This window comes from Bos indicus, chromosome 7 (assembly GCF_029378745.1).
Source record: "Bos indicus isolate NIAB-ARS_2022 breed Sahiwal x Tharparkar chromosome 7, NIAB-ARS_B.indTharparkar_mat_pri_1.0, whole genome shotgun sequence".
Classification (NCBI taxonomy): Eukaryota; Metazoa; Chordata; class Mammalia; order Artiodactyla; family Bovidae; genus Bos; species Bos indicus.
This window is the reverse complement of record NC_091766.1, coordinates 95,922,356-96,048,564: the sequence shown is the minus strand read 5'-3', so window position 1 is coordinate 96,048,564 and position 126,209 is coordinate 95,922,356. Positions and strand designations below refer to the sequence as shown.

The window sequence follows — 126,209 nt, the reverse complement described above, 5'->3', positions numbered from 1 at the left end:
GGGAAGAGTTGACTCATTGGAAAAGACTCTGATGCTGGGAGGGATCGGGGGCAAGAGGAGAAAGGGACGACAGAGGATGAGATGGCTGGATGGCATCACTGACTCGATGGACGTGAGTCTGAGTGAACTCTGGGAGTTGGTGATGGACAGGGAGGCCTGGCGTGCTGCAATTCATGGGGTCGCAAAGAGTCGGACACGACTGAGTGACTGATCTGATCTGATCTGAGGGAGTGAAATAATCCTTGTGCCTATTTGATACATCTTGTACATTTGAGTGTGAATGTGCATGAATGCTTCCACATTTTAAAAACCACGGCGATATATGCACGTGGTAAGAAAAATCAAGTATTTATAGTAGAAAAGTCACAATGATAAGCAATGGAAACACTCTCTCCTCCTTCCTTCTTCCAGTCACATTTTCCAGAAGCAACTATCTGTAAGCTTCTCTGTTTTGTTTTCTGTTTTTTTTTTACCCTAATTTTCAATAGTGTTTTGGAACACTGTATCTTAAAATTGGGGCCTCCCTGGCGGCTCAGAGATAAAGAATCTGTATGCCAATGTCAGAGACATGGGTTCGATCCCTGGGTCACGAAGCTCCCCTGGAGAAGGAAATGGCTACCCACTTCAGTATTCTTGCCTGGAGAATCCCATGGACAGAGGAGCCTGGTGGGCTGCAGTCCACAGGGTCACATAGAGTCAGACACGGCTAAGGGCTCAGCACTCATCCGAGCAGAAGCAAGTGTACCAGGACTAGTTTTTCTATCTCTTGAAATATTTGAAGGCCTTCCTTCATTAATTTCTTCTTTTATATGATCAAGAAACGGTTTTGAAAGTTTGCTAAGTTTTGGAATTTGGGGAAGGGAGGTAGAGATGACTACAGTAAAAAATACAGTACTGTCTAGGCCCTTGATCCTTGCCTTAGGAATTTATAGTACAGAATTTACAACATACCTGGGCTTAAAGACGGCTTTGAGGAGATGAGGGAGTATAAACTGGGCCTTAAAGAATGATAAGAATTTGAGAAGGGAAATGATACAAAATGAGCAAAATGATAGAGATGGGAGTTTTTTTTTTCCTAAGAGATGAGATTGCTAAATTGCCAGCTTAGAGCAAGTGGTTTGCACTAGAGAAGTGTTAATGAAAATTCAATTAGCAATCAAGCTAAGAAGAAAAAAGAATTTTATTCAAGTCAAACTAGTGGTTATAACTTGGGAGACAGACTCTCAGAAGCTCTGAGAGTTCGTCCACTGGTCAGAAGCTAGAGGCGCAACTTTATACATTTTTGAGACAAAGAATTGTCAGTCACACTGACAGGTTAACGTGATACATAAAGTTCATCAGAAATGTTTTGATCAGGTATGCACATACAGAGCAAGCCTTTAGGTCAGTGCAACCTGCTGTGCAGGATGAAAAAGTAATTTTAATCTTAAAAATTACAATGCTGGCCTTAGGAAAAAGGGATCATGTTTCTCCAAGGTTGCTTCTGTCCTCCTGCCTTGGGGAGGTCTGGTTAACCTGTGGGCTTCCCTGATGGCTCACATGGTAAAGAATCCGCCTGCAATGCAGGAGATCTGGATTTGATCCCTGGGTCAGGAAGATCCCCTGGAGAAGGGACAGATATACACAGTGTATTGAAAAGGCCGACACAACTGGGGGCATGTTATGTGTGTTTCAATTCTGACAGTTACTTTGATTGTCCTGCCATAGAGAAACTTATGATTTTTCCTCATTATTTCCCCCCTTTGGAGCATGAATCTTTGGATAGAAAGTTTTAAGTGATCAAACATTTTGTCCCTTGATGCCAGGGTGTTTTCTTACCATCATGAATCCATGATGTCCCTCTAAGCTGAGTCTTAATAGTTCAGTTTTTTCTTTCTTTCTTCTGGGGATTATACTATTAATAATACAATGCTTGCCAGGGACTGGATTTTCAGTTCTAGGATGTCCAATAGAATTTATGCCAATTGTATCCCATATGTGCATTGTGTGTGCCCATTACCCTAGGTAGAACTATACATATGATCAATAGTTTCAGATCATTTAAACATTATTATTTTATTTGGAGTTGCAAATATACATCAAAAAGCACAAGGGATTATCACTCTATAAGTAATATAGAACACAATCAATATAGCCAAAAACAATAGTAAAGTCACGAACAGAGATTAAACCAGAAATCCCAGTGCTGAATTATTTGCCTGAGATTTCATTTAGGCAGAGTATCCTTCAATGTAGAAATGTGATTTTTCCTGTAAGTCATTAAATGAGCCATATTAGAGGGCTCATCTGGTATGAAAATACAACATTTATTCAGGATTAGAGTATAAACTCCCCCCTGTAAAGCTGCTTTTAAATTAAGAGCCATTCAGTTTTATAAAACTGTTTCTCTCATCATGGACTTTCCTGATAGCTCAGTTGGTAGAATCCATCTGCAATGCAGGAGACCCTGTTTCGATTCCTGGGTCGGGAAGATCCCCTGGAAAAGGGATAGGCTACCCACTCCAGTATTCTTGGGCTTCTCTTGTGGCTCAGCTGGTAAAGAAGCCACCTGCTATGCGGGAGACCTGGGTTTGATCCCTGGGTTGGGAAGATTCCCTGGAGAAGGGAAAGGCTACCCACTCCAGTATTCTGGCCTAGAGAATTCCATGGAGTGTATAGTCCAGGGTCACAAAGAGTTGGACACAACTGAGTGACTTTCACTTTCTCTTATCATGGAAATTTAGAACTGAGTAAATTAATCAAATATCATAAACAAGCATGCTCAGTTGCTAAGTCATGTCCCACTCTTTGCAACCCCATGGACTGTAGCCCACCAGGCTCCTCTGTGCGAGATTTTCCAGGTAAGAATACTGGAGTAGGTAGCCATGCCTTCCTCCAGGGGATCTTCTAGACCCAGGGACAGAACCTGTATCTCCTCCACTTGCAGGCTCAGATTCTACTGAGCCACCTGGGAAGCCCGACAAGCACAGAGAAGGATGTATTGATGGGGAAACATTTTGTAGATTAGAGACTTGATCAATCATCTTGGTTTGCTGTACAATTGTTGTTCAACAGTGCTGTTGGCAGCAGACTTGAAGCAAGAAGTGATACATGCCATGAGTAACTTGATAGCTAGGAAAAGAATAATGACACATTTTATGAAAATAGTAATCATCTGTAGAGCAGAGCAGAAAAAATTGCCTAGTCCTGAAAGGAACCAACTGAACAGATGATTTAAGTGATCAGTCTTTCTTACATCTTGTAACCATTTTGCAATTTGGAAATTTTTTTTCTAGGTGCATCTCAACTTCTCCAGAAGTCTTGAATAATCTGAACAGTAGTACAAGCACTTCCTTTTTTTGGCCAGTAGAAAATCTACAGTGATTCTGTTATCTAATACTACTTGGGCTAAGGAGTTTAGGAATGTCTGTTACGCTGCAAGGCTTTTTGTAGTCTCTTTGGCCATTCGACCAATGGTGGCTGGTAGATTTTTGCACATACCCCTGTTTACATATATTCTTGCACTAGGAAGCAAGGTTCCCAAAAGCTGTTGCCATCAGTTCTCTTGATACCCTGCTAGTATGGATCTCCCGACTTCATTGAGAAGAGAGAGAAGATCCATCTGTCTCTGTGTATGTAGACAGTGAGCTAACATAACACCCCAGTAAGTGTAAACTTTCTACCTGCTAGCTATTAATTCATTTATGTGCCCATCCTTGGGAAGGTGGGTCGATTCCAGTATTACATATGGAGACAGAACCTGGAGGAGCACAGGTAATTCACTTAGTGCTCTCATTAGCTTCATCAATTGGAAGTTTTGTTAACACAGTTAAATCATGGGTCTCTTTGCAGGCTTTCCGACATCTATTGTATGATGTGAGAGAGTTGCTGGCATAAGTGACCTGTATGCTTCTCTTTAAGACAGTTGTTAATCAAGTAAGGGACAGACTGAGGTGGTCTTAGGACAAGTTGTGTCCAGACTCTTAAGGACCTACGATAGTGTCGAGCAGGAGATGGACATATTAATACACTGGAGAATTTGGACCTGAAAGGTTAGAGGGAGGCCAATCTGAGTAAATAGTAACATTAGGAACATCTGAAATCAGTAATAGGAATTACAAGGGGTTTAAAGCAGCCTTGAATTGAATGAGGAGTTGGAGAACAAATCAACAATTAGTTAAATTGCCCCTGTGATAACTTTACTGAGTTTTCTTTCTACTTTAAACACTGGGGCAAAAACATAGCTAGAAATAAAACAACTTGCAATTTTGATAGGCATTTGGTAAATGGCACAATTTGAAAGAATAAAAGAGGTCTTAGAGTCCTGGTTTGGACACGTGGGTTAGCTGTCTGCCATTGCTGTTGTCTTCTCATCCTGGCTTGGTGATGTCAGTCTCAGTCGAAGCCAGGTTTTAGAAACAGTACATTTAGGGAAGGAGGCTTTTCTGAGGTAAGAAAGGTGAGTCCAAGAGTTTACTCCTTTGAGTTTTGCAGCACAGCGGTTTGTTTGTAAAATCGGATATGGCCCCTTCCAACACGGCAGTAAAGAGTCCTTTATCTGATGTTTTTCCGAAAGACAAAATCTCTAGATTTTCACCTGTAGTCCTTAAGGTCTTTGTATTCATGGAGCTCACTTTTGAAGGAGTCCGTTAACTAAAGTTTCATCTTCTTTAAAACACTTCCAGTCCCTGACAAAAATTTAAAATATCACTTTTAAAAAGTGGTTCATATATAACTTCATCTAAATGCATAGGTCATACATTAATTATTTCTAAGGGAGACAGTTGATGTTTACCTAAGGTTGAGGAGAATCAAGGAAAGAGCTTTCGTCCATGGAAGATTAAAAGCCTCTGAAAATTTAGCCAGTTGGGGTTTAATAGTATTATTGTTCTTTTCTACCAGCCCTGGAGATTGAGGGTGATAAATACAATGAAAATACAGCATTATCAGCCACATGTTACAAATGGATTTAATAGTCTGTCCAGGAAAATACATTCCTCAGTTGCTTCACAATTCAGAAAGAATTCCCCACACTGGAATTATTCTTTCCAAAAATAATTTGCCTACTGTTAAAGCCATTGCTCCTCTGCAATGAAATGCCTCCACCTGATATGAAGACATGCATACCATTACCAGGATGTATTTGCAGCCCTGTAAGGGAGGTACCTGGATGAAGTCCAATTGCCAAATTTCAAAGGGCCCCTAAGGGAGGGGAAAGTGGCCTTGAGAGGGATTTACCAGAATTATATTTAGACAGATAGACCATTGATCATAAACCTTATGAGCTACAGTGGGATAAAGTTTCCAGAAACATTGCATTCTCCATAATATCATTTTTTTTCAGGTGTCCAGTGGGTCAGGGAATGCACGTTTGAGTAAAAGTAACTGGGCATTTCTAAGTATTATAGGCCTTTTATATTTGTGGGATGGAATTAAAAAAAAAATCCCCCTTTTTTTCTTTGAGGCTTGCTTTTCACTTTCTGAAGCCAGTTCTTCACCCTGCAAAAGGAATTTCTTAATAGTTTCACCAGAATCATGTTTGAACAGAGGTTATTCTCGAAAATGGACAGGCAAGGCTTCCCAGGTGGCGCTAGTGGTAAAGAACCCGCCTGCCAATGCTGGAGACATAAGAGATGCAGGTTCAATCCCTGGGACAGGAAGATCCCCCAGAGGAGGGCATGACAACCTGCTTCAATATTCTTGCCTGGAGAATCCCATGGACAAAGGAGCCTGGTGAGCTACAGTCCATAGGGTTGCAAAGAGTTGGACATGAATGCGGAGACTTAGCATGCACACTCACAGCTTAAGGCATCTGATTTAGCTTCAGCATCAGCCAGTTGATTCTCTTTGGTTTCCACTGGATCAGCTTTGAAGTGTCCAGGTGTTTGAATGATAGCCAGCTGTTTGGGAAATTGAATGGGTTCTAATAGTTTTGAAACTAGTTATCCATTTTTTTTTTTTTAATGGATTGGCCAGAAGAGGTGAGAAATCCTCTTTATTTCTACAACATTCCAAGATTGCGAGCCACTCCAAAGGCATAGTGACCGTCAGTGTAAATGTCTATTTTATCCTTAGATAACTGCCAAGCCCTAATTAACACAGCTAGTTCAGCCTGTTGAATCAATTTGATGTCTGGTAAATAAGAACTTTTATTTATACCATCAAGGTTATTGTGTACCTAGTTTGATAATGCCTTGTCCTCCTTTAAATAGGATCCATCTGTAAACCAAATTGCTGCTGCTGCTAAGTCGCTTCAGTCATGTCCAACTCTGTGCGACTCCATAGACGGCAGCCCACCAGGCTCCCCCGTCCCTGGGATTCTCCAGGCAAGAACACTGGAGTGGGTTGCCATTTCCTTCTCCAATGCATCAAAGTGAAAAGTGAAAGTGAAGTCGCTCAGTCGTGTGCGACTCTTAGTGACCCCATGGACTGCAACCTACCAGGCTCCTCCATCCATGGGATTTTCCAGGCAAGAGTACTGGAGTGGGGTGCCATTCCTTCTCCGGTAAACCAAATTAAATCAGCATTATCAATGGTAATTTCTTGAATGTCAGTCCTAGCAGTAGGAAGTTAGTTAACATAATATAGTCGTGGTTGTCATCATCTTTAGGTGCTGGAAGCGAAGTTGTGGGGTTATAATTGTTATAGCAAAGAAAATAATATTGAGTGAAGAGAGTAACAGTATTTCATAAAAAGCCAACTGGCTCACAGAATAGTGCTGAGTAAGATGAGAATTTAAGAGAGATTCAACCGAGTGAGGAACATAAATAGAGACCCCATTACAAATTCTTCACTAGCTTAGCATAAGAGAGCTGTCACTGAAATAGTTCTCACACAGGGTGGGAGTCCTTTTGCCACCTAATCTAGCTTCTGATTATGCCATCTGTGGATCGATGCTGGTCACCAGGCCTCTGAGTTAGTACACCCAGGGTGTTTCCTTTTCCTTCATGCCAAAAGAGAAAAAAAGAATGCTAATTTAATGGCCTACTGCTGGAGCCTGAGTCAATGCAGATTTTGAAGTGCCTATAGCCTTCTCTCCTCTGTCATCCATTCAGCTGGGTATGGTTTGTCAGGTTTAAGTAATGCATAGAGAAGTTGGGCAATAAGGGGAAAAAGAACTACCCAAAGGGAAGCCTGGCATGCTGCAGTCCATGGGGTCTCAAAGAGTCAATCACAACTGAGCAACTGAACTGAATTCCTACAATATTTGGTTAGACCCAGAAATCTCAGTTTGTTTTGTTTTGAGAAGTTAGAAAGTTAGGATTCCCTTAATTCTTTCAGGATCAGTTAACTAGTCTTTCTCAGATAACAGACGACCTAAATATTTCATAGTTACCTAGCAGAATTGTCTTTTGACTTTGGAAACCTTAGGTCCTTTGCTGCTGCTACTGCTAAGCCGCTTCAGTCGTGTCCGACTCTGTGCGACCCCATAGACGGCAGCCCACCAGGCTCCCCGGTCCCTGGGATTCTCCAGGCAAGAACACTGGAGTGGGTTGCCATTGCCTTCTCCATTGTGTGAAAGTGAAAAGTGAAAGTGAAGTCGCTCAGTCGTGTCCGACTTGTAGGGGCCCCATGGATTGCAGCCTACCAGGCTCCTCCATCCATGGGATTTTCTAGGCAAGAGTACTGGAGTGGCTTGCCAGTCCCTTAGAAGTTAATTATTGTAGCAGATGGATAGTGTCTGTTTGGGAGTCCTATTCAGTTCCAGAACACAAAATAAGATTATCTACATATTGAATTAAAGCAGAGTCATTAGTAAAGTGTACATCAGTCAAATCAGCTTTAAGTATTTGAGAAAAATAAGTAGAGCTTTAGGTATAGCCTTGTGGCATAACTGTTGACGTATACTGACCATCTTCCCACAAAAAGGCAAAGAGTTCTGGCTTCCTTCTTCCGCTGGAATACTAAAGAGCATCCTACCTGAAAAGCAACAGGTAGGATGAGAGCGGGGTGTGAGGATTAAGAAGCACAGGCTGGTAAGGGATGACAGTGTTATTTATGGTGCTCACATCTGAACAAACCTCCAGCCTTTCTCATTTTGCTTTCTTACTGGTAAAATGATGGTGGCAGGTGGAGGGGCTGGGTATTGCCAAGACTGGTACAAGGAATTACAAGTCCTTTCTCAGGGAATTTCTGAGTAATTGATCTTATTCTATTTAATGCCTTTAAGTGGATATTGTCAAATATCGGGTAGAAGCTTGGAACTATCAATAGTTGCTTTAGTTAGAGTGGCTGTCTTAATTTTCCCAGTATTTGAAAAAGAAGATGACCATAATTTCTCAGGTACACATACTATTAAAGTGTCAGTTCCTGCTGACCTGTTTGAATTTTTGTTTTTATAACCAACAATCTCTCAGTTATCACACTCTGACCTCTATCTACATCTTCCAAATCTAAAATCATTTCACCCTCAGGTGAGAAGGCAATATGGGAATTCTATGCCTCTAAAAGGTTGAAAAGAGTCAGACACAACTGAGTGACTGAACTGAACTGAACTGAAAAGGACTCATCATATTAATTGGAGCACAATTTCACCAAAAGAAACACATGTTTTCCTGTGATAGTTCTTAGCTGAAAACTTACTGGCTTTAACTTAAAAACCTGCACAGGAAAATTTGAAACCTCTACCATTTGAGGAGAAGGCAATGGCACCCCACTCCAGTACTCTTGCCTGGAAAATCCCATGGACTGAGGAGCCTGGTAGGCTGCAGTCCATGGGGTTGCTAGGAGTCAGACACGACTGTATAACTTTCAAGTAGACAACCTGAGCGACTTCACTTTCACTTTTCACTTCCTTGCATTGGAGAAGGAAATGGCAAGCCACTCCAGTGTTCTTGCCTGGAGAATCCCAGGGACGGGGGAGCCTGGTGGGCTGCCGTCTCTGGGGTCGCACAGAGTCGGACACGACTGAAGCGACTTAGCAGTAGCAACCATTTGAATTCTTTATTCCGCGGGAGAGGCCAGTGAATAAGGACTTTTGCCCAATCCATTCTCTTTGGGAAGATTTTTGGTATAGCCTGATATAGCTTGTGGGCAATTTCTCTTTTCTGGTGGTCTGAAGCCTCATGTTTATGAAAATCTTCCATAGGCATCTTCTAATTTAGCTCTCTGAGCCATTCTTTTGGTTTATGTCCAGAGATTAGTAAATGTACGAGCTGGTACAAGTCTGAATATCCAGGCTTATATGTTCTTACTGTAAGAAAGATCCTGTAAAGGATCTGGAAAATCTTTAGTTGGGTTCTGTCTCAGTCCAAGGAGTCTATGTAAGAGCGAGTTCCCCTTTGTTTCTGGACTTCTCCTTAAAGGGAGCTGCTGTTACCTCTGGGCTGCTTTCATTTTCTGCCTTGGCCTCAGATTTTTTTTTTTTTCTTTTAGTGTTGGAGATGGGAGAGCAGGCAGGGCAGGGCAGGGGAAAGGCAAGAATACAAAGTGGGGGCAGAGGCTTCTGAATGGAATGGCTTCTGAAGTTTTTTGCTGATTTGGCCACCATTAGTCATGCTTTTTCCATTTGCGTCAGTGAGTGAAGAAGACATTTTCTCATTTCCCCATCTTGAGGCTTTCAGGTAGCTAGTAAACATGTCTCCCATTCTGGTTGTTGGATCTTATAGCCTTTTTTTTCTGAGTATGCAAATAAGCCAGTTTAGGTCAACCGGAAGTGCCCCATTTTAACAACAGGCCCCATGGGGTGACGGTTAGCACTCTGGACTCTGAATCCAAAAGCGCCCCGTTTTGACCATCTCAGGGAGAAGTTATCTTTCTTACATCTTTCCATTTAGTTAAAAGTTGCAAGTGTTAGGCCCATAGGCCACTATACAGAAACCCAGCTGGTGTTCCCTCACGTGGCTGTCTGTCTGCCTTTGAAGCATGGTTTCCCATTATTAGTTAGGTAGCCTGATTCAGATATGATCTGAACAGCTTTCTAAGGACCATGTGATAGATTGGATGTGTGCTGCTTCTGAGTCTAGCTCTCTAAGGAGCTACCTTTGGGTCAATTTGACTCTATTATGTCTCAGTTTCTCTTTCCAAGAATCGAAAACCACTGTGGGTTCCCCGAGCACTAGTTGATCAGTCCCTGTCCTGTTCCCTGGAACAGCAGTGTTTACTTAGTGCTTACAGTGGGGTTCTCTGGGGGGCCACTGCGCAGCACCGGGATTAATCCTCAGACACCTTCACTAGGCTCTCAGTCATCTGAGAAGGCTTTGTGCAAGGAAGAAGCAGGTATCTGTTCGGAGGTGAATTCAGGCACAGTCTCTCATTTCACTAGCAGTTCAGATTGTATACCAACTTGTTTTTCAATTTGAGCCAACTTTAACCAAGATTAGTGACTTATGTTTTCCTAGTTGCCTCCCTAGATCCCCCTCTAGGTCCTCGCCCCTGAAGACTCCAAGTTTTAAGTAGAAACAGCTCAAAATTCTTAGGATCATCACTTCATGAGGTCCTGACGTCAAGAGAACTCACTAGAATACCTGAGAGATATGGAGAAGCCTGTGGGGCCCGATGGTCCCATGCTGGTACCGAGCACAGGATCCAGGCATCCTCTAGATGTTCTCTGGTATCCTTCTGACTACACCATGCAAACGTTCCAAAATCCAATTAGCAATCAAAATCTGTTGCAATCTCTTTTTTTCCTACGAAGGAAAAAATAGAATTTTATTCAAGCCAAACTGAGTATTATAACATAGAAAGACAGACTCTCAGAAGCTCTGATGACTGTTCCACTGGTTGGGTGCTACAGATGCAGTTTTATATATTTTTGAGGCAAAGAATTATGAACCATATTGACAGGTTAACACTATGCATAAAACTCATCAGATGTTTTGGTCAGGTATGCATAAACAGAGTGAGACATTAGGTCAATGCGACCCCCTATACAGGATGAAAAAGTAATAGTAATCTTAAAAATTACAATGCTGGCATCAGGTAAAAGCGACCATTTTTCTTGAAGGTTGCTAATTTCCTCCTGCCTTGAGGATGTCTGGTTAATGTATAACGTAGATGCACATAGTGTGTTGAGAAAAGGCCCATCACAAATGTGTGTTTCAGTTCTGACTTAGTTTGATTATCCTGCCATGGAGAAATTTAAGATTTTTCCTCATCAAGGTGTGATTTGAGCCTGATCATTTGTGGCTTGAACTAATGAAAATTTCCACGTAGAAATCAGTGAGTGATCAGAAATGCAATCAGAAATTAATGAAAAATTCAGGATTGAAAATCACATTAAAAGGTGATAAAGTCATGACAATGGATGAGTCTGCTGAGAAAGTAGAGGTCAAAAAGAGGAAGGAGTATTTAGAGGGCAAGAAAATGAAAGGGGCATTGGAGAGCTCAGGACATGGGGAGGATCCCAAGAAGATGACACAGCAGCCAAGGAGTGATCAAACCAGCAGATGAAAGGTGAATGAGGGTGACAACTGAGAAAAACCTATTGGATTGGTGGCTCAGGTTACAGCTTTTAGAGACCACTTAGCCTCAGAAGAATGTAAAGGCTGAAACCACACCGCAGAGAACTGAGAGAGTATGTGTGTGGTTAATGAAGGGAATACAGCTAATGGAAATGTAGACCACTGTTACTAGAAACTCACTGCTAAAGTGTTGTTCAGTCGTGTCTGACTCTTTGTAACCCCATGGATGGTAGCCCATCAGGCTCCTCTATCCATGGAATTCTCCAGGCAAGAATACTGGAGTGGGTTGCCGTTCCCTTCTCCAGGAGATCTTTCAGACTCAGGGGTCAAACCCAGGTCTCCGGCATTGCAGGCTAATTCTTTACCGTCTGAGGCACCAAGGAAGCCTGCTGTTTAAAGGAAGAAGAAAAACAGGACAGTGTTTGGGAAGTGAGAACATGATCAGAGGTTGAAGAAAAGCTTATATTAATAGTACAGTAGAAATCACTGCAGATGGTGAATGCAGCCGTGAAATTAAAAGACGCTTACTCCTTGGAAGGAAAGTTATGACCAACCTAGATAGCATATTAAAAAGCAGAGACATTACTTTGCCAACAAAGGTCTGTCTAGTCAAGGCTATAGTTTTTCCAGTGGTCATGTATGAATGTGAGAACTGGACTATGAAGAAAGTTGAACGCCAAAGAATTCATGCTTTTGAACTGTGGTGTTGGAGAAGACTCTCGAGAGTCCCTTGGACTGCAAGGAGATCCAACCAGTCCATCCTAAAAGGAGATCCGTCCTGGGTGTTCATTGGAAGGACTGATGTTGAAACTGAAACTCCAATCCTTTGGCCACCTAATGTGAAGAGCTGACTCATTGGAAAAGACCCTGATGCTGGGAGGGATTGGGAGCAGGAGGAGAAGGGGATGACGGAGGATGAGATGGCTGGATGGCATTACTGACTTGATGGACATGAGTTTGGGTGAACTCTGGGAGTTGGTGATGGACAGGGAGGCCTGGCGTGCTGTGGTTCATGGGGTAGCAGACAGTCAGACACAACTGAGCGACTGAACTGAACTGAACTGAGAAGAAACTTGAACATATTGTTGAGCAAGGGGAAAGAGAGGAAATGACAGCGTGAGACTCTGGAGAAAGCACATGGAAATAGGGTAGAAGTTTAGCTCTGGAGATAAGCCCACAACATATGCTTTGGGTGTTTTCCATAAGTGCATTGGAAACCCACTGGGGGATATGGAACAAGAAAGTGACATAATCCAATTTGCATTTTGAGAATACCACTTTGCTATATGGAGGCTGGGTTAAGTAGGAGTTCAGTTCAGTTCAGTCACTCAGTCATGTCTGACTCTTTGGGACCCCATGAACCACAGCACACCAGGCCTCCCTGTCCATTACCAACTCCCGGAGTTCACCCAAACTCATGTCCATCGAGTCGGTGATGCCATCTAGCCATCTCATCCTCTGTCGTCCCCTTCTCCTCCTGCCCCCAGTCCCTCCCAGCATCAGGGTCTTTTCAAATGAGTCAGCTCTTTGCATCAGGTGGCCAAAGTATTGGAGTTTCAGCTTCCACATCAGTCTATCCAATGAACATCAGGACTGATCTCCTTTAGAATGGACTGGTTGGATCTCCTTGTAGTCCAAGGGACTCTCAAGAGTCTTCTCCAACACCACAGTTCAAAAGCATCAATTCTTCTGTGCTCAGCTTTCTTCACAGTCCAACTCTCACACCCATACATGACTACTGGAAAAACCATAGCCTTGACTAGATGGACCTTTGTTAACAAAGTAATGTCTTTGCTTTTGAATATGCTGTCTAGGTTGGTCATAACTTTTCTTCCAAGGAGTAAGCGTCTTTTAATTTCATGTCTGCAGTCACCATCTGCAGTGATTTTGGAGCCCAGAAAAATAAAGTCTGACACTGTTTCTGCTGTTTTCCCATCTATTTGCCATGAAGTGATGGGACTGGATACCATGATCTTAGTTTTCTGAATGTTGCATGCATATTCTTTACCAACTGAGTTATGAGGGAAACCCCAATCGCCAAATCATCTCCAACTCTTCATGACTCCATGGACTGCAACCCACCAGAGTTCCCTGTCCCTCACCATCTCCCTGACTTTGCCCAAGTTCATATCCATTGCATTGGTGATGCCATCCAGCCATCTCATCCTCTGTTGCCCCCTTCTCCTTCTGCTTTCAATCTTTCCCAGCATCAGGGTCTTTTTCAGTGAGTCAACTCTTTGCATCAGGTAGCCAAAGTATTGGAGTTTCAGCTTCAGCATCAGTCCTTCCAATGAGTATTCAGAATTGATTTCCTTTCAGATTGACCGGTTCGATCTTCCTGCAGTCTAAGGGACTCTCAAGAGTCTTCTTCAGCATCACAGTTTGAAGGTATCGATTCTTTGGCATTCTACCTTCTTTATGGTTGAGCTCTCACAAACAGTTAAATTAATATGAGCTATTTGTTCTCTTCTGTAAATCCAGCCTAATACCACCACAACCAGCAACCCAGGCCTGATTTATAATTAGGACATATAAAATACTGTCATATTGGTAGAGATATATGTATTTGGGGGCTAAAATTTGTCTCGGAGTGACACTAAATTACACACATGGAATGCCATCCTATGTCAAGTAACTAAACCTTAGCCCTGCCCGACTGCCCCAGGCAGAAAATATGCTGGCCATCCTTTTATACCATTCGAACTATATTTCCAATTTCACATGTGAAAAATCTCCCTCAAACAGCAACACAGCCTGCTTGATATTACTGATTTTGTGAAGCTGAGGTCACTAGGTCAGAGTCGCAGAAAACAGTCAACATTGAGAATGCCACAAATACTACCAATAATACCAGTTACATTTATTAGGCTTGCTTTACAGTTGTAAAAGCACTTTCATATATATTATACCATTGATCCTGAGACCAGTTCTGTACAAAATTCATGGCGTGTATTACCTCATTTTACAAATGAGTAAACTGAAGCTTGATGTGGTTAGGTGACTTGTTGGGATCTTACTAGTGACCACCGGAAGCATCAAGGCAGGGGTCTAGCCTTCCAGCTCTGTCCAGGGCGTTCTCCACGTTACAAGGCAACCAGAGGGACATTGAGGGCCAGAAGGTCCCCACTCTGGAGAGAGATGAGCAAGGGCCACCCTCCTCATAGAGGAGAACATTCTCCTGGTTCAGCCCGTCTCATCTCACAGAGCACAGTCTGGTAGCACGGGGCAGCCAGCAGAACCATCCCCTGTTCTCAGCACACAGTTGCAAAAGAGCAGCTGGGAGGGTGAAGCTGGAGCCCGCCTGCTGTGGGCGGCTGTCCGGTGACTCTGAAGGGCTCTGTGCTCCCGTGGAAGGGAGCCCGGGAACAGCCTGCAAGGGACGAGAAGAGTGCTCCTGTGTGGCTCAGAGACCAGGTCAGCAAACATCTGATGCCTAATAAGCCAGCCTCTGTGCTAGTTACGGGGGGCCAGAGGTGAAGAAAGGCGTTCTGCTGCCCCGTGTGTGTGTATGTGTATGGAGTGGGGAGGTGATCTAACATGAGCTTCATCTTTTTCATTTGAAGCATCAGTCAGTTCAGTCGCTCAGTCGTGTCCTACTCTTTGCGACTCCATGGACTGCAGCATGCCAGGCCTCCCTGTCCATCACCAACTCCTGGAGTTTACCCAAACTCATGTCCATTGAGTCAGTGATGCCATCCAGCCATCTCATCTTCTGTTGTCCCTTTCTCCTCCTGCCTTCATTCTTTCCCAACATCAGGGTCTCTTCCAGTGAGTCAGCTCTTCACATCAGGTGGCCAAAGTATTGGAGTTTCAGCTTCAGCATCAGTCCTTCCAATGAATATTCAGGACTGATTTCCTTTAGGATGGACTGGTTGCATCTCCTTGCAGTCCAAGAGACTCTCAAGAGTCTTCTTCGACACCACAATTGGAGAAGAGCATCAATTCTTCAGCACTCAGCTTTCTTTATACTACAACTCTCACATCCCTACTTGACCACTGGAAAAACCATAGCTTTGATCAGACAAACCTTTGTTGGCAAAGTAATGTCTCTGCTTTTTAATATGCTGTCTAGGTTGGTCATAGCTTTTCTTCCAAGAAGCGAGCGTCTTTTAATTTCATGGCTGCAGTCACATCTGCAGTGATTCTTGGAGCCCCCCAAAATAAAGCCTGTCACTGTTTCCATTGTTTTCCCATCTATTTGCCATGAAGTGATGGGAACCAGATGCCATGATCTTCGTTTTCTGAATTTTGAGCTTTAAGCCAACGTTTTCACTCTCCTCTTTCACTTTCATCATTTGAAGCACAGAAGCCCATAATATGTTCTGAAGGAGCAGCCTTCAGAGCCAGGGTTCTTAGCATTCTTTGGTGGCTGATACCATTTGATTTGTGTGCGCCTATGAACGCAGCACACAGGGGAGTTTTAAAATGAGAACGTCTTGCCAGTATTCGACTTTGTTATTCTTTCTTTTCTCACTTGTATTCCCTTGCTGGCCTTCCATTCTGGGCATGAAATATTAGGGATATTGATTATTTATTTGCATACCATGATTAATCTAAGTTAGGGGTTTCTCTGGGCTCTATTAAGTCAGCACATCTGACAAGTGAAATGCTGGCCCTGGGGAGCGTTGCCATGTGCTGTAAATCTGGTTAACTCTGTTACTGCAGACAAGTGCTGTCAGCCAAATTTAAGGCTCAGAGATATCCGAGAAATGCTCAATTTTCTTTGGCATAAGCCACAAGTCGAATGGCTGTCACCAATCATCAAATTATTAGTTTGAGGTTATCAGGTGCAGTTTAACAAAGAGAAAGTTTATGGTTGCACCGTGACTCAGTGTTTGCCGTAACCAAACTGACCTCCCATTGTGGCTTAATGGCAAAAGCATGTAGAAGCTACAGTTCAGCCTCTTCGCCCCTCCAACCTGCTGCTCCCTGTTCTTGTTCTCACAAATTCCCGTCTCAGCTTTGCCCTCTGACCCATTTTGAACACATATTGGGGACCTGATCTTGGCTTAACCTTTGGACATAATTTAAAAAATATTTTCCCTCTGAGCTCACTTGTTTTCTTCCTTACTTTCTTCTCTGGCCCCGAGGGACTTGCCATCTAGGCCTGGATATAAAATAAATTTTATTTAGTCAGGATTAAGATAGGCTGAATAAATACATGTTTCTCACCAGATACATGTCTCTTAAATTTAAGGGTATTTTGAGCTAATGGGACACAATACTGTATTATTGGTATGGTTTTACCCCTAATAACTCAAAAGCAAGAGGCATAGAGTAGTGATTATAGAGTCTCTGGAGATAGGCTACTGGGATCTGAAACTCAGTTCTATGTTACTTGCTTGTGTAACTTTGGGGAAGTCACTTAGTTTCTCTGAGTCCAGTTTCCTCACCTGTAAAGTGGGAATGATAAGATAGCTGCCTCACAGTTACATGAGAAATCTTAACTGTTTATGTTACATCTTTCTTAGTTCATTACAGAAAAAAATGTGTTGAGAGTTTTCTATGTCAGGCAGTGTGCTAGCTATTGAGGAAAAATGAGCATAAGATGCAGTTTTTCCCCCAGAAAACTCATCTCTATTGGGAAAAACAAAAAGGCAGCAATGGCTTAGTGTGATAAGTGTGTAGGAGGAGTAAGACAAGATGCTCTGTGAGCACGTAGGAGCCCAACTGAACCCAGCCATGGGCAGTGCAGGAAGGCTTCCTCGAGGAAGTGACATGACACTGAATCCTGAAAGATGAGAGGGCATTAGCCAGGCAGAGAGCAGATCACATCCTAGGCAAAGAAAGCAACACGTGCAGAGGTCTGGAGGCAGAAGAAAAAATGGGTCACACTGGGAGGGAGAGTAACTTGTTCAGTGGAGTGATTGTGGTGCAACCTGAACGAGAAAGATCTGTAAGGATGAGGCTCTGAGGGAAGGAGCCCGGTGAGATTGCAGCCATCAGGATGCAGAAAGAGCAGATGGCAGTCAGGGTCCAGAGGAGGGAGATAAAAGAAGCGACTGGTCAGTGTTCACAAGGTCCAGAAGAGGTAAGAGACGCAGAACCCAGCAGAAGACCAAAATTAGTCAAATGAGGACATTTTAATCAGAAAGTCAGTTCAGTTTAGCTCAGTCACTCGGTCGTGTCCGACTCTTTGCCACCCCCTGGACTGTAGCACGCCAGGCCTTCCTGTCCATCACCAACTCACGGAGTTTACCCAAACTCATGTCCATCGAGTCGGTGATGCCATCCAACCAGCTCATCCTCTGTCATCCCCTTCTCCTCCGACCTTCAATCTTTCCCAGCATCAGGGTCTTTTCCAATGAGTCAGTTCTTTGCATCAGGTGGCCAACGTATTGGAGTTTCAGCTTCAGCATCAGTCCTTCCAATGAATACCCAGGACTGATCTCCTTTAGGATGGACTGGTTGTATCTCTTTGCAGTCCAAGGGACTCTCAAGAGTCTTCTCCAACACCACAGTTCAAAAGCATCAATTCTTTGGCACTCAGCTTTCTTTATAGTCCAACTCTCACATCCATACATGACTACTGGAAAAACCAGAGCTTTGACTAGATGGACCTTTGTTGGCAAAGTAATGTCTCTGCTTTTTAATATGCTGTCTAGGTTGGTCATAGCTTTTCTTCCAAGGAGCAAGTGTCTTTTAATTTCATGGCTGTAGTCACCATCTGCAGTGATTTTGGAGCCCAAGAAAATAAAGTCTTTCACAATAAAGAAAGTCAGTGGCACACATTTCGTATAGTGTTACATGGGAGAGACGGATGACACCAGTGCCCCCAGTGAGAACAGAGCCTGGGGTGGGGGAAAGGGGGTGGGCCAAACATGGCTGGGGGGACCGGCCATGAATCTATAGCCAAGGGCTAATTAATGGGATGAGGGCAACAGAGCAGAAGCAGCAGCCAAGTTGATATGAATGGTTACAGCGAACTGTGAACTAGCTCTTTCAATATTCCTGAGCACAGGATGGGTGCTGGGATGTGAGACTTTGAGCATGTTGAGAGCAAGGTGGAAGTTTACATCAGAGTGCTCAAACTGAATTAGACTCTAGCATATTCACATTCCAGAGGGGCTAATAACTTGTCTCTTTCCAAACTAATATTCTTTAAATATTGATATTTGGATAAAATGTGTTTGTAGGGGGGTTGCATACTGCATGTAAGGAAGAGAAAATAGTTTTTCCCCAATGGTCCCAGCAATTCAGATGTGGGCCACGGTCTTTCCCAGCACTGTAATTAATAAGACCCTCTCTTTCAGTCAAGCACATAGCTTGAGGTCTCATCCTGTTTTGCATCTCAGGAATTTTAACACTGTTCCTTCAAACTCCATACAGTGGTCTTCTTTACAAAAATTTCAGCATTTGCAAATTCCCCCCTCTCATGACATTTCCCATGAGGTTTTAGCAAGGAGTGACATTTAAAATATTTAATACTTGGTACTATATACATGGGCTTCCCTGGTGGCTCAGTAGTGAAGAATCTGTCTGCCAATGCAGGAGATGCAAGTTCGATTCTTGGGTTGGGAAGATCCCCTGGAGAAGGAAAGGACAACCCACTCTAGTATGCTTGCCTGGAAAATCCCATGGACAGAGGAGCCTGCAGGCTACAGTCCATGGGGTCACAGAAGAGTCAGACACGACTTATCAACTAAAAACAACTATACACATACCAATTAGAATGGCATCTGCATTAGTACAGAGCAAAGCCTGGATGCCTGCTGGGCCAGACATTAAACCTTTTGTGTTTGGTTGGTGAAGAAGTCCAGAGTAGGATGATCTGGGGTGGTGGGGAACTTCTGGAAGTCCCAGGGTAGAAACTAGGGAGACCAAAACAGGGATCTAGAGACCTGCAGGCTCAGAAAAACCATATGGAAATATTTCAACATTTGAACTACTGGAGCAATTATGCTGTTCGTATCTGTTAATCATCAGCTCTGGTTTTGACACCCATCAGAGGTTGGTGCTGTGGTAAAGCACTTAGCTCTACTATTTTCTGAGTCCAGGTGTGGGCTTCTGTGATACTGAGAGGAGGTGTCCTGGGGCAGAAAGGCAGATGATCTACATGAGACACGCTGGGTGTTTACTGGAGGAGAAAAAACACAACCTGCAAACACATACGTGCATACATGTGTGCGTGTGTGAGTGAATTTGCACTGATTACCAGAGAACCGAAAATTCCCTTCCTCTTTACCTTTCTATTCCTTTTCCCTATAAGACCAAGAAGGAGATGTCTTAGAGTTCAAATTCACTTGACTGTGAAAGCAAATCTAAGTGTAGTTCAAGCTCTTAAATGGGAGAAAGGTGGAAATAACCCAAAGGTGACCAAAGTCTGCTGCAATCTCCTCTGCTGCTGCTGCTGCTAAGTCGCTTCAGTCGTGTCCAACTCTGTGCGACCCCATAGACGGCAGCCCACCAGGCTCTGCCGTCCCTGGGATTCTCCAGGCAAGAACACTGGAGTGGGTTGCCATTTCCTTCTCCAATGCATGAAAGTGAAAAGGGAAAGTGAAGTCGCTGAGTCTTGTTCGACTCTTAGCGACCCCATGGACTGCAGCCCACCAGGCTCCTCCGTCCATGGGATTTTCCAGGCAAGAGTACTGGAGTAGGATGCCATGCAATCTCCTCTGGTGGTGAGCTAAAGCTTAAAAACTGCATCACCGCTTTTTTTTTTTTGAGAAAAATGGCTGGTTGCTGCTTCCTGCTGGAGAGGAAGCATAGTCTTTACCCTAAAATCAGGAGTTGCTGTGCAATTCACTAGGGAAGCCCCACAGCCACCTTTGTCAGGTAACAGCTCTGCCCACCAACTTGGGTTGATTTTTCCTCCAAAGCCTTCCTGATACATAGTTGTTTCAAGAGTGAGAGAGTCAATGTATCTTGTGAAAATAGCTTTGACAGAATTACTGTTTACATTCTTGCAGCTCAAGTTCATGGGATATTTCTTCAATTTTCCTCATCACAGGTAAGAAGTCCTAGTGGTGAGTACCTTCATTACGTTGTTATCATAATAATGATGATGCGAACATGTAGTCTGTTCTCTTATGTGTTTCTTTAATGCCAATTCACTCAAGTGTGTTAGAAAATAAATCGAAGCTTGTTAAAAATGTTAAGAGTTTGAGCAACAATTTGGATCAGGTAGCATCAAACCAGATGTGTCATGCATGCTGTACCAACAGGAGCTAGGGGAAAGACTTTAACAGAGAAGAGATAGAGGCAAAGCAAGGAAATTACTTGATTGGCTGTAGTTTAAGCAGTTGCTTTCTTTGAATAAGCCTGGTTGGTTATTTGTGATTGGTTGTCCTTCGGTTTCCATTTCTTAACCTTGAGACATTTATAGGTTTGGGGTTGGTTTGCTTAGTAGACTGCTAATATGTTAGAACCATCTCATTCTGTTGATTACTTGTTTGATTGACTTAGTATATGTATTTGTAAATTGGAGAATAAGGGCAGTATATTGTGGAAGCTGGGTGGGTTCATACATAATTTTCCTCAGCACATTAATGTTTCAAAGCCAAGCTTTCTCACAATTAGTGAGGAAGCTTCTGAGAGTATTAAAACTTAAGATGAAAGCTAAAAATTCTGCAGAAATACCTTTTCTTTGTATGAAATGTGGCTTGTTAGAAGCTTCAAGAATTGCTTCATTTTCTCATTAAGCTCTCTGGGGAGTTTCAGGTAGAGAGGACAAGTGGAAAGATGTTTACTCCATGTTAAAAGAGAATGATAAATTAGGCCATTCTTGGATTGTATTTTAAATTTTGGTTAAATGATTTCTGTGGAACTGCTTGTCTTCAAGGACATTCATTTCAAAAGAAAGAAAGCATGATTCTAGTTCAAAGACCATAAAACTGATTCAAATGTATTCTTTTTAATGGCTGAGTAATACTCCATTGTATATATGTACCACAGCTTTCTTAGCCGCCAATTAAATAAATTTAAATTAAAAAAAAATTTTGAGTGACTGAGGTTCTAAGGCAAATGCTCATGGAAATTTAACCATGGTAGCATACTTTTATTAGAATTCTGATTGGTTTTGTTAGAGTACTGATTTGCAAGTCATATTTTTATCTATATAGTATTATATATTATATATATAATTATATATTATTATTATTATTATTATATATTCCTTCTTCCTTGGAGAAGAAAATGGCAACCCACTCCAGTGTTCTTGCCTGGAGAATCCCAGGGATGGGGGACCCTCATGGGCTGCCATCTATGGGGTCGCACAGAGTCCGGGACACAACTGAAGTGACTTAGCAGTAGCAGCATAATTTTATTAGAATTCTAATTTGTTTTGTTAGGGTGTTGATTTCAAAGTCATATTTTTATCAATATATATTATTATATATTATATATTATATTAGTTTCAGATATACAACATAGTGATTCAAAATTTTGATAGATTAAACTCCATATAAAATTATTATAAAATATTGGTCACATTCCCTGCACTTTACAGTGTATCCTTGTAGCTTATTTATTTTATATATAATGTATGTGATTAGTCACCCAGTCATGTCTGACTCTTTGTATGAACTGTACATGTATGGACTGGCATGGACTGTAGCCTGCCAGGCTCCTCTGTCCATGTAGATTCTCCAGGCAAGAATACTGGAGTGGGTTGCCATGCCCTCCTCCAGGGGATCTTCCCAACCTAGGGATTGAACGCAGGTCTCCTGCATTGCAGGCAGATTCTCTACCGTCTGAGCCACCAGGGAAGCCTATATACATATACATAATCGTTTGTGCTGATAAATACCCTACTCCTAGCCCTTCCCTGCTCTCATCTCCCCAGCAGTAACTGCTAGCTTGTTCTCTGTATCTGTGAGCTTGTTTCTGCTTTGTTATATTAATTCATTTGTTTTATTTTGTAGATGCCACATATAAGTGGTAACATAGAGTATTTGTCTTTTTTCTGTCTGACTTATTTCACTAAGCATTATACCCTCCAAGACCATCCATATTGTTGCAAAAGGCAAAATTTTCATACTTTTTATGGCTGAGTAATATTCCATTGTATATATACACCACATTTTATCCATTCATCAATGAATACTAGATTGCTTCTATATCTTGATTATTATAAATAATGCTACTATGAATGTTGAAGTGCATTTATCTACTCCAATTAGTGTTTTATTTTTCTTCAGATACATACCTAGGGATGAAATTGCTGCGTTATATGGTAGTTCTATTTTTAGTTTTTTGAGGAACATCCACACTGTTTTCCATAGTGGATTTTCAAATTTACATTTGCACCAGCAATTTATAAGGGTTCTGTTTTATCTACATCTGTACCAGATATCTGTTATTTGTGGTCTTTTTTTGATGCTAGCCATTCTGATAGGTGTGAGGAGATATCTTTATTGTGGTTTTGATCTGCATTTCTCCAGTAGCTAGTGATGTTGAGCATCTTTTCATATGCCTGTTAGCTATCTGTCTTTTTAGGTCTTCAATTTTTCAGTTGGGTTTTTTTTTTTTTTTTATTGAATTGTAAGAGTTGTTTATACATTTTGGATTTTATCCCTTTATTGGTCACATTATTTACAAATACTTCCTCCCCTTCTGCAAGTTGTCTTTTTGTTTTGTCTAAACAGTTTCCTTTGCTGTTCAAAAGCTTTTAAGTTCAGTTCAGTCCCATTTGTTTATTTTTTCTTTTGTTTCCTTTGCCTTGGGAGACAGATTCAAAAAAATATTGCTATGATTTATGTCAAAGTGTATTCTGCCTATATTTTCTACAAGGGGTTTTATAGTTTACAGTATTAATATTTAGGTCTTGAATCCGATATTTGTAAATGCTATGAGAAGATGTTCTAATTTCATGCTTTTACATGTAGCTGTCAGATTTTTCAGGCACCACTTAGTGAAGAGAATGTCTTTTCCCATTGTGTATTCTTACGCCCTTTGTTGTAGATTAATTGACCATAAGTGCATACGTTTGTTTCGGGACTCTGTTCTGTTCCATTGAACAGAACCATATGGCTCTGTTTTTGTGTCAGTACCATACTGTTTTGATTACTGTGAATTTATCAGATCAGATCAGTCGCTCAGTCATGTCCAACTTTTTGAGACCCCATGAACCGCAGCACGCCAGGCCTCCCTGTCCATCACCAACTCCCGGAGTTCACTCAGACTCATGTCCATCAAGTCAGTGATGCCATCCAGCCATCTCATCCTCTGTCGTCCCCTTCTCCTCTTGCCCCCAATCCCTCCCAGCATCAGGGTCTTTTCCAATGAGTCAACTCTTCGCATGAGGTAGCCAAAATACTGGAGTTTCAGCTTTAGCATCATTCCTTCCAAAGAACACCCAGGACTGATCTCCTTCAGAATGGACTGGTTGGATCTCCTAGCAGTCCAAGGGACTCTCAAGAGTCTTCTCCAACACCACAGTTCAAAAGCATCAATTCTTCGGCACTCAGCCTTCTTTACAGTCCAACTCTCACATCCATACATGACCACAGGAAAAACCATAGCCTTGACTAGATGGACCTTTGTTGGCAAAGTAATGTCTCTGCTTTTGAATGTGCTATCTAGGTTGGTCATAACTTTCCTTCCAAGGAGTAAGCGTCTTTTAATTTCATGGCTGCAATCACCATCTGCAGTGATTTTGGAGCCCCCCAAAATAAAGTCTGCCACTGTTTCCACTGTTTCCCCATCTATTTCCCATGAAGTGATGGGACCAGATGCCATGATCTTTGTTTTCTGAATGTTGAGCTTTAAGCCAACTTTTTCACTCTCCTCTTTCATTTTAATCAATAGGCTTTTTAGTTCCTCTTCACTTTCTGCCATAAGGGTGGTGTCATCTGCATATCTGAGGTTATTGATATTTCTCCCGGCAATCTTGATTCCAGCTTGTGCTTCTTCCAGCCCAGCGTTTCTCATGATGTACTCTGCATATAAGTTAAATAAGCAGGGTGACAATATACAGCCTTGATGTACTCCTTTTCCTATTTGGAACCAGTCTGTTGTTCCATGGCCAGTTCTAACTGTTGCTTCCTGACCTGCATATAGGTTTCTCAAGAGGCCAGTCAGGTGGTCTGGTATTCCCATCTCTTTCAGAATTTTCCACAGTTGATTGTGATCCACACAGTCAAAGGCTTTGGCATAGTCAATAAAGAGAAATAGATGTTTTTCTGGAACTCTCTTGCTTTTTCGATGATCCATTGGATGTTGGCAATTTGATCTCTGGTTCCTCTGCCTTTTCTAAAACCAGCCTGAACATCTGGAAGTTCACGGTTCACATATTGCTGAAGCCTGGCTTGGAGAATTTTGAGCATTACTTTACTAGCATGTGAGATGAATGCGATTGTGCGGTAGTTTGAGCATTCTTTGGCATTGCCTTTCTTTGGGACTGGAATTAGAACTGACCTTTTCCAGTCCTATTGCCACTGCTGAGTTTTCCAAATTTGCTGGCATATTGAGTGCAGCACTTTCACAGCATCACCTTTCAGCATTTGAAATAGCTCAACTAAAATTCCATCACCTCCACTAGCTTTGTTCGTAGTGATGCTTTCTAAGGCCCACTTGACTTCACATTCCAGGATGTCTGGCTCTAGGTGAGTGATCACACCATTGTGATTATTTGGGTTGTGAAGATTTTTTTGTATAGTTCTGCTGTGTATTCTTGCCACCTCTTCTTAATATCTTCTGCTTCTGTTAGGTCCATACCATTTCTGTCCTTTATCGAGCCCATCTTCGCTTGGTATCTCTAATTTTCTTAAAGAGATCTCTAGTCTTTCCCATTCTGTTGCTTTCCTCTATTTCTTTGCATTGATCACCAAGGAAGGCTTTCTTATCTCTTCTTGCTATTCTTTGGAACTCTGCATTCAGATGCTTATATCTTTCCTTTTCTCCTTTGCTTTTCGCTTCTCTTCTTTTCACAGCTATGTGTAAGGCCTCATCAGACAGCCATTTTGCTTTTTTGCATTTCTTTTCCTTGGGGATGGTCTTGATCCCTGTCTCCTGTACAATGTAATGAACCTCCATCCATAGTTCATCAGGCACTCTATCTATCAGATCTAGTCCCTTAAATCTATTTCTCACTTCTACTGTATAATCATAAGGGATTTGACTTAGGTCATACCTGAATGGTCTAGTGGTTTTCCCTACTTTCTTCAGTTTAAGTCTGAATTTGGCAATAAGGAGTTCATGATCTGAGCCACAGTCAGCTCCTGGTCTTGTTTTTGTTGACTGTATAGAGCTTCTCCATCTTTGGCTGCAAAGAATATAATCAATCTGATTTCAGTGTTGACCATCTGGTGATGTCCATGTATAGCGTCTTCTCTTGTGTTGTTGGAAGAGGATGTTTGTTATGACCAGTGCATTTTCTTGGCAAAACTCTATTAATCTTTGCCCTGCTTCATTCCGTATTCCAAGGCCAAATGTACCTATTACTCCATGTGTTTCTTGACTTCCTACTTTTGCATTCCAGTCCCCTATAATGAAAAGGACATCTTTTTTGGGTGTTAGTTCTAAAAGGTCTTATAGGTCTTCATAGAACCGTTCAACTTTAGCTTCTTCAGCATTACTGGTTGGGGTATAGACTTGGATTACCGTGATATTGAATGGTTTGCCTTGGAAACGAACAGAGATCATTCTGTCGTTTTTGAGATTGCATCCAAGTACTGCATTTCAGACTCTTTTGTTGACCACGATGGCTACTCCATTTCTTCTGAGGGATTCCTGCCTACAGTAGTAGATATAATGGTCATCTGAGTTAAATTCACCCATTCCAGTCCATTTTAGTTTGCTGATTCCTAGAATGTCGACGTTCACTCTTGCCATCTCTTGTTTGACCACTTCCAATTTGCCTTGATTCATGGACCTGACATTCCAGGTTCCTATGCAATATTGCTCTTTACAGCATCGGATCTTGCTTCTATCACAGCTGGGTATTGTTTTTGCTTTGGCTCCATCCCTTCATTCTTTCTGGAGTTTTTTCTCCACTGATCTGCAGTAGCATATTGGGCACCTACTGACCTGGGGAGTTCTTCTTTCAGTATCCTATCATTTTGCCTTTTCATACTGTTCATGGGGTTCTCAAGGCAAGAATACTGGTTTGCCATTCCCTTCTCCAGTGGACCACATTCTGTCAGATCTCTCCACCATGACCCGCCCATCTTGTGTTGCCCCATGGGCATGGCTTAGTTTCATTGAGTTAGACAAGCCTGTGATCCTAGTGTGATTAGATTGACTAGTTTCCTGTGAGTATGGTTTCAGTGTGTCTGCCCTCTGATGCCCTCTTGCAACACCTACCGTCTTACTTGGGTTTCTCTTACCTTGGGCGTGGGGTATCTCTTCACGGCTGCTCCAGCAAAGTGCAGCTGCTGCTCCTTACCTTGGATGAGGGGTATCTCCTCACCACCACCCTTCCTGACCTTCAACGTGGGATAGCTCTTCTAGGCCCTCCTGCGCCCACGCAGCCACCACTCCTTGGACGTGGGGTTGCTCCTCCCAGTCGCCGCCCTGGCCTCGGGCATGGGGTAGCTCCTCCCGGCCACCACCCCTGGCCTCAGGTGTGGGGGCATGGAGTAGCTCCTCTTGGCCGCCGCCTCTGACCTTGGACGCGGGGTAGCTCCTCCTGGCCGCCGCCCCTGACCTCAGACTTGGGTAGCTCCTCTCGGCCATTCCTGCACCGTCGCAGCCTGGCACTCTCGGCTGCTGCCCCTGACCTCGGAAGTGGGGTAACTCCTTTTGGCCACCGCCCTTTGGGCATGGGGTCCTCCCGGCTTCTGCCCCTGACCTCGACGTGGGGTAGTTCCTCTGGGCCACGTTTAGTGCACCGGTCGCAGCCGCCCTGTTATCTTAGAATGTATATTATGGGAGTGGGTCTGGTAAGATCTTTACAAGCTTGAGACATTCTTTTGATTTATTGTAGGAACTAATTATAAAAGTATATAATTCCCTTGCTTAGACTAGCGAGGGGGGCACTCTCTGTCCCCCTTCTGATGTCTATGTCAGAACCTTTCTCTGTCCCTTTTTCACTTTAATAAAACTCTGCTACACAAAAGCTCTTGAGTGATCAAGCCTGGTCCCTGGTCCCGAAGCTAAATCTTCTTCTTCGGAAGCCATGAATCCAACATCGTTCACCGTAAGCTATCCAAAGGAACGTTGCCTTTCTAAGTTTGTTATCCTGTTTACAGTGTGATAAATACAACTCATATTATTCAAACCCTTTCTGGGAGAAAATGGGTCCCCTGGGCCCAGTTAAGCTGCTCATAGCGGCCCTTCTTACCTAACGGGTGACTTTATAGCTTTGAGCTCTTGGTATTTGTCTCTTTTTACACATTTCTGACTGGAGATAAGTATACAACCATTGATACTGATTTTTGGAATAATTTTTGGAACCTTTTAGCATTGATATGAGGTGAAAGGAAGTTTAGCCTTTCTGTTTGGGCATCATCGAATCAGATTTACCTGCAGACTTCTGGTCTATTTCGACTGCAGTCTAGTTCTGGTTCTCTTCTACCTTCTGTCTACATGTTGTTTCAAACTAGGGCAGAGAGCAAACGACCTCTGCCCTGGAATCAGTGGCCTCAGTCCTGTCCAAAGAGAGCGTTGGTTTTCCCACCCTTCTTTGGCAGGCTTCTGGGTATGACGATTAGTTTGCTCTTCCTGGTTTCAGCAGAGTTTTGGGCCTCGATCCTTCATCTGCTTTGCTCTGTATTTGTTGAGTGAATGAACAAGTACACATCGATCAGTCCAGTCTCCCAACCCTGCTCCTTGAAACAAATCAAAGGACATGATTTTTAACCACCTAAGAAAAATGTTTTAATAAAATGTCTCTAGAAAATCAAATTTAAAATCATCTACAGCCTGTAACATATTATTCTGCTTATTTTATTGTGTGTAGAGTGCATTCATTTTTCAAGGTGGATGAATCATAAGCTAATTTAAAACAATTTAGCCATGAAAATCCCTGTAGCATGTGCAGAACTAAGATTAAATTTAAGGCAATAATAATTCCCTGTCAGGAGAAAATGAATATATTTCATCATGGTACTTCACTTGAAAAGTAATTGAGTCACCATTTCTATTCCCATTACCATCTGAACATTGTAAAACTAAATTAAAAACTATGAAATTGTAATATGGTTATTTGAAAAGTCTATTTTAATTGTTAGACTTGAATGTGAGACTTTGCATCTAACACAAGTTATTTTTTCAAAAGTAGGAAAGCCCTAAATTATATTTATGGAAACAGAATATCATTTGGAGCATGAAATGAAAGTACTATTCCTATATCTTGTCATAAAATTTTAACTAGAAAATTCTGGGAATGGATTTTTTTCAATATTTCTCTCAAACCTAAGAACAAATCTTTCTTAAGCTACAGACCTAGATATTCAAAAATTGTATTTTTTTTCCTATCTTGAGTCCCCAGTACACCCAATAATAGAGAATTACTTTTAGAAATTCAGGAGTCAAGTCAGGATTTTCTTAGTGAATTCTGGGATTATGTGTTTCTTGTTCAGGGTTTATTTACTACCTGGAAGTGGGGAGAGGGCTTTAAGTTACACACAGATGGGGGCGGTTGTTGGAGACAGGGGCCTGGTCCTCAAACAGCATTTATCTTCTCATAAAAATCATACTCGTTTATGTTATCACCGTCAGGTTTCATGCTCCTGAGTATACATGGCCAGAAAAATGTAGCTCCCCTTGTTACGGCAGATCAGGGAATCTGATAACCTTGGTCCGTGGCAAAAGAAGAAGTAGGAGTTTTGGAAGTGAATCAGATTTAGGCTTCTACTACAGATGTTGGATGAATGAATGAACACATAAATAAGTAAATGTTTCTGTTGCTACAGTTTTGAGAACCAGGAAGCTACTTGTCTCTCTTTCCACAGGACAGAACTGGTCTGTTTGTTTATCGCTTGCTCTCAGCTGTCAGAGGATTTGCTGCTTGCCTTTTCCTTGTGCCGTTCCTGCCACTGGTTTCCTTTACTCTTCCTGTTTTGTTTTTGCTTTTTCTTTTTATTTCCCCTGGCTCGTGTTCTTTCTCCTATATGCCTTGGCTTTCCTGAGAAAAGGTTGATATTGCGTTGCCTTTTTCGGCCAGACTCGTCTTGCACTAGCGGCCCCAGAGTAAGGAGCAGAGCTGTGTTCTTTGGCTCCTCATGACTGTATCTGCTGCTTCAGTGTCATAATCCGGTCCCAGGGCTCGAGAGGCAGACTGCCAGAACACAGAGATCGTACTCACGGTGCTGGCTGCGTACGTCAAGCAGAATCCGCGTTTGTGTGTAGGTCTGCTGTGTCGTGCTTGCAGGGTGTTTGAACACAGACCTGTAGGACCCAGACTGGGCCAACAAAACCCAAAGAGGAAAAACTGCATAAACAAATGTTTGACATTATCTAGTGATCAAGCATTCCAGTCTAATTATAGTGCTAGACTATGCCAAGCATTGATTTGTCTCCTGAGTTTGCAGAGGGCACTAGACTTTTGTTTTCTCATAATTAGTTTCTAACCTAATTAATATGTAGGTTCTGATGAACTGGCTCATTCTTCATCAGTAGAAGGAGACCCCAGTGTCAGGCTTGTGTAGTGTAAGTTCACCCCATTCTCAAACTCATGCTTTAATCGAGTAATTGCTTAGAAAATCACTTTGAGATAATCAGCTCAAAATCCTGCCTTCAATTAGAAGAAAAGTTCATTTAATTACTTTCACTTTCCACTTTCCACTTTCCACTTTCATGCATGGGAGAAGGAAATGGCAACCCACTCCAGTGTTCTTGCCTGGAGAATCCCAGGGATGGGGGAGCCTGGTGGGCTGCCATCTATGGGGTCGCACAGGGTCGGACATGACTGAAGCGATGCAGCAGCAGCAGCATTTAATTACTATAAAGGATTAATTAAATGCAGACCATAATTTAATTATCCCAGACCTACTGAATCCAGAATCTGCATGTTGACAAGATTCCTATGAAATTCATATGCATGTTAAAGTTTAAGAAGACCAGTTCTCAAACTTGGTGGCATAGTGCAATAACCCCTGGAGTTATTAAAACTTACTGCTGGTTAGCTTCCTCTTAAGAAGATTCTGATTCAGCTGGCATGGGGTCTGGTTTAAGCATCAGGATTTGTGAAAAACTTCTTAGGTCTTTCTAATGTGCAGAAAACTTTGAGAATCACTGGTCAAGGAGAGTGAAAGGCTAAATAGACCAGAACAGTCATCCTCAATCTTTGTGGTATCACCACCAAATACAGAGAGCCAGGCTGATGGACTAGGATTCACCCTGAGCTCTTGTATGTGCCAAGTTTCCCACTGGCTCTGACAAACACCAGTGTTTAAGAACCACTCAACCAGGAAAGCATACATAATTATCAGGCAGCTTTCAGGGTCTCTTTGACATTCCTGGGGAATCTCCCTTTGGTTCTGTTTTTATGACTTGGTGAGAACACTGATACAAGTATCTGTGTGAGCATTCTATTAACTCCCTATTTTATCACCTAATAAGTATCTAGAACTGATTCTTCAGGGATTAAATCATGCCCTGATTGTTTGCTAGCGTAGTGCTACTAAGAACATTTTTTATGTGGGAGGGAGTGAGTGAGTACCCCAAGGTCACACAGAGAATGGCAGAGTATGAGCAATAGCTCTGATAATCTTTAAAAGTTTGAGCAGATAAGCCTGCAACCTCAGCCTAAACCACGTGGTTAATTATTACAAAGATAAATTAGTCCAATAAAAGAATGAAGTTTACAGGTAATACATTTACTGACGTGCATGTAATCGATCATTTGTAACAAAATTATGCCCAAATGGTGAGGCGTTTGAATAGATGGCTATAATTAATGTTACTTTCATCCTGGCATCCTTGTTTTTATCAATTTTTCTATCCCCAGTGAAAGTCTGTGTTATATATCACAACAACCAGCACAAGAGCTTAGTTTTCCCCAGTAGTGTACAGTTTATCTTATGAAACATGCATGTCATTCTGTAGTCATTTGTAAATGTTGAGAAGAAGCCTTAGTACCCCAGCATCTCTGAGAAGAGACTCAGTTGACTTTGCCCCATTTGCTCTAAAACTCCTCTGGCTCCCATCTCTGCTCCTCAAAGCTGCTGTCTCTCAGCTTTCTTACAGAATCAAAAATGAATGCTTGTCAATAGACAAACCTGGTGTCCACAGTGTTTGGATCAATTGCCCTTCTTAAATATTTGAGCAATTCTCTCCAAAGGAAGTCGAGCATGCCCTGCTGGACAGATTTCTGAAAATAAGGCTTCTTTTTCACGCTCCCTTGCCATCCACTCCACCTGTGACCTCCTCAGTGTCTCCCAAGAAGCACACGGTGCCCTTGAGCTGCCCTAGGCTGCTTGGTATTTCCCCACTGGAATTCTTCTACCAGGCCCACCCCCTAGTAGTTCTTCCTACATCTCTCAGGGACTTGAGTATCTGATAGATTTTGATTTAGATTCATGTAGGTAATTCTGCATTAATGAGTGACCACATTATTTTAAGCTTTTTTTTTTTTTTGCACACACAGAAAAACTGGTTGTAACTGACTTAAATTTAAAAAAAAAATTTACAAAGGAAAATGAACAGGAGGGAGGGAGTGTCTCAGAGAATTTAAGAAAGAATTGCACCGCTTTGCCCTGGAAAAGGCAAGGAACAGGGCAGAAAGTGTACTTGAATCCTACCAGAGGAGATGAAAGTAAAGTGACTTTCTCCATGGCTGTGTTGGAGCTGGTTCAGAGAGGCTTGGCAGAACAAGTGATATTTTCTGGAGTTTTGCAAACCAAATGACATTACGTTAGTACCTTGAAATCGGCCATAAGGTATTTACACCAAGGAAATTGGCAGCTGCTACAAAAAGCATTACCAGCATACCACCACTCAGGTCCATCTTTGTTCCGAACTTCAGATTCTGAAGGGTTGTATTGGAGTGGGGCATTTTAAGTGTCCATTTCTTTGTTAATTATGTACAGCAAGGAGAACAGGGTTATAATATATAGACACAGCAAGCACTGTATATCAATGGTACCCTCAGGAAAGGGGCTCTTTATGAACTGGGAAGCCTCCCAAAGCCTTTCTGCAGTTTCTATCCCTTTTCAAATATTTGCTTCTTAAACAAGGTTAAACAATTAGGAAATTATGAAATATGACGTGTTTCCCTCACTGGAAGAGAATTTATGTACTTAGCCATGACTGTGATAAATGCTACACTCACACTCACTTCAGAGTGTTACAACTGACTGCACATTATAACTGCTTGGGACCTTTAACAGTAGACCAATTCCTGGGCCCCATCAGACAGATCCATGCTTGAACCGAGTGTCACCAAGTTTTAAAAGCACCTCAGCATGGAGACCGTTGTTGTATAGTTGCTAAGTCGTGTCCAGCTCTTTGCACCCCATGGATTGCGGCACACCACGCTTCCCTGTCCTTCACTATTTCACGGGTTTGCTCAAATTCATGCCCACTGAGTCAGTGATGCCATCCAACCGTCTCATTCTGTGCCGCCCTCTTCTCCTTTGTCCTTCAATCTTTCCCAGAATCAGGGTCTTTTCCGATGAGTTGTCTCTTTGCATCAGGTGGCCAAATCATTGGAGCTTCAGCTTCAGCATCATTCCTTCCAAAGAATATTCAGAGCTAATTTCCTTTATAAGAGTATTGTTTTGTATGTTTGAAAGTTGCTAAAAAAAGTAGATTTTTCTTGTGTTTTCATTGCAAGAAGAATCAAATTGTAACTATAGATGGGGATGAATGTTAAGTAAATCATTTCATATATCAAAGCACATTCTTCTACACGTAAAACAAATATAAGATTACACATCAATTATAAAACTAATACAATTATGTAAAGTTTAAAAATAAAATAAAATTAAAAAAAAAAAAAAAAAAACAAGAAAGAAAAAAGCATCTCATATAATTCCAGAGAAAACCAGGGCTGAAAACAACTAAAGTTATGAGATGGCTTCATTAAAGCCTTTGTTGTTCTTGTTGTTCAGTCGCTTAGTTGTGTCCAACTATTTGCTACCCCATGGACTGCAGCATACTAGGCTTCCCCTTCATCCTTCACTATCTCCCTGAGTTTGCTCAAGCTCATGTCCTTTGAGCTGATGAATGGTTCTATGAAGACCTACAAGACCTTTTAGAACTCACACCCCAAAAAAGATGTCCTTTTCATTATAGGGGACTGGAATGCAAAAGTAGGAAGTCAAGAAACACCTGGAGTAACAGGCAAATTTGGCCTTGGAATACAGAATGAAGCAGGGCAAAGACTAATAGAGTTTTGCCAGGAAAATGCACTGGGAATAACAAACACCCTCTTCCAACAACACAAGAGAAGACTCTATACATGGACATCACCAGATGGTCAACACCAAAATCAGATTGATTATATTCTTTGCAGCCAAAGATGGAGACACTCTATACAGTCACCAAAAACAAGACCAGGAGCTCACTGTGGCTCAGACCATGAATTCCTTATTGCCAAATTCAGACTTAGATTGAAGAAAGTAGGGAAAACCACTAGACCATTCAGGTATGACCTAAATCAGATCCCTTATGATTATACAGTGGAAGTGAGAAATAGATTTAAGGGACTAGATCTGATACATAGAGTTCCTGATGAGCTATGGAATGAGGTTCGTGACATTGTACAGGAGACAGGGATCAAGACCATCCCCATGGAAAAGAAATGCAAAAAAGCAAAATGGCTGTCTGGGGAGGCCTTACAAATAGCTGTGAAAATAAGAGAAGTGAAAAGCAAGGGGGAAAAGGAAAGATATAAGCATCTGAATGCAGAGTTCCAAAGAATAGCAAGAAGAGATAAGAAAGCCTTCCTCAGTGATCAATGCAAAGAAATAGAGGAAAACAACAGAATGGGAAGGACTAGAGATCTCTTCAAGAAAATCAGAGATACCAAAGGAACATTTCATGCAAAGATGGGCTTGATAAAGGACAGAAATGGTATGGACCTAACAGAAGCAGAAGATATTAAGAAGAGATGGCAAGAATACACAGAAGAACTGTACAAAAAAGATCTTCACAACCCAGATAATCACGATGGTGTGATCACTGACCTAGAGCCAGACATCCTGGAATGTGAAGTCAAGTGGGTCTTAGAAAGCATCACTATGAACAAAGCTAGTGGAGGTGATAGAATTCCAGTTGAGCTATTCCAAATCCTGAAAGATGATGCAGTGAAAGTGCTGCACTCAATACGCCAGCAAATTTGGAAAACTCAGCAGTGGCCACAGGACTGGAAAAGGTCAGTTTTCCAATCCCAAAGAAAGGCAATGCCAAAGAATGCTCAAACTACTGCACAATTGCACTCACATCACACGCTAGTAAAGTAATGCTTAAAATTCTCCAAGCCAGGCTTCAGCAATATGTGAACTGTGAACTTCCTGATGTTCAAGCTGGTTTTAGAAAAGGCAGAGGAACCAGAGATCAAATTGCCAACATCCGCTGGATCATGGAAAAAGCAAGAGAGTTCCAGAAAAGCATCTATTTCTGCTTTATTGACTATGCCAAAGCCTTTGACTGTGTGGATCACAATCAACTGTGGAAAATTCTGAAAGAGATGGGAATACCAGACCACCTGATCTGCCTCTTGAGAAATTTGTATGCAGGTCAGGAAGCAACAGTTAGAACTGAACATGGAACAACAGACTGGTTCCAAATAGAAAAAGGAGTACGTCAAGGCTGTATATTGTCACCCTGTTTATTTAACTTCTATGCAGAGTACATCATGAGAAACGCTGGACTGGAAGAAACACAAGCTGGAATCAAGATTGCCAGGAGAAATATCAATAACCTCAGATATGCAGATTGACACCACCCTTATGGCAGAAAGTGAAGAGGAACTAAAAAGCCTCTTGATGAAGGTTAAAGTGGAGAGTGAAAAAGTTGGCTTAAAGCTCAACATTCAGAAAACGAAGATCATGGCATCTGGTCCCATCACTTCATGGGAAATAGATGGGGAAACAGTGGAAACAGTGTCAGACTTTATTTTTCTGGGCTCCAAAATCACTGCAGATGGCGACTGCAGCCATGAAATTAAAAGGTGCTTACTCCTTGGAAGGAAAGTTATGACCAACCTAGATAGCGTATTCAAAAGCAGAGACATTACTTTGCCAACAAAGGTTCATCTAGTCACGGCTATGGTTTTTCCTGTGGTCATGTATGGATGTGAGAGTTGGACTGTGAAGAAGGCTGATCACTGAAGAATTGATGCTTTTGAGCTATGGTGTTGGAGAAGACTCTTGAGAGTCCCTTGGACTGCAAGGAGATCCAACCAGTCCATCCTAAAGGAGATCAGCCCTGGGATTTCTTTGGAAGGAATGATGCTAAAGTTGAAACTCCAGTAGTTTGGCCACCTCATGCGAAGAGTTGACTCATTGGAAAAGACTGTGATGCTGGGAGGGATTGGGGGCAGGAGGAGAAGGGGACGACAGAGGAAGAGATGGCTGGATGGCATCACTGACTCAATGGATGTGAGTCTGGGTGAACTCCGGGAGTTGGTGATGGACAGGGAAGCCTGGCGTGCTGTGATTCATGGGGTCGCAAAGAGTCGGACACGACTGAGTGACTGATCTGATCTGATCCAACCATCTCATCCTCTGTCATCCCCTTTTCCTGCCCTCAATCTTTCCCAGCATCAGGGTCTTTTCAAATGAGTCAGTTCTTTGCTTCAGGTGGCCAAAGTATTGGAGTTTCAGCTTCAACATCAGTCCTTCCAATGAATACTCAGGTTTAATTTTCTTTAGGATTGACTGATTTGATCTTGCTGTCCAAGGGACTCTCAGAAGTTTGTTCCAGCACCACAGTTCGAAAACATCAGTTCTTCATTGCTCAGGCTTTTTTGTTGTCCAGGTCTCACGTCTGTACATGACTACTGGAAAAACCATCGCTTTGACTGTACAGACCTTTGTTGGCAAAGTAATGTCTCTGTTTTTAATACACTCTTTGCATAGATTTTCTTCCAAGGAGTAAGCATCTTTTAATTTCATGACAGCAGTCACCATCTGCAGTGATTTTGGAATCCAAGAAAATAAAATTTGTCACTGTTTCCACTTTTTTTCCTTCTATTTGCCATGAAGTGATGGGACTAAGTGCCATGATCTCAGTTTTTTGAATGTTGAGTTTTAAGCCAGCTTTTCCACTCTCCTCTTTCACCTTATCAATAGGCTCTTTAGTTCCTCTTTGCTTTTTTTTAGTTCCTCTTTGTTTTCTGCTATGAGAGCGGTGTCATCTGCATATCTAAGGTTATTGATTTCTCCCTACAATCTTGATTCCAGCTTGTGATTCAGCCAGGTACATTCATTTCACATGATGTACCCTGCATATAAGTTAAATAAGCAGAGTGACAATATACAGTCTGGAATGAATGGAATTGTGCGGTAGTTTGAACATTCTTTAGCATTGCCCTTCTTCGGGGTTGGAATGACAACTGACCTCCAGTCCTGTGACCACAGCTGAGTTTTCCAAGTTTGCTGACATATTGAGTGCAACACTTTAACAGCATCATCTTTTAGTATTTAAAATAGCTCAGCTGGAATTCCATCTTTTCCATTAACTTTGTTCGTAGTAATGCTTCCTAAGGCCCACTTGACTTCACACTCCAGGATGTCTGGCTCTAGGTGAATGACCATACCATCGTGGTTATCCTGGTCATTAAGACCTTTTTTGTACAGTCCTGTGCATTGTTGCCACCTCTTCTTAATACCTTCTGCTTCTGTTATTTCCTTGCAGTTTCTGTCCTTTATTGTGCCCATCTTTGCATGAGGTGTTCTCTTGGTATCTCTAATTTTCTTGAAGAGATCTCTCGTCTTTCCCATTCTATTGTTTTCCTCTATTTCTTTGTATTGTTCTTTGAAGAAGGCCTTCTTTTCTCTCCTTGCTATTCTCTAGAGCTCTGCATCCATTTAGGTATAGCTTTCCCTTTCTCCCTTGCTTTTCCATTCTCTTATTTTCTCAGCTATTTGTAAGGCCTCCTCAGACAACCATTTTGCCTTCTTGAATTTCCTTTTCTTAGGGATGGTTTTGGTCACCACCTCCAGTACAATGTTATATACCTCCATCCATAGTTCTTTAGGCACTGTATGATGTCTAATCCCTTGAGTCTATTTGTCACTTCCACCATATCATAAGGGGTTTTATTTAGGTCATACATTAAAGGCCTAGTGGTTTTCCCTACTTTCTTTAAGTCTGAAATTTGCAATAAGGAGCTCATGATCTCAGCCACAGTCAGTTCCAGGTCTTGTTTTTGCTGACTAAATAGTGTCTCTATATTTGGCTGCAAAGAATATAATCAATCTGATTTTGGTTTTGACCATCTGGTGATGTACATGTGTAGAATCATCTATTATGTTGTTGGAAGAGAGGGTTTACTATGACCATTGCATTTTCTTGACAAAACTCTGTTAGCCTTTGCCCTGCCTCATTTTGTACTCCAAGGCCAAACTCCAGATATCTCTTGAATTCCACTTTTGCATTCCAGTTCCCTATGATGAAAGGGACATCTCTTTTTGGTGTTAGTTTTAGAAGGCCTATAGGTCTTCATAGAACCATTCAACTTCAGCTTTTTTGGCATTAGTGGTTGGGTATAGACTTGTATTACCTTGATGTTGAATGGTTCGTCTGGGAAATGAACTGAGATTATTCTGTCATTTTTGAGATTACACCCAAGTACTACTGCATTTCAGACTCTCTTGTTGATTATGAGGGTTACTAACTTCTTCTAAGGGAGTCTTGCCCACAGCAGTAGATATAATGGTCATCTGAATTCAAGTCGCCCCATTTCCATCCATTTTAGTTCACTGATTTTTGAAATGTTGATGTTCACTCTCGCTGTCTCCTGTTTGACCACATCTAATTTACCTTGATTCATGAGTTTAACATTCCAGGTTCCTATGTAATATTGTTCTTTACAGCATTGGACTTTACTTTCAGCACCAGACACATCCACAACTGGTCATTGTTTCCGCTTTGGCTCAGTCCCCATTTTTTCTGGAGCTATTTCTCCGCTCTTCCCCAGGAGCATTTTGGACACCTACTGATCTGGGGGGCTCATCTTTCAGTGCCCTATCTTTCTGCCTTTTCATACTGTTCATGGGGTTCTCAAGGCAAGAATGCTGAAATGGTTTGCCATTCCCTTCTCCAGCGGACCACGTTTTGTCAGAACTCTCCATCATGACCCGTTCATCTTGGGTGTCCCCGCATTGCATGACACATAGTTTCATTGAATTGCACAAGGCTGTGATCCATATGATCATTTTGGTTAGTTTTCTGTGATTTTGATTTTCATTCTGGACACCATGGGATTGAAGTTCTTGCTTCTTCTGTCTGCCTTCTGATGGTTGAGAATAAGAGGCTTGTGCAAGCTTTCTGATGGGAGGGATTGGCTGTGGGAAAGACTGGGTCTTGCTCTGGTAGGCAGGGTCACGCTCAGTAAATCTTTAATCCAATTTTCTGCTGATGGGTGAGGCTGTGTTCACTCCCTGTAGTTTGACCTGAGGCCGCCCCGTCCTGGAGTCTGCATTTTCTCTATGGCAGGGCTACAGGCTCTATGGTAGGACTAATGGTGACTTTCTCCAAGAGGATTTATGCCAGCAGGCTGCGCCTCCCAGGATTGCTGCTGCCAACGCCCCTGACCCTGTGGCAGGCCACTGTCTACACATGCCCTCTCCAGAGACTCCCAAACACTCACAGACAAGTCTGGCTCAGTGCCTTGTGGAGTCATGGCTCCTTTCCCCTGCATCCTGGTGCACACAAGGTTTTGTCTGTGTCCTCCAAGAGTCTCTATTTCCCCAGTCCTGTGGAAGTTCTATAATCAAATCTTGCTGACCTTCAAAATCAGATTCCCTGGGGATTCCCAGTCCCTTTGCCCGATCCCCAGGTGGGGAAGTCTGTTGTGGAGCCTAGAATCTTTGTGACAGCATGAGAATCAGGGAAGTGAAATCTTGACATGTTTGTCACTTGCTGCTAAGTCAGAAGCCTTATCTATAGACTTACACCACCACACAGACTTTAATTTTACATGATGTTAAAGATTCTGAAGTGGTTCCTGATTCATTGTGGACTGGGGGAAAGCAACTGACATGTCCTCCAGGGTCAGGGACAAGCTCACTCCCCCGGGAGCGAGAAAGAGTGCAATTTCAGGCTGATAAACTGAAAAATGATGGACTTGGGAACTTGGCAATGAAGTGTCAGGCTCCCTGCTGGGGTTAATAAATTATATAATGCCTATATGTGAATCTTAAAAGTTTTGAGACAGATAGTACGGGTCAAGGGATTTTCACTATTGGAAAGATAAGAATGCTTAAAAGCAGCATTTTAGTCAGCTTTCCAAGAGATGCAGTGGAAGAGACTCCGCCTGCCAATACAGGAGAGACAGGGTCCATCCCTGGGTCGGGAAGATACCCTGGAGTAGGAAGTGCCAACCCACTCCAGTATTCTTACCTGGGAAATCCCATGGACAAGAGTCTTGTGGGCTGCAGTGCATGGGGTTGCAAACAGGCAGACATGGCTGAGCACATGCACACAAAAGCAGCACTGACTGGCTCATTTATTCTGCTCTCTCTTTCATCCAGTGAATATTTATCGGGCAGGTATTATATGCAAGATGCTGTGTTAGCCTCTCGTAAAGTAGCACTTAATCCTGCTGAATTTCCGTTTTAGCAGAAGAACCAAGAAATAAATCATTACACAATTAAGCATTTAGTTACAAATGTGAACAGTGCTATGAAAGAGAAGGACAGATTTTATGAGACCATGAACAGGAAGATATGAGACCTGAGACCTAATCCTGGGAAGTCAGGTGAGGTCAAAGGAGCCTTCTGAAAGTGGTGTTTGAGCTAAAATCTGAAAATTTGTGAGACTTATTAAGGAAAATTGAGGATGGAGATTGTTTCTAGAAGGTAAAATATCAATCATGCCTAGGTAATAAGATTCTAATAAAAATTCTGGACACCCGAAGAGCTTGGGTGAGTTTCCTTTTCTCCCCTGCCCTTAAAAACACACACACACACACACACACACACACAATTGTTTGGGTTGTAGGGTCTCACTTCCCCAACCAGGAGTTGAACCCAGGCCAAGGCAGTAAAGTCTGTTATCCTAAACGTACGCCACCAGGGAACTCCTTCGGGTGAGTCTTCTGGTCGGTTATAGACATCAAATGCCCAATGGTGAAATGTCCTGAGGACACAGAAGCTTTGGGACTCTCTGACCTTGCCCCTGTGTCTCTTCATTTGTCTCTTCCTGATGCATCCTTTACAATAAAACTGTAATCCTAAATATGTACTTTCCTGTGAGTCACCCTAGCAAATTATCAAAACTGAGGGGTCATGGAAACCCCTGAATTTGTAGACAGTTGGTGAGAAGTATGAACAGCAAGGAATCCCCAAGCCTGTGAATTATGTCTGACATGAGGGGAGCCCTGTCGGAGGCTATATCCTTAACCTGTGAATCTGCACCAATTCTGTTCAGTTGCTAAGTCGTGTCCAACTCTTTTGCTACCCCATGGACTGTAGCCTGCCACGTTCCTCTGTCTATGGGATTTTCCAGGCAAGAATACTGGAGTGGGTTGCCATTTCCTACTCCAGGATTTCTTCCCTACCCAGGGAGTGAATCTGCATCTCCTGCTTGGCAGGTGGATTCTTTACCACTGAGCCACCTGGGAAGTGCACTAACTCTAGATAGTTACTCTCAGAATTGCATTGCAAATAGAGTGTCTATGTGTGTTATGGCAAGTGATTTACTCAGTTCTTTCATGTTTCTATACTGGGCTCAAACAGTTGTGTCACTTCCTCTTAGAAGGGCTTCCCTGGTGGCTCAGATGGTAAAGAATCTGCTTGCAATGAAGGAGACTCGGGTTCTGTCCTTGGGTTGGGACGATCCCCTGGAGAAGGGAATGGCTACCCACTCCAGTATTCTTTTTTTTAAAAAATTAATTTATTTTAATTGGGGGCTAATTTACAATATTGTGGTGGCTTTTGCCATACATCAACATGAATCTGCCATGGTATACATGTGTCCCCCCATCCTGAAATGCCTCCCACCTCCCTCCCCATCCCACCCCTCAGTGTTGTCCCAGAGCACCAGCTTTGAGTGCCCTGCTTCATGTTTCCAACTTGCACTGGTCATCTATTTCACATATGGTAATATACACGTTTCAATGCTATTCTCTCAAATCGTCCCAGCCTCACTTTCTCCCACAGAGTCCAAAAGTCTGTTCTTTACATCTGTGTCTCTTTTGCTGTCTTGCATATAGGATCACTGTTACCATCTTTCTAAATTCCGTATATAAGTGTTAATATACAGTATTGGTGTTTCTCTTTCTGACTTACTTCACTCTGTATAATAGGCTCCAGTTTCATCCACCTCATTAGAACTGACTCAAATGTGTTCTTTGTTATAGCTGAGTAATACTCCATTGTGTATATGTACCATAACTTATCCATTCATCTGCCGATGGACATCTAGGTTGCTTCTGTGTCCTAGCTCTTGTAAACAGTGCTGCAAAGAACATTGGGGTACACGTGTCTCTTTCCATTCTGGTTTCCTCAGTGTGTATGCCCAGTAATGGGATTGCTGGGTCATATGGCAGTTCTCTTTATTTTTTTAAGGACTCTCCACACTGTTCTCCATAGTGGCTGTACTAGTTTGCATTCCCACTAACAGTGTAAGAGGTTTCCCTATTCTCCACACCCTCTCTGGCATTTATTGTTTGTAGACGTTTTGATGGCAGCCATTCTGACCAGTGTGAAATTGTACATCACTGTGGTTTTGGTTTGCATTTCTCTGATAATGCCATTCCAGTATTCTTACCTGGAGAATTCCAGGGACAGAGGAGCCTGGCAGGCTACAGTCCATGGGATTTCAGAGTCAGACACGACTGTGTGACTAACACCAATTGCCTGGGTCTACTAATCACGGGACTTCAGCAAACTTCTGGACTTAGTTTCTCATTTTTCCTTCCTCTTAAAAAATTTTCCAACTCTTTAAGGCACCATTTATACCTTCTTACTGTACTTGCATTCCCAAACTCTTTCATTCTTTTCTTTGTTCTGATTTATCCAATGTATGAAAAATAACTGGTTCACATGGCTTATTTGGCTGGAAGCTACTTGAGGGCAGGGAGATTGCCTGATTCTTCCTCAGATCCTCAGGCCCCATCCTAGGCCCTGAATGAATGAATGTTAGTTCAGTTTAGTCACTCAGTCGTGTCCGACTCTTTGTGACCCCATGAACCACAGCATCCCAGTCCTCCCTGTCCATCACCAACTCCCGGAGTCCACCCAAACCCATGTCCATTGAGTCGGTGATGCCATCCAACCATCTCATCCTCTGTCGCCCCCTTCTCCTCCTGCCCTCAATCTTTCCCAGCATCAGGGTCTTTTCCAATGAGTCAACTCTTCGCATCAGGTGGCCAAAGTACTGGAGTTTCAGCTTCAACATCAGTCTTTCCAATGAACACTCAGGACTGATCTCCTTTAGGATGGACTGGTTGGATCTCCTTGCAGTCCAAGGGACTTTCAAGAGTCTTCTCCAACACCACAGTTCAAAAGCATCAATTCTTCAGTGCTCAGCTTTCTTCACAGTCCAACTCTCACATCCATACATGACCACTGGAATAACCATAGTCTTGACTAGACAGACCTTTGTTGGCAAAGTAATGTCTCTGCTTTTGATACACTGTCTAGGTTGGTCATAACTTTCCTTCTAAGAAGTAAGCACCTTTTAATTTCATGGCTGCAATCACCATCTGCAGTGATTTTGGAGCCCAGAAAAATAAAGTCAGTCACCATTTCCACTGTTTCCCCATCTATTTCCCATGAAGTGATGGGACCAGATGCCATGATCTTCGTTTTCTGAATGTTGAGCTTAAAGCCAACTTTTTCACTCTCCTCTTTCACTTTCATTAAGAGGCTCTTTAGTTCTTCTTCACTTTCTATCATAAGGATGGTGTCATCTGCATATCTGAGGTTATTGATATTTCTCCCAGCAATCTTGATTTCAGCTTGCACTTCCTCCAGCCCAGAGTTTCTCATAATGTACTCTGCATATAAGTTAAATAAGCAGGGTGACAATATACAGCCTTGACGTACTCCTTTCCCTATTTGGAACCAGTCTGTTGTTCCATGTCCAGTTCTAACTGTTGCTTCCTGACCTGCACACAGATTTCTCAAGAGGCAGGTCAGGTGGTCTGGTGTTCCCATCTCTTCAAGAATTTTCCACAGTTTATTGTTATCTACACAGTCAAAGGCTTTGGCATAGTCAATAAAGCAGAAGTAGATGTTTTTCTGGAGCTCTCTTGCTTTTTCGATGATCCAGCAGATGTTGGCAATTTGATGTCTGGTTCCTCTGCCTTTTCTAAAACCAGCTTGAACATCTGGAAGTTCATGATTCACGTATTGCTGAAGCCTGGCTTGGAGAATTTTGAGCATTACTTTACTAGCATGTGAGAGGAGTGCAATTGTGCAGTAGTTTGAGCATTCTTTGGCAAAATGTTAGAGGCAATACAGGCAGAGCCCTGCTCATTGAACTTGAGCAGTTTTTATGGCTTCTTACATAGCTTCACATTGTTATCATGGATGGACTTTGGGAAGAAGTATCTGGATAGCAGTAAGGAAGTAATAAAACTGGAAAACTTTATCTCATAAGGTCCCACGAGGTACAGAATTCAAACTGCACGGCAAGAACTACTATATTATTAGCATGTGTGTATGGGTAAATCTACGCCTCTAAATTACTGTTTCCCCAAACTGGGGAGAAAGAGAGCCTAGATGAAAGTGTTCTCCCCAAGTTGTAGTCCTTGGGACTATTGGCATCAGAATCCCCCTGCAGTCATGACAACCCACTCAGCAATCCAGATATTAGCGTATCACTGTTAGCCCACCAATGGTCCTAAGTGTTTTGCTGCTTTTTCTTATAATTTTGAAAAGCTATGTGCCCTCCCAGCATTTGAGACAATTTAAATTTCTATCTAAATTTCACATATTTAAATTAGTTAGATACTTTCCATAGTTGAAAACGATGTAATTTCTGGTATGTTATAAATATTGGCATTTACAACTCTTATATTACATTTTAGAATATGTCCAGTAGAACAAAAATGTGACTAAGCTTTGATACCTATCATATGTATACTAAAAAAATGAAACTGTCCTTTTTTAATAGTCAAATTTTTTCCTTTGGCCCCACTTCACTTCTTCCCCAGAATTTTAACCTAATATAATTTGTGATTGACAGTCTTTACTCAATCATGGTCTTCTGAAACAAAAATATGTATATAAATGGAGACGCAAATGAAGATTTAATTTCCAATAACCGTAAGGATATTTTATTTTTTCCTACCGTTTAATTCTTTTTTGAAAACTTTTATTTTGTATTGGAATATAGGCTATTAACAGACAATGTTGTGATAGTTTCAGATGAACAGAGAAGGGATTCAGTCATACATATATCTATTCTCCCCCAGACTTCCATCCCAGGCTGTCACATAACATTGAGCAGAGCTTCATGTGCTATACATTAGGCCTGTGTTGGTTATCCATTTTTAATATAACTGTGTATACATGTCCATCCCAAACTCCTTAACTATCCCTTTCTCCCAACCTTACCCCCAAAAGCCATAAGTTCATTCTCTAGGTCTGTGAGACTCTGTTTTGTAAGTAAATTCATTTGTATCATTTCTTTTTAGATTCCACATATAAGGAATGTCATACGATATTTCTCCTTCTTTGACTCACGTCACTCAGTATGACAATCTCTAGGTCCATCCACGTTGCTGCAAATGGCATTATTTCATTCTTTTTACTGGCTGAGTAATATTCCATTGTATATACGTACCACATCTTTAGCCATTCCTGTGTTGGTGGCCATTTAGGTGGCTTCCATGTCTTGGCTATTTTAAATAGTGTCGCAGTGAACATTGGGGTATGTGTATCCTTTCAGATCGTGTTTTTCTCTGGATATATGTTTAGGAGTGGGATTGCTGGGTCAGATGGTAGCTCTATTTTTAGTTTTTTAAGGAACTTCCATACTGTTCTCCATAGTGGCTGTATCAATTTACATCCCTACAACCAACAGTGTAGGAGTGCTCCTTCTTGAAACTATTTTTTAAACCTCTGGTTTGCACTATCATTACAATCAAAATAACATAAATATTGACAATTTTTTGACAATTGACAAAACAAACATTGACAATTATTTATCATTCTTTATCTATTAAGGAGATGAATGAGTCTTACTTGTCAATCAGTGCATCTGTGTATGATTCTTTATTGCTAGAAAGTCAGAATTCAATGTCAGTTTTATTTCTATTTTAAATTATTATTGTATAACTGCTGAAGAGCTTTGTTCACGTAAGTTAGTTGAGAATGTAATGAGTTTTATTCTGATGGCGTCACTCCATTCTTTGAACTATTCTGCACTTACAAACCCCAAATCATACCTCAATCTATCATTAAGAACTGTTTCTAATTATCTATTAGCTATATATTCCTTAATTTTGTTGAAAGCAAACTTTGAAGTCATTTAGAAATGAAAATGGATTTATTACCCAATCATTAGAGGCATTCATTTTCTCAACTTCAACAAAAATATTTCATGTTTTTATTTGCATCACAGAGGTTTTCTTAACCTAGGGATGGCATCATAGAAAGATTAGCCATGGGGAGAGGTTGGCTTTTCTTTGTAAAGTAAAGCAAAGGTGGAAAGAAGATCTTGTATGACTTCTAAACCTTAGGAGGTGCTTGGATAATGTGTGAAGTTGGGGTTCTAGAAACTGATCTCCTGAGAGCCACCTGTTTGCCTGGGTATCCCTTGGCTAGTCCTGTATTCCCAGAGGCCTGATTACTCCTATTGAAGACTCTGACCTGGCTAATGACCTAGCTAATGAGGTTTATAGTAACTAACAAGGAGGATGAGCCTGGCCCCTTACTGCTTCTGCTGGCTTCAGATGATTTATTTACATTTCTATAACTGAATGTAGCTGTCATCATGCAGTTTAAAACATGGTTATACAGGAAAAGGGCACACTATAAACTTTGACTTTAAATTCATGTACATAGAAGTACCAAATAATAAAATAATCAGCAATAAAATGTTTAAAGCATCTGTCTTTTTTTATATGATTGCATACATTTTACTGTTAAACTGTTTGGTAGAGATTTCTAACCACAGGATTAATATTTGAGACCAGCATCTGAGCTTCTATCTGGCTTTCATTTGTGTTTTTCAAGATCCTTCTAGTGATTCATACCATTAAATGAGGGAAATGTCCTGACCTCAGTGTCCTTAGGGAACTTGGTAAGTCCCTGAGGACCCCTGATGCAGCAAGAATCACTCAACAAGCCCCAGAGCAGTTCCAGAGCAGCTTTTGTCATAACCCACTTGGCAGTTCCAGTTACCTTTGAGCTTTCTGGGATAGTCAACAAACAGGTTATGCTTTCCTCAACTGGCAATGTTATATTACCTCAAGCCACAGATAGTGTCATGGTGTTACCTTTTTCACTGGTATCAAAGCAAACTTCTCAACCACCTGTATACTCCTAACAGCTTCACAGTATTTCTTAAGATCTGGAAGTGTCCAATGGCACCCCACTCCAGTACTGTTGCCTGGAAAATCCCATGGATGGAGGAGCCTGGTAGGCTGCAGTCCATGGGGTCGCACAGAGTCGGACACGACTGAAGTGACTTAAGCAGCAGGAAGTGTCCAACATACAGCAATTACTATTCTAGTGGTTCCAAATTGGTTGTATACATAAGAATCATGTGGGAGTGGGTTTTTAAAATGTAAAATTAAAAGTTGGAGGGGGAGGATAGATTAGGAATTTGGGATTAACAGATATGTACTGTTATATATAAAACAGATAAACAAGGACCCACTATATATCTTAAGAAACTATTTTCAATATCTTGTAATAACCTATAATGGAAAAGAATCTGAAAGCTGAATCATTTTCCTATATATCTGAACCTAATGCAACATTGTGAATCAACTGTATATCAATAAAAATAAATAAAATAAATGTCCTTCAATCAGTTTGACTCAGTTGATCTGAAAAACTGCATGTTACTAGGGAATTATTATCTCATGTTTCTTTGCATGATCAATATTTGTATCTTAACAAAACATTAGAAATGAATCTTCATTAAATGACAGACAGTTTGGGTTCAACACAATGCAGCAATCATTCAGTAATGACAGTGAAATAGAAAAATTATTTCTTCACACAGCATCAAACACTTTCAGTGATCACACGCCCAGGTCTGTTCTCAATGTTCTTTACAGAAGAATATCAGCAAATTGCAGCCACTGATTTTCATTGATTTCATTTTGATTATGTTCCTAAATCTATCTTTATTCTTCTTCAAGTAATTCATTTTGCTGTGTACCAGGCAAAATGTGACAATTCTGTCCCATTGGAAGTTTATATCCATCAAACTCAGGATGCCTCTTACCATACAACAATTTAGCAACTAAATTAAATTCTTTAAATTGGTCATGGCCTGATAACTGTGTTAAAATGAAAGAAGGAATCAATATTAATGATATGCCTGCTATGCACAGTGCTCTTTATGACTGGGGTTATTATTTCCATTTTACAGATGAAAAAACCCAGGCTAGAAAGTGTAAGGAACTGTCATAGATAGAAACTGGCAGCGCTGGAATAGAAACTCAGTCTGTTAAACTGCAAACCCATGAGTTTAGCTTGTTTGTCAAACTACACACACATCTTTGCAAAAAAGAAAATTCATGTATAGAAGGAGACTCTTGTAACAGTGAGCCAATCAAATCATTTGTCTTCGATGAAATCCCGCTATAATTATGGATGTAGTTGAGTTACTAAGGAGCCCCAAATCCTATGGTACTAACAATTTAAAGCAACTCTTTTTAAAAATTAATTTATTTTTAATTGAAGTATAGTTGATTTTAAATGTGTTAATTTCAACTGTATAGCAAAATGATTCAGTTATATATATGTATATATATACTTTTAAAGATTCTTTTCCAATATAGGTTATTATAAGATATTGAGTATAGTTTCTGAGCTTTACAGTAGGTCCTTGTTTATTTTATACATGGTTGTGTGTTTATGTTACTTCCAAATTCCTTATTTATCTCCCCCACACCCCACCATCTTTCCCCTTTGGAAGCAATAAGTTTGTTTTCTTTGTGGATCTGGTTCTATTTTATAAATAAGTTCATTTGTATCATTTTTTTTTAGATTCCACCTGTAAGTGATAGCATATGGTATTCATCTTTCTTTGTCTGACTTACTTAGTATGATAACCTCTAGGTCCATCCACGTTGCTATAAATGGCATTATTTCATTTTCTGTGGCTGATTCGTATTCCATGTGTGTGTGTATGTGTGTGTGTGTATGTGTGTATCACCTCTTCTTTAACCATTTATCTGTCGATGGATATTTAGATTGCTTCCATGTCTTGGCTATTGTAAATAGTGCTGCAATGAACATTGGGGTGCATGCATCTCTTTAAATGATGGTTTTCTCTGTGTCTATGCCCAGGAGTGGGATTGTAGAATTACACGGTAGCTCTATTTTTAGTTTTTTAAGGAACCTCCATACTATACTTCACAGTGGTTAAAACAATTTCCATGTTCACCAATAATGTAGAAGCATTCCCTCTTCTCCATACCATCTCTAGCATTTATTACAGAGAAGGCAATGGCACCCTACTCCAGTACGCATGCCTGGAAATTCCCATGGATGGAGGAGCCTGGTGGGCTGCAGTCCATGGGGTCACTAAGAGTCGGACACGACTGAGCGACCTCACTTTCACTTTTCACTTTCATGCATTGGAGAAGGAAATGGCAACCCACTCCACTGTTCTTGCCTGGAGAATCCCAGGGACGGGGGAGGCTGGTGGGCTGCCGTCTATGGGGTCGCACAGAGTTGGACACGACTGAAGTGACTTAGCAGCAGCAGCAGCAGCAGCAGCAGCAGCATTTATTATTTGTAGACTTTTTGATGATGGCTGTCCTGAATAGTGTGATACCTCATTGTAGTTTTGATTTGCATTTCTCTAATAACTAACAATGTTGAACATCTTTTCATGTGCCTTTTGATCATCTTTAGATGTCTTCTTTGGAGAAGACATGTATGTCTTGTTTGGAGAAATGTCTGTTTAGAGTTGCTTATTTTTTGTTTGGTTTGCTTGCTTGTTTTTGATGTCAAGCTGTATGAGTTATTTGTATATTTTGAAGATTAATTGGTTTTCAGTTACATTGTTTACAAATACTTCTTCCCATTCTATAGGTTGTCTCTTTATGTATGGTTTCTTTTGCTGTGAAAATGCTTTTAAGTTTAATTAGGTCCTGTTTATTTGTGCTTTTATTTTCATTACTACGAGAGACAGATCAAAAAGATATTGCTGTGATTTATGTCAAAGAGTGTCCTGCTTATGTTTTCTCCAGGTGGTTTACAATATTGGGTCTTATATTAGGTAATTAACCCATTTGGAGCTTATTTTTGTGTGTGCTGTTACAGAACATGCTCGTTTCACTCTTTTACAGGAACAGTTTCCCCAGCACCACTTGTTGAAGAGACTGTCCTTTTTACATTGTATTTTCTCGCCCCCTTTGTTGTGGATTCATGATCATAGGTTCATGAGTGTATTTCGGGGCTTTCTGTCCTGCTCCATTGGTGTGTATTCCTGTTTTTGTGGCCCTACTCTGCTGTTTTGATGACTCTGCCCTTGTGGAATACTCTGAAGTCAGGGAGTGTGATTCCTCCCGCACCCTTTTTTGTTTGATTTTGTTGTTTTCTCTCAAGATTGCTTTGACTATTTGGGGTCTTTTGTGTTTCCATACAAATAGAAAAAATTTTGATTCTAGTTCTGTGAAAAACGCCGTTAATAATTTGATAAGGGTTGCATTACATCTATAGATTTCTTTGCATAGTATAGTTGTTTTGACAATATTTATCCCTCCAATCTAAAAATATGGTATATCTTTCCATCTGTTTCATCTTTGATTTCTTTCATCAGCATCTTACAGCTTTCTGAGTACAGATCTTTTGCCTCCTTACATAGGTTTAATCCTAGGTATTTTATTTCTTTTGATACAATGATAAATGATATTGTTTCCTTAATTTCCTTTTCAGATACTTCATTGTTAGTGCATAGAAATCCAGAATCTTATTTGTTAATAAACACAGCAGAGCTCTATGTTATTAGTTTTGCATCCTGCAACTTTACCAAATTCATTGATGACCTCTAATAGTTTTCTGGTAGCATCTTCAGGATTTTCTGTGTATAATGTTGTATCATCTGTAAATAGTAACTGTTGTATTTCTTTTTCAATTTGAATCCCTTTTACTTATTTTTATTCTCTGATTTCCATGGCTAGGACTTCCAAAAACTTTGTTAAATATAAATTTATTTATTTTAATTGGAGGCTAATTACTTTACAATATTTTATTGGGTTCAGGATGGGGAACAGATGTACACCCGTGGTGGGTTTGTGTCAATGTATGGCAAAACCAATACAATATTGTAAAGTAGGACTTCCAAAATTATAAGTAAAGGTGGCAAGAGTGAACATTTTTGTCTTATGCTTTATCTTAGAGGAAATGCTTTCAGCTTTTCACTGTTGAGTATGATGTTAGCTGTAGGTTTATAATATATGTCCTTTACTATATTGAGGTAGGTTTCTTCTATACCCACTTTCTGGAGAGGTTGTTTGTTTTTTTTTAATGATAAATGGGTGTTGAATTTTATCATAAGCTTTTTCTGCATCTATTGAGATGATCATGTCCTTTTTATTCTTTGTTAATGTGGTGTATCACACAGATTGATTTTTGGATATTGAAAAATCCTTGCATCCCTGGAATACATTCCAGTTGATCATGGTGTATGATCCTTTTAATGTATTGTTGGATTTGGTTTCCTATTATTTGTTGAGGATTTTTGCATCTGTGTTCATCAGTGATATTAGCCTATAATTTTGTGTGTGTGTGTGTGTGTCTGGTTTTGATACCAGGGTGATTTAGGACTCATACAATGAATTTGAGTGTTCATTCCTCTGCAAATTTTAGAACAGTTTCAGAAGGATGTGTTAACTCTTCTCTAAATATTTGGTAGAATTTACCTGCAAAGCCATCAGGTCCTGGATTTTTGTTTATTGGGGAGTTTTTAATCACAGTTTCAATTCTAGTACTGGTGATTACTCTGTTTATATTTTCTCTTTCTTCCTCATTCAGTCTTGGGAGATTACACATTTCTAAGAATTTGTCCATTTCTTCTAGCTTGTACATTTTATTGACATGACAAATAGTTACTTATAAGAGTCTTTGTGATCCTTTGTATTTCTGTGGTATCCATTGTAAATTCTCCTTTTTCATTTCTAAATTTTTTTTTTATTGTGCCCTTTTCCTTTTCCTGATGAATTTTGCTAAAGATTTATCAATTTTGTTTATCTTTTCAAAGAATAAGCCTTTAGTTTCATTGTTTTTTTTTTTTCTATTTTTTTCTTGGTCTCTTATTTATTTCTGCTCTGATCTTTATGATCTCTCTTCAATTAACTTTGGGGTTTTTTTTGTTCTTTCTCTGTTTGCTTTAGGTGTAAAGCTAGGTTATTTATTTGAGGTTTTTGGGTGTTTTTTTTTTTTAATATGTTTCCCGAGGTAAGGGGTAAGGTAAATTTCCCACTTAGAGCTGCTTTCCTGCATCTCACAGGTTTTGGATCATTGTATTTTTGTTTTCATTTGTCTCTAGGCATGTTTTGGTTTCCTCTTTGATTTCTTCAATGATCCATTAGCATATTGTTTAGCCTCCATGTGTCTGTCTTTTTTGCAGTTTTTATTGTAGAAGATTTCTAATTTCATATTGTTGTGGTAAGAAAAGATGATTTCAATTTTTCTAAATTTACTGAGAATGGGGAAACAATGGAAACCATGACAGACTTTATTTTTGGGGGCTCCAAAATCACTGCAGGTGGTGACTGAAGCCATGAAATTAAAAGATGCTTGCTCCTTGGAAGAAAAGTTATGAACAACCTAGACAGAATATTAAAAGCAGAGACATTACTTTACCAACAAAGGTCCATTTAGTCAAAGCTATGGTTTTTCTATTAGTCATGTATGGATGTGAAAGTTGGACTATAAAGAAAGCTGAGTGCCAAAGAATTGATGCTTTTGAACTGTGGTGTTGGAGAAGACTCTTGAGAGTCCCTTGGACTGCAAGGAGATACAACCAGTCTATCCTAAAAGAGATCAGTCCTGGGTATTCATTGGAAGGCTGATGCTGAAGCTGAAACTCCAATACGTTGGCCACCTGATGTGAAGAACTGACTCATTGGAAAAGGCCCTGATGCTGGGAATGATTGAAGGTCGGAGGAGAAGGGGACGACAGAGGATGAGCTGGTTGGATGGCATCACCGACTCAATGGACATGGGTTTGAGTAGACTCTGGAGTTGGTGATGGACAGGGAATCCTGGGGTGCTGCGGTCCATGGGGTCACAAAGAGTTGGACACGACTAAGCAACTGAACCAAAATTTACCAAGGCCTGCTTTGTGGCCCAGCATGTGATCTGTCTTGGAGAATGTTTCATATGCACTTGAAAACAGTATGTATTCTTCTGTTGGATGGAAAGTTCTATAGATATAAACTAAGTTTACCTATTCTAATGTGTCATTTAAAGCCCAGTTGTGCTTATTGATTTTCTATGTGGATAATCTGTCCATTGATATAAATGGTGTGTTAAAGTCCCCCCTATTATTGTGTTACTGTTAATTTCTTTTTATATCTGTTAATATTTGCCTTATATATTGAGGTGCTCTTGTGTTGGGTGCATATATATTTACACTTGTTATATCTTCTTGGATTGACCCCTTGGTCACTGTGTAGTGTCCATCATTGTCTCCAGTGTTCATCCCCTCACTTTCAGTCTGTCTGTGTCTCTAGATTTGAATTGAGCCTCTAATAAATAACATATATCTGGATCTTCTTTTTAATTCAGCTAGACTATGTGTTTTGGTCAGAGCATTTTATATATTTACATTGAAGGTAATTATCAATATATATGTTCTTATTCCCATTTCATTAATAGTTTTGGATTTGTTCTTATAGACCTTTTTTCTTACTTTGCTTTTTTGTTCTCTTATGATTTAATGACTTTCTTCAGGATTGTGTTTGGTTTCCTTTTTATTAAGGTCCTTCATGTCTACATACAAATTCTGATTTTTTTTTTTAGTTGTTGTTCTAGTCCTGTGAAAAATGTCATGGGTAATTTGATAGGAATTTCATTTAATCTATAGATTGCCTTAAGTAGCTTAGTGATTTTGATCATTTTGATTCTTCCAATCCAAGGATATTCTATATCTTTCCATATGATTGTGTCTTCTTTGATTTCTTGCATTTAGTTCAGTTCAGTTGCTCAGTCGTGTCCGACTCTTTGCCACTGCATGAATTCCAGAACGCCAGGCCTCCCTGTCCATCACCAACTCCTGGAGTTCAACCAAACTCATGTGCATCGAGTCGGTGATGCCATCCAGCCATCTCATCCTCTGTCATCCCCTTCTCATCCTGCCCCCAATCCCTCCCAGCATCAGGGTCTTTTCCAATGAGTCAACTTTTTGCAAGAAGGTGGCCAAAGTATTGGAGTTTAAGCTTTAATATCATTCCTTCCAATGAACACCCAGGACTGGTCTCCTTTAGGGACTCGCAAGAGTCTCCTCCAACACCACAGTTCAAAAGCATCAATTCTTCAGCACTCAGCTTTCTTTATAGTCCAACTCTCACATCTATCCATGACCACTGGAAAAACCATAGCCTTCACTAGACGGACCTTTGTTCACAAAGTAATATCTCTGCTTTTGAATATGCTATCTAGGTTGGTCATAATTTTCCTTCCAAGGAGTAAGAGTCTTTTAATTTCATTGCTGCAATCGCCATCTGCAGTGATTTTGGAGCCCAGAAAAATAAAGTCTTACACTGTTTCCCCATCTATTTCCCATGAAGTGTTGGGACTGGATGCCATGATCTTAGTTTTCTGAATGTTGAGTTTTAAGCCAACTTTTTCACTCTCCTCTTTCACTTTCATCAAGAGGCTTTTGAGTTCCTCTTCACTCTCTGCCATAAGGGTGGTGTCATCTGCATATCTGAGGTGATTGATATTTCTCCCAGCAATCTTGATTCCAGCTTGTGCTTCTTCCAGCCCAGCATTTCTCATGATGTACTCTGCATATAAGTTAAATAAGCAGGGTGACAATATACAGCCTTGACATACTCCTTTTCCTATTTGGAACCAGTCCATTGTTCCATGTCCAGTTCTAACTGTTGGTTCCTGACCTGCATATAGATTTCTCAAGAAGCATGTCAGGTGGTCTGGTATTCCCATCTCTTTCAGAATTTTCCACAGTTTATTGTGATCTACACAGTCAAAGGCTTTGGGATAGTCAATAAAGCAGAAATAGATGTTTTTCTGGAACTCTCTTGCTTTTTCAATGATCCAGCGGATGTTGGCAATTTGATCTCTGGTTCCTCTGCCTTTTCTAAAACCAGCTTGAACATCTGGAAGTTCATGGTTGATGTATTGCTGAAGCCTGGCTTGGAGAATTTTGAGCATTATATTACTAGCATGTGAGATATAATTTTCAGAACACAGGTTTGGTAGGTTTATTCCTAGATATTTTATCTTTTTGATGGGATGATAAGTTGAAAAGTTTCTTGAATTTCTTTCTGATTTTTCATTGACTAACACTAAGTATAGAGATGCAATAGATTTCTGTGTATTAATTTTGTAAACTGCAACTTTACCAAATTCATTGAGTTTTAGTAGTTTTCAGGTAGTATATTTAGGGCTTCCTATTTATATCAACAAGTAGTCATCAACATGTCATCAACAAGTAGTGACTCTGTAACTTCTTATTTTTCAACTTTGGATTCCCTTTACTTCATTTTCTTCTCTGATTGCTGTAGCTAGGACGTCCAAAACTATGTTGAATAAAAGTGGCAAGAGTGGACATCCTTGTCTTGTTCCTAATCTTAGATGAAATGCTTTCAGCTTTTCACTGTTGAGTATGATGTCAGTTGTAGGTTTGTCATAGATGTCCTGTCTTGTGTTGAGATATGTTCCCTCTATGTTCACTTTCTGGAGGGATTTTATCATAAATTTTATCCAAATCTTTTGAGATATATATTTAAAACATTTTTCATTTTGTTGACGTGGAATCTCATTGGAAGTACTGAAAACTTCTTGCATCCCTAGGTGAATCCCACTTAGTCATGCTGTATGATGTTTTTAATGTATGGTTGGATTTTGATGACTAATATTTTGCTGAGAATTTTTGTGTCTGTATTCATGGAACCAGAGATCAAATTGCCAACATCCGATGGATCATTGAAAAAGCAAGAGAGTTCCAGAAAAACATCTATTTCTGCTTTATTGACTATGCCAAAGCCTTTGACTGTGTGGATCACAATAAACTGTGGAAAATTCTGAAAGAGATGGGAATACCAGACCACCTGACATGCTTCTTGAGAAACCTATATGCAGGTCAGGAAGCAACAGTTAGAACTGGACATGGAACAACAGACTGGTTCCAAATAGGAAAAGGAGTATGTCAAGGCTGTATATTGTCACCCTGCTTATTTAACTTATATGCAGAGTACATCATGAGAAACGCTGGGCTGGAGGAAGCACAAGCTGGAATCAAGATTGCTGGGAGAAATATCAATAACCTCAGATATGCAGATGACACCACCCTTATGGCAGAAAGTGAAGAAGAACTAAAGAGCCTGTTGATGAAAGTGAAAGAGGAGAGTGAAAAAGTTGGCTTAAAACTCAACATTCAGAAAACTGAGATCATGGCATCCGGTCCCATCACTTCATGGGAAATAGATGGGGAAACAGTGGAAACAGTGTCAGACTTTTTTTGGGGGGGCTCCAAAATCACTGCAGATGGCGATTGCAGCAATGAAATTAAAAGATGCTTACTCCTTGGAAGGAAAGTTATGACCAACCTAGACAGCATATTAAAAAGCAGAGACATTGCTTTGCCAACAAAGGTCCATCTAGTCAAGGCTATGGTTTTTCCAGTGGTCATGTATGGATGTGAGAGTTGGACTATAAAGAAAGCTGAGCACAGAAGAACTGATGCTTTTGGACTGTGGTGTTGGAGGAGACTCTTGAGAGTCCCTTGGACTGCAAGGAGATCCAGCCAGTCCATCCTAAAGAAGACCAGTCCTGAGTGTTCGTTGGAATGACTGATGTTGAGGCTGAAACTCCAATACTTTGGTCACCTGATGTGAAGAGTTGACTTGTTGGAAAAGACCCTGATGCTGGGAAAGATTGAGAGCAGGAGGAGAAAGGGACAACAGAGAATGAGATGGTTGGATGGCATCATCGACTCTATGGACATAGGTTTGGGTGGACTCCGGGAGTTGGTGATGGACAGGGAGGCCTGGCGTGCTGTGGTTCATGGGGTTGCAAAGAGTCAGACACGACTGAGCAACTGAACTGAACTGAACTGATTCATAAACGATATTGGCCTGTATTTTTCTTTTTTGTGGTATCTTTGTCTCGTTTTGTTACTAGGGTAATGGTGGCCTCAAATAATGAATTTGGAAGTTTTCATTCCTCTTAGTTTTTTGGAACAGAATCAGAAGGATAGATGTTAATTCTTCTCTAGTTGTTTGATGGAATTCACTTCTGAAGCCATCAAGTCCCGGACTTTTGTTTGTTGGGTGTTTTTAAGTCGTAGTTTCAATTTCAGTTCTTACGATTGATCGGTTCATATTTTCTCTTTCTTCCTGGCTCAGTCTTAGGACGCTGGATCTTTCTAAAAATTTGCCCATTTCTTCCAGGTTATCCATTTTATTGGCATATAGTTGCTTATGGTAGTCTCTTATTATCCTTTGTATTTCTGTGGAGTCAGTTGTAACTTCTCCTTTTTCATTTCTAATTTTATTGAGTCCTCTTCCCTTTTTTTTTTAAGTAATGAATCTGGCTATTGTTTTTATCAATTTTGTTTATCTTTTCAAAGAACCAGCTTTTAGTTTCACTGATACTTGTGATTGTTTTCTTTGTCTATATTTTATTTCTACTCTGATCTTCATGATTTCTCTTTTCTACTAACATTAGGTTTTGCTTATTCTTCTTTCTCTAACTGATTTAGGTATAAGGTTAGGTTGTTTATTTGAGATTTTTATTATTTCTTAAGGTATGGTTTTATTATAAGCTTCAGTCTTAGAACTGCTTTTGCTGCGTCTCATAGGTTTTGAACTGTTGTGTTTTTGTTTTCATTTGTCTTCAGGTATTTTTTCATTTCCTCCTTTGATTTCTTTAGTGATCCATTGGTGGTTTGATAGAATATTGCTTAGCTGCCACATGTTTGTGATGTGATTTTTATAGTTTTTTACTTGTGGCTTATTTCTAATCTCATACTGTTGTGATGAGAAAAGATATTTAATATGGTTTCACTTTTCTTAAGATTACCAAGGCTTGCTTTGTGGTGCAGCATGTGGTCAATTTTGTAGAATGTTCAGTGTACATTTGAGAAGAGGTATAGTCTGTTGTTTTTGCATGGAATGCTCTATAAATAACAGTTCAGTCTAGATGGTCTAAAGTATCATTTAAGGGTTGTGTTTCATTTTAAATTTTCTGTCTGGATGATCTGTCTGTTGATGAAAGTAGGATGTTACAGTCACCCATTATTATCGTTACTGTTGATTTCTCCTTTATGGTTGCTAGTTTTGCCTTACATATTGAGGTGCTCCTATGTTGAGTGCATATATATTTATAATTCTTATATATTCTTCTTGGATTGAATCCCTGATCCTTATATATTTCCCTTCTTTGTCTTTTATAACAGTATTTGTTTTAAAGTCTATTTTGTCTGATATGAGTGTTGCTATTCCAGCTTTCTTTTGATTTCCATTTGATGGAATAATTTCTCCAATCCCCTTATTTTCAGTGTGTAAATGTCTATAGGTTTGAGATGGGTCTCTTGTAGACAGCATATATATGGGTCTTGCTTTCATATCCACCCAGCTAGTATGTCTTTTAGTTGGTGGCAGTTAACCTATTCACATTTAAGGTAATCATCAATATGTGTTGTTATTGTTCAGTTGCTAAGTGGTGTGGAGAAGGCAATGGCAACCCACTCCAGCACTTGTGCCTGGAAAATCCCATGGATGGAAGAGCCTGGTGGGCTGCAGTCCATGGGGTCGCTAGGAGTCAGACACGACTGACAGACTTCACTTTTCACTTTCATGCATTGGAGAATGAAATGGCAACCCACTCCAGTGTTCTTGCCTGGAGAATCCCAGGGATGGCGGAGCCTGGTAGGCTTCCGTCTATGGGGTCACACAGAGTCGGACAAGACTGAAGTGACTTAGCAGCAACAGCAGCAGCTAAGTGGTGTCCAACTCTTTGTAACCTCATGGGATGTAGCATGCCAGGCTCTTATGTCCTCCACTATCTCCTGGAGTTTGCTCAAACTCATGTCCATTGAGTCAGTGATGCCATCCAACCATCTCATCCTCTGTCACCCCTCTCTGTTCCTGCCTTCAATCTTTCCCAGCAATAGAGTATTTTCCAGTGAGTTAGCTCTTCGCATCAGGTGGCCAAAGTTTAGGAGTTTCAGCTTCAGCATCAGTCCATCCAGTGAATATTCAGGGTTGATTTCCTTTAGAACTGACTGGTTTGATCTCCTTGCTGTCCAAGAGACTCTCAAGAGTCTTCTCCAACCCCACAATTTGAAGCCTCAGTTTTTCAGTGCTCAGCCATGTTTGTGGTCCAACTCTCATGCCCATATATGATACTGGAAAAACCATAGCTTTAACTATATGGAACTTTGTCAGTAAAGTGATGTCTCTGCTTTTTAATATGTTGTCTAAGTTTGTCATAGCTTTTCTTCCAAGGAGCAAGCATCTTTCAATTTCATGGCTGCAATCACCATCTGTAGTGATTCTGGAGCCCCCAAAAATAAATTCTATCACTGTTTCCATTGAGAATTCCATTGAGAATGTCTCTGAAGAGAACATGACTCTTCAGAGAGTCAGACTCTGAAGAGAGCCATAACTAATATGGCTGAAACTCCCTGCACTAGTAGTCAATACTACCCTGAATTTTATGAATTTTATGATTGTTGACTTGCTTTTTAAGTTTGACTACATTATATATTCCTGAACAATATGTTATTAATGCTGCTTGCTTTAGAATTTTGTATTATTAATATCACACTGTGTGTAATCTGCTACATAATTTTTCTGCTGAATATTATATTCATGAGATTACCTATACTGATGCATGCAGCAGTAGTTTTTATTTTTACTGCTTTATATTGTTCAATTACATGAATATCTCATCTTGTTGATGAACATTTGGATTGTTTTCAGTTTTTAGTCATCCCTATACTGCTGTGGACATCCTTTGCATGTCCCCTGGTACATATTGCTACAGTTTTCTGAAGTTAAATAGCTGGATGGTGCACATTTTCTTCTCTAGAGAAAATTTTGGGCCCAGGATGATGTTATTTTCTTCCAGAGAATATTTTCATTTCCTTCTATCAAGTGTCAGAATTGTTATCCAACTTCAGGGCCTCCTTAAGGACCTGGAACTGGTCTGAAGTTGGTGTGATGTTTCTTTCCTTCTAAGTTTATCCTTATTCCTGGGGAGCAGCGAGATAGGGTTTCCCAGGGTTCCCACCTTTGGATGACCCTTCCCATCGCTTCATGGGAAATAGATGGGGAAACAGTGGAAACAGTGTCAGACTTTATTTTTTTGGGCTCCAAAATCACTGCAGATGGTGACTGCAGCCATGAAATCAAAAGACGCTTACTCCTTGGAAGGAAAGTTATGACCAACTTAGATAGCCTATTGAAAAGCAGAGACATTACTTTGCCAATAAAGGTCCATCTAGTCAAGGCTATGGTTTTTCCTGTGGTCATGTATGGATGTGAGAGTTGGACTGTGATAAGGCTGAGCGCCAAAGAATTGATGCTTTTGAACCGTGGTGTTGGAGAAGACTCCTGAGAGTCCCTTGGACTGCAAGGAGATCCAACCAGTCCATTCTGAAGGAGATCAGCCCTTGATGTTCTTTGGAAGGAATGATGCTGAAGCTTAAACCCCAATACTTTGGCCACGTCATGCGAAGAATTGACTCATTGGAAAAGACCCTGATGCTGGGAGGCAATTGGGGCAGGAGGAGAAGGGGATGACAGAGGATGAGACGGCTGGATGGCATCACCGACTCAATGGACATGAGTTTGAGTGAACTCCGGGAGTTGGTGATGGACAGTGAGGCCTGGCATGCTGCGATTCATGGGGTTGCAAAGAGTCGGACACGACTGAGCGACTGAGCTGAACTGAACCGGACTCCAACTTTTTAAAAATTTCTTTCAAAGTGACCCCAAATGTCTTTATTTGACATCTCATTAGTTGTTTGGCAAATTTTTTAAAGATTCCTTTTAAGAATTGTCAAGCTTTTTTAGTCATCATTGGGAGAATTGGTCTGCTTTCACTCATCATTAGCAGAGGTAGAAATTCCACACTTTCAACCCTACTGGTTAATGCCAACTTGCTATCCAAACATGTTTTATGTACCCACTAATGGAGAACAGCATTCTCACTGGTAAGAGAGACTTACTTTCCCATCTGTACCATTTTGTACTCTTTGCCTTTTGTGCTCAGGCATATATTAGTTATTCAAAAAATACATGAAAAATAAAAGAGTGAATCATCATTAATTTATAAGGCAATTTGCCCTCAAGGAAGCTAAACCACATGTTGCAATTTCTTAATCCTGCTTCCTAGTGTTTTCTTTAATTCAATATTGAGCTGATTATTATGTCAGCCAGGAAACTTTTTTTATAGATAACAATGTCTGTGTTCATAGAATCTAAAATGGTTAGTGTTGTTGGATTAGAATGTATAAAAAGATCACAGTAATGGGAAAAATTCAATCAGGAAGTCTTAATGTATATAGAAAAATGGCTAGTTCATTTGTTGCTATGGGGAAAATGATGGTTTCAATTCCTTCTCCATTAAAGGCATTCTTGGATTTAGTAAAATTTAAAACAGGTCAGCATGCCAGTAATGCTAATGCTGTAGGATACAATGGTTTAAAGAAACTCATACTGAATTCTGAAAATCCTTTGTATTTTATTAAGTATGTGAAAAAAAAACAAGTAATCTTCTATTAGGGCAATAATATCTACACATGTGTAAGTTATTTGGGATGAGCTCCTAGGGAACTGCAATTTGTTTAAAGCAATGAAACAGCAGAACTAAAATGCCAGGAAGAAGAATACAAAGTTAATTTTGATTGCAGTGAGTGAGTAATTTCTTAAAATCTAGATTATTTGGAAGCTTATTGGCTTTTCCCTATCAGGTATCTAGAGTTGCTGAAATGTAACATGTAAGTAATGTTTATAATTGAGAATTTAATATCTAAAAGACTAACACCTAATGTGTCCAATAAATGCTTATTATTATTACTAAAATACATTTAATACTGAGTCTAGAGACTTTTACATTATTAGTAATCCATTTATTTTTATTTTTATCCATTTAAATTAAATAGTTGATTATAAACTTTAAAAATGTATCAGTGTTTATTTTGTAGTTATGTCCCAGGTGGGTCAATGGTAAAAAATCTGCCTGCAGTGCAGAAGCCACAGGTTCGATCCATGTGTCAGGAAAATTCCCTGGAGAAGGAAATGGCAACTCACTCCAGTATTCTTGCCTGGAAAATCCCATGGACAGAGTAGCCTGGTTGGCTATAGTCCCTGGGGTCGCAAAAGAGGTGGACATAACTTAGCGACTAAACAACAAATGATACATAAAAGACCTATAAATTAGATTATCTCAACAAAGAAAAAAAGCACTCGAGAAAATGTAACACCCTTTTTAGGACAAAAATCCTCAACAAGTTGGTTATAGAAGGAATATACCCCCAAAATAATAAAGGCCACGTATAACAAACCTATGTCATACTCACTGTGAAAGGTTGAGTGCTTTTCCTCTAAGATCAGGAAGAAAGCAAGGATGCCCACTCTCACTAATCTTATTCAGTTAGTAATCTGAGCTACAGAAATCAGGCATGATAAAGAAATAAAAGACATGCAAATGGTAATTATATGATGGAATGGAAGCGTTAGCTGATGCTATGTTGTTAATCATTTTTAATACATAAATATATCAAATCAACATGTCACACACCTTAATTTACACAAATTCATATGTCAGTTATATCTCAATAACAAAAAAACCTATAAAGGCTTGATCCTGTAAGAGGTAGAAAATAAAAAGGTACTTGGAGTTAGACATCACAAAAGGCAGGAGAGAAAGGCCTGTATTTTCAAGGGTTCTATTCTGTGTGTGCTTAATAGGAAATTTCTATTTTTATTTAAAAGCCTGGAGAATTTCAGGCTGAAATTTAAAATAATTTAAAAGTTGAGTATGGGTCATTTCTAATAGACCTAATTTATCACAGTAGCTTTAAATAGGTTAGTCTGTGAATTAAAAAGTCTTACTTGGAAAATAATTCTAAAACCTAATAAAGTTGACTTTAAGCTGGCCCAGTAGAAAAAATAATGGTTACTGTTTCAGAACCCACTACTCTTCTGTTACCTTCTCTGAGTTAACCAATACAGAGGTCTAGTGTTCTTTAGATGAGCATTTGAGAGCTTCAGGGTTTTTTTGTTTTTTGTTTTTGCAGAGGTGAGGAGCATGCAGGGAAGAGGAGGCAGGGGGAAAGGTGAGGTGGAGGGGAAAAGGAAATGGAAACTGCTATTAAAAGATGAAAAGCAGCCAATTCCACAGAATGTCTTTGTATTTTCATTCCTTAAAACAGAGGGAAGCATTTCAGTTTTATTTTTAACTTCGTAATCACTTGTCTTCTATAGCCAATTGACTTTTGAAAGGATACAAAAGAGCACTTATCCCTTGTGGCCATGAATTAAAGGACTCCCTAGAACCACTCCAAGTCTTTGCAGTTTCATCCAAAACTGTCTTCCTCTGCCTGGGCTTTATTAAAATCTAAGCAAAAACACAGGAAAGCTCTATTTTGGAAGGTGTGAATTAGAGCTAGGGTTTAGAGGGAGGTCTCAGATCCCAAAACGCTTGATACAATTTTAAACGTTAACATCGTGACACTTTTTTATTCTGTCCCCTCCCCTCTTCAGTACTACCTCATAAATACCATGGGTGTTTAAACCTTGTGGGAATAGAGGCAAGAGTTATTTTTACAGCTACACCCTGCACCAATAAGTATATCTAATAAACATTTCTATAACCCAGTTTATTTCAACTTCAGGGTATCGTTTTTTTCTGCAGTTAGAGAAACGGAACCATCTCTAATGGCCAATTAATCTCAAAATCATGGTGAAAAGCTTAAGGGGCCATGGTGAGCTGGAGGTCTTCCTGGAGAAGAAAACCACACATTCAAGCCAGGGGTCAAAAATTCAGATACTTTCAAGTGTCCTGTGGGTAATAGGAATATGTGAAACTACCGCAGTAAAATTGTTCAGAAATGACGTGCTGGCCAATGGGAGAATGCCCTGCCAATTCACATGTTTAAAAAGCACCCCGCTGGCTGAACTGAGTGGCCATATTTACTCCATCACAGTAAATATGGGTTCCCAAAGGAACCCATTTGGGATCCGTCTTTTTAAAATAGTCCTGTATAAAGGAGGTGAAAAGGGATAGGGTTTATTTGACTGGGGTAAAATCCTTGAGTTTTACTTCTTTTTTCGCTTTTCCTAAATAGACATTAAAAAACAAATAAAACTTAGGCAAAAACCATCCCAGTCAATCAGTTCAGTTCAGTTCAGTCACTCAGTTGTGTCCGACTCTTTATGACCCCACAAACCACAGCACGCCAGGCCTCCCTGTCCACCAGCTCCCTGAGTCCATCCAAACCTGTGTCCATCAAGTCGGTGATGCCATCCAACCACCTCATCCTCTGTTGTCCCCTTCTCCTCCTTCCCTCAATCTTTCCCAGCATCAGGGTCTTTTCCAATGAATCAGCTCTTCGCATCAGGTGGCCAAAGTATTGGAGTTTCAGCTTCAGCATCAGTCCTTCCAATGAATATTCAGGACTGATTTCCTTTAGGATGGACTGGCTGGATCTCCTTGCAGTCCAAGGGACTCGCAAGAGTCTTCTCCAACACCACAGTTCAAAAGCATCAATTCTTCGGCACTAAGCTTTCTTTATAGTTCAACTCTCACATCCATACATGACCACTGGAAAAACCATAGCCTTGACTAGACAGACCTTTGTTGGCAAAGTAATGTCTCTGCTTTTCAATATGCTGTCTAGGTTGGTCATAATTTTCCTTCTAAGAGGTAAGTGTCTTTTAATTTCATGGCTGCAGTCACCATCTACAGTGATTTTGGAGCCCAGAAAAATAAAGTCAGCCACTGTTTCCACTGTTTCCCCATCTGTTTGCCATAAAGTGATGGGACTGGATGCCATGATCTTACTTTTCTGAATGTTGAGCTTTAAGCCAACCTTTTCACTCTCCTCTTTCACTTTCATCAATAGGCTCTTTAGTTCTTCTTCACTTTCTGCCATAAGGGTGGTGTCATCTGTATATCTGAGGTGATTGATATTTCTCCTGGCAATCTTGATTCCAGCCTGTGCTTCTTCCAGCCCAGCGTTTCTCATGATGTACTCTGCATATAAGTTAAATAAGCAGGGTGACAATATACAGCCTTGTCATACTCCTTTCCCTATTTGGAACCAGTCTGTTGTTCCATGTCCAGTTCTAACTGTTGCTTCTTGACCTGCATACAGGTTTCTGTATGCCTTAGATGAGACCACAGTCCTGGATGACACCTTAAATGCAGTCTTGTGAGACTTTTAGCATAGGACCCAGAGATGTTGTATGGACTCTAGACCAACAGAAACTGATACAATAGATGTATATTGTTTCAAGCTGATAAATCTGTTACATAAAATAGGAAACAAATACAGTGTCCTTAAGAGCATCTGTCTGTTCCCACCCACAGGCAAATCTTAATTCTCAGATAAGAAATCATGACTTTCTATTCACACTCTTTCTCAACTTGTTCATCTTACTGAACTACTTATAGCCTCTCTGCCTAAGACCTGGGTTTTGGATCTGTGCAGGGTCCTAGTTGGAATGATACCTTCCCTGGACTTTATGTAGCTGTCTGGGCCCACCTTTTCCCTGGATGATAATTTTTACTCTATTTCCCTTTCCACCAATCCTCCTGTATCCTAATCCCACTTTCTTACACTCCCTGCCCTCCTTCCCCATCAGGAGTTGTTCTGTCTTAATCCCTTGCCAATCTCTGGCTTCCCAGGTAAGATTTATGGGACCCTTGCTTGTATCGGGTGGTAGTTTAGACAGGAGACAGAAAGGGAACAGACTGAAGAAGGCAAAGAGATTCTAAGTTAAAATACTAGTGAAGACGATATTATTGATATAATAACATAAGTGAACTGATTGGAGGTTGTGGGAATGGAAACAAAAGATTCAAGACAACTTTTGGAAGTAATATTGACAGGACCTGGTGGGGCTGAGTGGCAAAGGAATGAAGGGTCCTAGAGGGTGTTACTTAATTGACCTAGCTTGGAGGACTAGGTCAAAGGCAAAATCATAACCCCACTTGAAATAGTCTACCCCTCACTGATGCCAAGATAGCAGACAAGTAGAAACCAGGAGCACTTAATCTCTAGAATTCATCCTTGTCCCATCGCTAACTTGGCTCTGTCATTTCCAAGCCATATATCTCACAGCTAACCTTTCAGAGCCTCCATTTTCTCAGTGGAAACGATAATGGTATATACCCTGTAGGGGTGTGAGAAATCATGACACAGTTCATATAAAATGTTGGATGGTGCTTGGCACACAGGAAATGCTAGAAATATTCCAGGTCTTATTGTTGAGATGTGCTCTCTCTGGTCCACTCATGCTTTTACCAGTCTCAGATTTCCTACTGTTTATTTGTTTTTTAAAAAAATAACATTTATTTACTTACTTATGGCTGTGCTGGGTCTTTGTTGCTGCTGGGGCTTTTCTCTAGTTGCAGCCAGGGGCGGCCACTCTCTAGCTGTGGTCCATGGGTTTGGTTGCTCCACAGCATGTGGGATCTTCCCAGACCAGGGATCGAGCACATGTCTCCTGCATTGACAGGCAGATTCTTTACCACTGAGCCACCAGGGAAGCCACCAAAGGGCAGACAGAATGAAAACCATAATCTCAGAACACTAACCAAACTGATCACATGGACCACAGCCTTGTCTAACTCAATGAAACTATGAGCCATGCCATGTAGGGCCACCCAAGATGGACCGGTCATGGTGGAGAGTTCTGGCGAAACATGGTCTACTGGAGATGGGAATGGAAAACCACTTCAGTATTCTTGCCTTGAGAACCCCATGAACAATATGAAAAGGCAAAAAGATAGGACACTGAAAGATGAACTCCCCAGGTTGGAAGGTGCCCAATATGCTACTGGAGAACAGTGGAGAAATAACTCCAGAAAGAATGAAGAGACAGAGCCAAAGCTAAAACAATGCCCAGTTGTAGATGTGACTGGTGATGGAAGTAAAGTCTGATGTTGTAAAGAGCAATATTGCATAGGAACCTGGAGTGTTAGGTCCATGAATCAAGGTAAATTGGAAGTGGTCAAACAGGAGATGGCAAGAGTGAACATTGACATTTTAGGAATCAGTGAACTAAAATGGACTGGAATGGGTGAATTTAACTCAGATGATCATTATATCTACTACTGTGGGCAAGAATCTCTTAGAAGAAATGAAGTAACCATTATAGTCAACAAGAGTCCAAAATACAGTACTTGGGTGCAATCTCAAAAATGACAGAATAAGCTCTATTCTTTTCCAAGGCAAACCATTCAATATCACAGTAATCCAAGTCTATTCCCAGACCTGCAGTGCTGAAGAAGCTGAATTTGAACAGTTCTATGATGACCTATATGACCTTCTAGAACTAACACCCACAAAAGATGTCCTTTTCATCACAGGGGACTGGAATGCAAAAGTAGGAAGTCAAGACACACCTGGAGTAACAGGCAAGCTTGGCCTTGGAATACAAAATGAAGCAGGGCAAAGGCTAAAAGTTTTGTCAAAAGAATGCACTGGTCATAGCAAACACCCTCTTCCAACAACACAAGAGATGACTCTAGACATGGACATCACTAGGTGGTCAACACTGAAATCAGATTGATTATATTCTTTGCAGCCAAAGATGGTGAAACTCTATACAGTCAGCAAAAACAAGACCAGGAGCTGACTGTGGCTCAGATCATGAACTTCTTATTGCCAAATTCAGACTTAAATTGAAGAAAGTAGGGAAAACCACTAGACCATTTAGGTATGACCTAAATCAAATCCCTTATGATTATACAGTGGAAGTGACAGGCAGATTCAAGGAATTAGATCTCATAGAGTGCCTGAAGAACTATAGAGAGACGTTTGTGACATTGTACAGGAGGTAGTGATCAAGACCATCCTCAAGGAAAAGAAATGCAAAAAGGCAAAATGGTTATCTGAGGAGGCCTTTCAAATAGCTGAGAAAAGAAGAGAAGCAAAAGGCAAAGGAGAAAAGGAAAGATATACCCATTTGAATGCAGAGTTCCAAAGAATAGCAAGGAGAGTTAAGAAAGTCCTTCTCAGTGATCAATGAAAAGAAATAGAGGAAAACAATAGAATGGGAAAGACTAGAGATCTCAAGAAAATTAGAGATACCAAGGGAACATTTCATGTGAAAATGGACACAATAAAGTACAGAAACGGTATGGCCCTAACAGAAGCAGAAGAAGAGGTAGCAAGAATACACAGAAGAATTGTATAAAAAAGATTTTAATGACCTAGATAACCACGATTGTGTGATCACTCACCTAGAGCCAGAAATTCTGGAATGTGAAGTCAAATGGGCCTTAGAAAACATCACTATGAACAAAGCTAGTGAAAGGGATGGAATTCCAGCTGAGCTATTTCAAATCCTAAAAGATGATGCTGTTAAAGTGCTGCACTCAATATGCCAGCAAATTTGGAAAACTCAGCAGTGGCCCCAGGACTGGAAAAGGTCAGTTTTTATTCCAATCCCAAAGAAAGGCAATGCCTAAGAATGTTCAAGCTACCACACAGTTGCACTCATCTCACACACTAGCAAAGTTATGCTCAAAATTCTCCAAGAGAGGTTTCAACAGTACATGAACCAAGAACTTCCAGGTGTTCAAGCTGGATTTAGAAAAGGCAGAGGAACCAGAGATCAAATTGTTAACATCCATTGGGACATAGATAAAGCAAGAGAGTTCCAGAAAAACATCTACTTCTGCTTTATTGACTATGCCAAAGCCTTTGTGTGGATCACAACAAACTGTGGAAAATTCTTAAAAAGATGGGAATACCAGACCACCTTACCTGCTTCCTGAGAAATCTGTATGTTGGTCAAGAAGTGACAATTAGAACCAGACATGGAACAACGGACTGATTCAAAATTGGGAAAGGAGTACATCAAGGCTGCATATTGTCACTCTGCTTATTTAATTTAAATGCAGAGTACATCATGCAAAATGCCAGGCTGGATGAAGCATGAGCTGGAATCAAGATTTCTGGGAGAAATATCAATAACCTCAGATATGCAGATGACACCACTCTTATGGTAGAAAGCAAGGAGGAACTGAAGAGCCTTTAGACGAAGTGAAAGAGGAGAGTGAAAAAGTTGGCTTAAAACTCAATAGTAAAAAAAATTAAGATCATGCTGAGTGACTGAACTGAACCAGGGAAGCTCTTCAGACTTCCTACTGTTTTGAGAGCTCCTTTAAAAAAAAATTAATTAAAGGATTATTGCTTTACAATATTGTGTTGGTTCCTGCCATGCTGCTGCTTGCTGCTAAGTAGCTCCAGTCGTGTCCAACTCTGTGCGATCCCATAGACGGCAGCCCAGCCCACCAGGCTCCCCCGTCCCTGGGATTCTCCAGGCAAGAACACTGGAGTGGGTTGCCATTTCCTTCTCCAGTGCATGAAAGTGAAAAGGGTTTTTGCCATACATCAACATGAATCAGTCATAGGTATAAATATGTCCCCTCCCTTTTGAACGTCCCTCCCACCTCTCTAGGTTGTCACAGGCCTGGTTTGAGTTCCCTGAGTCATACAGCAAATTCTCACTGGCTATCTATTTTGCATATGGTAATGTAAGTTTCTGTGTTACTTTCTCCATACATCCCGCCCTCTCCTTCCTCCCTAACCCCCCCACCCTGTGTCCATAAGTCTATTCTCTGTCTGCAGCTCATTGCTGCCCTGCACATATGTTCCTCAGTACCATCTTTCTCGATTTCATATATATACATTAATATACAATATTTGTTTTTCTCTTTCTGACTTACTTCACTCTGTATAATAGGCTCTGTGTTCATCCACCTCATTAGTATTGGCTGAAATGCATTCCATTATATGGCTGAGTAATATTCCATTGTATTTATGTATCACAACTTCTTTATCCATTCATCTGTTAGTGGACATCTAGGTTACTTCCATGTCCTAGCTATTGTAAATAGTGCTGCCATGAACAATGGGGTACATGTGTCTTTTTCAATTATGGTTTTCTCAGATTATATTCCCAGTAGTGGGATTGTTGGGTCATATTGTAGCTGTATTCCTAGTTTTTTAAGGATTTTCTATACTGTTCTCCATGGTGGCTGTATCAATTTACATTCCCAATAACCATGCAAGAGCATTCTCTTTTCCCCACATCCTCTCCAGCATGATTGTTTGTAGTGTTTTGATGATGGCAATTCTGACCAGTGTGAGGTGATATCTCATTGTAGTTTTGGTTTCCATTTCTCTAATAATAAGTGATGTTGAGCATCTTTTCATGTGTTTGTCATTCATCTGTATGTCTTCTTTGGAGAAATGTCTGTTTAGGTCCTTGAGATCTCCTTTTGAAGCTGTATGTTTTGTCTCCTAATTTCCACTGAGCTCCTAGGTTAGACTTGTTTTACTTGCTTTGACTTTGGCACTCATCCAGGTATAAGACATGATCGTCAGTAGCTGGCCAAAGACAAGGAATCCCTCTGTGGCTTGCCCTTTACTTTGTCTTGTGTTCTCAAGTCCTTGGGACTGAATGATGAGTCCTGCCTTTCTTCTAGATTCACCAATGGGGTCAAGAATCAAAAACGGAAGATAGAAGGAAGTTATGGGCTTGTGAGGGATGAGGGCAGCTTCTTCTGGAGTCTGTTGAAAACTTTCCAAAATAAGTAGTGTTAATAGAGATACATGGTTCAGGAGAGAAATCAAGAGTGGTATCTCTAAAACCAAGGGAGGTAAGAGATTGCAAGTGAAACTATTTACCTCAGATTGGGACTCAACCCCACATGGCTGGGACTCAAACCCAGCCAAAACCTTGTTTGGGACTTGAACCCATGTGGCTGGGACCCAAACCCCAACAAAACCCATAGTACCTGGCTTCAGAACCTAATGAAGCTCAGGTTCTTGATGTCACAGAAAGAATTCAGTGAGAGACAATGTGATAGGTACGAAGTGGATTTATTCAGATACAGAGAGAGAAGCACACTCCACAGACAGAGTGTGGGCCATCGCAGAGGGTGAATGCGGCTGTGAAATTTGGTGTGGTTAGTTTTTATAGGCTGGGTAATTTCATATGCTAATGAGTAGGAGGGTTATTCCAACTATTTGGGGGAAGGAGTGGAGATTTCCAGAATTTGGGCCACTGCCCATTCCTTGGTCATTTAACAGGGCTGTCGTGGTGCCTCTGGGTGTGCCTTTTCACTTGCTGATTGAATTAGGGTCTAGTCCTGTCTGCCATCTTGGTCCCATTTGATTCTAATCAGTTTATGTTGTGTCCTTGGGCTATGTCATTCTTTCAGAAGTTGTGCCCTGCCTCTTTCCTTCCTGTTGCACAAGGGAGAGGTTATAAATGACATCAAATACTGCACAAAAACTAACAGGGTAAAAAGTGAAAAAAGAGCATTTGATCTGGCAACTAACCAGAATTTTCTGTTTGCAGTTTCACAAAGGATATGAGTCTTTTTTTTTTTTTTTTTTTGAGAAATGAAAGAAAATTTCTTTTTCAGGAATAGTCACAGTTTTATAGGACTCTAAAAAAAAAAAAAAACCTTATGTGGTCTTATTCATGATTTATGCTTTCATCAACAGCTTAAGGAAAACTGGTAATTTTTAGACGATAGCATATTTTCTTAAGACTTCAGTCTCAAACGTCATTTGAGTATGCACTTTTCCCATGAAATATACAAAAATGAATTTTGGAATGTTAAGTAACCCCTTTAAGATACTTAATGAAATTGGACAATGCAGCTTCAAATTTTTTAGCTTTTATCACCTCAGAAATTGACTGTGCCTGTGATGCTGACTTGAGAACAGCAGAAGTGGACTGGGATGTGGATTCTGAATTGTTGGGCAGGACACTCAAGGCTTCTCCTGGAGCTCTAGCCAGAATAACCCTCAGCAAGGCCTCTGATTGCTCTGGCTTGGGTCACGTGCCTGTCCTTGGACCAATCACTGTAGCTAGAAATCGCAGATGCCCTGATCATCCCAGACTTACACTGAGCCACATGAATGTGTATTTCCCAGAAGGAGGGGAAGAACCAGTGCTGAACGGGCAAAACGGAAAAAAAAAACAAGCCGCTGGAGACATTTCAGAGATACCACATCATACCCTGTTGCTTGACAATATGCTTACATCACAGCAGTACTCATCCCACTCCAAAGTGCCCCGAGCCTCTCATAATCTAAAGGTACCATTGATTTCCCAGTTATGTTTTTGTCCATAAAAACACTCAAAATTCCCTGAGGTTTCCTCATTGTTGTTTTCTTTCTTTTTCATTTGTTCAGTCTCAACACCATTTAACGTCTGGGGTGTAGATTGTATCTGGTTCACTCAGTACCTCATCCAGCCCCTTTTCAGGATTCCTTACTCCACTGCAGAGTCTGGAAAGCAAAAACTTCATCTCCCAGAGGCCCTTGCTCCCAGGTTCTGAATGTTCATCAGGCTTGGCCAAACAGAGGCACTGGTGGGAGACTTGAATCTGGAACTGAGTTAAGTGGGGAGAGAGGCAAAGCTTGAGTTATTCCTTTGGCTGGGACAGTTGGTAGCATCCCCAACATAGTTCAGGAGCCAGCAGCTATGGTAATTGCTGCCCAGAATAGCAGATAGGTTCTGGGTCATGGCAAGGGAAGCAGCTTTGTTGGTGGCCAAGTTCTACATAGTGGCTTTGGGATTTGTTCTGGAAGCTCCTTCCAGTGTGTGTGTTTTAAGCGACTGAACTGAACTGAATGATTATGTAATAGCCTGTAATAAATCCTTTTCTGGTTAAATAGCTTGAATAGATTCGGTTCTCTGTGACTGATTCAGCATAGAGGTTAGATTTTAAAATGTCACTGGTCTTTTTGGCAATTTCATTTTTTCTCATCTTTGTAATTACATGGATACAAAGCCTGAAGTGAGGTTGGCATTATTTGTTGATTTCAATGCACTGGTCAGTTGTAAGGTGATCACTGTCCCTAACTGACCTGTGGTTAGTTAGATTCCCAGGGACACACACTATTATTCAATATACCTATGCTGAGATCTCCCATCTGCATCTCCAGATCCACTGGCCACCCTTCTCATTCCATTTCACACCCTAGGCCTGCCCAGCAGCAGTGGGCTCCCTTGTACTCTGACTTTGCCAGTGAGGGGGCCTGCTTTATGCTGGTCCTCTGTCCCTCCAGGTCCCCACTACCCCTCCCCACCAGGGAGGCATTCAATTTGTATGTCAAAAGTCTCCTTGCTGATTTAGCCCTCCTATCTGTGGGCCATCTTTCTCCCTAGAGTTCGAACTCTTGGAACAGTTTACATGTATTAATTTCTCCCTGTACAGCCTCTTTCACAAGCTGAGGATTCAGAAACCAAACCCACAAAGAGAATGCCTTCTCTGGCCCTTTCCCAGAATTAAATGCACAAATTTTGATCTCCAAACTTGAAATTTTCCCATTCTTCATTGGTAAAGAGGAGTTTGATGGAACGCTCTAGACAGTTGTCAACAACCATAGCAGCCTCCAGACATTGTTTGCTGCTGGGAGCCAGCATGGGAGTTCCCACCCATGACAAGGTCATGCGGGAGAGCCCTGACGGGCAAGGCGAGTCAGAGCTCGAGGGGCCCCCCCCGGATCTGCCTGAGCGTCTACCCCAAAACCAGAATCTGTCTGTTCTACTATTTTACAACTTTCACCAACTCTTCTGACATTAACGGGGGGCTATCACCAATCACCTTTCTCTGAAGGAAATCAACTTAGAGCTCTAGTTAATTAGCCTCTTGGGCATAATAGGAGTGTTTCAATTCAAACCCCTCTGATGACTTTCTAACTTGCCTGACAGGTTTACCCGGATTCCTAGAGCTACACATAGGATTGTTTACAGTCTCCCAATGGCAAGAGGCATGGGAAGCTTAAGATATTCAAATAGTATAGAGCCTCTCGGAGAGTTAGAAATTATTAGAACAGAACTAGTAGAAGATTTCATTGTTGAGCCAATGCTTGCTGCCAAGTTTCCACATCCCCTGTATTGTATCCTTAGAAGTGTATTAATTAATATAGTTGGTATATAGAAAAAATAAGCAGTGGACTTGGTGCTAACAACTTTAGACCCTTAAGGTAATAAATTCTTTCCTTTGTTGTAAGCCCACTGCACCTTTGCCCTATAGGAATGCAACTTTATCTAACACCTTCGGAGGATGGCGCCAAACCTTAAAATAATTACTCTTAGAGAAAATAAGTCTTATGGTTGACAAACCTTTATCAGAATCATAAAATGTTAATAGGCCTTCTGGCCAGAAGATGATGTAAATCACCTAAACCATTTGTATACGATAAGTTTGCAGAAGAGAAAGCCTGGTCTCGATAAGGATCAAAGACTGCTGACTTTGCATGATTTTACACCCCCTATTACCCTCTATGCACAACTTAAGGTATATAAGCTCCCTTTGAAAATAAAGCTACGGGCCTTGCTCAAAGCTTGGTCTCCCCATGTCATTCTTTCTTGCTTCCTTTTCTCTCCTTTTCTTTTCTGTTCTTCCTTCAGGACATTTAATTGGAGCACGGGGGTCCTCTGGGACCACTTACTTGCCTGGGCTTCTAAGACCCACTTGAGAAGGTGCCTAAGGTGGGGCACCTTCAGGGATTTGAGAGGGCGCCTGTGGCCACTGTGGTCAGAGCAAACCTGATGTCACGGGTTTTATTGACTTTCCGCATAAACCAGTTATAATGAGCCCCTAATCTCTCTGCTTTGCTATCCTTTTCACCAACGCCGTCCTCCCGAGGGAATCCCTGGATCCAACCGGGGCTGGACCCCGGTAGTTCACCTCTCTTTCTTCCTCTATCTGCAATATTTTCAGTAGTTCCTCCAAGGTTCCAGAACTCAAATAGCTGGTGCTGCCTACTTTTGAGGTCTGGCCCTCAGGAGTTCACTAATCTTCCTACTTTTCCAGCTAAGACATGGAGAATTCCCTTTGTCCTCAGGGCAGCTGTGTAAATGGAAAGAGAAAGTTTATACTTTTCCTTGAATTTAATGTATTTATCAACCAAGATCGGTTGAATCAGAATTTCTCATGGTGGAGGTAAGGAATCTTCTTTTGCTAAGACAACTTCCCTAAATTATTCTGGTGCATTTCTTTGCTTCTCTTTACTCACTGCATCAATTAATATCTGTTGAAAAGAAGGAAGGTAAAGGGAAAAAAAAAGAAGTTTCAGTAGTTTGGGTATTTTATTTACTAGTGCACTACAAAGGTTAAATGAGTAATATAAAATTGTACTGTATTATGATTTTTCAGTGTTCACTCTTTAGAAAGGGGGACTGTTGGATGGCTAGGCTAATATAGATGCTGTAAAACTTTAGCAAACCACCACCAGGACTGGGAAGCTCAGAGTGGGAAAACAAAGCCAACACAATGCTACAGAAACAGAAGAGCCCAGTATTCTCACTAATTTAACTCGAGTTTCATTTTGACATCTTTGGCTGAGCCACCCACTCATGGCTGGATTCTTCCCCTCCTTGTGGCCCTGCTGCTGAAGCAGGCTAGCGACTGAACAACCAGAATCTCTGGTGTTGGGCCCAAGTGACTCAGCTCTGCAGTGCTTCTCTGCAGCTGCCCCGGCCTTCTCAGATCTTGCCCGGACTCTCTGACTTTGGGTTATTACTGGACCTATAATACATTCCCTATCCTGTAAAAGCTCTCTCTACCTTTGGTCACCTTCTTTATCGAATCCGTTTACTGTTCAGATTATTTTATTGAGCTCTGATCTCTTTATTGGTTAGAATCCCAGATGTCATCTTTCTTCTGAGGTTGGAATCAGTTCTTCTGATAGAAGCTGACTCATTATCCATCAGTGAACATTTTCAGCCTGCTATTAATTTCTCATTTCTTATTTGGGAGATGTTCACATTTTTAGCAAAATGAAGAATCAAATCTTTCGTTTCTGGAGTCAAGGTCCTTCCTTAGTTTCTGATCAAGTATTCCCTCATCAATCACTTCCCAGATCTACATATCCTTCTTGCCTCAATGAGATAGGCTGTCATATCCTATGATTACAATAACAGAAATACCTAGATGTACAGTGTACAGTAATATTAATGTGGCAAATAGACATTTTCCTCTCCCCTGTCTCATGTGAGAGAGCATGAGAACTGTTTGGTAGCATGATACTATGGTTCTGTAGAAAATATAGTTGACATCTACTTCTGCTTCCTTGACTATATTAAAGGCTTTGACTGTGAGGATCACAACAAACTGGAAAATTCTGAAAGAGATGGGGATACCTGCCTCCTGAGAAATCCATATGCAGGTCAAGAAATGACAGAACCAGTCGTGGAACAACAGACTGGTTGAAAATTGGGAAAGGAGAATGTCAAGGCTGCATATTGTTACCCTGCTTATTTAATTTAAATGCAGAGTACATCATGCAAAATGTCAGGCTCTATGAAGCACAAGTTGGAATAAAGATTGATGAGAGAAATCTCAATAATCTCAGATATGCAAATGACACCACCCTTATGACAGAAAGTGAAGAGGAACTAAAGAGCCTCTTGATGTATGTGAAAGAGGAGAATGAAGAAGTAAGCTTAAAACTCAACATTCAAAAAAATAAGATATGGCATCCACTCCCATCACTTCAAGGAAATTAGCTGAAGCTCCAATACTTTGGCCACCTGATGTGAAGAACTGACTCATTGGAAAAGACCCCGATGCTGGGAAAGATTGAAGGTCAGAAGAGAAGGGGACGACAGAGGATGAGATGGTTGGATGGCATCACTGACTCAATGGACATGAGTTTGAGCAAGCTCAGGGAGATGGTGATGGACAGGGAAGCCTGGCTTGCTGCAGTCTATGGGGTTGCAGAGTTAGACATGTCTGAACAACAATCTATGTTTTCAAACCAATATTTTTATTATTTCTTTTGGAATATGCAAAGAACATGCTCACTCCTGGGTAACTCCTTTTTTTTTTTTTTTTTTAGCTTTTTGTTGTTCAGTCACTAAGTCTTGTCCAACTCTTTGGTAACCATGAATTCATTCTCTATGTCTGTTCCTGTTTTGTGAATAAGTTCATTTTTTAAAGATTCCACATATAAAAGATACCATATGATAATTGTCTTTATGACTTACTTCACTTAGTATGATATAATCTCCAGATCCATCCATGTTGCTGCAAGTGGCATTATTTCATTCTTTTTAATAGCTGAGTAATATTCCACTGTATATATGTACCACATCTTCTTTATCCATTTATCTGTCAATGGACATTTAGGCTCATTCCATGTCTTGGCTATTGTAAACAGTGGTGCTATGAACATTGGGTACGTATATCCTTTTGAACCATGGCTTACTCCAGATATAGGCCAAGGAGTGGGATTGTTGGGTCACATGGAAGCTCTATTTTTAGTTTCTTAAGGATCCTCCATATTGTTCTCCATCGTGGCTGTATCGATTTACATTCCCATCAACAGGGTAGGAGAATTCTGTTTTCTCCACATCCTCTCCAGCATTTACTGTTTATAGACTTTAATGATGCCCATTCTGACTGGTGTGAGGGGGTACCTCATTGTAGTTTTGACTTGCATTTCTCTAATAGTGGTGTTGAGCATCTTTTCATGTGCCTATTGGCCATCTGTATGTCTTCCTTGGAGAAATGTTTCTTTGGGTGTTCTGCCCATTTTTTTTTGACTGGATTGTTTATTTATTTATTTATTTTGATATTGAGCTGCATGAGGTGTTTCTAAATTTTGGAGATAAAGCCCTTGTCAGTTGCTTAGTTGCTTTGTTTGCAAATATTTTCTCCCATTCTATAAGTTGTCTTTTTGTTTGGTTTATGGTTTCCTTTGCTGCGCAAAAGTTTTTGAGTTTAATTAAGTCCCATTTTATATATTTTTGTTTTCATTTCTGTTACTCTAGGAAGTGTACCCAAAAAGATGTTGCTGTAATTTATATCAAAGAGTGTTCTGCTTATGTTTTTCTCCAAGAGCTTTTAGTATCCGGTCTTACATTTAGACCTTCAATCCATTTTGAGTTTATTTTTGTGTATGGCATTAAAGAATGTTCTAGCTTCATTTTTTTTTCAAATGTATCTGTTCCGTTTTCCCAGCACCGTTTATTGAAGTCATTGTCTTTTCTCTGTTGTATATTCTTGCCTCCTTTGTTACAGATTGATTGACTGTAACTGCAGGAGTTGACCATAGGTGCATCAGTTGACTGTAGAATATTTCTGGGCTTTTAATTCTGTTCCATTTGGTATATATTTCTATTTTTTTGTGCCAGTATCACATTGTTTTGATGACTATAGCTTTGTACTAGAATTGGAAGTTAGGGAGCCTGATTCTTCCAGCTCTGTTTTTTCTTAAAATTACCTTGGATATTCAGGGTCTTTTTTGTCTCCCTACAAATTTTATGATTTTTGAAAAAATTCTAGTGCTGTGAAAAATGTCATTGATAATTTGATAGAGATTTCATTGAATCTGTAGATTGCCTTGGGTAGTATATTCATATTTTACAATATTGATTCTTCCAATCTAAGAACATGGCATATCCTATCTGTGTCATTTTTTATTTCTTTCACCAGCAAGTTATATTTTTCAGAATATAGGCATTTTGCTTCCTTAGGTAGCTTTATTCCTAGGTATTTTATTCTTTTTGATGCAATAGAAAATGGGATTTCCCCCTTAAATCCTCTTTCTGATCTGCTGTTGTTAGTTTATAGAAACACAACAGATTTCTGTATATTAATTTTGCATCCTGTAACTTTTCCAAATTCATTGCTGAACTCTAGTGACCATTATATTTACTACTGCTGGCAGGAATCCCTTAGAAGAAATGGAGTACCCATCATGGTCAACAAAATACTCTGAAATGCAGTACTTGGATGCAATCTTGAAAACGACAGAATGATCTCTGTTCATTTCCAAGGCAATCTGTTCAATATCACAGTAATCCAAGTCTATGCCCCAACCAGTAATGCTGAAGAAGCTGAAGTTGAACGGTTCTGTGAAGACCAACCAGACCTTTTAGAACTAACAACCAAAAAAGATGTCTTTTTCATTATAGGGGACTGGAATGCAAAAGTAGGAAGTTAAGACACACCTGGAATAACAGGCAAATTTGGCCTTGGAATACGGAATGAAGCAGGGCAAAGGCTAATAGAGTTTTGCCAAGAGAACACACTGGTTATAGCAAACACCCTCTTCCAACAACAAAAGAGAAGACTCTACACATGGACATCACCAGATGGTCAACACCGAAATCAGATTGATTATATTCTTTGCAGCCAAAGATGGAGAAGCTCTATACAGTCAGCAAAAACAAGACAAGGAGCTGACTGTGGCTCAGACCATGAACTCCTTATTGCCAAATTCAGACTGAAATTGAAGAAAGTAGGGAAAACCACTAGACCATTCAGGTATGACCTATATCAAATCCCTTATGATTATACAGTGGAAGTGACAAATAGATTTAAGGGACTAGATCTGATAGATAGAGTGCCTGATGAACTATACACTGAGGTTCATGACATTGTACAGGAAACAGGGATCAAGACCATCCCCATGGAAAAGAAATGCAAAAAAGCAAAATGGCTGCCTGGGGAGGCCTTACAAATAGCTGTGAAAAGAAGAGAAGCGAAAAGCAAAGGAGAAAAGGAAAGATATAAGCATCTGAATGCAGAGTTCCAAAGAATAGCAAGAAGAGATAAGAAAGCCTTCCTCAGTGATCAATGCAAAGAAATAGAGGAAAAGAACAGAATGGGAAAGACTAGAGATCCCTTCAAGAAAATTAGAGATACCAAGGGAACATTTCATGCAAAGATGGGCTCGATAAAGAACAGAAATGGTATGGACCTAACAGAAGCAGAAGACATTAAGAGGTGGCAAGAATACACAGAAGAACTGTACAAAAAAGATCTTCATGACCCAGATATTCACGATGGTGTGATCACTGACCTAGAGCCAGACATCCTGGAATGTGAAGTCAAGTGGGCCTTAGAAAGCATCACTATGAACAAAGCTAGTGGAGGTGATGGAATTCCAGTTGAGCTATTCCAAATCCTGAAAGATGATGCTGTGAAAGTGCTGCACTCAATATGCCAGCAAATTTGGAAAACTCAGCAGTGGTCACAGGACTGGAAAAGGTCAGTTTTCATTCCAGTCCCAAAGAAAGGCAATACCAAAGAATGCTCAAACTACCGCACAATTGCATTCATCTCACATGCTAGTAAAGTAATGTCCAAAATTCTCCAAGCCAGGCTTCAGCAATATGTGAACCGTGAACTTCCTGATGTTCAAGCTGGTTTTAGAAAAGGCAGAAGAACCAGAGATCAAATTGCCAACATCCGCTGGATCATGGATAAAGCAAGAGAGTTCCAGAAAAACATCTATTTCTGCTTTATTGACTATGCCAAAGCCTTTGACTGTGTGGATCACAATAAACTGTGGAAAATTCTGAAAGAGATGGGAATACCGGACCACCTGACCTGACTCTTGAGAAACCTATATGCAGGTCAGGAAGCGACAGTTAGAATTGGACATGGAGCAACAGACTGGTTCCAAGTAGGAAAAGGAGTATGTCAAGGCTGTATATTGTCACCCTGCTTATTCAACTTATATGCAGAGAGCATCATGAGAAATGCTGGGCTGGAAGAAGCACAAACTGGAATCAAGATTGGTGGGAGAAATATCAATAACCTCAGATATGCAGATGACACCACCCTCATGGCAGAAAGTGAAGAGGAACTAAAAAGCCTCTTGATGAAAGTCAAAGAGGAGAGTGAAAAAGTTGGCTTAAAGCTCAACATTCGGAAAATGAAGATCATGGCATCTGGTCCCATCACTTCATGGGAAATAGATGGGGAAACAGTGGAAACAGTGGCAGACTTTATTTTGGGGGGCTCCAAAATCACTGCAGATGGTGATTGCAGCCATGAAATTAAAAGACGCTTACTCCTTGGAAGGAAAGTTATGACCAACCTAGATAGCATATTGAAAAGCAGAGACATTACTTTGCCAACAAAGGCTCATCTAGTCAAGGCTATGGTTTTTCCAGTGTCATGTATGGATGTGAGAGTTGGACTGTGAAGAAAGCTGAGCACTGAAGAATTGATGCTTTTGAACTGTGGTGTTGGAGAAGACTCTTGAGAGTCCCTTGGACTGCAGGGAGATCCAATGGAATGATGCTAAAGCTGAAACTCCAGTACTTTGGCCACCTCATGGGAAGAGTTGACTCATTGGAAAAGACTCTGATGCTGGGAGGGATTGAGGGCAGGAGGAGAAGGGAACAACAGAGGATGAGATGGCTGGATGGCATCACCGACTCGATGGACATGAGTTTGAGTGAACTCCGGGAGTTGGTGATGGACAGGGAGGCCTGGCGTGCTGCGATTCATGGGGTCTCAAAAAGTCGGACATGACTGAGCGACTGAACTGAACTGAACTGAGTAGTTTTCTGGTAGCATCTTCAGGATCTTCTATGTATAGAATTGATGGCTTATGGTGTCAGAATTGTGATCTCCAAAGAAGATTTAACTACAGGACCAGGGACCAGGCTTGATCACTCAAGAGCTTTTGTATAGCAGAGTTTTATTAAAGTGAAAAGAGACAGAGACAGCTTCTGACATAGACATCAGAAGGGGGATTGAAAGTGTCCCCCTCACTAGTCTAAGCAAGGGAGTCATATAATTTTTTAATTAGTTATTGCAATAAATCGAAAGAATATCTCAAGATTGTAAAGATCTTACTAGACTCATTCCCATAATTTACTTTTTAAGATAACAGGATTAGCCAGAAGGTTTTCAGGAAGGAGAAACTGTCCTCAAGCAGGATACATGTTGTTATATATTCCTTAGTACAGAATTTAAACTGAGTTGTTTGTTGTATAATTATCAGTTCTAGGCTTAGAGGAAAAAACATTTTATGTGACTAAGACTAAGGAACATAGAATAGAGAAAAAAAAAAAAAAGATATTTTTCCTTTCCTCCTCCTTGAGAATTCTAGACCCCTATCTCCACTTTGAGAGTCTCAGACCCCTTTCTCCTCCTTGGGGACCCAGGACTTCTTATCAACCTACCTAGGAACTGACTCTCTTGGTATCATGTCATCTGCAGACAGTGACAGCTTTACTTCTTTTCCAACTTAAATTCCTTTTATTTCTTTTTCTTCTCTGATTGCCATGGCTAAGACTTTGAAAGATATGCCGAGTAAAAGTGGTGAGGTTGAACATCTGTGTTTTATTCTTGATCTTAGAGAAAATGGTTTCAGCTTTTTGCTGTTGAGTATGATGTTAGCTATAGGTTTGTCATACATGGCCTTTATTATGTTGAGGTAGAGTCTTCTGTGACCACATTATGGAGAGCTTTTATCATAAGTGGGTGTACAATTTTGTCAAAACTTTTTATGCATCTGTTGAGATGATCATATGGTTTCTATTCAGTTTTTTGATGTGGTGTATCACATTGATTGGTTTGTGGATACTGAAAAATCCTTGCATTCCTGGGATAAATCCTACTTGATCATGGTGTGTGATCCTTTTAATGTATTGCTGGTTTCAGATTGCTTGTATTTTGTGGAGGATTTTTACATATATTTTCATCAATACTATTGGCCTGTAACTTTCTTTTTCTATGGTATCTTTGTTTGGTTTTGGTATATCAGGGTGATGGTGGTCTCATAAATGAGCTGGGGAGTTTTCCTTCCTCTGCAATTTTTGGGAATAGTTTCAGAAAGATAGGTATTAGCTCTTCTCCAAATGTTTGATAGAATCTGCCTGTGAAGCTGCTAGGTCCCAGGCTTATGTTTTGTGGTTTTAAAATCAGTTTTGATTTAAGTACCTGTGATTGGTCTGTTTATATTTTCTAGTTCTTCTGTTTCAGACTTGGGAGAGTGTACCTTTTTAAGAATTTGTCCATTTCTTCTAGATTGTCTATTTTATTGACATATAGTTGCTTGTAGTAGTCTCTTACGATCCTGTACATTTTTGTGGTGTCCATTGTAAATTCTCCTTTTCCATTTCGAAATTTTATTGATTTAAGTCCTCTCCCTTTTTTTTTTTCCCCCTTGATGAGTCTGGTTAAAGGTTTATCAATTTTGCTTGTCTTTTTATAGAATCAGCTTTTAATTTTATTGATCTTTTCTGTGGTTTTCTTTATCATTATTTCACTTATTTCTGCTTTGATCTTTATTTCTTTCCTTCCACTGGCTTTGACTTTTGTTTGCTCTTCTTTCTCCAATTGCTTTAGGTATAAGGATAGATTGTTTATTTGAGATATTTCTTGCTTTCTGAGGTAAGATTGTATTGCTATAAACTTCCTTCTTAAAACTGCTTTTGCTGCATTCCATAATTTTGGATCATCATGCTTATGCTTTCATTTTCATTTGTTTCTAGGTACTTTTTGCTTTCTTCAGTGATCCATTGGATTTTTAAGTAGAATATTGTTTAACCTCCACATGTTTGTGTTTTTTAGTTTTTTTCTTATAGTGATATTTAATCTCATAGTATTGTGGTTGGAAATGGTTTTTGATATGATTTCACTTTTCTTAAAATTACTGAGGCTCAGTATGTTGTCCAGAATGTGATCAATCCTGGAGAATGCTCCACGTGCCCTTGAGAAGAACATATTGTGGCTCAGTCACTCAGTCGTGTCTGACTCTTTGTGACCCCATGGACTGTAGCACAGCAGGCTTCCCTGTCCTTCACCATCTCCAGAAGCTTGCTCAAACTCATGTCCTTTAAGTCAGTGATGCCATCCAACCATCTCATTCTCTGTCGTCTGCTTCTCCTCCTGCCTTCAATCTTTCCCAACATCAGGGTCTTTTCTGATGGGTCAGCTCTTCACCTTAGGTGGGCAAAGTATTGGAACTTTAGCATCAGTACTTCTAATAAATTTTCAGGGTTGATTTCCTTTAGCATAGACTGGTTTGATCTCCTTGCAGTCCAAGGGACTCTCAAGAGTCTTCTCCAACACCACAGTTCAAAAGCATCAATTCTTTGATGCTCAGCCTTCTTTATGGTTCAACTCTCACATCCATACACGACTACTGGAAAAATGATAGCTTTGACTATACAGACCTTTGTTGGCAAAGTAATGTCTCTGCTTCTTAATATGCTGTCTAGGTTTGTCATAGCTTTTCTTCCAAGGAGAAAGCGTCTTTTAATTTCATGGCTGAAAAGAACATGTATTCTTTTCCTTTTGGATGAAATGTTCAGTTGCTGTGGCACAAAGAGTCATAAACAAGATCAAACCCGAATATCAGGTTTCCTGAACCACTATGTGTTTAATGTTCAAGCTAACAATATCTGGTAAATAAACTCCAACATCTCAAATAACTTAACAAAGCAGGTACAGGTCTGGGATTTTAATAAACTGACATGATTCATTTAGACATACTTGCGGGATTGCTTTGAAGCAACAAAGCCTTACTGATTGTGATATTTTATATTTTTAATAGCATTCATGGATTTCTCTTGACTGTCATAGAAAATTTTTATGTAACTAAGTAATGACATTCTTATGAATTAATGAAATAGGAAAAGGAGTACGTCAAGGCTGTATACTTTCACCCTGCTTATTTAACTCCTATGCAGAGTACATCATGAGAAATGCTGGGCTGGAAGAAGCACAAGCTGGAATCAAGATTGGTGGGAGAAATATCAATAACCTCAGATATGCAGATGACACCACCCTTATGGCAGAAAGTGAAAAGGAACTAAAAAGCCTCTTGATGAAACGGAAGATCATGGCATCTGGTCCCATCACTTCATGGGAAATAGATGGGGAAACAGTGGAAACAATGTCAGACTTTATTTTTTGGGGCTCCAAAATCACTGCAGATGGTGACTGCAGCCATGAAATTAAAAGATGCTTACTCCTTGGAAGGAAAGTTATGAACAACCTAGATAGCATATTGAAAAGCAGAGACATTACTTTGCAAACAAAGGTCCGTCTAGTCAAGGCTATGGTTTTTCCAGTGGTCATGTATGGATGTGAGAATTGGACTGTGAAGAAAGCTGAGCACTGAAGAATTGATGCTTTTGAACTGTGGTGTTGGAGAAGACTCTTGAGAGTCCCTTGGACTACAAGGAGGTCCAACCAGTCCATTCTGAAGGAGATCAGCCCTGGGATTTCTTTGGAAGGACTGATGCTGAAACTGAAACTCCAGTACTTTGGCCACCTCATGCGAAGAGTTGACTCATTGGAAAAGACTCTGATGCTGGGAGGGATTGGGAGCAGGAGGAGAAGGGGACTACAGAGGATGAGATGGCTGGATGGCATCACTGACTCGGTGGACGTGAGTCTGAGTGAACTCTGGGAGTTGGTGATGGACAGGGAGGCCTGGCATGCTGCGATTCATAGGGTTGCAGAGTCAGACACGACGGAGCAACTGAACTGAACTGAATGACATTCTAGTAGATAAATGGGCAACAATCATAAACATATAATTCTCAAAACAGGAAATAAAAAGTAAAACATCTAATCAACATATATTCAGTGTAGTGTTGAATCTCACAGTAATGAAAGAAGTGCAAAGCTTAAAAACATGTGTTAACGATGACTTACTTCCTAGTTGAAATGAACAGAGGGAAAACCCATAGGAATACAGATTGTCGGCTGGAGAGGGGTGAGGTCGGCCTGTCATTTACTGAAGAGGGACAGAAGAGAGTGAGGTCTCTGGGTTCCATCAGGCTGCAGGAACTAGGAGGGGCACGCTCAGATTACTCTAGATGGCAGAAGTTTGTCAGATAGATGTCTGGGGTGGGGGGAATGGGAAACAAGTCATCAGTCCTCAAGTCACGCAGAAAGTTCTTCAGGAGTCCTAGTAGTCTGGCTGCAGTTTTGATCACTTAGTGAGAACTCTTGTTGTTCACTCTTAATAGAACCCACCTATACAGGTACACTCTGAGGATTCAATGAGATAGAGTACATGTAAATACTTTCAAACCATAATGTTTTAGAGGGATTTATTGGTTGTTTGGGGTCAGTGGCCTTCTTTGAAGTAGTGCTTCTTTTAACTTGACATCTATATTTTCTTCCTTTTTTTTTTTGCTTTTCAGTAAAATGGTATAGATTTTGTTGAGTAGGCCTGGCTTGTGATTTGGCCTGAAGAGGAGGAAACTATCATTCTCTTTGTTAATATCAAGATATCAGGAATATCAAGAATGAGGGACATAGCTGTTTTTTGTTTGTTTGTTTTATTCTTTTTTAAGGTGGTGTTTAACAAATTAAGTTCTGGGGTCATAGGAGCCTATGGAGGTACCTAAGCATTCACAGTGTGTGTGAGGGGGTAGATGTGGGAATGGAGCTGAGAGCCAGTTGGCAAGGACTGAACAGGTGGGTTTGTTCCCCTTCATCAGAATAGCTCTGTTTTGTCTGGTTTCGACATCATGATTATGGGTAAGACTTTACATCAAAAAGGAAAGTGGTGACAGGTTCAAATGGTAGTAACTTTGGCAGCCAAAGAGAAGAAATGAACTCAATGCTGACATTAATTGACAAAAGCTAATGAAGACAGAGAGGCCTGGTGTGCTGCAGTCCATGGGGTCGCAAAGAGTTGGACACAACTGAGACGGAACTGAACTGAACTGAATGAAGACAGAACTGATGCAATTAATCAGAGCAAAACTGAACACTACTTGATCAACATCTGGAATCCAAGCTGGCAAAAGAGAATTGATCAACAATAAGCCACTGCAAGGAGATCCAACCAGTCCATCCTAAAGGAAATCAGTCCTGAATGTTCATTGGAAGGACTGATGCTGAAACGCCAATACTTTGGCCACCTGATGTGAAGAACTGACTCATTGGAAAAGACCCTGATGCTGGGAAAGATTGAAGGCAGGAGGAGAAGCGGATGACAGAGGATGAGATGGTTGGATGGATCACTAACTAAATGGACATGAGTTTGAGTAAACTCTGGGAGTTGATGGTGGACAGGGAGGCCTGGTGTGCTGCAGTCCATGGGGTCACAAAGAGTCAGACACGATTGGGTGACTGAACTGAACTGAAGCCATGGTTGTATGTGTTGCAATGGCTAAAGCCTGAGACGGACTTCCTCCTCCTCCCGGGTCCCGTCTGAGACTAAGGACATTGAACTTTTGATAGGTAAGATTCAGCTGACCCTGTTACACTGTGTTGAGGACAATATTAGTGTTTTCCAGCCTCTCCCTGTATTTGCAGAAGACCATGTAGTTAGTTCTGGTCAATGAAATGTGAGTGGAAGGGATATATATTATTCAGCAATGAGGTGGGAAAAAGCTGATGCCTAATTCTTTGGACTTACTCTTCCTTGCCGTGGTGATCAAGAAGGCCAAAAGCTTCAGATGGAGGTACCAACAAGATGATGGTCCTCCAGCACGCTGAGCCCCAACTGGCTGTGCAGGGCAGAGGACCCTGCCTACAGACAGTGTGCCATGAGCGAGGTATAAAGCTTTGGATTCTTTAGCTACTACTGTAGTTAGAGCAGCATAACTGAATATCCACCAGGAGGAAATGGGGAGGCTCCAGGAAGGTTTTTCAAGGTGGGAAATTCCCAGGGGCTGCCTGGAAGAGAGCAAAGCTAGAACTGCCAAGTGAAGCGGTGGCAAGGTGAAGCGGGTGGGGAGTACATAATAGCTAGCTGAGGAAGGGATGTGAATCAGTGGAAAAAACATGTACTTTGGACTCAAATTGACACACCTAGGGTTCAAATTTAGGTTTTTTTTTTTTTTTTTTTTTTTTGAGCAAGTTGCCAATCTCTCTTACTTTTCTAAATTTATAAAGCATAATACCTACATTACATGATTGCTGAAAAGATTAAATTATACATACATACACACAAATCCATTTAGCACAGTATCTAACAGTTGTTAAGTAATCAATAATCCTAGATGCCCCTTCTTTCTGGCCACTTCCCTCTAAGACCATTTCTGAGCTTGGTGGCTGCTAACTTTTGATCTCAAGGCCTCTGCAAGTGCGAATCCTTCAAGTTTAAAGTCCTTACTCCAAGGTCTGCATCCCACAGATCCCTGCTGGAGCTTTGAAACGGGAAGGGAATGCTGCCAAATCCTTGTCTTAATTGCTTTATTTGTAGTGTCCTTGGATTCTGAAGAGGGAATCCTAGCACTGTAACTGAGTCTAAAGTCTGGGCAAGGGAATGGCTGTGAGAAAGAAGTCTGGTGGCCAGCTTTCTCCTTACTGACATTTCAGTTACCTTCTGCCCGGTATGGGTAAAAGCATTCCCCTCTCCCTGCCTTAACTGGTCATTTAGAGCATCCTCTGGCCTTCCCCAGTGGCTCAGCTGGTAAAGAATCTGCCTGCAATGCAGGAGACCTGGGTTCGATCCCTGGGTTGGGAAGATCCCCTGCAGAAGGGAAAGGCTACCCACTCCAGTATTCTGGCCTGGAGAATTCCATGGTCCATGGGGTTGCAAAGAGTCGGTCACAACTGAGCAAATTTCACTTTCTTTCCCACCTGTTTGGTACCTTCACTTCCTTCCATCCTGACCATTTAAAGAAATCTTTTCAAAGAAACTAAGCTTATTAGAAACTGAAGGGAAACACCAAGTCCCAAAATACAAATATGAAAACAAAGAAATGCCAAAGTTTACTGGACCAGTAGCTCTCATCTGAGCAAACTGGGATCATTCCCTGATACCCAGAGGCCTGGGAGCTATAAGCTATACACTGACATCCTGGGAAACAGGCAGAAATTACCTGATCCCAGAGTGGGTTTTATTGTTGAATTTTAGTGAAAATAGTTCCCTTGGTCCCACTCTGGTTGGGCTCGGGGACAGGGCGTTAATTTTATATTACAAAATAACCTTGACTATACAGAAGAAAAAAATTGTATGTTTTAAAAGGAGGCATAAGATTGAGGGGAAAAGAAGTTGAGAAATACTCTTCGAGTAACTTAGAACCCCAGGGTTTCAAAGGCAAGGCCGCAGAGAAGGAAATGAGAGGAGAAAGCCTGCATTTACTGAGAAAAAGATCTCAGAGAGGCCAGGGCAGCATTCGGTGAGTAGGAACATTTGTGTCTTCTTGGCCTCTTACCCCATTCACCCTCAACTGTTTAAAGGTGGACTTCTTGGGACATTTCATCCAGTCTTAATGTTCCAAGGGGAGCACAGAAATGGTCATTTGATTTGAAAAAGTAGGCCGAACTTTTATTGAGTTCTTTATTTTTAAAGAACTTTAATAAGTTCTTTACTGAGATTTATTTTACTGGCTGGGTTGACTCTTCGTTCTTGCATGAGCTTTCCTCTAGTTGTAGCAAGTGGGAACCACTCTCTAGTTGCAAAGCACAGAGTTGCTTTGCTGCAGAGCAAGAGAGGGGCTCTAGGGCGCAGTGGCTTCAGTAGCCGTGGTGCCTGCGCTAGGTAGTTGCAGCTCTTGGGCTCCAGAGCACAGGCTCAGGAGCTGGGGCGCAGTCTCTGCTGCTCTGAGGCATGTGGGATCTTCTGAGATAAAGGCTTGCACACATGTCTTCTGCATTGGCAGGCAGATGCTTCACCACGGAGCCACGTGGAAGCCCAGGGAGAAAGTTGTAATGTGGGTGGAGCATCTCCGCGGGGTCCGAGGGCCCCTTGTATATAGGTGGGGCAGTTCTGCGCCTCTGTTTCCCTTTTCTTCCTCTTCCGCGTCTGCAGCCTAACCTCTCTGCAATGGAAACCCTGCACAAGCCAGCATCTTGCAAAGCAGTTCTGGGTTCCTGCTTCGTTCTGAGGCGGGCCCGGGGCTCTCCGCTCATTTGCGGAGGGGAGATGATGGACATGCCTTGAGTCCAACGGGGCTGTGAGCTGGTTCAGGCGGTGGAGGGGGGAATGAGGGGAGCTCGGCTCCACCCAAGTGCCCTCAGAGTGCCAGCCCTCTCCTTATGACCCCAAACCTCCGCTGCCCCAAAGGCTAATCCATGGGGGACCCCCCCCCCGACACCAAATCTCCAGACAAGTGCAGGGAAAATAATTTGCACCCCTAAAGGGGTGCTTCTCCCCGCTGGTTCCCCCTGCACCGTACGCCTTATTGTTTTGTGAGTCCCTGTCTTTGGATGGCATCACCAACTCGATGCACATGAGTTTGGGTAAACTCCGGGAGTTGGTGATGGACAGGGAGGCCTGGCTTGCTGCGGTCCCTGGGGTAGCAAAGAGTCGGACACGACTGAGCGACGGAACTGAACTGTCCTGGGAACATGGGGGTCTGCTCGTCCTGCCGGGTTTCCCCTGCCCCAGCTAGCCACCTCCTCGGCGGGGGCTCCCCTGCGCCCGCAGGGCTCGGCCTAGCGCCCCGCGCGCCTGTGCTTGCCGCTCCGGCTTCACTTTCGCTTTCACTTTTGGTCCCGGGGCGGCCAAGGCAGGCGACGGCGGCGTGGTCCCCGAGTCCCAGGTACTGAGTGAGACAGACCCCAGTCCGCCCCGCTGTTGGGGGAGGCTGAGTGCGGGAAGAGCGAGGCCAGGGCGTCCTTTCTGTGGCGGCCCAGGGACCCGGGGAGGAAGGGAATCAGCGGGCGGCGGCCAAGTGGGGCCGGGGGGTGCAGGGGGTAGGGGTGGTGGGTGGGTCGCGAGGCTGGGGATCGTGTCCGCGGGGAGGGTGGTGGGGTTGGCGCAGGCTCAACAGTGGCCTTGCCTCTCTCTGCACCGGGAGCTGGCCAGCGGCGCAGAGCTCCCCTAAGCCCCGCCACTTCCCGGCAGGCAGGCGGGAGCCGTCCTCTGCGCTTCTCCTTGAGGCTGGGTTCCTGCCAGCCTCGCCCGCTGGGCTCCAGAGGAGGGCCAAGTGAGGTGGTGGGTGGATGGCGGGGGAGAGGGGTTGAGGTTTGGCCAAAGAGAGTATCTGGCGGATAGTAATTGGAGAAAACAAACCTGAGTTCGGTGAGTTGCAGGCGCAGGGATATCGTCGCAATGACAGTTAAGCGTCCTTTAGATCAATTCAAGTCTGTCCCTTCTTCTGCACTTCTTGCCAATAGTTCCCTTCGCTGTGGCTCAACCAGGAGTTTATTGAATTTAAAGGCTCTCCTGTTGGAGCAAGTTAAAATTCTCTCTCGGTGTCTTACTAGCCTGGTGGGTCTGCAAGTTAATTTCGGGAGGAAGGAGAAAGTGCAGACACTTCCTTACCTTTTTCTTGGAGGTTCTTTGTGAGGCCAGGTTTAGAAAGAAGTGCTCTGGTTTCTACTAAATCCCCGAAGTATTTGCTCTCTATTCAGGATGGAGTCAACGACTTAAGAAAAAAAAAAGACTGAAAAGTTGCCCAACTTGTCTCTTTTTGCACGGAGTTGCAGTGGTACTGATAGGCAGCGCATTTTCAGGTGGGCCTAAGTAGAAAAGTTCTAATACATTAAAAAATTGAATCAATATTTTAAAAGTTTTTACTACCGGTAACTAGCTATCATCAGTGCTTGTTAATTTCATTGCTCAGAGCCTTTGGAAGAAGACCTGTTACCTCTTGATGATGGATTTGACATTCCATGGTGTCCCAAAAAGGGAAGGAGGAGACAGCCCGGGACCAGTTGCCCTGACTTCCTGTGTGAGTGGGAGAAGTCAGAATCACCAAAGGCAGTTAGTATCTTGAACTTTTTCTGGCTGTGAAAGAAAGTTAGGAACTCTGTTACTGCAGCGCTTTAATCCACACCATTGATTGTCAAAGAAGATTTAGTAAGATCAGATGTCAAAGGAAGATACTTTTTAAAACTTTAAAGGAGTACAGTCAAGAACAGGAAATTCCTTTAAAGCCCTTATGTCTCAGTCTGTGTATATTTAACTGCCTTCTTGATATTTCCCCTTGGATATCTCATAGACATCACAAATTAAACATATTGAAAAATGAAGCCTTGGTTCCCTCTCCTCCCTTTAAAATATTTTCCACCTCTGGCCTTCTCCATTTCAATAAAGGATACCTACCAACATCCAGACGTTCATTCTAGAAACCTGGCAGCCATTCTGATACATCCTGTCCTTTCCCTCAGTCCTTACTTCTCCAGTTCCAGTTCAACTGCTCAGTCGTGTCCTACTCTTTGTGACCCCATGAGTCACAGCACGCCAGGCCTCCCTGTCCATCACCAACTCCTGGAGTCTACTCAAACTCACGTCCATCGAATCGGTGATGCCATCCAGCCATCTTATCCTCTGTCGTCCCCTTTTCCTCCTGCCCTCAATCCCTCCCAGCATCAGAATCTTTTCCAATGAGTCAACTCTTCGCATGAGATGGCCAAAGTATTGGAGTTTCAGTTTCAGCATCAGTGCTTCCAATGAACACCCAGGACTGATCTCCTTTAGAATGAACTGGTTGGATCGCATGCAGTCCAAGACACTCTCAAGAGTCTTCTCCAACACCACAGTTCAAATGCATCAATTCTTCGGCGCTCAGCTTTCTTTATAGTCCAACTCTCACATCCATACATGACTACTGGAAAAACCATAGCTTTGGCTAGATGGAACTTTATTGGCAAAGTAATGTCTCTGCTTTTTAATATGCTATCTAGGTTGGTCATAACTTTTCTTCCAAGGAGCAAGCGTCTTTTAATTTCATGGCTGTAGTCACCATCTGCAGTGATTTTGAAGCCCCCCAAAATAAAGTCTGTCACTGTTTCCATTGTTTCCCCATCTATTTGCCATGAAGTGATGGGATTACATGCCATAACCTTAGTTTTCTGAATGTTGAATTTTAAGCCAACTTTTTCACTCTCCACTTTCATTTTCATCAAGAGGCTCTTTAGTTCTTCTTCACTTTCTGCCATAAGGGTGGTGTCATCTGCATATCTGAGGTTATTGATATTTCTCCTGGCAATCTTGATTCCAGCGTGTGCTTCATCCAGCCCAGCATTTCTCATGATGTACTCTGCATATAAATTAAATAAGCAGGGTGACAATATACAGCCTCGATGTACTCCTTTCCCAATGTGGAACCAGTCTGTTGTTCCATGTCCAGTTATAACTGTTGCTTCTTGACCTGCATACAGATTTCTCAGGAAGCAGGTAAGGTGGTCTGGTATTCCCATCTCTTTAAGAATTTTCCAGAGTTTGTTGTGATCTACATAGTCAAAGGCTTTGGCAGAGTCAATAAAGCAGAAGTAGATATTTTTCTGGAGCTCTCTTGCTTTTTCAATGATCCAACAGATGTTGGCAATTTGATCTCTGGTTCCTCTGCATTTTCTAAATCCAGCTTGAAAATCTGGAAGTTCACGGTTCATGTACTGTTGAAGCCTAGCTTGGAGAATTTTAAGCATTACCTTGCTAGCATGTGGGATGAGTACAACTGTGCAGTAGTTTGAGCTTTCTTTGGCATTGCCTTTCTTTGGGATTGGAATGAAAACTGACCTTTTTCAGTCCTGTGGCCACTGCTGAATTTTCCAGATTTGCTGGCATATTGAGTGCAGCACTTTCACAGCATCATCTTTTAGGATTTGAAATAGCTCAACTGGAATTCCATCACCTCCACTAGCTTTGCTCATAGTGATGCTTCCTAAGGCCCACTTGACTTTACATTCCTGGTCTTGTTTTGCTGACTGTATAGAACTTCCCTATCCATTAACAGAAAATTGGATTAAAGATTTACTGAGTATGGCCCTGCCCATCAGAACAAGACCCAGTTTCCCCACAGTCAGTCTCTCCCATCAGGAAGCTTCCATAAGCCTCTTATCCTTCTCCATCAGAGGGCAGACAGACTGAAAACCACAATCACAGAAAACTAACCAAACTGATCACATGGACCACAGCCTTGTCTAACTCAATGAAACTATGAACCATGCCATGTAGGGCCACCCACGATAGACGGTACATGGTGGAGAGTTCTGACAGAATGTGGTGCACTGGAGAAGGGAATGGAAAACCACTTCAGTATTCTTGCCTTAAGAACCCCATGAACAGTATGAAAAGGGGAAAAGATAGGACACTGAAAGATGAACTAACTCCCCAGGTTGGGAGGTGCCCATTATGCTACTGGAGATTGGTAGAGAAATAACTCCAGAAAGAATGAAGAGACAGAGTCAAAGCAAAAACAACCCCCAGGTGTGGATGTGACTGGTGATGGAAATAAAGTTGAATGCTGTAAAGAGTAATATTGCATAGGAACCTGGAATGTTAGGTCCATGAATCAAGGTAAATTGGAAGTGGTCAAACAGGAGATGGCAAGAGTGAACGTTGACATTTTAGGAATCAGCAAACTGAAATGGACTGAAATGGGTGAATTTAACTCAGATGACTATTATATCTACTACTGTGGCCAGAATCCCTTAGAAGAAATGGAGTAGCCCTCATAGTCAACAGAAGAGTCTGAAATGCAGTACTTGGATGCAATCTCAAAAATAATAGAATGATCTCTGTTCATTTCCAAGGCAAATCATTCCATATCACAGTATTCCAATTCTATGCCCCAACCAGTAATGCTGAAGAAGCTGAAGTTGAATGCTTCTATGAAGACCTACAAGACATTCTAGAACCAACACCCCAAAAAGATGTCCTTTTCATTATAGGGGACTGGAATGCAAAAGTAGGAAGTCAAGAGATACCTGGAGTAACAGGCAAGTTTGGCCTTAGTACCAAACAAAGCAGGTCAAAGGCTAACAGAGTTTTGCCAAGAAAATGCGCTGGTCATAACAACCACCCTCTTCCAACAACACAGGAGATGACTCTACACATGGACATCACCAGATGATCAATAGCGAAATCAGATTGATTATATTATTAAGGCTTACTGTTGCAAATACGTGCCTTCCCACTCCCCCTTGCTACTGAGCATGTATTTCCTTCCTTTACTTTCTGTGTTTTAAGCTCAGTGGGAAGCAAGGCCTTTCTCCCACGGAGAAGCAGCAAGGCCAGATGCCTGCTTTGTGTCCTCCCTGCTGGTGGTTGGACACCTCACTTTTGCTGAAACAACAGGAAGTTGCAGGCTAGTAGAGACCTCCTCCTTTGATGACTGCACAGGTGTTAGCATCTGATCTCTACGCATTGGGGTGGCTTCCTCTAAGGTCTAGTGCGGGCAGGGAGTGGTCATCTAATCACATATTTGTCTAATATAGTTCTAATTGCCCATCTTTGCTTGTTTTATGAGCCTGGCTTCCCAAATGACCTGTCAGTTCTGTGATCCATTTAAGGATCTTCAGCCAGAGCTTGTTCTTGCTCTCAGCAGAGGATCCTGACTGATAGAGTTAATTTAAACTTTGAAAGCTAGATGATGCTTTGTAGTAGATGTTAATAATTGTTGTTGACCATAAACTTCCCTCTTCTTGTGACTCATTAACATAGGAAAGATAATTTTACTTTCAGGAAAAGACCTAGTATTTTTTTTAAGTTTGTATCTATATCATGTTAATTATGGGTGGATGCATTCTGAAATTATGCTCTCTTGATAATATTTTAGTGATTTTTTTTTTCTTTTGTACATTTGTGCCTCTAGCCATTTCAAGCAAGATGATATCTCCATCCATCAAATGGTCACTTGGAACCAGGCCCTTACTGCTTTCGACACTGTTGATTCTCTTAACGGTGGCAACTCCATCCTCATGTCAGAGCAGGGAACCAACATCTCCAAAAGCTAGCAACGGGGCACCATTTCCTTGGAATAAAATTCGACTTCCAGAGCACATCATCCCAGCTCATTACGATCTCATGATTCACGCAAACCTCACCACTCTGACTTTCGGGGGAACCACACAGATAGAAATCACAGCCAGCAAGCCCACCAGTACCATCATCCTGCACAGTCACCGCCTACAAATATCCAAGGCCGCCCTGAGGAAGGGAGGTGGCGAGAGGCAGGCTGAAGAGCCACTGAGAGTCCTGGAAAACCCACCTCAGGAGCAGATTGCGCTTCTGGCTTCTGAGCCGCTGGTCGTCGGCCTCCCATACACCATTGTCATCGACTACGCTGGCAATCTTTCTGAGAGTTTCCATGGATTTTATAAAAGTACCTACAGAACCAAGGAAGGAGAAGTGAGGTAATTTTTGTCTTTTTTTTTTTAAAGTTCAAGTGCTACCCACACTAAATTTATTATTTCAGGTGGCTTGTCCTTTAAAACTTCCTTGATTGTTGAATTCTTTCTTTGGTTTTGTTTTGCATGTCTTTGCATATTTAAAAATGGCTTATAGTCTTTTTCTTTTTTTTTTTTAAATCTCATTTTTCACTCTATTTGAACCAATTTTCTTTCCTCCAGCTCTATTAGAGTAAATACCTACTTGTTTATTTAATTAGACTTCTGGGATAGAATATATGTTTTAAATTCTCTTGGCCTAGGTACCAGTTTCCAAGGGCCGCTTTAACAAAGTGCATAAACTGTGTGACTTAAAACAGTAGAAATTTAGTATCTCACGATTCTGGAGGCGAGAAGTCCAATCAAGGTGTCAGGAGGCCTGTGCTCTCTAGGTCTCTGAATAGCCTCGTTCTTTGCCTCTTCCTAGCTTGTGGTGCCATCAATCTTTGACATTCCTTGAACTGCAGCTACATCAGTCTGGTCTCTGCCTGCCTGTCACACGGCCATTCTCCAGGTTTCCCTCTTGTTTTAAGGACACCAGTTATATTGGACTAGGGCTTGACCCGATGGCCTTATCTGAACTTGACTACATCTGTAAAGACCCTATTTCTAAATAAAGTCTCACTGATATTAGGTAATAAGACTTCAAAATATATTTTGGGAAGACTCAATTCAACCTGTAATGGCCTATTAGAGGAAATATTTCTGTCTCAGTTGAAACCATTTTAGGGATCCTCTCCTGCTTGTTTTAGTTCCGTTTTTAAAAACACAATATATTTTGGGAGATTTTATGCTAAATTTTAAAATCAAAATTTTTTAGTAGCTTATACTTACTTTTCTGATTCCATATTATTTTTTGAGGTTAAAGAAAAGTCAAATACTACAGAAAAGAATTTTTGAAAAGATAAAATGTATCCCCATTATAACCCCTAGAGATAACTATTGCTTCTGTTTTAGGGGAACATCCTTTATACTTTTTTCTGGATATACATACATGTCATTTTATGTAAATGGAACTATGTTGTATTTTAAGTTTCACGAGGGAGCTTTTTTATTAAAAATATATGTTGACATGTATTTTACATGATGACTGTCACTTTACATCATTTTAACAACGTTATTAAAATGCATGTTTCTGTGTTGATTTATTTAACTAATCTTCCTATGGATGGAAATTAGGTTGTTTCCAACTTTTTAGCATCAGCAACACTTGGACAAGCATCTTTGTAAATCATTTCTTTAGAATAAATGCCTAGAAGTAAAATTGCTAAGTCAGGGGTCAACAAACTTTTGATATGCCTTGCCATATTTCTCACTAATATTGTGTAGTGGCAATCCTTTTAGAGCCAAAATACCAACAGATTTTCCCCTTTAATTTGTTACATTGATTATTAATGAAGCTGTGCAGCTTTTGATGTGTTTATTGACTATTTGTATGTTCTTCTTTTGTGAGTTGCCTGTTTATGACCTCTGCCTGCTATTCTGCTTGGTTGGTGGGTGAATTTTTACTTATTTTTAAGAGCTCATTATTTGTTCAGGTTATGTTAACACTTTGTTAAATACCTTTTGATCAATTTTCCCTGTTCTTTTACTTGTCTTTTAGTTTATGATAGCTTTTGTCATATAAACGATTTTTTGGTAGTGAGATTCATCAGGATTGTGATAGCTTTAGGAATTAAGACATGATCATACACCTCACTTACAGTCCCTGGTACTTCCTGCTGTGTTTTTATTCCCCTTTACGGAATTTTAGGATACTTGCATCAACACAGTTCGAACCAACTGCAGCCAGAATGGCCTTTCCCTGCTTTGATGAACCTGCTCTCAAGGCGAGTTTTTTAATCAAGATCAGAAGGGAACCAAGACACCTCGCCATCTCCAATATGCCACTGGTGAGTCTAAATTGTGTATCTCTGATGAGGAGTCCATTCATTCCCTGTGGCTTGCCTCTCCCCATTGCCAGTTAACATTCAGGCTACCTGTTTTGTTTGTTTCATTGCCTGACAGATAACTAATTTTTCTTTTTCACTTCTAACCTATGCTTTTGGTTCAAGCAGCAATTTATTTATGGTCAAAGGAAAAAAACATTTTCCCTAAAAACAAGCAAAATTAGGTAAGAGTGACACTGCAGGTCATCCACGTTGACAAGAGAGAAACCGTATAGGAAATTCAGGTCAGGTTCAAGTGAGAGTGCCTTTCGTAAAGCACTTACACTTTTCTCATAAGATCTTTTAAAAGGATTTTTAAAGGAAATGCTCTGTCGGATAAGGCCATATTCCTATGATTTAGTTATGTCCGATAATTTCTGCATACTATATTACTAATATTAGCTATACAGTTTGTATTAAAAATAACTGGCATGAAGTTGGGCAGATGGAAGTTAAAAAAGTAATCTTAAGTTGCCTTTAAAGAAGTCATTATTTTCCAGTTCCAGAGCAGATGTGGACAGTGTTCCCTTTGAGTTTTATTTTTTATTCTACTTTTTTGTTTTCCATTATGGTTAATTACAGGATATTGAATATAGTTCCCTGTGCTATAAAATAGGACCTTGTTGTTTATCTATTCTAAATATAATAGTCTGCATCTGTTAGGCTGAAGCCCTTCTGATTTTTCAAAGCGGAAAGGAGAAGATGACCTTGCCAAATGAATAAAATTACTCAGCGAGGTCCATTCCCCTATGATTCTGGTAGCACTGGAAACACAGAAGCTGAGCTGTCGGTCTACCGCTGATACATACCACTGCTGAAGCACACACTTCCTTTGTTCAGAGAAGCTCACCGTGGATGAGACTCAGGCTGGAATAGGCTTTGCCCAGAGTCCGGAAGGGTATCATACCTCATCCCTATGCTGGCTGGGGAGGCAGTATCTTCACATGAAGGGACTCAGAGAGCCATGAACCAACTTCCAGTGTAGTATTTCCCAACCTTTAGAACTCTATATTGCTCATCGAATCCCTTAAGTCGTGTCCGACTCTGTGCAACCCCATAGATGGCAGCCCACCAGGCTCCCCCGTCCCTGGGATTCTCCAGGCAAGAACACTGGAGTGGGTTGCCATTTCCTTCTCCAATACATGAAAGTGAAAAGTGAAAGTGAAGTCGCTCAGTCGTGTCTGACTCTTTGCGACCCCATGGACTGCAGCCTACCAGGCTCCTCCGTTCATGGGATTTTCCAGGCAAGAGTACTGGAGTGGGGTGCCATTGCCTTAAGGACCCCCTAAAAGAGATTCTGACATTCCACACCAGAAGCCTATATAAAAGGCAGACTTGTGAATCCTTACCAGACAAGAACTTTTGTCTCTTTCCCCAACACACTTGTATATAGAAAGGTAAGAAACAGTTATGCCGTTTTCCTAATATAAATTTGAGATAGAGAAAATGCTTTTTCAAATTATAGTTCCCTCCCCAAATATTATGGTACTGCTGCCTGGGGTGGGAGTGACTTCTCTAATTAGAGAATTACAGCTTAAGAAGAATAAAGGAACAGGGGTGGTTTGGAAGTGAGGGACAGACTGACCCACTAAACAAGACTGGTATAGATTTCATAGGTTTGTAGGGGGAAGGCCAAAGCCCAGAGGCTTCACAAAGGTGCCGGAGTCCAAATCCGTGAATCCAAATCCATGAATCCAAGTCCGGGACCTACTTGTTGAGGATCCAAAAATATCTAATGTAATCTTGCTCTTGGATGGGCCATCCCTCCTCTTGGCAGAAATCTAACAGAGGTGCCTGAACTTAAGCTTCAGACATGGGGTTGAGAGGAAGGACAGCGGGGTTTCAAAGGGTCTTTTTGGAGGCTAGAGAAGAAAAATATACCTTTGGAACACCGAAGTGTTTGGGGCAAGAGTTAATCAAATCTAAATTTGAATTCGTTTAGTTAGCTTACTTCCCTACTAATAAGCGCAACTTCAAGAACAGAAATTTTTGTCAGGGGTAAGCTGAAGACATTTTAAAAAGAAAGGTAATTTCTGGCCCTTTAAGAATAAACCTAGGTTGGCTGTCAGAGTCAGGATATGAATGCCCAAAGGCTGACGAGCAGGCAACCATAGCTTGTGGCTGGTGGGTATCACAAAGAAGGATAAGGACATAGAAATAGAGGTGGAAATGGGATTACAGGAAAAAGGCATCGTTAATGTGGATGTTCTCAGACTAGTTTCGACTGGTCTTTTCTCCAAGATCCTGCCCACTGCTTTCTGTTGGCTGAGGTAGTAGACTTTCTTCTTGGGAAGCTGACCTCTTAGCCTGTACCTCTGTGGCTCCAACCCCACTCTGCAAGGCTGCTCCCTGATTACACTGCAAAACCTGACTTCACTGAAGCAGATTAGAGTCTGGAGGAGACTTTGCAGGGTCAGGCCCAGGCATGGGTTTCTTTGAATTGTTTAAGAAAGTAGAAGCTCTTTTAGGTTATCCATGGTGACACATGCACCCAGTTAGACACTGCATTTCCAGATTATTCTCGCACTTTGTATTATGTGGGCTACATCTTGGCAAAATCAGCAGTCTCAGTTTTGCTTTTTCCCAGCCACGTTACCAATCCTCATGTGCAAATATGAGTCAGTTTGTAATCGTCTAGCTTATTTAGAAGAGATTTAAGTGGTGATGGTTATATAACTGTGAATATAATTTAAAAAAAACCACAGAATAGTATACTTTAAAACAGTGAATTTTATGGTATATGAATTATATCTCAATAAAAACATGGAGGAGAATGGTTTGGCTTTCCTATCTAAATTACTTAAGAAAGAAATACGTTTTTTGAAAAGTCTTTATTGATTTTGTTACAGTATTGCTCCCGTTTTATGTTTTGGTTCTTGATTGTGAGACGTGTGGAATCTTACCTTCCCAATCAGGGATTAAACTCACATTCCCTGGATTGGAAGGCAGAGTCCCAACTGCTGGTCCACCAAGGAAGTCTCTGAAAGAGATATTCTTAAATAACTATACAAATGTCATGTCATATACTTTCAGTATGTCCGAAACTTAGGACTATTTCTCTTTATAAAATGTTTTCAGTGTCTTGGGTAGTTGGATTCTTTGATGATCTCAGTTATCCTGATTTTAGGTTAAATCTGTGACTGTGGCTGAAGGACTCATAGAAGACCACTTTGACGTCACCGTGAGGATGAGCACCTACCTGGTGGCCTTCATTGTTTCGGATTTCAAGTCTGTCAGCAAGATGACCAAGAGCGGAGTCAAGGTGAACTTGTGATTGTCACATAGGGTGACCTACTTGCCCTGGTCTGCCTGGGACGGTCCTGGTTTTATAACTGGAAGTCCCACATCCTGGAAACGCTCCTCATTCTCGGACAAACCAGTTTGTGGGCCATCCCACTGTCACAGATGCTCGTGTTTACAGTGGGGTCTTACTGGCAGAAACACATGGGGAGACGTGGCCTGGCCTGGGTCATGGTGCTGGCTCCACCATTAACTGGCTTTCTGCTACCTTTGGAGATGAGCTTACATTCTGTAAAATGTATACGTTGGATTAGATCCTGCAGTGGTTTCTCAGGTTGCTTCTTCTGTCTATAACTTTCTGCAGTTTGGAAGTGAATGTCACTGACTATCCGAGCTGGGGATTTCTAGCCACAGGATGGAAGTAAGAGAAGACAGCTTGGAGTATTAAATGGCTCTGGGGAGAGCATTTGGGTCAGGGAGTACTGGAGTGTCAGGGGAAGAGGTCTTGTTTCAAGGAGTTCTTGCCACTGGGTGGGTCTCATTGTGTAGTGAGCAACCTACACAATTGTACACTGCAGCCCTGAATGCAAAGAAGATTTTCAAAGAGGAAGCAGGCGACTTTTTATTTAAAATGACCTCATTTATTTAACTGAGGCCTGGGATAGTTAGGGTTTCTCTTCTGAATTGCCTTGTCTTCTGTAGGGCCTGAATAAGGTCCTGAATAAAGGGTCTTCTTATCCTTGTGAAGATATCTCTGCTTACCTGGGGATTTGAAGCTAAGGCTTGAGACTTGACTGTAGGAAGCAGCCTAAGTTCAGCAGTGAAATTAACAGTAAAAAACACCCACTCACTGATTTGCCCACTTCAGTGAATCCTTTTTGAATGGTTATTTTTATGTGTCTTTCATACTGTGATATTGTAATTCATAATAAGAAATATGTATTTGGTCTTCATCCTTGATGAAGGCTCAGAGCTACTAAAACTCTTAGAATGTCCTATGTGTTGAGAACCATAAGTATTATCTCTTGTTATGTTAATAAAAATTTCCTAGGTAACCTAACTAAGGCTGGTTGACTGGGAACCAACCATGTGATGGGAGAGTTGGGACTGGAGACTGAGTTTCGTCACCAAAGGTCAATCATTTATGCCTGTGTTGTGAAAACTCCATAAAAACTCAAAGGGTGGCTCCTGTGAGCTTCTGGGTTGGTGAACCAGTGGAGGTATAGGGAAGGGGGTTTGGTAGGAGAGGACGTGGTCGTTACAGTGCCTTTTTCCAAACCTTGTTCTAAGGCACCTCTCGCGTGTGGCTGTTCATTCCTGAGTTACGTTTGTTTATAATGGACTGGGAATCTTGTCGAGTAAAATGTTACTCTTGAGTTCTGTGAGCTGCTCTAGCAAATTAAACTCAAGAAGGGGGTTGGGAACCTCCAGCCAACAGCTGCTAAGTCAGAAGCACGGGTGGTAACTTGCACTTTTGATTGGCATCTGAAATCGGGTTAGGGAGCAGGCTTGTAAGACTGAATCCTGTAGAATGATGCTCTCACACCAGGAGTGTCAGCATGGAACTGAATTGTAAGATACCCAAGTGGTGTTGGAATGTTGCTTGGAGATGTGAGGGAACCGCCCCCTCCCACATATATCTACATTGGGGTTAGGTCCCCAGAGCCCCTTTTGTGTGCCAATAGTTTGAGTCATTTTCTTTAACACATTAAACTCACACTTTATGTCGTGTCTAGAAGTTGTCATATATGAAGTCTTGGTGTGGCTGGTTCTGTGATTTGTTGTTTCTGCTGGCTCTTGTTCACGGTGTCTTGTTCCTTCATGCTATGTACTGTGAATCGTGTCTATGAGCTTTTCTTACCTGACTTGAAGGTGAATTTTTCCAGAGAGAATTTGTATTTCGCTCCTGTCAAGTGACCTGGAGACTTTGCAGCCTTGGGAATCACTTTAAATTATCGGCTTCAGGTTTTTGGACCACCTAGGTTTATTGTGAGTTCAGCTGTTAGACGGCATGAAGTTTAGCTTTTAGCCATAAATTCTCTGAGGAGAGTCTCTCACTATTCCTCATACATCACCAGGGTTTGAATAAGGCTTTTTTCCCCCCCTTGCAGTCTCCTGGAGGAATTTGGTGATTCTTTCTAGTTTAGACTTCCAGTAAGGGCTTGGTCCTTTGGGGTCTAGCAGGGGACATCTCCTACCCACCTTGAGCAGGTTCTGGATTTTGTCTCCTTTCCCTGTTGAGTTCTCCAGTGCCATGAAGACCTCAGCTCAAGTCCATCTATAGTGGTCTAGTGTCTTCAGGGCAAAAGCTGGCTGCAGTGACCCTCTGCTGACTTCCGAGGGTCCTGCAGTCATTTCAGTTTGGGACACTAAGTTGTCTTTACCTTTTCACTATCTCATGTAAACATTTAGGAAGACATTTTTATATTTGTTACTCATCATCTATCTGTTGTTTTCAGTAGGGGAATTGATCGAGAACAATCAGCATTAATATAAGAAATAGCAGCCTGCCATTGTCATCTTTAATACTGGCAACCATGTCCCACACTAGGAAGCTGTTAGTGTCAGGCTTCTCGAGAAGCCACGATGGCATCTGGATCACTCCCTTGTGTCTTCCTCTCCAGGTTTCCGTATATGCTGTTCCAGACAAGATAAATCAGGCAGACTATGCACTGGATGCCGCGGTGACTCTTCTAGAATTTTATGAGGATTATTTCAGCATCCCGTATCCGTTACCCAAACAAGGTATAGGTCTTGCACAGGTGTTTCAAACTGGCATTTAATGACCCCCACAGTAGATTATATCTTCCTAACTGGCATCTTCCCCCATCAGCTCAGCAGCCTCTCAAGTCATTAAAACCCCAGCAGGTTTTTGAGGCATGTAGCATGCGGAAACTTTTGCCTTCTGATTTAAAGACAAACATGACCCTATTAGTGGGCAGATAGCAAAGGACAGAGGCTGCATTTTTTTCCATGATTGGCATGCATTTGGTAAGAACATAGAGTACTCAGTAAATTTTTTCAATGAGTTCCTTGATAGAGCATAAGAAAATATGCATTTTCTTTCTTACATGAGCCCTTAAAACTATTATGTGTTTGAGTTTGTAGTGTGTGGGAGTCTTGGGCATCCCAGCTAGAGTGGATTACTGAGACAATTTTTAAGATTGTCCAGTCCCCAGACACCTTGTCAGAGAATTAGAAATGGAGTCAGGAGGTCTGAAAGCCAAGTGTGACTTTATCATGCAGCAGCAGAGTAACTCTGAATGAGCCACCGAGCCCTTTGACTTCATTGTGAAAGGTTCTTCATCCAGGACCCAAGATTCTGTGTGGGTCACTTAGTTTCTCTTTGATTCCTGCATCCATCCATTCTGAGAGTTAGTGTGTTTGGGCCATGTGTAGGTTAAGACTGATAAGATGTTTTTTGTTTCCTTCCCAAGATCTTGCTGCAATTCCCGACTTCCAATCTGGTGCAATGGAAAACTGGGGACTGACGACATACAGGGAATCTTCTCTACTGTTTGATGCTGAGAAGTCTTCTGCCTCAAGTAAGCTCGGCATCACGATGATTGTGTCTCATGAACTCGCCCACCAGGTAAATGAGCTCAATCACACTTTTCAAAAAAAGTATAAACTATGTTTTTATTGCTCTTCTGGGACATAGGTTATTTATATCGATACATGAATGCTATGGATTCACTTTTACTTTGTCTTTTTCTCCCAGAGGAAAATTTATGTCTTTAAAACATTAGGTACCATGTTTTAAAATACATATTGAAAAGTTTTTCTTTTTATTTTGAAAAAAATATTAGCTTCATAAATATGTTAACATTCATATACTGACATTACACATATAGAATATATTTCCTTCTGAATGTTTGATGTTTATGGCCGTGTAGATAATCCAGTTGCTATAGAAATCTGTGGATAAAATGAGTAATATTTTCCTTTAGTGGTTTGGGAACCTTGTCACTATGGAATGGTGGAATGATCTTTGGCTAAATGAGGGATTTGCCAAGTTTATGGAGTTCGTGTCAGTCAGTGTGACTCATCCAGAACTGAAAGTTGTAAGTTGTATTTACTTACTTTCTTTTTTTTTTTTTTTTACATTTTAGGTTAATCTGTTGCTGGAAAATAGTATATTTACCAATGCTTGATTATGGAATTTATATAAAGATTGATAACCTCCCTGGGAGTTTAAATATGGATCAGGTTTCCAAAATGCTAGTGTACTTTAAAGATATCTCATAAAGACTTATTTCCACGCTCAGTTGCTTATTTCCAAATCTATGAGTTATGAAGTTAGTACTAAATTGTCCTCCCTGAGTGAAAAAGAAACAGAAATAATGACAACTTGTCTGTTCTGTATTGCTTTCCCTCCTTTAGGCTGCTCACTGGAGAAGTATTAGGTATAGATTGATGTTATTTCAATAGGGTCCTACTTGCCAAATCAAATGAGTATTAAGATAATTGTACATTTGATTGTATAAGAACCTAGACTCATGGGTCACAAACTTACTGGTTTGGAATCTCTACATGATGATTTCAAAAGTCATGTGTTTAACTTGTGAAAATCAAATGCAGTATAATTAGAAAGAAACATTATGTAAAAACAATCCTTTACCATACTTTAATTTTCATTTGTACATATTCATATTCCCATTTTCATCTTCCTATATACATAACTTATATGTGAAAAGAAAGTGAAAGTGAAGTTGCTCAGTCGTGTCCGACTCTTTGTGACCCCATGGACTGTAGCCTACCAGGCTCCTCCATCCATGGGATTTTCCAGGCAAGAATACTGGAGTGGGTTGATTACAGTATAGTGGATCATAATAAGTATTTTCTTGTTTCCATATAGTCTTTAATAGTAAAAGTAATCATGTATGCTTATTGTTTTGTTGTGTAATATGCCCTAATCAGATTATAGTTGGAATTTGTTCTCCATTGCTTTTTTTTTCACTATATGGTTAAAGCTAAATTTCTTTGCTTTAAAACCACTAAAATATTGTAATTAGCCTCCAGTTAAAATAAATTAATTAATTTACAAAAAAAAATAGTATAGATGAAGACTGGAGATACTAAAATAATTATATATTTTAGTTTCATATTTGGGTACTATTGGGCTGTAGGCATTAATGTTTTTATTTTTATAGGAATGTTCTTTATTCTAAGGTGATGAATATTTAAACAAATTTTCAATATTGATCTAAAAATCACTGTTTCCTGTCTGTTTCTTAGAAGATAATTCTATTTAATTTTGTAAATTCTGTAAATATATAATAAATATATAATAGGTCACATCAGAAACTTGGAGTGTAAACCTGTTATCCCACATGCAGCCAGCCTTATTTCATAGTTTTTGATCTAAATGTGAATCATTGGTGATGTTGTCTTTCGATCTTAATAGGAAGATTATTTCTTTGGTAAGTGTTTCAACGCAATGGAGGTGGATGCATTAAACTCCTCACACCCCGTGTCCACACCCGTGGAGAACCCTGCTCAGATTCGCGAGATGTTTGATGAAGTTTCTTATGACAAGGTAAAAATGTATTCTAGGGATACAGTTTGCACACTAAACTTACTGGAGTGGAGAGGCTGTAGCTAGGGCTGTGGGGATAAGGACCGACCTGGACTGAAGGCTTTCTCTTCTCACTCAGGCTGACCAGAGTCAACTTTGTTAAGGCCTAACTTCAAGTTGGCTTAAAATCCTAAAGGTGGTACTGTTGTCAGTTCTTCACTTACTGTCGTAGGTGAATATTCGCAGTCTGCAGAAACTTTTTATTTATCCTTCAACAAATAGGTCTTGATTGAGCTTTAGCTTTGTATCAGGCAAAAACACCTGCCCTTTCGTAGCTCTGGGTGCCTTCGGAAACAGTTGTCATGCAAAATGTGTTTAATAAAAGAACTGGAAATTGTTGCATATAATAGTTGGGAGATTTTATGTAAAAATCCATATTACTGGTTTCTCTTTGAAGGGGATAGAATTCTGGTCATACCAGGCTTCTGTTTCCCTCAGCAATGTGGACTGGAGCTAAGTCATGGCTCCGTTACGAGATCAGGATTCTGCTTTTCAACTTTCCCTTCCATTCCAACCATTTCCATTATCCTCACCGAGGCAGAGAATGTGCCATTTATCATAAAGCTTCGCTGCTTTCTGTGTAACAAAGGGAAAAGTATTTCAGGTTTGCATGTTTCCATCAATAGTGCAGAGTAGATAAAAGCAGACATAATACAGACATATAAACACACACGTAGATCAATGGAATAGAGTAGAGCCCAGAAATCAACTCATGAATATAAGGTTAGCTTATGAAAAAGGACCCAAGAATATACAATGATAAATGGAGTCTCTTAAATAAATGATCATTTAGTTCTTCTGACACCATATACAAAGAAATAAAACTGCACCACTGTCTTATACGACTCACAAAAACTAACTTGAAATGGATTAAAGACTTAAATGTTAGGATCAGAAACCATAAAACTCCTAAATGGAAAATAGAGAGAAGAAGCTTCTTGACATGTGTCTTTGCAGTGATTTTTGTTTTTTTCATATGTGACACCCAAAGCATAAGTGCATAAGCAACAAAGGCAAAAATCAACAAGTGGAATCACACGAGATTAAAAACCACGTGTACAACAAGAACAGGGTGAAAGGCAGCCTACTGAACGGGGAGAGTATCTGAAAACCAGGCGTCCGACACGGGATTAATGTCCACAGTATATAAAGAACACATACGACTTGATTACTAAAGAAAACAATCTGATTTTATTTTTATTTATTTTTTACACTTTATTTTTTAACTTAAATGCTTTTCATGGAAAGCCATTTTAAATAGATCATTGTGTACATGTCAATCCCAAACTCCCAACCTCTCCCTCCCCACCACCCTTCCCTCCTGGTAACTGTAAGTTTGTTCTCTGTGAGTCTATCAGTATGTTCATTTGTATCATTTGCTTTAGATTCCACGTTTAAGCAATATCACATGACATTTGTCTAGCTCTATCTGGTTTACTTCAGTTAGTATGATGTAATCTCCAGCTCCATCCATGTTGCTGCAAATGGCATTATTTCATTCTTTGTAATGGCTGAGTAAAAACAATCTGATTTTAAAAGAACCGAATAGAAACTTTTCCAATGACAAACATATGACCAATAGGTACATTTTAAAGTGCTCAATGTCGCTAATCTTTGGGGAAATGCAAGTCAAAACACAATGAGACATCACTCCACACCTGTTGGAATGGCTAGTCTCATTTTGATATTTGGCAAAACTAATACAATTATATAAAGTTAAAAAAAAAAAAAGACAAATGGCAAGTGTTGAGAAGACGTGGAGAAAGGCAACCCATGTGCACTGTGGTGGGAATGTAACTGGGTCTGGCCACCATGGAAGACAGGATAGAAAACAAGATATTACAAAATAGAGATATCATAGCCAGCAATTCCACTTTGAGGAATTTATTCAAAGAAAACAAACAGTAGCTAAAAGAGAGACATGCACCCCATGTTCCTGGCAGCCTTATGTGCAATAGGCCAGATAGCTGTTTCCTAAAGTGTCCATTCCATGGTGGACTATTCAGCCAAAGAAAAAGGAAAGCTTGGCGCTTGTAACCACATGGATGAATCTTGAGGGCATTATGCTAAATGAATTAAGTCAGACAAATCCGGTATGACCTCACTTATAGGTTAAATCTAAAAGCAAAAACACACGAAGAGTGAGTTCATAGATTGGTGGTTGCCAGGGGCTTAGGGAATAGGTGAAGATGTCAAAAAGTAAAAACTTGCAGTTATAAAATACATCATAGGGATACAATGTACAGCATGGAGTTGTAGTTAAAAGCATTGTATTGTGTGTTTGAAAGTTGCTAAGAGGAAATCTTAGAAGTCCTCCTCACAAGAAAAAAAAACTGTAACTGTGTCGTGATGGGTGTTAACAAGGTGTACTGCGGTGATCCTTGTGCAGTATATGCAAGTATTATATACCCGAAGCTGAAGTTATCTATCAATTATACCTCCATAAATTATACCTCACAAATCCTCGTCCTGTTGGCAGGGATATGCACTCAATGCAGACCTTCAGGGACCCAGGCTCTGCCCATCTAGTGACTCTACTGTCTCCTAGAACCAGAGAGAGAGAGAGACTGTCTCTACCTTGAGGGGACCTAAGACATTCTCTTGGAAAAGGAGATTTTGAGTTATGTCTTAAAGATGAATTGAGGCTTTTCAGGGAGTGAAGTAGGAAGGGTTTCCTAGGAAGGGGGACTCATGATTTCCTAGAAAACTCAGGGTGGTGTTTTGAGCGAGAGGGAAGGAGGAAGGAGGAAAAGTTCTTGGTGGTTAGTTGTATGAAAAATTCAGGGGGAGACAAAGAATGTGAAAGCATTTTTCTTTTCCTTGGACTTCTGTTGCTCGTTTGTCACCTGTCTGACCACTGGAGGTATTCGAGTTTGTGACCCGTGATTTAGGAGAGTGGGCGAGGAGGGGGAAGAGCTCTTATTACAGGAGTGCAGAGTGACTGGGACTTCTCTCGCCCTTTCTCACGTTGCTCTTGCTGGACCAGTTTTCTGTGCTCAAGGCTGCCAATTCTTGCCCAACGGGCTCCACCATTTCTCACCTGTTCTCAACTTTGATTCCATCTCTCCCCACTCCTGCCCTAGAGGGGCGGTGGGAGGGCCACGTGGTGGTCCAAAGTCCTGTGTTTATTCTGCACCGTCTCCCACTCGCCTGTGAATCATGGAAGCTGGCAGATGATGGGGAAGCTTGAATACTGACAAAAAATAGCAGTCCTGGTGACTAAAGCATGAAGAGTCGTATTGATCCCCTGCCTCAATCGGTCCAGGTGTAACCCACTTTTTCTATTTGTTCCACAAGTGATCAGATGCTAAAAATGTTACAGCATCTTAACGAGTGGCTCCAACATAGTGGCAGTATATGAGACGGAGGCCGACTATAGCTAACAATTATTTATATGGTCTTTTCAGGGAGCTTGTATTCTGAATATGCTAAGGGACTATCTTGGTGCCGATGCATTTAAAAGTGGCATTGTAAAGTATCTGCAGAAGTATAGCTATAAAAACACGAAAAACGAGGACCTGTGGAATAGTATGGCAAGCGTGAGTATGTTTTCATGTGTCTCTGTGTTTGGGGTTGGCAGGCCTATTGCCTTATTTTGTTTTTGTTCTGTACCACATTCATTCCTCTGAGAAGAATCACGAGTGGTTTTTCTTTTTTTTCCCAAAGGACTGAGTGATGTGTTTATTTTTGGTTTTTAGATCTGCCCTACAGATGACACACAACGCATGGATGGATTTTGTTCTAGAGGTGAACATGCATCTTCAACCGCGGTAAGTTTTCACGTCTGTACGTGTTACCCCAAAGCCCATTCTTTTACTCCATTTTCTTGGAAGGATAACTCTGTGCCAAGCTTTCCGAGATCCTGGATCGTATCAGTCTCTCTGTAGATAAGGCTGCATTTAAACTATACCAGAGTGACAGCCTTTTACAGTTTTTCTTAAGTCTCTCTATACAAGGAAGTTTTCCAGCCATCTTTGGGAACATTATCTCACTGATATTAATTTCTTCAGCTTCACTCTCTGGAAAGCAGTAGATTTATGATGTGCTTCTGTGGTACATTAGGACTATATCCATCAGGCTGTGTCAATTGTTTCCATAGCCCTTCATTTGTGGGGGGAAAAAAAGCATAGATGGCGTGAGCATTCTCAGGCACTTACGATGTGTCAGGCACGTGTGAAGCACTTACGTGTATAATCTGCTTTATTCGTCACAATAAGCCTATGAGCAAATGCTATTACCCCTATTTTTACAGCTGGGGAAGTGAAATCCAAAGGCATATGATTAGTAAATTGCAGAGCGGGGATTTGAATTGAGATCTAACTCATGTCTTTAACTGCTAAGCTATAAAGAATTCATAACACCTGAATCACAAAGCAGCCTGAGTCTCTGTTTATCTGGCCTGTGGGATATTTTCACAGGTAACTCAGTGTGAGCCTGGAGATTCAACAGAATTATATCCACTCGATTTTTATTTTCTTGGCTGTTTTGCTTTCAGAGACAGATTTATTCCATAGTTTCTAGATGTGTCCCGTGGAATGTTTTATCCTTTCATTAGCTCTTAAATATTATTTGAAAGCTTTTTTAGTATCAAAGAATAAATGCTCGTTTGCGTTAATGGCTGGGTGTTGGGTTGTGGGCCACGTCGGTTTTATCACTTGGGAAGTACGGGCTTTCGATGGAGCACTTTTTCCCCAATCTTGCTTGTTGGATAGACAGCATCCTTACGGAGGTGTTGCACACCTGGCCACTTTCTGCTCTTTCTCTCCCTGACTTCATACACATGCCTGCTTTTGTGCCCGATGCCAAACCCAAGGTCTGCCCAGGAGAACCAGGTATGGTACCTGTTTTTAAGACAGAAGAAAAGGAGAGAATGAAAAGTGAATAGTTAGTGCTCTGATGGATATGCTATGGCTGGAGCCAGCAGGGGAAGGGAGCGGGCTTGGGGCTGGGAGCAGAGGAAGGGACAGAGAAGAGCTTCACCAGCTGCAGCCCCTGCAAGCTCAAGCTTGGGCTCTCTTCTCAGAGGTGGGTCCAAGTAGTTCACGTATCTGCCTTTTTCTCATAAACCAGCACTGGCGACAGGAAGGCCTTGATGTGAAAACCATGATGAACACCTGGACGCTGCAGAAGGGTTTCCCCCTGATAACCATCACCGTGAGAGGCAGGAACGTACATATGAAGCAAGAGTACTATGTGAAAGGCGCGGCCGATGCCCCAGAAACTGGGTAAGGTTCACAGGGAGAAGCTCATTTGTTGCCTCGGTAATGACGTCTGCCTGGTAGGATGAACCCTTGTTTTTGAACTAGTACCCTTCCCTTTGTTGCAAAACACGTTAATCAAATCTAAATACCCTACGAAGTTGACTTACACACCACCATCTTTTCAAAAGGATAAAGATGATATATAATTACTTTAGCATTCTCATGGTTTGTAGTTAGACATGATGGTAATTTTCAGTTACTGGATTGAAGTCAGCTCTAAGCATTTGTCACTAAATTACAACAGTGCCTGTCAGTAGGGTTGGAGCAAGGACATAAACATTCAGGTGATTTGTGGGAAATGCAAGAGACTTGATTCTCTTTTTTGCCAGTCTGATTTGGATCCCCAAACCTGTTTGTCAGCTTAACACTACAGAGGACATTGCTGGAAATGAGACACTGAAACTTGACTGACGCTGCTGCGGCTGCATAGCTTCAGTCGTGTCCGACTCTGTGCGACCCAATAGACAGCAGCCCACAGGCTCCCCCGTCCCTGGGGTTCTCCAGGCAAGAACACTGGAGTGGGTTGCCATTTCTTTCTCCAATGCATGAAAGTGAAAAGTGAAAGTGAAGTTGCTCAGTTGCTGGATGGACACTGTTAAAATTTTTTTTTTTTGAAATGATTTCAGACCTCTGGAGAAGTTAGAAGGAGAGCAAAGAATTCCCGTATAATCTTGGCCCAGATATGTGTTAACTCTTCACCACATTTATTTTATATGTCTATATATAACCTAAAATATCAAACAATTCCAAAAATATGATCTTTATTTCTCTGTATATATGGCAAACATATTTTTAACTGAGAGTAAGTTGGAGGCATGATTCCTCTTCACTCTGAAATACTTCAGTGTGTTGTTCAGTTGTTAAGTCGTGTCCAACCCTGTGACTTCATAAACTGCAGAATGCCAGGCTTCTCTGGCTCTCACTGTCTACCGGAGTTTGCTAAACTCATGTCCATTGAGTTGGTGATGCCATCCAACCATCTCATCCTCTGCTGCCCCCTTCTCCTTTTGCCTTCAGTCTTTCCCAGCATCAGGGTATTTTCCAGTGAATCAGCTCTTCACATCAGGTGGCCAAATTATTGGAGCTTCAGCTTCAGCATCAGTCCTTCCAATGAATATTCAGGGTTGATTTCCTTTAGGATTGACTGGTTTGATCCCCTTGCTGTCCAAGGGACTCTCAAGAGTCTTCTCCAACACCACAGTTCAAAAGCATCAATTCTTCAGCACTCAGCCTCTTTATGGTTCAACTCTCACATCCACACATGACTACTGGAAAAATCATAGCTTTCACTACACGGATCTTTGTTGGCAAAGTGATGTCTCTGCTTTGTAATATGCTGTCTAGGTTTGTCATAGCTTTTCTTTCAAGGAGCAAGCGTCTTTTAATTTTCTGGCTGCAGTCACTGTCTGCAGCCCAAGAAAATAAAATCAGTTACTGTTTCCACTATTTCCCCATCTATTTGTCATAAGTAGTATTTTCTAAAAAGAAGAAAATTGATTTATATAATCACAGAACCTTTATCAAAATTATGAAATGAACTTGATATAATACTATTATCAAATGTATCAACCTTATTCAACTTTACTCAGTGGTCCTAATCATGTCTTTATAGCAAAAGAAAAAAAAAGAAAAAACCTGGTTCAGGATTTAATATAGGATCAGATTGTATTACTTGTCACATCTCTTTAGTTCTTTGATTTCTGAACCAGTTCCTCAGTCTGTCTTTCTTGATCTTGATATTTTTGAAGAGTAGAGGATAGCTATTTTAAAGACTGTCCTTTAATTTGGGTTTTCTGCTGGTTTTATTTTTTCACAGTCAGATTCAGTTTGTGCATCCTTGGCAGGAATTCCATGGAAGTGATGATGTGCTGTTCTGAGTATATGGAAGGCACAGGCTGTCAACTCCCCTACTTCTGGTGGTCTCACTTTACAGTCACGCCCCCTGAGATCTCTGTGAGACTATCAGGGCTCCCTTGAGCCCAGATTCCTAGCTCTATTCAAGGAGTCCAAGAAGAATGAATCGAATCCGAACTGGCAGCTCCCACAAAGCTGGAAATGGGCTGGGATGTTTTGAGCTCTTAACTCTAGCTGTTTCGGGTACCCTCTTTGTTTAAACAAGCCAGTGCCTGGCACATGGTGGGTGATTTAGGAACTGCTTGCATTGAATCGCAAGTGAACTGTCTGTCTTCCTTTTCTTAGGTTCCTGTGGCATGTCCCACTGACATTCATTACCAGCAAATCAGACGCAGTCCAACGCTTTTTGCTGAAGACAAGAACAGGTAATTTATTGTGGACCTAACTAGTGTACTTCAAGAAGGAACCTTTTAAATGTATAGGATTTAGATAATCAGTTTTCCTGGGTATTTATCTTGGTTAAAACAAAAATGATCAGGTCAGACTTCATCTTCAGCAAATCCCTGACTTTCAATTTCTAGTGAAGAATATAGGTTTGAAAATACTGTCTGGATGCAAAAAAGAAGGCCAATATCTTGCCAGGTAGGGAATAAAAGAGGTGAGTTATATAATGCTGAGGAGGAGAGACACTTGGGAAAATCGCCCCCGACATTAACATTGATGGGTTGTATCATACATGTGGCCTGAAACATGGCAGCATTCTTCTCATAAGTCTATAAATCTCACAGAATTCATGTCTTAAACTAGTATTGGCTTTTGTCTATTGGGATGCTGTTTTCTGGTTTCTTAAAGCAGTGCGTTCAATATGAAACTCATTTCAGTGTTAAAGTTGTTGAGTATTAAGCCTGCCTTTATTTCCTTGTCGTCTCTGATCAGAAAAGCTTTTACCAGTCAAGAGAGAAAACGGAGCTGTGATTTACTTTATTTGCTCTAGATGTGCTCATCCTCCCAGAAGAGGTGGAATGGATCAAATTTAATGTCGGAATGAATGGCTATTACATTGTGCATTATGAGGATGATGGATGGGACTCTCTGACTGGCCTTTTAAAAGGAACACACACGGCAATCAGCAGTAACGATCGGGCCAGTCTCATTAACAATGCATTTCAGCTTGTCAGGTAATGCAAGCCCCCCTCACAGTCTTGGTTTATTCCTGAAAGCTGCTGTTATTGTTCAAATCTCTGATTTCTCAAGATGAAAACGATTGATTGCTAATAAGAAATTGAAGGATGTTTTCTCCCAAGTTCTCCTAACAATTCAGGGTTGCTTTTAGCCTCAGGATTAACCTCTTATCTGTGTCTGCTGAGGACCGAGGTAAAGAAAGGAATCTGTATTGGATCAGATGAAGGCAGAAGTGTGGAAAACCACGAGACCGACATCCCGGAGAAGTCCTTTGCCTGGCCCTTAAATCCTAGCCCAGCAGCTTTTCCTGGCCTTGCTGTATGTAACAGATCAGGTTTCTCCCTGCCGGGTGAAGGCTTCTTAGAAGACTAAGGTTGCCCAGACCCAAGCTGTCGTCATTACATCTCTTGGACTAAAGGAGAGCAGTTCCCCTGTCCCATGCCCATGCTCCCACGCTACCCAAACTGGATGCCTGGATGTCACAGCATCTTTATGGCATGCAGCTCATAGGACACGGTCCAGCCAAATGACCTTTGAGTGGGAGAGGATAATGTTCACTTTTTTTTCCCCCCATAACACTGGCTTTTCAGGAAATCTTCCCCATGCCTAAAACTCAAACTTCTTCACTCTTTAGGTAGAAGTGACGTCCAAGAGGAATCCCCCAAGTGGGAGAGAATACTGTAATTCTCAGCTCCATGTCTCTCTGCTCTAAAATGTTGAGTTCTTCCAGTGACAGAAATCAGTGGCGGGTAAAGATAGGGGTTGCGTATGAAGCCGTTTCTGCCTGCCTGAATATATTCCCCTCCGCAGCGCACCGCTGCTTAAATCACTGCGTTTACTTATGTGAGTGTGTACCCTACCACTGAGGCTTTTAAGACCAACTCTCATTATAATGATGAATTTTTTAGATGTATATTCAGTTTCTTTTTTATTTGTAAAAAAATTTTTTAATTGATTTATGTTAATTGGAGGCTAATTACTTAACAATATTGTATTGGTTTTGCCATACATTGACATGAGTCAGCCACAGGTGTACATGTGTCCCTCATCCTGAACCCCCCTCCCACCTCCCTCCCTATCCCAACCCTCTGGGTCATCCCAGTGCACCAGCCCTGAGCACCCTGTATCATGCATCGAACCTGGACTGGCGATCTGTTTCACATGTGATAATATACATGTTTCAATGCTACTCTCTCAAATCATCCCACCCTTGCCTTCCCCCACAGAGTCCAAAATTCTGTTCTTATATTCAGTTTCTGTTTGAAACGGAGACCAGGATGTGTTAACTCCAGGGACTCATATGCTGACTGAGTGGCAGCCTCTCTGGTGAAGCTTCCTGAGGGATCTTTGGTCACAGTTCCCGTTTCACACTGGCAGTCCAGCAAGGTTCGATGTTTCCTAGAGGGACAGATGCTGACCTGCTGCCATTGTGTCTTAACCACAACTAGCAGAGCTGGTGAACCCTAGCTCTGCTATTCGAGAAAGTTCCTTCACAGTGTAAAATGCCACATGTGTTATGTTTGACAGGAAAGCTATTAGAATAAAGGTCATTATCTGTAAGGAGTTGTCTGTATCTGACTGAATATTTTGCTGGAAGCTTGTTAAAATAACTTTTGAAGCAAATAGTTGATTTCCTGGATTTTTCTTTCAAACTGCTAACCCCGGTGTCTCTTGACCAGCATTGGAAAGCTGTCAATTGAAAAAGCCTTGGATTTAACCTTGTACCTGAAGCATGAAACTGAAATCATGCCAGTGTTTCAAGGTTTGAATGAGCTGATACCGATGTATAAGTTAATGGAGAAGAGAGAGATGAATGAAGTGGAAACTCAATTCAAGGTAAAAGGCTGGAATAAATTGAATAGTTTTACATAACCGGTTTGCTTTGGTGTGGGTGTGGAAAAGATTTCTTACCACGGTGTATATTTTATACATGTCTTGACATATTTTAAAGAAAATCGCCATTATCTCCATATCTGAGTTGACCTGTGAAGATTTCAGTTTTATTTTGGCACTAAAAACAGGCATGGCACTGTCAGATCCTTTTCTTAAGTTTCAGGGGCTTGTCATTCCCTTGTGTGGCTAATTCTTTTTGTCATTTTACTTCTGTATTGTGATGGTTGCTCTTAAGATTTTCTGGGACTCAGGTACTTAAGCAGGAGGCACACAGTTGTTACTTTTGGTAAAATGTCATGAAGTCTTGTTGTATAATTTGCTCTCAAAACGTCACATCGACTGTCTCTCTTACTGTGTTTTGAAAGTGACAGCCCATCCTGATTTTAAGTAGACTAAGTATATGTTTATAAGATGGTTAGGAAAATACTCGAATCATTCATCATTTCTTGCTTTTGACCCCTTTTATAATTAAATAGAAACCGAACCACATGGTTTTGAAAATCTGAGTTGGCCTAAGCTTTAAGAAGCAATTCCCATCACCCGAGGGTGTACTGAGTTCTATAAAACCACGAGATGACTGGTGACCGGTGCGGCTTTCCCACAGGCCTTTCTCATCAGGCTGCTGAGGGACCTCATTGACAAGCAGACGTGGACGGATGAGGGCTCCGTCTCGGAGCGAATGCTGCGGAGTCAGCTGCTCCTCCTCGCCTGCGTGCGCAAGTACCAGCCCTGCGTGCAGAAGGCAGAAGGCTATTTCAGACAGTGGCAGGAAGCCGGTGGAAACCTCAGGTCTGTTTTTTTTGACCAACTAGTTTGTTCATGTAAGGGGTATCTGTTTTGTTTTCCATCATCGTGACTCAATGTTGGGGGCAAAAAAGAAACAAGTATGGATAAGACTCTTGTGCTCTTTGGGGAAAATATATATATTTTTTCTTTTAGATTTATCTATGCCCCTCTCAACTTTCTGCTCGAAGAAATGCTAAGAGGAAACTTCTATGCATAAAAGTCAAATATCTGAACAGTTAGAATGGGATTAGAATATTTACTGGGGGTTTTTGTATAGCTAAGGATACAAAAGGGCTTCCTTTGTGGCTCAGCTGGTAAAGAATCTGCCTGCAATGTGGGAGACTGGGGATCAATCCCTGGGTTGGGAAGATCCCCTGGAGCTAAGGGAAAGGCTAACCACTCCATGATTCTGGCCTGGAGAGTTCCATGAACTTTATAGTCCATGGGGTCACAAAGAGTCAGGACACAACTGAGCGACTTTCACTTGGCCCCAGATAATCCTTTCTTTTGGGTTTCCCTGATAGCTCAGTCGGTAAAGACTGCCTGCAATGCAGGAGACCCAGTTCTACTGGGGTCGGGAAGATCTGCTGGAGAAGGGATATGCTACCCACTCCTGTATTCTTGGTTTTCCCTGGTGGCTCAGCTGGTGAAGAATCTGCCTGCAATGCAGGAGACCTGGGTTTGATCACTGGGTTGGGAAGATCCCCTGGAGCAGGGAAGGCTACCCACTCCAGTATTCTTGCCTGGGGAATTCCATGGACTAGGTGGCAAAGTGTGACACGACTCTCACACGAGTGACATGGGGTGGCAAAGAGTCGGAGACGACTGAACAACTTTCACTTCACTTCAAGGATACAAAGGTGGCTTCTCAGGTGGCTCTAGTGGTAAAGAACCTGCCTGCCAGTGCAGGAGACGCAAGGGACACAGGTTCTATCCCTGGGTTGGGAAGATCCCCTTGGGTAGAAAGTGGCAACCTGTTACAGTATTCTTGCCAGGATAATCCCATGGACAGAGGAGCCTGGCAAAGTTAGACATGACTGAGTGCGTGCACGTGCACACACACACAAGGATACAAAACCTTATTAGAACTGAGACAGCTGTGCTGGACAGGAAGAGAGGCAATGCCTCTCATCAGAGCTTTTTCAGGCCTCTCAAGCTCCGGACAGGTGGGGAGGGGACACAGAGGGAAACGGGGCAGGGACCAAGTCCTTTTACATTTGTGGCTTAAATCCCATGCAGGAAATACTAAGCTAACAACACACGCACTTCCATTTAAAGAAGTGCCTGCAAACAGTGGTCCTATTGGGTTCCTGACTTTTGTTCATAGACTTCATCTTAAGTCTAGTTTGAATTCTTTTTCTTTTGTCTTAAAAAGTGACTACCTATTGAGTCACTTGGCATCATTCAAGTATGTTAGAAACAGATGTATTTAAAGAAGTGGCATTTCACAGTGTATTTTTGAGAAAGCTACTTAAAACCTAATTTCAGTTACTCTTTCTTGCCTCTTTCATAAAATGTTACTGAAGGAAAGAGGTTGTTTTTGTTTATATTTCCAAGCACACATCTCTGATTGTGGAGTGGTTTATCACTTCATAAGTAAGTCTCCTGCATGCAAACACACTTCCTTCATCCCAGCCTCTCTCCTGGTGTGTTCTTTTCCACAGCCTGCCCAACGATGTGACCTTGGCAGTGTTTGCCGTGGGGGCCCAGACCCTCGAAGGATGGGATTTTCTTTATAGTAAATACCAGTCGTCATTGTCCAGTACTGAGAAAAACCAAATTGAATTTGCTCTCTGTATCAGCCAAAATAAAGAAAAGCTTCAGTGGTGAGTAATTCATTCATGTTCATGTAGCCAAGAGGAACTAAATGAGAGCAGATCCTTCTGGCATCTATTTTCGTTCTCTTGGCCAGGAACCGTGTTTTCTGCTGGGAACATTTATGCAGGAGAGTGCACATCTAATGTGTATGGTAAATAATTAGGGAGCAGCGAGTGTTAGGAAAAATATTTTGAGGAGTATGTATTTGTGTATCTTTAACACATTTAGAAATATATACTTGGTATCCTTATTTAGCCACTTGTGAGCAAAAGGAGAGAATATATGAGAAGGGGTGTTGTAAATATAAATGTTAGTTTTTATTATTATGTAGCTATAGTGAGTTTCTCAGCTTTTTTTTCTTTCACAAATCATTGTATTAAAAAGTTCAGAACTTTTTCCAGGGCCTCTTCATTGCTAACACGTCTCTTAATCATTCTAGGCTACTAGATCAAAGTTTTAAGGGAGATGTAATAAAAACTCAAGAGTTTCCAGATATTCTTAGAGCTATTGGCAGAAACCCAGTGGGATATCCGTTGGCCTGGCAGTTTCTGAGGGAAAACTGGAACAAACTTGTGCAAAAGTAAGTCGTGCCAAAAACTGTGCCGTGACTGGGAAAAATTCCTGAACCTCGCTGTGTTTTAGCCGAGTTTGTCAGGTATCAGGGGTTATCCAAAGGGATTCTTTTGACTGAAGATAGGAGATAGAGGTACCCAAAATATCCTTAGAAAATATGAAACTCTAATTCAGTGCTAACTAGTGGATCTGGGTGGTCAAGTTTTTCATGCCACGTGGAATTATCTCTTCCTGTACCCTGTGAACTATATGAAGCCTTCTTCTGCACAGTTCAATCCAAGTCTTCTATTTAGTACTTGCGCATTGCATCTGCCTTTATAAGTAGCACTTATTACTTGTGTCATTTTCTTTTGGGTACTTTAGCTTTTATTCAGTGGCTGGTGTGTTTATTTTTTACAACTAGATCTTAGCCCCTTGGAGCTAAGGATCATGTCGTATCTTTTTCATGCCTAACTAGTGTTTGGTGGATTGCTATAACATTTGTTGAGGCACTTAAAAGTACATATAGAATGAGCAAATACTTCATAATACATTTTGACAATTTCTATTTCTAGGTTTGAACTTGGCTCAAATTCCATAGCCTACATGGTAACGGGAACAACAGATCAGTTCTCAACAAGAGCACGGCTTGAAGAGGTAAAAAAATAAATAAATAAAAATATTTCTTTTTAAACCTAAGTGACAGTTAGCTACTAGGTTATCTGATAAATAGGGGATCAGCAAAATACTTGAAGGGCCTGCTGAGTTAGAAGTGAATTTTGTCACTGAGTACATGTTCTTTCTGGATGTGTGTTTTGTTCAGTATGGTGGTTTTGATTTTAGCAAAAAATTAATTACAAATAATTGAAAGCTGTTCCTCTCCCCATACATAGAAGTCTTAGCTCTGACACTGGAAATTTTAGGGCTTAAAAAAATTACTTTAGACATCTAATCCCTGTTTGCTGCTGCTAAGTCACTTCAGTCATGTCCGACTCTGTGCGACCCCATAGACGGCAGCCCACCAGGCTCCCCGGTCCCTGAGATTCTCCAGGCAAGAACACTGGAGTGGGTCGCCATTTCCTTCTCCAATGCAGGGAAGTGAAAAGTGAAAGTGAAGTCGCTCAGTCATGTCCGACTCTCCGTGACCCCATGGACTGCAGCCTACCAGGCTCCTCCGTCCATGGGATTTTCCAGGCAAGAGTACTGGAGTGGGGTGCCATTGCCTTCTCCGCTAATCCGTTTAGGATATTAAAAGTGATTATTGGAGGAATAAGTGACTGAAGTGATCATCTACGTTATTTTGAAAGAGGCCGGTCTGGAAACTAGGTTCTCCATTATTTAAGCTCATTGTTTCCCATTACTTACTTTATGTACTATCTACTTTCAGAAAGAATTTTAGGCCACTTGTAAGGTCTATATATAAAACAATGTTAACAAAAAGCTGCATAATGTTCAGAAAGAGGTAATTTTATGAGGGATTTATGCTGAGGACAATTTATTGCAGTTGTACTCTACATTTATCACAGCTTCCTAGCAGCCAAGGAAAGATGAGAAAAGAGTATGAGTTATTGTCAGGCAAGAGAGACCCATGGAACATGCAAGGTTTCCACAAAAGCAAACTTCAGTCTTAATGGGTCATTTTGTTGTGGTGCATGTGTGTGTGCTCAGCCACTTCAGTTGTGTCCAGCTCTTTGGACCCTATGGACTGTAGGCTCCTCTGTCCTTGCGATTCTCCAGGCAAGAACACTGGAGTGGGTTACCATGCTGTTCTCCAGGGGATCTTCCCAACCCAGGGATCGAACCCTCAGCTCCTACAACTCCTGCATTGCAGGCAGATTCTTTACCCACTGAGCCACCTGGGAAGCCTGGCTCTCCTCTAACAGTGTTTGTTCTCTATGGTAAAGTTGTAGAACACATTTTACATGGCTTGAAAAATGTTGCGTTTAGATAAAAGCCAAGAGCCTAATATTCACTTTTTTAGGAATGGTTCAGTTGTGTAGTTCCCTGATCTAACTTGATAGACTGCTTTGAAAAATGAAAAAGAAATATGACACCCCTTATTTCTCCAGTTTTTCAGTAGTCTCACCCAGGCTTGTAAAATTAACTTGCACACAATAATTCAAGCTTGACCTTCTAGTGAGGTCTACGGCAGACATACTCTGTGTGATGACTGCAGAACCAGCCAGGGGCTGTGACGATGTGTAGCAACAAAAGATTTCATTTATTGATTGATCATTCATTTATTTTCTCATTAATTCATTCAAGACGTATTTCATTCTTACTCTCCAGCAGTTACGGTTTTAGGTGTCAGGGCTACAGTGATGAAACAGGATATACAAAGTCCCTGTCCTCACAGAGCTTATATTCTACCAGGAGAATCAGACAGTCAGGAACACATCAGCCTATGTCGGGTAGTTATATGCCCTGAAGATGAATAAGGAAGGGGAAGGAGAGTGACTGAGTGGGTAAGGGATGATGCTGTTTTGTGGGATGACGAGTGGGCATGTGAGCAGGTGCAGACGGAAATGGAGACGTTTAGGAGAGTGTTGTGTGCAGAGGAAGCATCAGGTACAAAACCCCTGCTTCAGGACATGTAAATGAAAGAGCCTGACATGTTATCAGAATGGGACGTGTGGTGCTGACATTTAAATGCAGGCACCATCCCGAGCCCTTCCTTCCCCTCGCCTCCACTTCCTCCTGAGTCCTGTTGGCTCTGCTTCCGGCTGTCTATCCTCTCTGCGCCTCGCTGCTCTTAGCGCAGCCAAGCCTTTCTCATCTCTTGCCTGGGTCTACAGTGATAACCTCCTGATTGGCCTTCCTCCTGCCACTTGGCCAGCACCAAACCATTTTCCATCCTGAAAACCAACCCACGGCGGACTGACCCTTTCTTGGAACTCTTGCCCGTTGCTCTTAACGTCTCAAACCTCTCCTTCCCGTGTGGGTGAGTCCGCGATGACCTGGCCCCGGCCCACCTCTCCGGCTCATTCCCGCACACTTCTGTGTTCCCCGTCTCAGCCACTCAGCCTCCCTCTGCTCCTGGGCCCCACTGGGTGTTTCTCCCAGCTCGAAACCTCTGCACTTTTTCCTTCTTCTTTCTGGCTTGCTCTGTCCCCAGCTTTAGACTGGGAAGGTTCGTTTTATTCTTAGAGGCCCGAGCTCAAGTGTCATTACCTCTGCAGACCACTTTGTCAAAGGCAGGCCACCTCCTCCCCAGTTGCGATCATGGCCTGGGCTTATTTTTCTCCACTGCAGTGCAGAGTCATCCTAGTTCACTTCTTATCTCCTCTGGCAGACTGTAAGCTCCGTGAGGACAGGGTGCTTGCCTGACTCATGGCCTCATCCTCAGTGTCGTGCAGTAATTAAGCCAGAGGAATGAGTAAGTAGCAGAGTCAGTGTTCATGAAGAAATGGATGTGGGTGAGTCCCTGGTACACCCTCTGGGCTTTAGGTTCTGCACTTCACCCACATTACACAACGGCATCCTCACCATCACTCTGCAGTGTTACAGATGAGCAATCTGAGTCCTGGAGAAGTTAATCATTTACTCCACCCATAGATCAGGCTGCTTATTGCACAGAAAATGTTCTCAAGGAGGCAAGTGTGAATCATCTATGTCCTCAGCTGAGATGCTGGATTTCCCAAGGCAGATGAAGATAGGAGTGATAAATCTGGGTCCGGAAAAGTTGAAAGGCAGGGGTTAACAACCGGCTTTATTAGAGCTCTTATAGGTATCTTTTAGTACTATTGTGTTAAGCTTCTTTAGGACTAATTAATTTGACCAATTAGTAAAACCGTTGATGTGGTTTGACTAAAGTGTGCCTAGAGTGATTTTTAAATTTTTTACATTTTATTGAAGTATAGTTGACTTACAATGTTAATTTTTCTTGCATAGCAAAGTGACTCAGCCACACACATTTTCTTTTTCATATTTTTTTCCTTGATGGTTTATCGAAGGATATTGCCCAGAGTGATTTTTTTAAATAGCATATTAATTAACCTTGAATTCTGATAGAAAAACAGTAGGTTGAGCTACAATTTAAGGCAGGACAGTGAAGCAGGGTGTTCTCTAGGTTGTTATAGTGGGAAGGCATGCCTTCAGCTCGCTGAAAAGTTCTACTGAGATTTAATTTTAAAACAAACCTGAATCATTTAAAATTGGAATTTGATCTTTCAAAAGCCTATTCTTCCCCACCTCCTCTCCCCATGATTATGACATGGGTTTTTAAGGAATTAACTGTCTGGAATCCATGCTGAATAAATAAAACATCTTGGCCGAGACTTGCTTCCTGTCTACGAAATCAAAAATTGATGGATTAATGCTGTGAAAATTTATGGGAAAAAGTTAAGAACCCTTGACGGTGAGAGAGAGTAGCACAATGGTCAATGCTGTTGCCAAGCCAACCTATTCCTCCTGTGAGCTTAAAGGGGATAAAACACCCAGCAGAGAAACAACAGCAGATATTTTCGAGGAGATAGCCAAACAACTCTTATCTCTCTAAAACCGTGGGGAATGTTGTGTGGATTTTATCTTGAGGGAACAATACATCAATTGTGGATTAGGAGAAAAAAAATTGGCAAGGTTTGGGGTATTACCACCATAACTTGCTAAGAACCCCACTCCCTGCAGTGTTTCTATAATAACATACGTGGCCAGGGCCATAGAGAAAGACTGCACTTTATGTGGCTGAAACTGTTTGGCTTGGCAAAGAAGAGATTCTGCACATTCTGCTTTTTTCAGACACGTTTAAAAATGTTAAGTTTGCATCAGTGCATATGTCACAGATGACACATAAAATAGATACACAAGATTAAAACTTAATTATAAAATGGTAAACCCCAAAGTCTTTTAGAATCTGGCAACTGTGAATAAATTTTAAAAAGCTGCAGAGAGAAAAAAAAAAAAAACACAACGCTTGACATCATGAGGCATGAGCTCATTTCAGAGCTCAAGTTTATGTACATAATCGTATCCAGACACCTGGCCCTGCCTTCTCTGTAGAATTTTGACAAATGCTGGAATTCTGGCTTCAGTTTTAACTAGCCTGAACTTACATTTGTGTAACCTGAAAACAAAATTTTAAAAGCCTGATTTTTCCCCCACAAGGTAAAAGAATTCTTCAGCTCTTTGAAGGAAAACGGGTCTCAGCTCCGTTGTGTTCAACAAACCATCGAAACTATCGAGGAAAACATACGTTGGATGGATAAGAATTTTGATAAGATCAGAGCGTGGCTGCAAAATGAGAAGCTTAATCTGCTATAATGGTTCGGCTCTTGGTTGGTTCCTGTGATGTGTAATCTGCAAACTTTTGTTGAATGTGAATATTTTTGAAGTGGAGATGGGCCAGCTTGGCACCCACTGAAGATGCTTCTTGCCCCTTCAATTCATTGCACTCCTTCCTTTTCGTGAAGACCACTGCTTCACGTTTTCCTCAGGGAGTTGCTGCCACCACATGTTCCATTATAGGTGTGACCCTGAAATGTACACCCAGGTCGGGGGTTCCCTACTGTGGAGAAGTAAAGTTCCTTTTTCTTCTTATATTGTATACTGAAGCCCCGTGGTCTCCACACCCCTGCTCCCCACACGTTTGTCATTCGTACGCTGCTGCATCAGTCTCCTGAGAAGACTCAACAGTGATGACTACTGAACCATGAACCCCTGGGGCGCTCACTGAGCCAGAATGCCCCCTCTCCATCCAACTTTCTCCCGCTTGCTGCTTGCCCAGGGGCAGACCTGTCCGGCCACATCACGAGGCTTCCCTGTCCTCCAGCTTCGGCTGCACTCCCAGGAGGGCAGATCAGAGCTGGGGTTGGGGAGAGAGTAGGTGAGGGTCTTTATTGCCCCCTCCCTTGCAGGTAGCCTCAGGCTGGCCTCCAGCCGAAGGGCTCAGCTCCGGGGAGGTGGCCCTCTTTCCCACCAGCCTTCTGCATCTCTGTGCTAGTAAGATGCTTCCTTCTCTCAACTCTGCAGGGAGAAGTGGAAGTCCGGCTTTCATTAGTCCTGTCTGGACTTGTGGTTTTCATACAGCCTGCTCATATTCTTGTTAAAAACAAAACAAAGCAAAAACTCCACAAACACCTTCCACAGACCCCTCCTGAGATAATCCTAATTAGAGGGTGCCATCTGTTTCCTCAAGGCCACTGACCAGCAGTGTCCCTTCTGAAAAAGCAGTGCTTTCAGGTCTAGGAGAGAAACCTTTCATTGGAAGTTGAACCTGAGGGCTATTGATCCTTCGGTAGGCAATGCTTCCCTCCCTGTTTCTTATTTGGTCTGGTTTCAGTTCAGTTCAGTTCAGTTGCTCAGTCGTGTCCGACTGTTTGTGACCCCATGGACTACAGCACGCCGGGCCT

General features: G+C 41.2%; 1 protein-coding gene across 4 annotated transcripts; it reads left to right on the top strand.

Annotated features, from left to right (window-relative positions):
* Positions 1–20,311: 20,311 nt before the first annotated feature.
* ERAP1 (endoplasmic reticulum aminopeptidase 1) lies at positions 20,312–125,404 on the top strand. 4 transcript variants are annotated; one of them, XM_019965441.2, is made up of 21 exons: positions 90,073–90,195; positions 91,010–91,111; positions 91,222–91,361; positions 95,197–95,737; positions 97,524–97,662; positions 100,826–100,960; positions 103,563–103,683; positions 104,376–104,530; positions 104,889–105,002; positions 106,346–106,477; positions 109,924–110,055; positions 110,215–110,286; positions 111,587–111,741; positions 113,977–114,056; positions 114,626–114,809; positions 116,493–116,649; positions 117,311–117,495; positions 119,157–119,318; positions 119,750–119,890; positions 120,438–120,519; positions 124,966–125,404. In XM_019965441.2, exons 4-21 carry the CDS (start codon positions 95,211–95,213, stop codon positions 125,119–125,121), a joined length of 2,829 nt encoding a protein of 942 aa, XP_019821000.2. In that variant the 5' UTR covers positions 90,073–90,195; positions 91,010–91,111; positions 91,222–91,361; positions 95,197–95,210; the 3' UTR covers positions 125,122–125,404. The 4 variants fall into 4 exon arrangements, with proteins under 4 accessions (XP_070648252.1, XP_019820998.2, XP_019821000.2 ...); XM_019965440.2 differs by lacking the exon at positions 91,222–91,361; XM_070792151.1 differs by lacking the exons at positions 90,073–90,195; positions 91,010–91,111; positions 91,222–91,361 and adding an exon at positions 20,312–20,331.
* The last annotated feature ends 805 nt before the right edge of the window (positions 125,405–126,209 follow it).

Coding starts and splice junctions, on each gene's coding strand:
- ERAP1 (XM_070792151.1), top strand. CDS start 95,211: ATGATATCTCCATCCATCAAATGGTCACTTGGAACCAGGCCCTTACTG. Junction 97,663..100,825: donor CCATCTCCAATATGCCACTG/GTGAGTCTAAAT, acceptor TCCTGATTTTAG/GTTAAATCTGTGACTGTGGC. Junction 119,891..120,437: donor TGGAACAAACTTGTGCAAAA/GTAAGTCGTGCC, acceptor TTCTATTTCTAG/GTTTGAACTTGGCTCAAATT.